Genomic DNA, 144,179 nt, shown 5'->3' with positions numbered 1-144,179 from the left:
CTCAACTCTCACATCCAGGAAGGTGGACTCGAGATAGAGTGTGGGGCTAGAGGTAGAGTACCCCCTTGACTGGTCAATGCTGGGGCTAGGACCAGGAAGGTCAAAAGGGCCAGGGGCCCACCATGTGGGATGCCCAGAGCAGAGGGCCTGAGGTCCCACCTGGCCTTGGAAGTGAGGCCTGGGCCTGTGTGGCCAAAGATCCCAGGGGGACCATGCCCGAGAGGGGAGATAGCTACAGGGAACTCAGCAGCCTGAATGATGGCAGAGTAGGCCACCTGAGCATGTGTCAGCTTCATGTCCTCTGACATGTCCTCATGATCACCAGGATGTCCAGAATACAAGAGCCATGCTGACAGCAATGGGAATCAAACAGAACCATTTGAGGTGAAAGTTGGAGTGAAGCAAGGTTGTGTCATTGCTCCAACTTTGTTTTCCATCTTCATCTCCACCATAATGCACCTCGTCAACACAAAGCTCCCACCTGGAATTGAAATTGTACATAGGATGGATGGAAGACTCTTCAACCTCAGACTCAAGTCCAAAACAAAGACCACAACAACATCCATAATAGAGCTCCAGTATGTAGATGACAATGCTGTCAATGCTCAATCTGAAACGGACCTCCAAACCATTCTTAATGTATTCTCGGAAGTCTACAAGAATATTGGCCTAACTAAACATCAGGAAAACACAAGTCCTTTACCAACCTGCTCCAAATGGAGAAAGAAATTCTCCCTACATTCAAATCAATGAAGAATTACTGGAGAACTTGGATCACTTTGCCTATCTTGGAAGCCATCTTTCATCAAAGGCAGACGTTAATGTGAAAATGCAACACCACTTGAAATGTGCAAGTGCAGCCTTTGGATGTCTGAGTAAGAGAGTCTTCTTAAATCATGACATCCTTGCTGAGATGAAGCTCTTGGTTTATTGAACCATTGTCATTCCAACTCTGCTGTATAGTTCAGAAACTTGGACCACATACAGAAGACATCTCAAGAGCTTGGAAAAATTCAATCAACTGTGTCTTCGCAGATCCTTCAGATTAGCTGGGATGATAGACACAAACATCAGCATCTTGGCGGAAGCAAATTCTGACAGCATTGAGGCCAGTGTCATCCAAAACCAACTTTGCTGGACAGGTCATATTGTTCGCATGCCTGACTCCCGTCTTCCAAAGTGAATCTTTCTTCCCCACAGCTGAAAGTAAGTCAGCGAAGTAGTAGAGGGCAATGAAAGCACTTCAAAGCCACCTTAAAGGCAAACATGACAAGGTGTAACATCAACATCAACACTTGGGAGACCCCTCCTAAGGAACAACCAAACCAAAATGGAAGAAGTCTCTTTGGGAGGGACCTCAACACTTTAAAACAGGTCATTGACAGGCAGAAGAGGAAGAGGAAAAGAGGACAGGCAAAAAGAACATCAGAACATCCAATGCAGCACCACAGTGCCCGTTCCTCCTGGAAACACCTGTCCTCACTGTGACAAGACATGTGGATCTAGAATTGGGCTAAGGAGACATCTGTGGACACACTATTTGGATCCTTGGAAGACCATCTTACTTGTTCATTAGTGATCATCCATCATCACAGGAGGTATCCCCATACCAAGCTCCTGATGTTCCTTGTTAGCTCAAAGGAACCAAAAGGATGGATCTAGCTGGCGCCCCAGGGTTCCACAAATTGCCACTGGCACTAGTTAGCACCTTGCAGTGGGGTGTTACGTAGGAATTAGTTGAATACAAATGTTTTATTGATATATTTACAATTTAAAGCAATTTGGAAGCCTACCAGTGCTTCAATCACCATCATAAAATAAATTCTAATACCTATAAATTTTGGCATTTGATTTGGGGTTTTTATCATGGAAAAAATCAGAGCTCTGCTTACCCCTTTCACTCACCAAGATGCAGGTCCAGCTACAGCTGCTCTCCCCCCTCTGCCAACTGTTTTGTGGTACTGAGCAGCCCTGATATGCCAGTGCCCTGCCTAAGCCATTGCTCCTCCCTCCCAAGCCACAGCCCTCCAACACTGCCAGTGCTCCTCACTCTCCATCCACAGCCCCTCAGTCCTCACTCTCAGCCCCCTGGCCCTGCTGGTGCCTCTCAGTCCACACCCATGAAACTGGGAGGCACATGCCAGGCCAGGCCAAGCTAGCAGCACTTTCCTTAGTATCTTACTAGATTTTTATTTCTTCTTACATTTCATTTTAGGTATTATTCTTTTTTATGCAGTTGCCAACAAAATAATCTTCCAGGTAAAAGAACTTGGATTCGGTCTCAGAACAGTTAGCTGGAGCAGGTTCTAATGAACAGTTTGCCAAGAGAAATGAATGAATGACCTCATGGGAGATGGAGCCAGGGACAGGTAATGGATAAGGTACAAAGTATTGAGCATAAAGGAGATTGCAATTGCTGTTCCCAAGTAGTTTTGTAAAAAGGCTGATGAAGGCTGTAGAAGCTGGGGGAAAGAAAATGATAGGTATATGAGACAAATTTTGTAGAAACACAGATGAAATTAACTGAAATTAGGGTTTTGTCTGGCCCTTCTCTGAACCTACACACAGTCACAGGTTCTAGGATCCAGCTGTACCAGGTCTATCCCACCGCAGCTCCCCCACCCTGCCCACACCCCTTCACCCTCCCCCACTGCAAGGGCCCTTCTGGTAAGCAATCCCTGCTGCTTGGCTTATATAGACCACCTACAAGAACTGTACTTCTAACTTGCACAGTCTTGCCTTAATGGCACAGCTTCCTATTTTTCTCTCTCATGGTAATGGGGTTAGGGGGTCTCCCATTACAAGCTGTCACAAAATATAAGACATTATTTTCAGTCTCACATTTTCCCCTGCTTTAGTTCCTACATGTACTTAACTACAATTACAGTTTGTACAAGGGACTGGAGATATCACAGTGCTGATCATCACCCATGGTTAGGAAAGATGAATTCAAGCTGGAAGAGGTGCAGAAGAGCTACTAGGATTATCAGAGGAATGAAGAACTACCGTATGCAAAAAACTGAAAGAACTTCGCATGTCGAGCCTTGCACTGAGGTCTGAAAGAGATGATTGCTCTCAAAAAATACTTGCAGGAAGAGTGGGGTGGGGAGGGAAAAGAACTTGCAACTAAAAAGAAAATGTTAGCAAAAAACAAATAGTTATAAATTGACCATAAAAAAAAGTAGGCTAGAAAAGTTCTCTTATCATCAGTGCAGCAAGTTTTGCAATAACTTCCCATTAGAAGTTGCGGGGGCAAAAAAGCCCTAACTACTTCTAAGATAGAGCTTGATCCGTTTATAAAAAAAAAAGGCATTGTTGCCTGTGATAACAGGGAGCTGGAGTCAGTAATTTAGGAGGTGCCTGACAATCATATGCTTCTATGTTTTGGTGCCTTCAACGGTTAATTTCTAAATGCTAAGTATAGTAGCAAAATAAATCAAGAGAACATTTAGACAGAAATATGGGAATGAGAATTAGGAGTTATTTAGAAGAGTTTATTAGGCCATAAAGAAAGCCACAATACCACAATCAATTTAGAGTACTATTCTGGCCAAAAGCCAATCCTGATTCAGTGGTGAAGTGAAAGAAACAAATAGAAATAAAAAAGTAAAATAAGTTGTATTAGAAAAATAAGTTATGAACTGTAGAAAACTGAGAAGTTAAATTTATCAGGGTTTAAAGCCCATGGCTAGCAGGATAAAAGAATAATTTCAAAATACATTAAGAATAGGTTTCTAGCACTACTATAAGCCCAATATTGTATGGAACAAGTAAAACTGTTAATAATGATGCCAACATGGCAGAATGTTCAATATATATTTCTCTTCTAATTTTGGAAAGAAGTAGTATGATGTATGCATAGCATACGAGAATGACAAAGTGCTTTCCAAGCCATTAGGAAATGAGGTGGATGCTAAACATCTAGTAAAGCTAAACATTTTAAAATCAGCAGGTCAGGATAATTTTGGTTGAGTCATAAAACAGCTAGCTGAGGAGACATCTTTGGCATGGCCATGTTAAATCTGAGTGGATGGAGAAACTCCAGAGCTAGGAACAGACATTACATGTAAACAGGTTTAAGTGATCAGAAACTGGTTTAAACCTAAGTTCTGTGCACATAAGCTAGTTTCAACCATTTTGAAACTGGTTTAAGATAAATCTGGTTGAATGTAGGATCAGACTTAACTGATTTGGGTCAAACCAATTTATGCAATGTCTGTCCCAGACCTTTTCCTGGTGTAAGTTAAACAAGAATCCTTCAACATCCCACATGCTTTACAGCCCTGGGCTGGGCTGTGCTCTCCACTGTAGAGAACAGGGCTGCCTCCTCCCCTCTGCTCCCTAACCCAAACTCCGGCAGAGACTGCAGGCACAACAGGGTCTGCCTGGCTTCCCCCTGCCCCATCCCTCTCTTGCTACTTGTTGGTCAGGCAGTGATCTGCCCCCCACCCTACATGGACCTCACACATGTGCTATGCTCACTAATGCCAAGAGAGGTGTGTGCATGTGCGTGTCCAGTTTCACTGGGACAGGTAGACAGAGCAGTGTCCACTTAGGGCTTTCTGGAGCTAATCAACAGGTCAGCTGGTAACGTCCCTCCATTCCCCATCACACCAGAACCTCATAGTTGGTTATCTACAATGACCCTAAAGTCCTTCTAAGAATCAACTTGCTTAGCTCTCAGAGCCAGGTGGCCATGGCCACATGTGAAAAAATGATCTACAAGAGATGACCCAGTGATGAAGGATTTTTAGTGTGGGTACTGAGAAAGGAGAGAAAATGTTTGCATAAAATGAAAAAGCTGCTGGCAGATGCCAAGAACTGTTTTTCCAACTGGCACTCTGAAAGGTCAGTTACCTATATACAATTTATTTCTGCCGTCTTATGAACAAAAGAAGACTAGAAAAAATAAGTCACACAATTTCTATTTAGTTTGAATCAAGATGGATCAGAAAGCTACCTTGAGTTTGCACATGCTCCTTCCTCTCCAACTTAGGAATCAACCCACTCTGGAAGTCCCAAATATTTCAACTGTTCCATTACAGCAATATATGTTTTAGGTATTTCAGGTTACGGTTACTTATAGCTCTATTCCAGAATTGTAATGCAAATGAAGTCATATTATATGACATTGGTAGCAAGATTTTTATGGACTTTTCTCTATACCAAATGTGCTGGACTTATTGCACTCTTTTGTTCTCTGTTCTTAGCTAACGCATAGCAAGGTATTAAGAACACACATACAGTCAGTATTCATGTGGTAAAATGTGGAGCCTTATGATAAACTGGATAGGCTGGTGGTTCTCAGACTGTTCCACAAACCACTAGTGGTCTATAAGTTCATGGTAAATGGTCCATTAATTGCACTAGGCCTGCTGTACCTTTGTAGTGGTGTCAGTTAAAAGTGTGATGATATAGGTAACTTCTGGTTAATGAGAAATGTTGAAGGTTTGCTGCAGTCCATTGGTTTAAAAAGTTTTGGCACCACTGATATTGGTATTTGATGAATGTATATCATGTACTTTTTATTGCATCAGTTACTCACCATTCATAGGCACAAGCACGTATTCTAATATTTTAAACATCTGTTAATTGGGGGGGGGGAAAAAAAAAGGACCACCAGGGAATTGTTTTCTTTTTCCTTTCCCAAAGGATACATATTCCTGCTGCTTCTCTCTTACCCATTATCTAAAAAAATAATAAAAATCAATAAAATTCAATACTTGCTCAGGACCTCATGGAAGATAAGAATTGATTGTTAAACCAATGCACTACTGGGTCACCTTTTGAAGTGTGTTACCTTGCAAACCTGTGGATCAAAAATGGAACTTGTGTTTTAATTTTTTTTACCATTAGAAATGGAAGGCTTTTTGCACTGACAAACAGTGTATGCTTCTAGAGCCAGAGGTTTCAAATGATCAAACAATCACATTATGACATTTTTCAGTATTAAAATGCTTTTTATATACACTACACATAAGAGTTATGGTAACTGATTTACCTACATGTACATATGGAGCAGACAAAAATAATCTCAGTACAATATTTATTATGACCCAGATAACTTATTCTAGGTGGACCCAAATCTTCAGACTAACCACAACCTCTTCCATTCAATAATAGGCAAATTTTATATTTTCTGTTATTGTGTGTCAATAAGTAAATGCAGTCAAGGCAAACAAAATTACACCCCCAATTCTATTTATCTGCTATTTCCTAAGGCTGTCACAGGGAGAATGATACGCCTGGCCAGTATGCAAATACTACTCTGTGGTTCTTGCTTGAATGTCAGAGGTCAGCAGTTTTAGATGTTGATGTTCAGGACCTAGAAAAATCAGGACCCTCATGGACAACACTAATAGTGAGCACCCAGAGTGCCACACTGCAATTGGTCGCGCAAGAACTTGGGTGATCATCATCTGACATCAACTTCATTGGGATGGCCATGTCATCTGGATGTCCAACTCCAGCCTCCTGAAGCAAGTTTTAGTCTCTCAGCTTAGCCACGGCACATGCTTAAGAGGAGCTCAGAGAAAGCATTTCAGGGATGCCCTCAAGGCCAGTTAAAAAAGGTAACATTAATGTCAACTCATGGGAAACAATCACCCAGGACTGCTGCAGAGAAGAAAAGTCTGTTGTAGGGATCTCAGTACTTTAAAACCTCATAACAACAACAGGAGATGGAAAAGCAGGAGTGGCAGAAACAGTGTGTTGTGGACCAAACCAAAAATCTAGCACCACCCACCCTGCATGGAAATACATGTCTGAGCTGTAGTAGTCTGTTGATCCCAGCTTGACAGACCATCTTTGGACACACAGAGAAGACAATCATGGAAGATGATAATCTTTGACTGCGAGGGACTGCCAAAGCAGCAGCTATAGTGTCAGATTGTCTAAACACACCTTGTTACATGTATATACATAATCTCATGGAATCTTGAATCAACCTCAACAGCCAAAATTCCAGCAAGGAATCAGAGTTTGATCTTTGATCCACTTATAACAGTAGTGGCCAACCTTTTGGCAATTGTGCTACATATTAAGTCCAAAGTACAAGATAGAGCCATCCTAATAATTAGCTACCACTGCCACTCAGTGCCACCAAATCCTGGCGTAACTAGGACATGGCAACACTGAATTTGGTGGCATCTACCCTTGTAGCTCCCATGAGATCAAAGCCTTGAGTCAGCACCAACCCCAACTCCTGCTACTTCCCAGTCTACCATTCTGATCACCTTCCAGTCCTCAAGTGCTGCCCTGACACCTGTTGATAGTTCCGCTTTGAAATTGGTGCCTGGGATGCACCAACTACCCATGCTGCAGGTTGGTGACCACTGACTCGTAATATAGATTCATAGACGCTAGGGCTGGAAGGGACCTCAGAAGATCAGAGTCCATCACCCTGCCCCAGGGGCAGGAAGTCAGTAGGGGTCATAGGATCCCAGCAAGATAAATATCCAAATGTCCTTGAAGGCGTTCAAGGCAAGCACTTGAACTGCCTCCAGTGGCAGTCTATTCCAAACCTTGGGGGCTCAGACCGTAGAGAAGTTCTTCCTTAATGTCCAGCCTGAAATGCTCATTGAGGAGTTTGTGACTGTTCAACCTTGTCATCACTTGGGGCACTCTGCTGAACAGGCATTCCCCCAGATCCTGGTGAGCACCCCTGATAAAACTTGTAGGTGGCTACCAGATCCCCCCTGAGCCTGTGCTTTTCCAGGCTGACTAGCCCCATTGCTCTCAGCCTCTCATCATAAGGTCTGTTTTCCTGACCTCTGATCATGCATGTGACTCTCCTCTGCACCCTCTCAAGCTTCTTCACATCCTTTTTGAATTGTGGAGCCCAAAACTGGACACACTACTCCAGCTGTGGCCTCACCAAGGCCAAGTATGTTTAATATCAAACTCCTGGAAAAGCTGCTTATTCAACCTATGTTTGAGGAAAGTTCAATGACATCTTTAGATGACATTTTTCAGTACATGGACCATTCATTTTGGGGAGATGGAAACTATTTCTGATTTTGGGCCAAATTCAGTGAATTCAGCTGAAAAAAAATGGGACAATGTTTGACATTGTCTAAATAAAAATGTTTTGATTATTTATGTGAAATTTTGAGAAGAAATGTAGCTAAATTTAACTCAAAATAATTCTGGAAGAGAAGCACTCAAAAAAGAGTTTTGAGTTGGAAAAAAAACCTCCATTTTAATTTTTTTCCATTGCGTAGTGTGAACATATGATCAGCACAAGAACAGGCAGGAAACCAGCTTGTTGTTCTCAAAACCTGCTGTCAATGGTCTTGATGTTGCATATTCTATTGAATACAATTGTACCCAGGACTGATAATAGCATCATTACACACCATTCAGAGTCACTCAAATCCCTTATGTTAGGCAATTTTATGATGGGGCCTTTGTTTCCCTTCTCTTAGGTGGATTGTCTCCTATAATCTGTTGCAGAGGAGTCATACTAGCATATTCAAGTTTCCTTCACTGCCTTTTTTGAACAGATAGTTATTTTATGCCGTCCTGCTCCCTATAGTCTTTAGTTTGTTGACAAAACCCTTACGTGCTTCAAAGGTGATTTCTTCCATCTTAATCATGGTATCAAGTTTGAAATTTTTTCAGTTGGGGTTATGGTGCATGTGTCTAAGTAATGGAAATGCTGTACCAGTTCCTTCTGGCAGTGGCATTTCACATACGTTCTTAGTCAGAGCTGTTCAACTTCGGAGTCAGTTGTCCAAGACCCCCAGCCACACACTGCACAAGCCAGGCTCTCCCAGGCTGTATGTTGCACTGTGCAAGCTCTAGCCCTTGCTGCACTGTATGGGCCCAGTGTGCCATGTGAGTCTTTACATGGGCCCCTGCCACATGGACTTACTGTACCACAGAAGAGTCATGCACATATGCGGTGCATCCATATATGATGCATGCCCCTCACTCCTCACTGTTGCACAGTGGGCGACTCCTAGTGCTCTACATCAGCACAGATGCCATGTGAGGTCCCCAGAACCCTCTGAGTCTTCCAGCCATTAGCTCCATCACCCCACAGACGGTGGTGTTCCACCCTGCCCCAGAGGTGAAGGTAGGCAACAGAAGCTGGAGGAAGAAGGACCATCAGAAATGCATACACCAAAGTGTGCCTCTAAGAATGTATTGGGTTTCTCCAAGGGTAGGAAAGAAAAGCAAGTCTTTGGCAGCAGCAGTGCCTGGACCAGGAATCCAGAAGCTGCAGTTTAACCCCTCAGGGACTGTATGTAACCCATGGGCCACCAGTTGGATAGCCATGATATTAATGATCCTCTCTTCTTTCCTACTCTTGCAGAATCCCAATACATCCTCAGCCACATCTGTGTATGCATTTTTGATGGTCCTCCAAATCTTTTCTACACGATCAAAAGATGGAATCCAAGATCTGTAGAGATAGAAACACATGCTTGAAAGCTGAAGTTCAAGTTCCATTCTTGTTTGCAGGTCCACCAGTCAGGAGGATTCGACTTCTCACTTGCTTTTTTTCCCCCCCCAGCTATTTTCTATAATTTTGTTTGCATGGTGACAGTGCAAAGAGAATGGTTGCAGCCCATATCAGTCCCTCTGTATGTCCAAATATCACAAAGAGGTACATTTCTACAAATGCCAAGTTCTCCATGCGATTGTTTGCTATGCCATCTGGAGATGGATACACAACTTGCTTAGTGATTCTTTTTGTGGGGAAAATATGTTCCTGACACAACAAGATGGTTTTGTTGGCAAACCTGGAGCAATGGACTCTTCAAGATATTAGTTTCATGCCAAAGCAACATTGGTTAGTACACGTCGTATGGTTTTCTTGGGACTGATCCAAAGATCTGAGATTGTGGTAAGTGAGATGTTTCCTCTCCTTCCATGACAAGAATATGTATATATATATATATTTTTTTTTTATGGGCTAAGAATGTTAACCTCATCCCCATCCCACTAACTAGCAGTTCAAGAGACTCTTGTTTGACCTCTAGGATAGAGGTTCACAAACAACTCTACCACAGCAAGGTACCAATCTCAGCAGGGCTGTTGGTACTTCGCTGTAAAAGTACAAATGCAAAATGTTTTCTTTCTGTATATTTAATATCATGCAGAAATATTTGCTGGAAGAGTTGAGAGTCAAACGTTTTAATGATTTTGAGATCAGACTTCACTTAGGTACTGTGCCTACCTAGAGACAGAGTCTTTAGAGGGCTTGGAGTGAATGAGATGTACTAAGGTAGCAAAAGTTGCGGGGAGAGGGTAGTGGTGTTAGGAGTAGAGGCACTGCTCCAGGTTCACATGGCCAGGGTGTGTTTTCCTTATCTTACTGGGGAGGGCATGCAAGGACAGGACAGGGCGGGGTGGTTCTTGGACCTAGCCCCCTTTTAGGGACATCATCAAGGCCTGTGGCCTCCAGAAAGCCCTGGAGCCTTCCCAGTGTTGGGCCCTGGCAGGGGTCAGAGGGAAAGTGGCAGGCAGGAAGGAGCCAGCAGGTCTCAGGCCAGATCCCATGAACAGTAATGATGTAAAGCTGGAAAGTGTCATGTGCTGTGGATAAGGCAGGATCAGGTTGAAGTGGGAAGATGGAAGGGGATAAGACTGGGGTGGGGAATCCAAGGCTTAAAATTGCAAGAGGCACTAGAACTGGTAAAACTAGGTATCCAGAAGTTTAAGGACATGCTTCTCATTCAGTGACAAGCTCTCTTAAACTCTAGGGCTCCTAACTCTGTTGTTGAAGTCAAGAGATGCTATAGCAATGTCAGGTCAATTATAGAGGGTAGTTTCTTTGAAAACTTTTGAATAATTTAACAAATACTTTTTTCCTAACAGATGCTGCAATTAAATTTTGTCCATAATCATTCAGTATCCCACTGAAATACTGAGGGACATTTTCATCCTTATTCTAATGTTTGTCTTCTATTTTATAGTTCTGCTTTTAGCCTCAACAAGAAAAAAAAAGTGGAGAAGCAGCAGCAGCCATCTAAAAGGCAGGGATGAAAGAGGTAGCAGAAACAAATTCTTGAAACTGGTGGAGAAGTAAAAGGTCCAAGCTGAGTGGCCTCCCTATAGGGCCTAGATCAGGTACCTGAAGTAATAGGTGGTACAGAGCCTTTTCATCTTTTGAATAGTGGACCCAGCAGTGAGGGTTTAAAGCTCAGGTATTTTGCCCTCTTGCTTTTCTGCTTGTGCAGTTGATTAGGGCCAGGATGACTCCCCAGTAATTGGGTACAGGCCACCTCCCTTTATTTGTATGGAGTTGTTTTGTATGCTCAGTAAAGTGACTTCCCAATTACTTAGGGATTAGCTCACTCGCCATACTGATTAAGTATTTGGCATCACATTAGTAAAAGGTGGGAGATCATGCAACTAGTGCCCAATCCTCAGGTTGGTGACCACTGGACCCTGATCTACAGGTAGATCCCAGAGCCTCTTTTGGTAGATCCATTCCTGGGCTGGGAGGAAAACTGGACATGCACACACCTACTGCCCCCAGCCCCAGCAGGGGGACCTGGTCACTGAAGGCACTGCTGCACCTCAAGCCAAGCCCCTTGTGGGGCTTGTGGCTGGGTGATGGGCAGCTGCTATGGGGCAAGTGAGGCTAGGATTAGGGGCAGAGAAGTGGACATCAAGAAGATACTGCCAGGGTCAGGATGGTGTGTTGGACGTGGTGGTCTTCCTTCGTGGCCTCCACTGTCCTGGCCACCATGGTGGCCTGCCGCTCTTGGGCCTCCACCATCCTCTTGAGGACAATGTGCCTTTCCCCAAGGGCCAGGAGCCTGTCCTAGAATAGGTCCTTGTTGGACCTGGTGCTAGCCACAGGAGATGACCTGGTGAGGGGGCTGCGGGTGCTCGACCACCTGGGCAACAGTGATCATTGCCTGCTGGAATTCACCATCCAGTGCAAGGTGGCAAAGGCCTGCAGCAAGGCAGCAGCCCTAGATTTCAGGAGGGCAAACTTCAATGAGCTAAGGAGAATAGTCAGGGAAGCACTGAGGTCCCAGAGGGGAGGGGAGCCAGGTGTCCAAGGACAGTGGTCACTCCTTAAGGAGACGATCCTTCAAGCCCAAAGGGAGGTAATTCCAACATGGATCAAAGGGAGCAAGAGAGCACACAAGCCCCCACGGCTCACCAAAAGCATCTGGGAATGTCTCCTAGCTAAAAGGGAGGCGTACACCCAATGGAAAGGAGGGGACATCACCAGGGGTGACTATAGCGCAGTACTCGGGGATGTAGGACGGCAGTCAGGAAGGCCAAGGCAGAGATGGAACTGGGACTAGCTTCCCAGATTAAGGACAATAAGAAGTCCTTCTTTAAATACATAGGGCGTAAAAAGAAGGTTCTGGGTAATGTGGGGCCCCTGCAGGGCACATTAGGAAATTTGGTCGTCACACCAGACAACAAAGCCAACATGTTTAACAATTTCTTTGCCTCCATTTTTCTAAGGAGGGACCAGAACAGTCACCCCCCCGCTGGGCCCCCCTCAGGCCCCAGGGGAGGCGCACCTAGGCCAAGGGTTAGTGAGGAACTAGTTAGGGAACTTCTGCAGGGACTGGATGTATTCAAGTCAGCCGGTCCAGACGATCTCCACCCTAGGGTACTAAAGGAATTGGCTGAGGTCATTGCAGGACCCCTGGCACAGCTTTACGAGCACTCATGGTGCTCTGGTGTAGTGCTAGAGGACTGGAAGAGGGCCAATGTAGTTCCCATCTTCAAAAAGGGGAAGAAGGAGGACCCGGGAAACTATAGGCCAGTTAGTCTTACCTTGATCCTAGGCAAGCTGTTTGAGAAAATTATTCTGGCACACATCCACAAGGGGCCAGCAGGGGAGGTCATGCTTAGGGGCAACCAACATGGGTTCATTAGTAGCAGGTCCTGTCAGACCAACCTGGTGGCCTTCTATGATCAGATCACCAAATCATTAGATGCAGGGGTAGCAGTGGACATAGTCTTCCTGGACTTCCGGAAGGCATTTGACACTGTCTCTCACCCTGTTCTCATTAAGAAACTGAGGGACTGTGGTGTCGACACCCACACAGTCAAATGGGTCACCAACTGGCTGGTGGGCCGCACCCAGAGGGTGGTGGTGGATGCATTATTTTCGACCTGGAAGGACGTGGGCAGTGGGGTTCCGCAGGGCTCAGTCCTTGGGCCCGCACTGTTCAACATCTTCATCAGTGACTTGGACGAGGGGGTAAAAAGCACCCTGTTCAAATTTGCTGATGACACTAAGATGTGGGGGGATGTGGGCACGCTAGAAGGGAGGAATAGGCTGCAATCAGACCTAGACAGGCTAAAGGGGTGGGCAGATGAGAATAGGATGGGATTCAACACCGACAAGTGCAAAATGATGCACCTGGGGAGGAAGAACCGGCACCATACCTACAGGTTAGGGAACTCCCTTCTTGTCAGTACAGAGGCAGAAAAGGATCTTGGAGTCATCACTGACTCCAAGATGAACATGGGCCGGCAGTGTGGGGACGCAGTCAGGAAGGCCAACTGTACCTTGTCATGTACCCACAGATGCATCTTGAGCAGGTCAAAGGAGGTGATCCTCCCTCTCTATGCAGCACTGGTCAGGCCGCAGCTGGAGGACTGTGTCCAGTTTTGGGCACCGCACTTCAAGAGGGATGTGGACAACATGGAGAGGATCCAGAGGAGGGCCACTCGCATAATCAGGGGGCAGCAGGGCAGGCCCTATGAGGAGAGGCTATGGGACCTGAACCTGTTTAGCCTCCAAAAGAGAAGGCTGAGGGGGGGATCTAGTGGCCTGTTACAAACTAGTCAGGGGGGATCAGCAGGCATTGGGGAAGTCCCTGTTCCCCCGAGCACTGCCAGGAGTGACCAGGAATAACGGTCACAAACTGGCAGAGGGTAGATTGAGGCTAGATATCAGGAGGTGCTACTTCATGGTTAGGGCAGCTAGGATCTGAAACCAACTTCCAAGAGAAGTGGTGCTGGTTCCTACCTTGTGGGTCTTTAAGAGGAGGTTAGATGTACACCTTGCTGGGGTCGTTTGACCCCAGTAATCTTTCCTGCCATGGCAGGGGGTCGGACTAGATGATCTACTCAGGTCCCTTCCGACCCTAGAAACTATGAAACACACGTTCCCTCTCCCAGTCTCTCTCCAGTTCATGTATGACCCTCTTCTACTCACACACAAGGTCCTCCAGAAGCCAGACCCACGAGTCTGCCAGCCACTCTGCCAAAGTGACCAGGTGGCCCAGAAGCAGGGCCCAATCCTGGGTTCGCTGTTGCCAGAGCCGGCACATACAGAGACCCCTGGCCAAGACTGGCAGTGAGCCTGATGGAACATCCCCACATGCAGCTGGTGCCTCTCCCCTGTTTGCAGCTGCTGGATCTGCACAACCAGGAGGAAGAGGCTGTTTGTGAGAGTTTTCAACATTTCTCAGAAAACATGTATCCTGGCTCAGGTGTACCAGGATAAATGCTCCCTCTTCAAATGGAAGGGAAATGTTGGCCAGGCAGGAGTGCTGTGAGAAGGATCTGTAAGTACTGGCCAGTTCCCTCTTTTCCCTATAGATTCAGGCCAGGACAAGACATGACTTAACTGTGTACAAATTTATTATATACAAGATTTAAATAAAAGCTATACTATTTCTTGAGCCCGATGCTCTGGGCTGTGTTGGCAAATCTGCCACACTTGCACTATGCCATGGGGCTGTGCGCTGCCTGGCCTCAGATCGGAGGTCATGCATGCACAGGTGCCCAGGGACTGTGGTTAAGTCAGCTGGGCAGGCCTTGGCACACGCAGCTGCTGGCCAAACCCATCCCCACATTCCTGTTCACTCCACAGGACCAGGTGCATAGTTGCAGCAAGCAGCCTGCCTTCCCCACCCCTATCCCAGGCTGGGACAGGCCTGGCTTCTGGCAGCACCTGCCGGGGGTGCTCCAGACCCACTCCCCACTTCTCTTCTTGCAGGCCAGATCATCTTTCCTGTTGCCACCAGATCCAACAGTGCTCAGGCAATGGGGGAGGGGGGTCAAGGGGCTCCTGGCTGACTGGGACATGGAGCTGGTGTCACCCCACACTTCCCCCAGGGGGCTTCTACAGAGAGGCACCTGGAGCCAATCCCCTCATATGTTCTCTGTGCCCCAAGAGTGCCTCTAGTAAGAGTCCTAAGCACACCGTGAGTAACCCGAGCACACCATTTGCATGGACCAAGGGATGCCCAACCCACATGCCCTGTTGCTGCTAATTGCCATGGTGCCTACGCACACCTGAGAACCTGGCTTGGGACCCTGAGGTTCGACGGTGCAGCGGGCAGGCTTGAACTTCCTCACATGCAAGCGTTTGCCACCACCTGGAGGGGTACCTGTACCTACACTATGTGTCCCTGCCCCCCAGAGCTAAGGACAACGTAATTGCCAGCATTGACACATTTCTCGCATGTGGGAGGCCCGTAGCTGCCTTGCTGAGGGGATACAGGCTTTTCAATAAAGTTTTGCGCTGCCTCCTGCTTCCCTGTGTGCTGTGGGGGGAACTGTGGGGCAGTTGTGATGCATAGCGGGTGCATAGGGGTGTGTGTCCACCCCCTGGGAGTGCTGGTGCACCCCTTGACCAGATGTGCTCGACACTTAGGTAATGGGCAGGGGGCAGGTGAGAGCACTGGTGCCTCTCCTGCAAGCACCAGCCAAGGAGTGGAGCACTGTGGCACTCCCAGAAGCGGCCACAGCCACTTCCAGAAGCGGCCGCAGCAATCAGCCGCAGCTATCAGCCATCTTACGATTGGCCACAGGGAACCCTCTGCCCATCAGCAGGATCAGCTGAGGGGAGACCCCCTCCCCCCAGTCACCCATGCTCCAGGCAGCACCAGTTGCCCATGCTTCGGGGACTAGGGGGAACATTTGCAGGTAGCAAATTAACTGTGAAGTAGCCTAATTTACTACACAGTAAGTGCCTACACGTGTAGATGGTGACACTTTTACCACAGTCAGTTAGTCAACTGCACAGTAAAGCATCTCATGTAGCCGGACTCTCTGTGTTGGAAAGTTGCATCTTAGCTTCCTGTACGTATGCTGATTTGTCCATAACAACAATGGCACCCCTTTATCAGCTTGTTGTATGATGATCTCAGTGTTGTTCTTAAAGCTGAGTATGGCTCTGTGCTCCAGAGGACTGAGGTTGTAATGTAAGCATCATGGGTTTTTTTGAAATCTCAGAGTAGATGCAGAGGAGGAAACAGTTTATATACAGGTTCAGAGTGGGGCTGTGGCCCTCAGGTGGAGTCTAGGAACTGTCCTTCTTGTGCTGTGTATGGTTCAGTTCTGTGATAGGTTGATCACATTCAGGCTTCTTATCATGGAAATATTTCCTTAGTCTTAGGTGGTGAAAAAAAAAGCCTAAAGGTCTCCATACAGCTGCACCTTATGGCAGAAAGAAAGACCATGGAATAGGACAGACGTGGCAGCAGAGTTGAGGGTGTGGTTGGACAGATTAATAATATTACCTTGGACTGTAGGGTTGTTGTTAGAATATGTACATTCTAGATATCATTCCTAATTCCAGGATCTGGAATGAAAAGGACTATGAAAGTCAAGATATCCCTAGAGACTCTGAAAGGAGCTTAGTATCACTGTAGAAAACTGAAAGTGTTAGGGATCCCTTACACCTTGCTAAGGTTTTTAAATATACAAACTGTAAACAAGAGTTTGCTGAATACCTTGCTGCCTGAATGAAAAGCTATGACCTGGAGGAAAATATTTGAACTGAGAGCAAATTCTGTTGTTCACTGAGATTTTGCTACAATTTTCAGATAGGGATTTGTGAAATTAGTTAACTGTTTCATTATATATATTTGTTCCATTTTGAGATAATCCATGTTAAATTCATAAGGTTAAGTTGAAGACTATCCCATGACACTCTTGCATTATTTTCCTTTCTGTAAATATGCAGTTATGAATGTGAATTTACTTAATACATTATTTTGAACTGGGCCATGGCATAAGATCTGTTTTTTGTTAAACAAGGTCAGACTCATGACTTCCAAAAGCACTGAATATCCAGTACTCCAACTGATTTCAGTGGCCTTGCTTTTGAGAACAAAGTCATGTTTTTTGTCTCATAAATATGTATTAGATTTGGGTGCTTAAAATTTGGCTGAAAACTATTTTTCTTTCAACATGCATAAGATTTATTTGGTGTGAGGTAAATATATAAATTGCATAGTCCAAGTAAATGTTGAGATTGAAGTACAGTTGGAAGGGAAATAAGAATTGTAACTAGCAGGAGAAATGGAAATAACAATTGTTCGAATCACCTCAAGTGAACCAGGTTTACAGAGGTCTTCATTGTGAGTCTTTATTCATCAAAAAGACAGCTCCACAAATTTTGTCAGATATAAAAATCTGTAAATACCAAAGTTGTAAATTATCTCTTATGAGTCATCAAGATTTAAAAATACCTACATCCTGCATAGACAGATAATCTGTCCTCTGAGAAGCAAAGAATACTTTACAGAAAACCTGAACATATGGCATTCCTATTATTACTATTATTGGTGATGATGATGATACTTATAGCCAATGGTATATGGGGCTTACTCATGCAGAGAGATTAACTGTCCTGCCAAGGGCTGAGTGTGTGACTCACACAGAAGCAAGCAGCCCTTTTCAGGAACAAGCACACAGTACTTTATGAATATGAATTAATTTATTCTGACAGCATCCTTGTGGGTTAGGAATAGGAATAGCCTGACAGAGCTCTACACCAAAAATAGAACAAAACAAACAAACAAACAAAAAAGACTAGCAAAACACACACGTTGTGAGCTACCAGAAGAGGTAAGACTAGAACCTTCTAATATACGGCCCTGGTAGGCTCTAATTGCTGGACTGTGCTGCCCTTCAGTGTTAATTAGCTGCCACCAGAGAAGAATCATGTAGGGTTTAATGTTTCTTTACAGGTTGATGGCTGAAAGCGATGAACAAATAGGATTCTGTTTTTCATTAAAAATACCAAACCATAGTTTACAAAGAAATGATGCAATGATTTATAAGAGATAACTGCCCTTCAGACATCAGTTTTATTGATAAAACAGTGACAGTGTCTAAATACTGATGAAAGACCAGTACAAACAGCTCTTCTACTGGTATAAAATGGATTGACAAAGAAAGGACTCTTTATTAAGTGGCATCAGGAGCAGATCCACAGGGGGTGTAGTGGTGTGGCTGTACCTCCCTTTCAGATTGTCCTCAAAGCAAAAGAGAATCCCTGCTTCCTCTCCATGCTCTAAGGCGCCTGCTTCTAGGGCTTTGAGTATAGGCAGTCCTCTACTTAAAACATTCTGAGTTACAATATTTTGCACTTACAACATTTATAAATGGACACCCTGTTTCAACTTTATGATGTCAGTTTCGACTTTACAATGCTTAATCCAATGTGATGCCACGCCAATGAACAAGTTCGCTGTATCGCTCATCTCCCTGGACAACATCTGTCTAAACTTCCTGGGACACTTTCTTTAAGAAAACAGACAAGGCTCCAGAAAAACCTGCAGCCAAGACTCCTGAGAAGACTCCAGCCAAGAACCCTTAAAAAAGTCCAGCAAAATCACCTCAAAGAAGTCCTTCCAAATCAATATGATTGCTATTTATAATATAAATACATTAATGTAGCTATATTACTCATCTATAATTGATCGACTACAAAATTCTGGGGTTGTAACAGGTTGCTTTCTCTAGTGCCATCTTCCCTGTTATCCATGCCCTACATGGGGTGCCCTTGGAGTCCCCTTTAAGGTTTCTTGTGTCCCTCTCTCTACTCATCTGCCACGTCTTGATGGAAAATTGTTATACTGATGTTCTTGTAAGCAGGACACTGCCCGTTTTATTTCGTATGTTCGGGTCTTCTGCCTCCACAGGCCTTGGCCCCTGCCTTTCTCTAGCTAGGTCTCCCCGTCTAAACCCACCAAACAGGGTTCAACTCTGAGGCTGTAGCCCTTTTTCTCATCTTGAGGCATGTGGCCCTCCTTTCTGCTCTAATCTAGAGCCCAGCCTCCCTGACCCAGCCGCCCGGCCACTGGCCCTACAGCCAGGGGGCTGCAATGCCAGTCCACCCCCGCAAAAAAAACTGTACCTCAGTGGCACTAGACCACCCCAGCCTTTTAGGATTGCGCCCTCTAGTGCTGGGGTCTGTACCCCGCAAAATCCTGTGCCGACACTGGCACCGGGGCCTATGTACCCTGAATACTGTGCCTTCTCTGGTGCTGGGGTCAGTACACCCCAGATCCTGCACTCATATGGGTGCCACGTCCCCATGGTGTAGTGGGGTCCCAATGAGGCCTCCTCCTTCCCCACTAGCCTCTGAGTACTGTAAGTAATATGTGATTCTGTATATGAGAAGTTGTAAGTAGAATTAGGTATCCAAATTACGTGAGTTTTGGCTTTAATCTGGAGCCAGTTGTCCAAAGTGTTGGGCCAAATCATGTTCTCTCCCAAGGCAATTACTCTTTGGACTGAGTAATACTTGTTCTTTTGACTGAATCCATCTCTTCCTTATACACACCTGGTGTTTCAAGGTTTCAGAGCAAAATTCATCCTTACTTCAGGCTCCTCACCTGTATGAGAAGAGCAAGATTTGGTCTTTATACTCTAAGGAATGGAGAGACCTGAAATGTGATAGAATGAGCGGGTCTTTGATTGGCAAACTACCATTCTAGAATGAACAGATGCCTTAAATGTACCAAGAAAAGGAAATTGTGCCAGGTCTGACTATTCAAGATATTAGGTTACTATTAAATTAGTTTCTTTCAGACTGCCTAAATATCTTGGGCTCCATATATCTGACATAACTAGAAGTTATCTTTCCTGATACCAGTTTCACCTAGGAGACTTTTCCTGTTTAAAACCATTGTGTGTTGTTGCTCCCTATACACAGTTAATGACTAGATATTTGGAAAAAAAAACTTTTTAAAATCTGAATTTGCTATTTTGTCCAAATTGAGACGTTCACCAGGACTGTGTAAATTTCAGCAAAACTCTGCAAGACTTTTCTCCAAGGTGGGTTTGAAATGTGTCTGCCACCTGCCAACCTGGTTGCCAACTAACTCATTCCTGTAGTTCCTCCACAACCTGCCAAGGAGCTGATCAGAAACTGAAAGCATGGAGGCTCTGAGAGCCCCAACTCCCTCAGTCACAACTTCTCTAAAGCTCTCTGTTCTGGGCAGCCCGCCATGGGAACTGCCTCAGTGCTGGGATTTATAGAGCTTCAGGGGGCCTTGCTCCAGAGCAGCCTATCAAACTGGTATAGAGCTGGGCAGAAAACAGGAATCAAATTCATCAAGAATTTAGGAATGTTTGTTTTGTTCCATATCAGTATGAAACCAAATGTTGAACTCTCAATAGCCTCCCTGAAATAAAGCTAGCATTGTCTCCACTTCCCTTAGTTACCTGCTCTGTCTTACCCCAGAGATGACTGCATTTCACAAGCTGCTAATTGGAACACTGAAGGGAACCACGGGCAGATCTAGAATTCTGAAAAGGGTGAGAAGGTGAAGTGCATCATATATAAAGGGCAGATCATGAAGTGAATCATCATATATAAAATAACACACTTTTTTCTCCAGTTAAAAATAAACTAGAAGCTTTACTAATATGCTAGGGGCCTAGGGCTATATTATTCAATTTAAGATTGTTTTTAATTCATTCTAAAGTAATTACATTTGTTTTTGCTTCATAGTTTCATAGTTTCTAGGGTTGGAAGGGACCTGAGCAGATCATCTAGTCCGACCCCCTGCCATGGCAGGAAAGAATACTGGGGTGAAACGACCCCAGCAAGAGGTTCATCTAACCTCCTCTTAAACACCCCCAGGGTAGGAGCCTGCACCACTTGGAAGTTGGTTCCAGACCCTAGCCACCCTGGCCGTGAAGTAGCGCCTCCTGATATCTAACCTAAATCTATCCTCTGTCAGCTTGTGACCGTTATTTCTAGTCACTCCTGGTAGTGCTCGGGGGAACAGTGACTCCCCCAATGCCTGCTGATTCCCCCTGACTAGTTTATAACAGGCCACAAGATCCCCCCTCAGCCTTCTCTTTTGGAGGCTGAACAGGTTCAGGTCCCGTAGCCTCTCCTCATAGGGCCTGCCCTGTTGTCCCCTGATCATACGAGTGGCCCTCCTCTGGACCCTCTCCATGTCGACATCCCTCTTGAAGTGTGGCACCCTGAACTGGACGCAGTACTCCAACTGCAACCTGACCAGTGCCGCGTAGAGAGGGAGGATCACCTCTTTGGACCTGCTCGAGATGCATCTGTGGATGCATGACAAGGTGCGGTTGGCCTTCCTGACTGCCTCCCCACACTGCCAGCCCATGTTCATCTTGGAGTCAATGATGACCCCAAAATCCTTTTCCGCCTCTGTGCTGACAAGAAGGGAATTCCCTAACCTGTAGGTATGGTGCCGGTTGTTCCTCCCGAGGTGCATCACCTTGCACTTGTCTGTGTTGAAACCCATTCTATTCTCATCCGCCCACCCTTGTAACCTGTCTAGGTCTGATTGTAGCCTGTTGCATCCTTCCAGTGTGCCCACGCCCCCCCACATCTTAGTGTCATCAGCAAATTTGAACAGGGTGCTTTTTACCTCCTCATCCAAATCACTGATGAAGATGTTGAACAGTGCGGACCCGAGGACCGAGCCCTGCGGAACCCCACTGCCCGCGTCCTTCCAGGTTGAGAAGGACCCATCCACTACCACCCTCTGGGTGCGGCCCTCCAGCCAGTCGGCGACCCAATTGACTGTGTGGGTGTCTACACCACAGCTCCCAGTTTCTTAATGAGAACGGGGTGAGAGACAGTGTCAAAAGCCTTCCGGAAGTCCAGGAAGACTATATCCACTGCTACCCCTGCATCTAATGATTTGGTGATCTGATCGTAAAAGGCCACCAGGTTGGTCTGACAGGACCTGCCACTAATGAACCCGTGTTGGTTGCCCCTAAGCATGCAGTCCCCTGCTGGTCCCTCCTGGATGTGTGCCAGCATAATTTCCTCAAACAGCTTACCTAGGAAAGAGGTAAGACTAACAGGCCTATAGTTTCCTGGGTCCTCCTTCCTGCCTTTTTTGAAGATGGGAACCATGTTGGCCCTCTTCCAGTCCTCCGGTACTTTACCAGAGCACCACGAGTGCTCGTAAGGCCATGCCAGGGGACTTGCAATGACCTCGGCCAGTTCCTTTAGAACTCTAGGGTGGAGATCATCCGGACCGGCTGACTTGAATATGTCCAACCCCTCCAGAAGCTCCCTAACTAAATCCTCGCTAACCCGTGGCCCAAGTGTGCCTCCCCCAGGGCCCGAGGGGGGCCCAGCAGGGAGGTGGCTGTTCTGGTCCCTTCTTAGGAAGATGGAGGCAAAGAAATCGTTAAACATGTTAGCTTTGCCGTCTGGTGTGACGACCAAATTTCCCAACGCGTCCTGCAAGGGCCCCACATTACCCGGGACCTTGTTTTTACCCCCTATATATTTAAAAAAGGACTTCTTATTGTCCTTAATCTGGGAAGCTAGTCCCAGTTCCATCTCTGCTTTGGCCTTCCTAACTACCCCCCTACATCCCCGAGCAACTGCAGAATAGTCCTCCCTGGTGATGACCCCTTCTTTCCATTGGGTGTAAGCCTCCTTTTCAGCAAGAAGACATTCCCAGATGCTTTTGGTGAGCCGTGGGGGCTTGTGTGCTCTCCTGCTCCCTTTGATCCTCGTTGGGATTACCTTCCTTTGGGCTTGGAGGATCGTCTCCTTAAGGAGCGACCACTGTCCTTGGACACCTGGCTCCCCTCCCCTCCAGGACCTCAGCACTTCTCCAACTATCCTCCTTAGCTCGATGAAGTTTGCCCTCCTAAAATCTAGGGCCACTGCCTTACTGCAGGCCTTTGCCACCTTGTGCTAGATGGTGAATTCCAGCAGGCGATGATCACTGTCGCCCAGGTGGTCAAGCACCCACAGCCCCTTCACCAGGTCATCACCCGTGGCCAGGACTAGGTCCAACAAGGCGTCTCCCCTGGTGGGGCTGTGCACCTCCTGGGTTAGATGGAGGTCCCACACTCTGTCCAAGAACCTACGTGAGCGTTCAGACCTGGCTGACTGCTCCTCCCAGCAGATGTCCAGGAAGTTCAGGTCCCCCATGACTACCACATCCTTAGCCTTCACTACCTCTGTGAGCTGACCTAAGAATTCCTGGTCAAGCTCTTCTCCCTGGTTGGGAGGTCTGTAGTAGACTCCCACCCGTTAAGACTCTTTCCCCTCGACTACCTTGTACTCTAACCCAAAGCACTTCAGAGTGCCCCTCCCCTGACTCCTTGCTAATTGACGAGGATGTGTATTCCTCCTTAATATAGAGTGCCACGCTCCCACCTCTCTTTCCTATCCTGTCCCTCCTGTACAGCCTATAGCCCTTGACATTCACCACCCAATCATGCGTTGAGTCCCACCAAGTTTCTGGAATCCCCACTATGTCTGGGCTGGTGTCAGCCAGCAGGAGGGTGAGTTCCTCCTGCTTGTTACCCATACTATGAGCATTTGTGTAGAGGCATTTGAGGCCTCCTGTGGATGTGTGTACTGACACCCTAGTCCCAGCGTTACCCTGGCCCCTATCTCTTACCTGTTTATTCGCTTCGCTCGTTGGTCTGGGCTGGGCTGTAGTTGTGGGTGCTGTTTGGTCTGGCAGTCTGATGTTTCCTCCGCCCTCATCTTCCCCTTCCCCCGACGAGCCTAGTTTAAAGCCCGCCGGAGGAGGTCCGCCAACCTAGAAGAGAACACACGCTTACCTTTAGGGGAAAGGTGGAGCCCATCCCATCCCAGCATGTCTCTTGTCGTGATGTGCCAGTCATGGTTGAGGAAGCCAAAGCCCTCCTCGAAGCACCATTCCTGTAGCCACCAGCTGGTCTCTGCGATGCACGTTTCATGCCGTCTGCCTCATCCACTCACTGGCAGGATAGAAGAGAAAACCACCTGTGTGCCCATCTCCTTCAGCAAGCACCCCAGAGTGTGGTAGTCCTCCATCAGGTGATCAGGGCTCCTCCTGGCCACATAGTTAGTGCCCACATGGACTAGGACCATGGGGTAATAATCGGTGGGTTGGATTATGGTTTGGAGCATCCCTTTCATGTCCTGAATCCTTGCTTCAGGTAGGCAGTATACCTCGTGTGCCGAGGGGTCCCGGCGACAGATGGGGCCCTCCGTACCTCTCAGGATGGAGTCACCAATGACTATCATGCGACGCTTCTTCCTACTGGCCTTCTTGCCTCCTTCAGCTTGCATGGGATGCGGTGAACGTGGAGTTGCCTCCTCCCTGGTTTCATCCTCTCCTTCCTCCTCCTCCTTGGCTGCCAGAGCTTCGTACCTGTTCTCCAGTCGGACTGGAGTAACTGGTGCTGCCGTGTCTCGAGCAGCCCTGGCACAGGAGGTGACCATTTGCCACTTAGCAGTGGAGGGCTCATCTTGAGGTGCATCCTCCTTGGTCGTACAACCCTGCAGGGAAAGAAAATAGCTGTCAATTTCCTCCTCTGCCTCCCTGATTCCCCTCAGCCTGCTAACCTCCTCCTGGAGTTCCCTCACCTGTGCCTCCAGGGCCCTAAGGTGGGCACCTGCAGGACAGGTGTGGGGTTCTCCAGTCCCTGCCCCCCCAGGCCTTGCTGGGCAGCTCCCGCAGGCCAGGGGGTTGGGGGACACCAGCCCCCCCCAGGCTTCGTCTGGGTGGAGGCCTCGGACAAGCCCCGGGAAGGGGCCCTGGCAGCACTCTGTGTCGACACCATCGTAGGAGTTTCTAGCTGAGTTCGGGTCCTCTGCCCCACGCTAACAGGAGTCAGCCTCTGGGCCCCTCCTGCTCCCCCTCTGGCGCGAATGCTGGCGCAAACGCCGGCGCGCTCTTACAGACCGCGCCTGTTTGCGCGGCTCGGGAGCGCAGCTCCCTACCAGCTCAGCTAAGAGGGATCCGAGTGGGGTTTCCCCTCCAGATCCAGCTCAGCTGCATTGGTCCCTCTGTCCCACTTACCTTAGGGGGATCTGCTGCTGCTGCCCCTGCTGCTTCTCCATTCGCTTCTGCTGCTTCATAGATTTCATAGATTTCATAGACATTAGGGCTGGAAGGGACCTCGGGAGATCATCGAGTCCAGCCCCTGCCCAAAGGGCAGGAAGTCAGCTGGGGTCATAGGATCCCAGCAAGATAAGCATCCAATTTACTCTTGAAGGTGTTCAATGTAGGTGCTTGAACCACCTCCAATGGCAGACTGTTCCAGACCTTGGGGGCTCGGACAGTAAAGAAATTCTTCCTTATGTCCAGCCTGAAACGGTTTTGCAGGAGTTTGTGACCGTTCGACCTCATCATCCCTTGGGGCGCTCTGGTGAACAAATGTTCCCCCAGATCCTGGTGGTCACCCCTGATAAACTTATAGGTGGCCATCAGATCACCCCTGAGCCTACGCTTTTCCAGGCTAAAGAGTCCCATGGCTCTCAGCCTGTCATCGTAAGATCTGTTTTCCTGACCTCTGATCATGCGCGTGGCTCTCCTCTGGACTCTCTCAAGCTTCTCCACATCCTTTTTGAACTGTGGAGCCCAAAACTGGACGCAGTACTCCAGCTGTGGCCTCACCAAGGGGAGAATGACGTCCCGGGATTTGCTCGAGAAGCATCTATGGATGCAAGCCAGCGTTTTGGTCGCTTTACTAGCTGCAGCATCACATTGGAGGCTCATGTTCATCTTGTGGTCAATGATGACCCCCAGGTCTCTTTCTTCTGTAGTGCTATCCAACGTAGTACTGCCGAGCCTATAAGGATGCTGCAGGTTTTTCCTCCCAAGGTGGAGAACCTTGCATTTTTCGGTGTTAAACACCATCAGGTTCTCGTCCGCCCATTTGCTGAGCTTGTCCAGGTCAGCCTGGATCACCCGCCTATCTTCTGGCATGGATGCTTTGCCCCAAAGTTTGGTGTCATCGGCGAACTTGGCCAGTCCACTCCTGACTCCAGTGTCCACATCATTAATGAAGATGTTGAACAGGATGGGTCCCAGGACAGAGCCTTGAGGGACCCCACTGGTCACAGGGCACCACGATGAGTGACTGCCATCGATTACAACCCTCTGGGTCTGACCACGGAGCCAGTTTCCCAGCCAGCGGATCGTGGTGGAGCCAAGGCCACAACCAGCCAGTTTGGCCAAGAGGTGATCGTGGGATACCAGATCAAAAGCTTTTCTGAAGTCAAGATATATGACATCAATCTCTTCTCCCCTGTGCAGGTGATAGGTCACCTGGTCATAGAAGGAAATGAGATTGGTCAAACAAGACCTACCCGCAACAAACCCGTGCTGGCTATCCCTTAGGATGTTAGCTTGGGCCAGTCCATCAAGGATGGCTTCCTTAATTAACTTTTCTAAGATCTTCCCCAGGATAGAAGTCAGGCTAATGGGCCTGTAGTTAGCCGGATCCACTCTCGTCCCTTTCTTGAAGATCGGCACCACATTAGCCTTCTTCCAGTCTTCGGGCACTATACCAGAGCGCCAGGAGTTTTCAAAGATCCATGCCAGGGGCTGGGCTATGACGCTCGCCAGCTCCTTGAGTACCCTGGGGTGCACATTGTCAGGGCCGGCTGACTTGAAGGTATCCAGCTTCTCAAGGTGTTCCTTCACGAGGTCAGCATTTATGGAGGGTAGGGGATCCCCATCACCCGGATCTCCCTGTCCCATAGCAGGCATGGGCGCCCCATGGGACTGATGAAAGACTGATGCAAAGTACCTATTTAATAGGTTGGCTTTTTCCTGGGCGTCAGTTGTCGGTTGCCCCATCTGGTTTAGCAGGGGTCCAACATTGCCCTTGCTTTTCCTCCGGCTCCCCACATATCTGAAAAAGGACTTTTTGTTGTCCTTGATGCTTGAAGCTAGTTGGAGTTCAGTTGCAGCCTTGGCTTTCCTGCAAGGCTGTGAAAAAGGAGCTTCATTACCAGGAACGGACTGTAGAACTTCAGAACAAAGGAGAGCTTGATTGGTGGAACATCAAGACCATTAAAAAGAAGAGGGTTCTTAACACCTGTGGAATGAGGAGTTGGATAGATTACAGTGAGCTGTGAAGTCAATTAATGCCCTCAGAACTGCCTGACTAGAAATGCTGCTGCCACAGTCACACAGTTGGTTTTAAACTTTGGGTGAAGCAGGAATCAAAAGGAGGGAGGGAGGGAGGGGTTGCAAGTGCACTAGTGTACAACCCCCTCCATCCACCCCTGCAGGGAACCTCAGCCCTTTTGAATGATTTCCATGATCCAGATGCTTATATACTAGGATCTGGATTGAGACTTTATAGATTATTTGAAAAGGACACTTATTAGTTTGTTTTTTAACATTGCAGAAAGAAAAACCCAAGTAACCTTGCAGGGAGAAACCCAAATAACCCTTTTTAGGTTGCTACTTTAATGAAAAGGTGTAAAAGTAAATCAGGGCTATGGAAGTAATTTCCTTCATTAGACCAGAAGGGGACTGAAGGGAATCCAGAGGATTAGCATTTGGGCAGGAAAAAGAAATCAAGTTCTTCCAGGACTATGATAGTTTAATCTGGATGATTAATTTAATAACCCATTCCATAATTTCAGTACTATCTGTTAAACCAGTGGTTCTCAAGCAGGGTGGCTTGAGATCCTTTCAGGGGTGCCATGCAATATTAATGCTATTAGGTGTTCAAATATGTCTCACAGGATAAACCCAGAGATTTAAAATAGGAATATACTGTTAGAAAGATTCTGACCTATTATGGTCTTTCTGAATTCTTTGAACAGAAAAACTGCTGTACTACTTTTCCCTAGTCAAAAGAACCAAGTGAAAACTAAGAGCCAGTATTTTCTGAGGGGTACTTGGAGTCTGAAGAGGTTGAGAACCATTGAGTTAGACAAATCAACTATACTGCCAGCTTGCTATCTACAGTTGAGCTAGGTTTCTGGTGGGTAGTATCTCTGCAGAGTGGGTAAGATAAACATGATGATTGTTCTGAGATAAATTGAATGAATTCATATCTGCACCTTGTATTAACAAAGCATTCAGCTGCTGCTTTTTCACCCAACTTCACACTGTTATGTAGGCAGGGCTACTACTTGAACTGCTATTGAAGTAGGAAGGTCACTGTTTGCAAATCATTTTGAATGTGAATTAAAAAAATCTCAGAGTCCCTGCATCTCCTCTGTAAACACTTGTTTCCTAATCTTTGTTGGATTCATTATGATATTTGAGTGTGCAGTGAAAACAGAATCAAACACACACGTACAAAATCCATGCATTATATTTCTTGAAGGGTTCAGACAAAATAAGAACCAAGTTTCAATTTCACTCTAGTAGGGTTTAAAATTAAAGGCAGTTTCTTGTGGATATAGTGAAATTGTAAGCTTTTTATGTGTTGATATTCTTAGAACACATGCACCTACATCCATGTATGCATTTTAAATCAAAGCTGAACGTCACTTGCCTAGGAGAGTCTTTCAAAGCTCTCTCAGAAAAGAATAATCCTGAGGATCCCGTCCCCTGCTGTTAAAATAGTATTACTTCACACATTTCAATCAGCAGGTGATTCAAACTGTGTCCACCCAGCCACCAAAGGTGTGACTGCAGCTCATGTAAGACATGGAGCTCAGTGTAGCTTAGTGGACTCAGGGTCCCAGGATTATTTGTAGCTCATGCTGAGCTCCATTCTGCTGCACATTGGTATTGTATATTGGAAGTAACTAATTCAAAACTTACTTTTAGCTGCAGTAGGCTTTGACAGTTGTGTAACACACAGTTTGGATTATATTTTTGCTTCACTGTTGGTGAGTAAACCCCCTCTACATTTATTCTGAATGGTTTATGGATGGAATTTCTGTTCACACTGAGAACTTTTAGTGTGCTTAGGGCTTGTCCACATTGGATTGATAGTGACTGGCTATCTGAGTAGTTGCTGATCAGAAATAGGGCAACTTATTGTTTCCTCTGGTAGAAACTATGATTGCTTGAAAGTGCACATATCAGCTTGGCAGCTGCACCAGGAGAATGAGGCCCATATAAGAAGGATGTCTGCACACTCTCTTAATGGTGAAGGTGATCTGGAATACCTGTCAAATAATCAACAGATGGGGTCAACTTGTTGCCCATAATAAATAGAAATGAGAGAACATTATGTTTATGTACAGACTCCAAAGAATTGGATAAATTTGTAAATAAGAACATGTTAACAGCCTATAAAGCAACACATTTTAGTTTCCAAATTATGGCCGATACAGCTTGTTGATGGTATAACAGGTACAAAGATCCACGCATAGATGACACTTTGATCTGGGAAAGAACAGCATAAAAGCAAAGTCAGAAGCTTGAAGCAGGTTGGAAAGAGCAAGACTTGGACTGAAGTTAAACAGATGCTAATTTTTCTGGGAGAAAAGTTAGTATAGCAAAGGAGTAAGGTGCAGGTTATGACCAACAGGCTTATTCAGCTAAAGCCCTCTCTTAACAGTCAATAGCTTGGACTGCGGATCTGTGCAGGTAAATCTGTATCTATTTTAGCTACCACAGGCATCAACCTGAGAGTTGCTGGAGAAAGCTGTTGAGAGGACATGGGTCGGAAATCTTTAATAGAGAACTGGAGAACCCAAAGGAATGAATTCAAAACTCAGTCCAAACTCAGTCCAGGGGGTATGATGACAGGAAGTGCAAAAATTAAGTTGTACACAGATACCTCCAAAACATGCATTGGTACTTTTTTTACAGCAGTCTTGTCAAAACGCCACATTGGTATTCCCATTGTCCAGGTGGCAAACTGAGCCAAAAGCACCCAGTAGCATTAGAAAGTAGCCAAATCAAGAGATGCTGTGAATTTTGGGTGCCAATTTGAAACACTTAAGGCCTAATTTGTCAGATACTTAATATTAGATAGCACTTTATAGCTTCAAAACATAGTTTTCTTTGAGTTCAGCTGCAGTTGTAAATGCTTGTACAAATCAGCCCCCAGCGTTTCAGGTGGTTTGGCATCCAGATAATGAGGAAAACACAGTTAAGGATCCTGTGTGACTGGTTTGGTTTAAGTGACTTGCCTAGAAAACCCGGGGCAGAGGCAGGGATAGAATCCAATTCTCTAGTGTGGGGTTCCACTGCTGTGTCCCTCAGACAGTCATCTCTCTTCCTGTTATCCCATCTTATTCAGTCCACAGCTTCCAAATTTGGTAATAAATGGGGTTTGTGCAGAAACCTGACTTCTTTCAGTATGAAATTTATCTCTAGAGTAGTATGGATAAAATAATCCACAATTTTATAATTAAAGATGATAGCATAATGTGTGAATCAGGGGACTGAACCCAGGCTGCAGAGGCAACCTTAACTCTAGCATTTCCTAACTTTTAACAGCTTGAGTTTACAACCTGAATAATAATGTTCCTTTTATATGTGTTTTTTAAAAATTACTGTATTACATTCCAGCTGAGAAAATAAGATGTAATTCATAATTGTAAACCTTTAATAGGTATAGCTTCCCAGGCAAAGGGAGTCGGTGTCAAGGGGGCAGATCCTATTCTACCTCTAAGTATTTACATGCTACTTGTGCATCTAAGTGTGGACCTATTCCACTCTGCTTCAGTGCCCAAAAAATCATTAATATAAAAGGTGCAGGGCCCTCCTCCTCACCACTTTTTATGTAGGCTTAAGGCTAATATGTACATATATAGATGTGTTATCAGGGATGTTGTGGGAGAAAGGCAGAAGCATATGTTCAGGGAAGTAGGGCACCTGGAGCTGTGTCTGAATAAAGGGATATCTTCCAAGCACTTGCAGCTCAGAGTGATCTTTGCAGCCTGCAGAGAGAATGGAGGGAAGGCCAGGAGGGCAGCACTGATGTGGGAAGAGAAGCAAGGGGCACTGAGGTGCAGGATGAGAGCTCCTGCAGCAGTGGTCAAGATCACCTCACTCCAACATTTTGGAGAGCTAACAACTTTAATACCCTTGAGTAAGTCTTCTGGGTGACGCCCTGTGGGACAGGTACTATAGCTGTGGTTCCTTGGTTCTCCTGGCAGCCAGGTAGAGCACAGAAGCCAAGGGTGTTTGATTGCTGTGGGGGAAGACTGGATTTCCAACTCCCAAGATGCTCTGCCAGGCAGCTCAAGACCTGTCCATGACCATCACACAAAAGCCACTGTATGTGTTCCAGACGTTCAGTGAAACTGCAATTCCTTCTTCATATGCTATGCACCTAGCAGCAAGGCCCAGGGATGCTTCATGGGGCATCATGTCCCTAGAAAAACAAAGCTTTGGGCTGGGTGCTACTGTGTCCCACGTTCTCTACAACAATCCTGGTCACAGCAATGTGCCATGTGTGGTGACCGGTGACCCATTTGGTCACCGACATTTAGGCATACTCCCTTTTCTTATCCAAGCACTATGCCTATCTTGGAACCAGGCGCAGAGGCACCGCATAGCCTCGGAGGGCTAGAAAGCAGGCCCTGAGCGTCTTCAGGAGAGTCCACTAGTCACAGGGATGTATCCCTTGGGAGACCCCTTTTGTCAGGGACATTCAGTCAAAACCTACTTCTTCCTCAAAGGGGGGCTGTATGTATGTGAAGGGGTGTGTATGTGTGAAGGGGAGTGTGTTTATGAAGGGGTGTCTGTGTGTGAAGGGGGCTGTGTGTGTGTCAAGGGGTGCGTGTGCATGTATGTCAAGGGGTGTGTGTATGTGAAGGGAGTTGGGTGTGTGTGTCAAGCATGAACGTCACGTGCCTCTCGAGGCTGGGGGGGCATGGCGACTGCCTGTAGGCAGTGGTGGCAGGGGTGTGATGGCAGTGAGCTTTCGCAGGTGGCCGTGGTGGTGTTGGCGGCGGGGGGGGCGGCGAGCGGTGACCGCCCACAAGCACCGCCGGTAGTGGCCAATCTCAGAGGGTGCACGTGCACCTGTGTGCACCCCATACACGTCACCAACGGTGTCAAGGGGTGTGTGTATGTGAAGGGCTACGTGCGTGTGCCAAGGCGGGGGGGGGGGGTGTATGTGAAGGGTTGTGTGTGTGTGTGAGAAGGGGGCCGATTGTGTGTGTGTGTGGGGGGCAGTTAAATGGAGCTGGGGAGGGCAAGGGGCTGCTGAAAGACAAAGCCGTGGCCCAGAAAGACTCGCTTGGGCTGACAAGGGAGGGAGGTGGTTTGTCGTCCCCGGAGTTCACGAGAGGTGCGGAGCGCGCCTGGTTCCCCCTGCGGGCGCGGGGCGGGGCGGGCCCGTGCAGACGACGCAGAAAGACAGCGTGTCACTGGGGCCCGAGCCGGCCTCGCAGCGCCCCCTCGCCGCCGCTGGGGGAGGAGGAGGAGCCGCGCGCGGCAGGAGGAGGAGCTGCGCCCCCCGCCCCGAGCGCATCCCTGCCCGGCCGGGCTGCGGCCAGCCGGGGCCTCCGTCCCTCCGTCCTCCATGCGCGACAGGCGGCGGCGGGAGCTGCTGTCCGGCCGCCCCCGGGACGCGGCGCCCGCTGCCCGCTGCCGCGGTTGAGCCCGCGCCCGCCCCCGCCCCCGCTCCGGCTGCCGGTCCCGCTCCCGCGCCTTCATGACCGCGAAGGATGTCCGGGAAGCACTACAAGGGGCCCGAAGTCAGCTGTTGCATCAAGTATTTCATCTTCGGCTTCAATGTCATTTTCTGGGTGAGTGCAGCCCGCCCGCCCCCCGCTCGGGCCGTGTGGGGCCAGGAGCGAGCGAGGCTGCTGGGGCCCGGCGGGAGGAAAGGAGCCCCGGGTCAGCGTGGGGGGCTGCCATCTGCTTCCCCTCTGCACTCGCCGTTCCATCAGAGCCTCTGCTTTGCCTTCTGCCACCCCCTGGCCGTGTCGGGCATGCTGCCTCCCCCAAGCATCACATCCCCCTCGCCTTCCTAATTGCTTTTGTTGTGGGTGGAAGAGAGGTTTTCTTCCCCTCCCCCTTTCCTTTTTAATGGGGTATTGACCCCCCCCCCCCCCCCCCAGCCTGGAGGATGAATCAGGTGCGTGTGTCCACACCTTTGGAGCAGGGCAGGTTTGGAGGGCGATTACACAATGACTGCTAGGGCCCTGGCGTGGGTTTGTTGTGATTAGGGATGAGCTTTTGCAAGGGATTTGTTGGGTGTGTGTTGGGTGCTGAGCTTGCACTGCCTGGCTTGTCTCCGTCGCCTCATCTCTTGTCTGCACTGTCTCGGGCAGGGTAGTCAGAACATGGGTGAAGAGAGCAACCTGCGTGTAATAATAATAATAATAATATTTCTAGCAGATTCGCCTGCTGTGGTTGAGAAACAACTATGTCACAATGCATAATCCAGAGGTGATGGACCAGATGGGTTTGTACGTAGGGGACTGCAACAAAATGAGCCTCTCAGGAATGTATATGCTTCGTTATAGGCAGACTTGTATTTATCAGCTGCCCCTTGCCCCAGCATGGACTAGTACATTACAGATAAGAGAGGTGCCCAAAGAAAAGGTGCCATAAATGCGGTCTGAGTGGTTGCGGGCATGTGTTTGCGTACAGGCTAAGAGTGCTGGTCTCTGGAACTTGTGTGTGGGGAGAGAAGAAATACCAGTCTCCATTTCTACAAACTGGGCAAACTTGCTCTTTTAGCTCCCTTGTTTTTTTTCCTCATCTCCCTGCCAGTACAGAACTTCTGATTATCTAAAACCCCCTGGAGGAAAAAAAAAAGATCAATACCAGGGTTGTAAAACATGTTACATGACAGTGTTGTAGCTCTTCTTGTAAAGTAAAGATGGTGGCATATACAGTGTTTATATGTTTACTTGTCCTTTCCTTATGCCTTGTGATGAAGGGTTACTTAAAATCTTGTGGTGTATTACCTTACATCAGCCATTATAATCTTATTTTTTGTTCCAATTTTAAAGGTTTTTGGTTGCTATGTTTTTTCTTTTTTCTTTTTTTAATTCTTAATTCCTTCATTTGCGTGATGCAGTGAGCACAGATGTTTTCCAGTGAGGAACAGAAGGGTCTGGAGGACACTTGCATAGTATGTCACTAGCTTTCAGTGCCAACTGGGGGGAGTATTTATGAAATATTATAAGTCTCAAGAGTGCATTTTCTTGGCCATGTCACATTCACTGAATAAATTACTGTGCTCACCTAATCCTATAGGTATTAAGCATGTGCATGGTAGTGGTCTTGTGATGGTTGTGGATAGGCGAGTACTGACCAGGGGATCCTTCCCCAGAAGGTCTGAGTGGTCAGTGAATGCTTCACTTCTGTTATGTTTGCTGAGGTTCACCAAACTGAGCAACCCAGATAAATGGCAGAGTTTCATGGGTCTCAGTTGAATGCGTAGATTCCAAATTCCTTGGGTGATACAGTCCAGTGAGAGGCCCCTGGACTGGGAATTGGGAGACCCAAGGTTATTCCCCATCTCTGCTGCTGTCATGTTGAGTGGCCTTAGGGTCTGAATTTCCCGATTTCTGAAATGCAGCTTGTGATGCTTGCCTCCTTTGTAAAGGACTTTGAGAATTACAGATAAAAGTGCTTTATAAAAATGAAGACTTGTTTAGTCACTTCCTCAAAACATGGATAGCTCTTTATGAGGAGGGCCTAGGTTTATTTGTGTCTCATGATCTGGACCAAGTACAGACGGTCAGAAAGCCTGAGGCTGAATCAATTCAATCTTTGCATATATTGAACCAATAAACAAGTGCACAGGCATTCACTTCTGATTCTAGAAATGCAGCCATATGTCTTCAGTGGCTCAGGCCAGAAGCCCCTTGCTAGAGCACACCTTTCATCTTGACTGAAACGGACAGCTTGGGCCAAGCCTAGCCCACCCACCCTCCGAGGGGGGGCTTGCAGGGGAGGTACAAAGCATCTTGGGATGCTGGGGGACTGTGAGTTAACTTGAATCTGGAGGGGATCTGGAACAGAAGTTCAATAATCTGATTTAACCTAAATCAGTTAAGTCTAATATTACATCCATCCAGGTTTATCTTAAACCAGTTTCACCTCTTTTGAGAGCAGTTTATGTGTACAGAATTTCTGTTGTGTTACAAATTTGAACTGGGTTCTGATCAGTTTTACTGGTTTATAGGTAATTTCTGTCCCTAGCCTTGGGGTGAAAATATAGCATTGTTGCATACAGAGGATGTTTTAGGTCATTTTTCTTGACTTGCTAACAAATGAGTTGCTGTTCTATCACTAATCTAGGCCAGAAAATGTGTCAAAGATAACATAAGATAATGGTGATCGAAGATGACTGCACCGTATTGTCATTTAAAGAGGATTTAGAACTTTTGATCAGGAGGTAATTGTATAAAATATCAGTCTTCCTTAGATTTCTAGCACAAACCTTTCAAGCACTTGTAACATCTTTCCTAAAGAAGCTAACAAAGATTTACTGTCTGGTTTCCTTCCTTCTTTCCTTTCCTTTCCATTCCTGTAAGGAAGGTGAAGTGAATTGGGAGTAATAATACCTTGTAGTGAACAGCAATAGACCCTTAAACAGAGAAATAATGCAGCACCATTTAAATTACAGTTGGGGATATTGGCACATAATATTAATGTGCATGCTATTTTAACTTCAAAATATGGAACAGAATGTTCTAGATTTCGCACCCTTCAAATCTGGCATGAAGGCTTTATAAAGTAACTACTTCTTCTGTATTTCAGTATTGGCTTTGTGCTCTGTATGTGTAATAGTTTTTGTTTTTTTTTAATATAAGCACAAACCGGATCAAAGAGAGCAAATTTGGGCCCAGCCCATGGATGTTTCACCTGTATGATTAAAAACCAAATTTTGCCCTTCAGGAGACCTCTCTGTCCAAATGTTGTGGTTGTGTATTTAAAGCCAGCCACCCTTGCTCCAGCAGAGTTACAGGAGAGTCACAGATCAGAATACCGTCCTTTATGCTTGTGCTATAAAATCAGTATTCGAGATGTGTTTTCACATTAGGTTAAAGGTGATTTTTTTTTTTTTTTAAAGCCAGAATTCTGTTTGTAATAGGTGAAAAGTATAGCAGACACCTTTATTTTGTAGTGCATTCTGCAAAGGGAATTTTTGTGAGGTCTCAGCACTTCAATAGAGAAGGGAAGGATGCTTTGATACTCGAACAAATATATTGGAAAAAGGTTGTTAGATATTGAAATTAAACAGGCATTAACAAATAAAGACTTAACAATCAAATGAAATGTTCCTCTCCCTCACTGTTGAACCTCTACTCTCCTGGCTGTGGTTCATTGAAGTACCTCCCAGGTCTAACAACGGGACAGGGGCTGTGTATTAAGGCATAAGCTGCCTTTTCTGTACTGGATTTTGAGAATGTGTGTTAGTTAGTACATTCATTCTGTGCTTTAAATCCTAGTCGAGATCAGGGGTTTTCAACTTTTTTTTGGTTAGTGTACCCCTGGTGGCTGGTCAAGAAGCAAGGAGTCCTCTGGCCAGTCAATGAGCAGGACTGGGGACTAAACCAGAATTGGTCGTGGCGAAGCTGGAAGTACCCCCCACTTCTCTGCACCACTGCTATGTAACTCCTGGGGGCTTCCCAAGTACCCTGGTTGACAGCCCCTCGTCTAGATAAAACCAGAGCATTTTTTTATTTTAGACAGAGCATAAATGCCTAATATGACAACATATTTCCCCCTTTTTTGCTGTAGTAATAAAAATGAAGCCAAATTTTAGGGCCTTTATATGTCAGGACAGTCCTTGCAGCATTCTGAGAGTTGCTTTCAGGTGTTTTGTCAGCTTTATAGAAATACTGAAGGTCACATTCTGCCCTTTGTTGCAATCAGTGGAAACTCTGTGTGTGTATCTTGGGCCTGACTGAGACCTTAGTCTGGACCCTAAAGGAACAGAGAGGGGGAGGTAGAGAGCAAGTGAGCACATCAACCAGAAACCTAGGGTGTATCTTATGATTCACTGTAAATTGCAAGATGTGCTGCGATTATGATACATCAGCATATTACAAGTCATAATTTGTGTTTTAATTTGCTAGGCATCTGTTGGTTTTGATGGTAACCATATGGGAGTCTAAACTGTCTTCTGAATTAGAGAGGGAACGATAGAAGGAAAGCTAAATACAGTTCAGTAAACGTCCTGTGGGAAAAGTGTTCAGAAGGTGCATTGACCTCTGATGGACACGTAATTTGACAGTTCACTGAATTCTGTAGATCATCGATAGCATCTCAAAGCAGCTTAGAATATTTATTCCAGGACAGTATTGTTTCAGGGAAAAAAGGGAACTTTGGAAATATTCTTTGTTTTCTCTCTTTAAAAGGAAAATGTTTGAGAGACTGCTTTGATGTGATCTTTGAACATCCTGTGCCATGTTTTATTCTTAGAAATTACTCTGAGAAGTTAATTGCTAGCAGAATGAAACTATTTTTGCGGGGGGAAACAGGATGCTTCCCCCCATTCTGTATTCAAGGCATTTAGTGTACTGTTTGTCAACATAATCATTTTGCTACTTTGAAATGTATTCCATAAGACCTACTCTAAATCAAGGAGAGATTGTTATCTTGATTGAATGTTGGTGCATGTGAACTGATGTAGTGGGTAAATGGCCATGTGACCCCAAGCTTTTCTGCTATGGGCATGTGGAACTTGAGTAGCTCCATTGGCTTTGGTGAAGTTCTCTCAGATTTTTGGGTGAATGTGGAAGTACAGTCTATCCCCCCTCTCCAGCCCTCCTTACCTTGTATCCTTTGGTAGGGTGATTTGATTGTTCAGAAAGAAAGTCTTTGAAATGATGCTTTAATTTCCTACCCCTGCCTTGGTTTTCTAAAGATACCTGCTGCTTATCTTGCAGAAAACTAGTGCCTTAAACTAATGGGAAAAGACTAATGCTCTTTACTGCTCATCTTGGAATTAAAAGAGCATCAATTGGCATCTCTGGGGTTCCAAAAATGGGTTCTTGCACACTTCCAATGTATATGTAAACCTGGAATTTGTATTTCTTTCCCTTGGTTAAACTGCTACAGATTTGTCACTGGGGAAAACTTGCCCTACCTGTTTAGATCATCCAAGGTGAAATAGGCATATTTACAGCCCTGTTCTATTAAATTGTGGTGCATGTGTATAACAGTCTGGTCATAGGCAGTCCTACCCATTTTGGTTAGACAGCTTTGTTCACAACAGTAATTTGCATGCTTGTGTCTTTGTAAGATCATGGCCTAAGAAAACCCTACTATTTCAGTAACAAAACTTTGTTCTGGAAGAAATGTCTATTCTAGAACAATTTATTTCAGTATAATCATGCTACTTTAATATAGAGAAGGTAGAGCTTTCTCTTGATTGTGCATGCACAAGAGAATATGTACACCGTATAAAGCATGCATGTGTACACATGTCTGCAAGCACTCACAAAGGCAATTATATGGCAGGTTGTAGAGGGTTTTGTTTTTTTTTAAGTGAAAATCCAGAAATTTAATCTTAAACAAACCCATCAAACCATCCATAATAACATAATTAGGAAATTATGCTATTCTGAGTAAAAGTTTTTTATTCAGTATATATGCAAGGACATTTCTGTAACTATTAAAAGGATTTAAATTCTGAAAATAGTTTAAACCAGAATCTATTCTACTCTAATCAAACAAACAAAACCGAAGCTCACGCTCTGTAGACCCAGGACTTAAATTATTAGCAAAGGTTATAATTCTTTTTCTTAACTCCGTCAGACCCTAGTAATACACAACTGATTCGTAGGTGGTAAGAAACGTGAGCTTGCAATCAGTGAAAGAAATTGCACCAAAAAAACCCAAAACTTTAGGACCTTCTTCTGTAAACAGATCACTATTTTGAACTCTAACATCTGTCCATGTAGAGTCCCATTGCCTGGAATATGATTTTGTGTGGCAGGATTTTTATGTGCAAGACTGGCTTTACAGTAATTGGTGGGAGCGGGGTGTGGAGCAGGACAAGCTGCGTGTTCCTGAAAGTGTCTCAAACTGGCAAGAAGACTAGAGCTTATGTAAATCTGGAGGTAGGAGCTGGTGTGTTTAAATACTCAGTGTAGCCATTTTAATACTTTTTTTATTCAGTTAACTAGTGCTGATTAAAATGGTAAGATCTGCTGTAAATGTTTCAGTATCATGTTTTACTTCCAGCTAACATTGAGCAAACATACAATTTTCAGCCCAAATAAACTTTGAAACCTAATTCTGCCAGGTAATGGATTCCAACTTTAGCAGTATAGTGCTGAAAGGTAGAATCTGTTTTTTGTATTCTGAATTGACCAAAATTGCAGGGTAGTTTTTATATAAGTGGGTATTATCCTGTCAATAGGATCGTAATTGTTTTACTGTGGTGTAGGCAGGAGCAAGAAGTGGAACAGCACGTGAGCTAATGAGCTGTATTGGCAACTGTCAGACTTAACTCTTAAAAGTCCTCTCTGGTATAGTAATATATTTTAATAATTTTATAAAATATCTAGTCTCTTTTCTTTCTTTACTTTGTATTTTATGTCAATAACATACCACAAGTAAAAAGCAGGGAAGACAGGGGTTTTGCTTAATGTGGCATAAGCAGGAGAAAAACAAACTATTCTTTATGGCCAGGTACAGACATTACATTTTTCCATTATAAATAATTGGAAACCGGTCTGTACCTGTAAAGGAATAGAAATTCGGCGCACATAGACTGATTTAAAAATAGTGCAACCCAGTCTAAGATTTGCTGTTCCCTCACTAAATGGTGAATGTATGTTCTGTTCACTACTAATCTATGCAATTTTCTGCAAGCAGTATAGTTTAACTTGGATTGATTCTGCCTCGGACTTTTTGACCCTTTGTACCTAGTCTGTGGGCTTGACACCTAATAACTTTTTCTTCCATTGTTACACTGAAGATCACCATGTTTGCAGTCATCTTGCTGACCACTAGCAGAATCTTGCAAAAGGATAAACCTCCTTGGATGTTGATGCATGTGATGCGTGTATGCAGCCCCACTGACTTCTGTGGGCCTTTTTATGGACTGATAAGGCTCTATGTGGGTGAATCCTATTGCTGAATAGACACCATTTTAGTTGGTTCTGTAAAGTGTGCATACACTTTGTGTCCCACTCTTTTTATTTAAAAATGTCAATACGAAGTTGAGGAAGTGCTGCCCCGTGGATAAAATATGGACTGATAGTGTTGTTGGTTCTGTAACAGGTTTGACTCAGAGGGTTGACTTTGGAAAACTTCCTCATAGCCTGGATTTCAGTTGAGATGAGAACTTGCAGGTACTTTGTTGTTAGGTGGATGGAAAAGGTGACTTAGTCATCATTCGCCTAATTTACTTTTCAAGTGCATCAGTTTTCACATCACGGATTCTTCAGCTAATATTTCAACTTTCCAGTCACTTTTCTCTGGACAGCATTTAGAATAAGTATTTCAGCACACATGGAGAGTATCTTATGAATGAACTGTCAATTTCACAGCACAGGGAAAAATCAATATGCCTCCTCCAGGCATTTGAAAATCCCTGGACTAGCAATGAAGGCTCCACAACATCAAATAATATTGAAAATCATTTCAGGCAATGTTCTTGTTGTGGATGGTAGTGGCTTGATTTTTGTTTTCTGTAGCTAGGCAAGGAAATGCAGGAGAGAAACTTTCAGAGGCCTGTTGCATGCTGTTTTTATTTTAGTTTTTCAGCAAAACCAAACCTTATGTGGAATCCTTTGCAGCATACTTAAGCAAAAGCTCCTCAGCATTTTGAGAGTGTATAACAGAAAGAAACATAACAAGCAGTTGGTGGTCGCTCTCAGGCTCTTTGAAAGAATGTCCTCTTGAAGGGAAGGAGCAGAGGAAGGCTGGGTTGGCATTACGAAGGGGTCAGATGCATGAAATAGTCAAGGTAACTCATGACTGTGTTCCTATCTCATTTAATATAGTGATGATCAGCTACACCCTGGATGCTGTTCCCCCTCCACTCCTTGAGTAAGCCCAAGTGTAAAAACTTTCCTTTGCAGAGTACTATGGGGGTTCTGTAGAGAACACATTCCCCTTTGCAGACTTCAGGTAGAGTTTAATTGTTCCCTCTAGGGTATGGGGAAGAGGATTTGATACTCAGTGCCATGGCTCCCTGTCTTGTGGGCTTTTGATGGCATAGGGCTGCTGACTGGCACTGTGGCAGTGGAGTAGATGAACATAGAATAAATGTTGAGATAAGATTATGGTATCCTTCTTATGTAGTCATTCAGTCTCTTGTGTGGTGCAAAGGCACTAGTTTGTCTTTAGCAAAAGTACTATTAAGAATCAAATTAGCTCACTTAATTTGAGAGCAAACCTTCCCTCTTAGCATAGGATCTTTTTGTTTAGAGGCTCTTGGCTAGGACCAGGAGGAAAGGAATTTTTTCATCTGAGCGCTGGAGCACCGCGGACAGTAACAACATGGCAGTGGGGTTCTCTTAGTGGATTAATTTGGCATCTTATTTTTTGTTCACAGCCTGTATCAAAGCGCCCTCCATTCTACTAAGAAAAGACACCTCCACTCTGCACACATGCAGCACACAGAGTATACCCACCTTTGTCATCATCTGAATTCACTATCATATAAAATATACTTCCCCACTAAATTAGGGTGACAGTATTTTCCCTCTCTTTATGCTGTATATAATCTGCTATAAACTGGGGACATCAAGATAAAAAAGGTATTGCAGATCTTCTCTGGCAAGAATTTAGTTACTTCACATGATGAATGTTTCCATGCTGCCTTTGTTAAAGCAAAGAGCTATCTTCCTATGCATGCACACTTGGAAATATAATGTGAAATGATATAATTACATTTTTTGGGGCTTAGAAGATGTTGTCAGAAGAATGGCTGAGTGTTCTGAAGCCAAAGTCCTGCTTTCCAGATAATCTGGTACACAGGGAAGGAAGGTCTGGCAGATCAATTCCAGCTGTTTGTTGCATCTGACCTTCCCTAGCATGGACAAAATAGGCGGGAGATATAACCAAAAACCTGCTAACAATTTCAAGAACAAAACAATTTAAAACAAAACATAATCCTTCTCCCTCATTCAAAATGGAAGGCCCCATACCTCCCAGTATGAAAAATAAAATCATGTTTACATGGTTCTGACTTGCCTTTATGCCAGTGTAAATCAGGAGTGATTATGACCAGTGAAGCTAGTAATTACATGTGTGTGAGTTCAGAATTGGGCTTATAACACTTACAGCAAAGGAAGAAAATTGCTTCTTAACAGAATGTGGAATGAGATTCTCCAGAGAATGGTACCATTTTCTATAGTAAAATTGAGCCAGGTAAAGGCTTTTAGGCAGAAGGATTTTTTTCCTCAACAATTAGCCACTAATGCAAGCTACAGTATAGTAGTTTTACCCCTTATTTCTTGGTGTTGCCAAGATCCTTCAGGGTTTGGCTCTTACTCCTTTTTCCTCCCCTTGAGAGTGTTCCATAGTTTTGCTGCTTCCTCTAGTTAAAATGTCACCTTTTTGTTTCTGTCCTGGTGGCTGAAAGAATCCCTTATGATATCAGAATAATCTGCCTTTTCTGCATGGAGACTTCTGTTAAAATTTACCATTGTTACATTACAACCATCATGTTTAGACATGTTCTAATTCAGGTTGGAGATGATTAAAAAATGCTGGTCGCTTTTTCTTTGACAGCAACCTCCCTTTTTCTGTCATAATGCTAGGAAATGTTAAAAATAGAGATGGAACTTAGGTGCACCTAAGAGGAGTTGGAAGTTTAAACTTTTGTTTAGGCAGACTTTCCACATGCTTATTCATTTTGTGCATTAATGCCTTCATTTCCCTCCTGTTTTTTAGGCATGGATGAAGAAAGATGCTGGTCTGTCCCCTTAACTTTCTCACATACCTTTAAAGATATCTTCTACTTTTGTACTTCTAAATTTATAGGGGGTTCTTGGGCTGAGAGAGGTAAAGCGTCTTGGAGCTTTAGCATTGCCTTTTGTTCTCTTAGGCTAGGGAGCAGGAAAACCTGAAGAAGGGCCCTCAGTGCCTGAAATCTTGTCCAGCAGCTCTCCCAAACAATGCATTTGGTCCAATAAAAGATATCACAAAAAGCCTTGCTTCTCAGGCATTTCCTGAATCGTCATAGCTAGATCTGTAGCTAAAGAGTAGAGCATTAAGCAGTTACAGAGTGGATATCTAACATTCAGGCCTTTGCAGAGGTAATGTAGTTGTGGTTTCTACACTTGGCCTTAATGGGTGAAAGAATCAGAGTATCCAGTGAACTTCAGGAGGCATAACTGTCTGCCCCTTGACTTTTACAAGATCACACTTGTTTCCAGCCTGCCTCTTCTTCCATCTAAGTAAAAAAGCTTTGGGAGAAATAGAGTCCTTTCTTTTCTTTGAATATGCCTTCCACTCCTAATGCATGCATTAGAGTGGGGCAGGAAATTATTTCGGGTGGAGGGCTGCTTACTGAGTTTTGGAAAGCCATTGAGGGCCACATGATGGGCATCCAGGGGCAGATAAATATTAATTTTCTAAACTTTTTAGGGGCCCTGTGGGTTGGATAGAATGGTCTGACGGGCCACACGTGGTCCATGGGCTGCATTTTGCCCACCCCTGCATTAGAGCTTGGAAAACATACCTAAAGTCTGCCAGCTGTTTGAATCCACCTGAATTTTTTTGCCCTTCCAACCCCCAGAACTTGCTGGATGCTTTGAGGAGGGAGTGGGACTCTAGTAATCTCTGTGTCATTCCTAGTGTGATCCTACTGTTGCTGATGGCTTTGCAGTCACCAGCAGAGTGAATTTGTACAGAATCTTGTCAAGTTCAACATAGCTACGTGTTTCTGAAGAAAAGTAATACAAAGTGGTAAAAAACAGTTATTTTCTGCTCAACTTCAGTTTAGGGAAGTAACGGATGGTAAATTTCCCCAAACCAACTGCCATTGCTCGTCCTTTCCAGTATTGCATGTTCTAACACAGGTTACCTTACCTGTAAGGTGTAACTCTGTTTTGAAAAGTGACAGTAAAAATGGCTTTGCAGCATTCACTGTTTTCCTTTCTCTTACTGATTTACAGGCCTCTGACAGACGTTCACTTTAAGATACAATGGGATCTGATCCTTGTTTCCAACAATTGTCTCCTGCCATGCCACACATGCATGGAGGGACTTGCGATCTTGGGACCAGGAATTAGATCCCAATCATGCCTTATTTGCTGGTTCAAGGAGAGTCCGGGGCCAGCAAGATGACTGTCAATTAGAACTGGGAAAAAAATGATTCTCAGTCCTAGCCAACAATCAGCTCGGTGCATAGGGAACATGGCCACTGCCAAGGTCCCCTAGGTTTGGGAGCTGTAAAACTGTGTATGCCACCCAACTAAGTGGCACATGGAGTTTGACAGGTCCTGCAAGTAGCCTGATGCTGTGCTTCCTGCACACTGGAAGCCATAAAACTGCATGTGCTTCCTAGCTGGGCAGCACACAGAGTTTATGCCGGTCCTGGTACATGAGGAATCTGACATTAGGCTGTTGCACACACCCCATGCACTAGGACCTGTTTAAAACCTGTATGCTGCCCAGGTAGGTAGTATATAGGGGGTTTAGTCATCTCTGGCATGGGACTCTGGGATCTGGCTGTTGCAGCCCACTCGCTGGGGCCCCCTGTTCCGGGACCTATAAAACCACGTCACCCAGCTGGGGTTACATGATTTTGACAGGCCCTGGGTTCAGTTTACGGCACAATATAAATGAGCCACAAAGTATTCCTCATTATATTAGAAGTAAACTCTGTGGCTCATTTACTGCATTATTATGCTTTAAATTGACTTGCACATGTAGCCAGGTTACTATTTAACAAATTCAGTCTAGCTAAAAGTCTGGCTGGTTCTCTCCTTTTCCTGCATCATTACCTGGAGTGGGGGGAAGAATTCTGCAGGGTAAGTTGAGCACCTGTGCAGACACCTTGCTGATTTGTCTTTCCACTGATGTGGTACGCTGGTCCTACATCTGAAATATAGTAAACAGTTTAACTGGTGATGCACAAAGGGGGTCTGCATTCCTTTAATTTTGCAGCGGTAATGGCAGTAACAAAGGAAAAATCTTACTTTTGTCACTTTTGGAAAATCCTAAATGACCTCCAGGAACAACTCTGTTCTGTAAAACAGGTGCATTTTTTGCTGCCTGTACTATTTAACATTAAGGTTGGGTATCTCGATATTAAATAGTTTGTATAGTTATTATCTAAGAGATCTATCTGTACTTGTGTAAAGATAAGTCGGGACATTTCAGCTAGGCCAACCCTGTGAATGGCTTGCAAAAGACCATCAGTTCAGTTTATTTATGACTAAGCTACACCCAATTTAATACCAAAATTATATAGTTGGGTGCTTTTCTTTTGCACTATACATTGTAGGTAGGTTCTTGTTTTTTAGCTTCATAGATGATCACTGGAACCTGAGTGCTTGGATGATGCTTACAGTGGATCTTTTTGGAGGAGTGGTTACACACTGGGACACAGTAAAGTAAGAGTGGAGGTGTTGTTATCAACCTTGAGTGGAGGGACTTGCCTTCCTCAGCTGTTGGCTTTTCTTTGAGGAAGTTCCTCCACGAGGAAGAGTTGGTGCTGTGGTTCTCACATGCTTAATGGCATTACTGTAGATGTGTGCATGGTCAAAGAGCAGGAGGTAGGGAGCTTTTCTGATCTGCTCTTTAGAAGCTCAGGATGAAAAAACTTTTAAGTGTTGAACAGGGGAGTTAGTCCTGGTACCTCTTTTAAGATAAGCTTGGGAAATTACTTTTACTGAGCTTTTCTAAGTTTATGTGAAATCCTGAAGCCAAATTTAATTTGCACTAGAGCTGCTATACACCAGTCTGGTTGTGGAAAGGGGCTTTAAAGTGGTGGTAAGCCCTAGCAGTGCAGACAATGGTGTGAACCAGAACAAAAACTTAGGTGTCAGAAACCTTTTAATGTGAGCATTATGGGCTCCTTGGTTGGAGCTGTTTGGAGAGTTTACTAAGTTGGTGGGATATCGTTTGTTTTCTTTGCAGAATGAATGGCTTTGGGCTTATGCTGGGTGGTGAGAAAAGGGGCTTAAGCCTTTCCCTGAGGAAGAAGAGGGGCCCAGAGCACAAAATACCTCTTGTCCAGAGAGGATTTTCTTTTTAGGAAGGCTTCCCTCCCATTTTTTTTAACCTGTCCTCTCCACATTGGTTATTAGTATCAACACAACTCTTCATGTGCTGCAGTATGCCACTGTTTTCTCTTGGAAGCTCTACTAACAGAGGAAAAACAAATTCAACTCCCCAGTTTTCAGACATAAAACCACAAGAACAGTGCCTCTAGACAAATACATATCAAGGCCACTAAAGTATCTTAGAGAAACTAAATGACCAAAAAGGTAAGATTGTAAAGGACAGACTTGCTTCTGATCAGATAAATGTTTGCCCTGTCTTTCCCCCAGCCCTGAAGCAATGTTAATTTTAAATGAGCCTACTACAGAGTTGCCTTCCATCAAATGCCTTGCTGCTGCTGCAACCGCATTCATCCGCTTAGCACACACAGCACAAAGACTTTAAGCATTTGTAACAGTTGGGGCCTCACTATGTAGCCTCTGTGTATGAGCTCCTATTGGCTTTAATAGGAGCTGGTTGGAGCAGCAGCTGCATAATTAGGTGCTTGGTTTTCAACCAAGGAGGAAAAAGAAAAGGATGTGAAAAGACTTCAAAAGAGACAGAGCCATTGCTTCAGTCTGCCTCCATAGTGAGGAGCTGATGCAGAGGATGATGCAGTGTGGATGCAACTGGCAAGCTCTTGCTGAGAACAATGAACTGTGTACAATGCTTTTATTTTTCTTCTTTCCTTTCCATTGTCTTGGAATAGTTAACGTACTGTATATAAAGGTTTGCATTCAAATGAAAGTAAACAGTCACCAAAAGGATAGCGGCCTCATATTCATCTAATACTTCTGGCATTAAGATATATATAATTGAAGCATTCGGAGATAATTTGCTGAAGACTGTGATTACATTCTTTTCCCATTTTTATGTGACTGTGCTGGCATGCCAGAACCTAGTGTTAAATAACAGTTCATCTGTATAAAAGTACATGCCTTTCTCCGGCTCTGGTTTGGTCAGCAATCTGGAAAGTGCCAGGGTTTTATAATCGGCCATTCATAACATTGCATTATTACTGAGTGATGAGTCCTGCCTCTGCCAGGCTCTTGCTTAGGCAAATTCCGAGCTAGTCAGACGTTTTAAGAAATCTTTATCTTATCTGTGAAGTACTACTTATGTGGTCTACCATCAGCCACAGAAGAAATGGCCACACTTCTATTAATAGCTTCTGAATTTTTATCTTCACCTTGAACTAAAGTTAAAGCCTTTTGCTTACAGTACGCAGCATTACAGCTGACGCAGTGTCTTAGTAAGCTAATAGAAGGGATAAGGGTATTTCAGTAAACAAAGCATAATGGAAGCTGTGTACTATAAATCAGATTTGTAAATCAGTTTATCGTTACCATGCAAACTGAAGGGCTTGGAACTTGCGTGCAAGATTTCTGGGACTGAGATCTCTCTCTCTCTTACTTTTACTTTTAAGCACAGGTCTTGACTAACTATTTTAACTAACTAGTGCACTCATGTTCTCCCTCGGTAGTGTTCTTGAAGCAGATCTGTGGTAACAAGATGCGAGTGCATGGTTATAATCTGTGATAACACCAAAGATTCTTAATAAAACATTTTTTTTGCCTTGTAGGCTTTAAAGAAATGTAAAACAAACGCATGTGAAAGACTGTTTAATCTTGAATTGTTCCAACTGAAGATTTCTGGCTTCACCACAGTAAGTCAGATGCAGGTATTATCAGAGGTTGCCCTGCCCCACCTCTGCATTCAGGTGATGAACTTTCAAATGCAAAATTAACAGATCTCGATCCCAGAGCTCTGAAGGTTAAGAGCTTCCCTCAATTAAGGGCTAAATCCACCCCCTTCCATCAAATTAATAAACCTGGGTTCAGTATTCAAGGGAGAGGGACTTCAGGGAAGAATCCTGCTCTTTCATTCCACCATGAAGCCAGTCTTGAGGCTGCTACTAAGGCATCCCAGCTCCTGCAGTCCCACTCCACAAAGGAAGGACCTGCACAGAGACCGTTGTTCCTTGTTGTGCCTTGAAGTGGAATGGTAAGAAACTGGAAAGGTGTGTGGGCTGCTTAGCAGTGTTGCTGGATTTTTTTAAAGCCACAATGGCTTATGGACAGAATAGTGCGAGACACATAACAGATGAACAAGTATTGTCTTTATGCTACCCAGTTGGAGTCCAGTTTAGAGTCACACAAATTAAAGTACTTCCCATGCAGCAACAGTGAAGAGCCTAACTTAGTTTCTGCTTTCAATGCAAGTTTGTATGGATATGCGTCCACCCCTCCAACAGCCTTACCATTGTTTCCTAGCAACCTTGTCCATTTCTGTGCCAGTGATCAAAGAACTTGTGTAGATTGACCTATGCTTTCATCCCTTGATGGGACTTTTTGTCTTGGTGGGAAAACTCAAGTTGCAACAACTGGGTGTTATACAGATATATTTAGCTTTGGAGAATAATGTCTTCTGTTAATACAGCATTTTTCACTAGCGCTAAATATTATTGGCAAATTAATGGATGACAAGATGTGTAAAGACCTGCTGAGTTGTAAATAACTGTAAATATTTCAAATTAATCAGCCCAGAAACCAAAATCACTCCATAGATAGTAAGTGTGTGGTGCTATCCACTACAAACATATCTGCAGCAATAATATTTGTGTCCTGCCAAGAGATGGTAGAGAAAGGTGTGGCCTTTTTCAACATTTAACAAATGGAGAATGCTCTAGGTAAAATGCGTAAGTGCCTTATTTCTGTGAGACTGTGTTGGACTGTGATTGTAGGGTCGTATAAACTAACACAAGGTTTGAATATGACTTTGGAATCTACGTTGATAAGCAGGTGCTGTCTGCAGATCTGCTTACTTTCGGCTCCTCAGAGCGTACTGTAACATAACCTAGTTCTCCTGGTGAACACAAGTCCAACTGAAGTGTTCAAATTGCATTTCCTTTCACTCTAGCACCTAACCCTTCTTTCTGAGTAGGAGGTCAGAATTCCTCGCCTACCTTGACTATGCTCATTTGAAGTGGAAAAGTTCAAGTGGCATATATGACTAGTTCTCACTTGTGGCATATACCTGGCAAGGCAGAATTATTAAAGGCCTGGGGAGAAGTGGTGGGGGAGGGGGGGGTTAGATTGCTTGGAGTTGTCCTTCTGGTCAAAAAATGAGGCCTGTTAGTGTAGATTGACCATCTGTGTTTAGCTGAACTTTAAACAGTTCAGCTTTTATTAATTAGGTTAGAACAGTAGCTTTCAAACTGTGCTCCACAGAACCTGGGGATTGTGCAGTAGGTCATCAGGGGGTTCTGCAAAGAGATTGGGGGTAATGGTGGAATGGGCCAGGATAGGATATGCTGTTGTTGCTGGGCTGGGTTGCTTGGCTCTGCATCAGCTCACAGCATAGGGTAAGGATTCAGCAGCAGAAGTGATATGAAAGGGTTCAGTGACTTCAGGAAGGTTGAAAACCACTGGTTTAGAACTTCTCAAAATGAAAATATTTCATCACTAAATAGAATATACCTCTACCCAGCATCTGGTCATAGGGTATGTACAGTATGACCTTTTCTCCTTTGAATCTGATTTCTGGATAAAAGACATCCTTATCTAAATTCCTGTTTTTGTTGGAAATTGGAGGGGAGGAGATGGAAGGGCAGGGAGCTTGGACAGTACCACTGAACAAAAGACCTGAGAAAATGGGTTGGGTGGTTCTTCATCTTGAAAGTCACTCGCTTTGCTAATCCATTTGAAAAAAACAAAAATAAATTTCAGTAGAATCTGACCTTTCCTGTTTCGTCTCCTTGTGACAAGGTATTTAGCCGAATTCACAGATTTGGAATTGATGCCCCGCCAGCCCCGGAAGCTCAGGCAGTGGAACATATGCTTTGAGGTCTTTAGGACTTTGAAGCATATTTATTTTGTTTAGCTTTTTGGCTCAAATTTTTGGCTTTGTTTATCTTTTTGTTTTAGACAATTTAGTTTATTAATGTCTTCCTGGCAGGAACAACAATTCTTCTCTTTCCCAGTCCCTATGTTATGCAAGCTTCTCCAAACCTCCATGGGAATAGGTGCTATTTAGATTACTGAAAGAGGATAATATTTTACAAACATTACTGTGCACAGTGCAACTTCTTGGGCCTAATCCCATGAGTTACAGCAGAATTACTCCGGAGTAGTAAATGTTGTTGTTCTGACCAGTGTTTGTCTGGTTAGGTTTACCTACAGTAACTGACAGGGAGTTTCTTTTCATTTTTGCTTGATTTTTTTTTTTTTTGGTTATACCTAATTCTTCTCTCTTCCCTACACCAGTTCTTACTCTTAAACCAGTGCCTAGCATCACGCTGGAGAAAAAAGCACACTTGCTGTTTCCTTCCAGAGTCAGTATTTTCTGCTGGGGAAAGCCACTCTCCTGCTTTCGGTCTCCCTTCCAGTGGGAAGCAGGCCTAGGGACTGTCCTGATGTCAGCTGGGCTGATAGCCATGCGTTTTGTGTTCTTGCTGCAGGAACAGCAGCTGCTACCCCTCAGCCTGACTGTAAGAGCATAAATTAAAATGCACTAGTTTCCCACGGCCACACTTGGCTGGCCCTGCAGTGATAGATCTGACTCTTACATCATCTTGACTTGACTTTTGAGGAGTTTCCTCTGCATTTGTATCAGTCACTGTCTGATGTTATGGGGCTGAGCAGAAGCCCCAGTCCAATCACTCCGAATGTTTTATGTGTGGTAGTGACTGAATGGCTTGCATGTGAAGAGAATCAGCAAAGAGGACCAATATTGGCTTCCGTGGCAAGCCTGGATTCTTCTCATTTATCACTGCCTGAAGAGGGAGGATTTACTGTTTTCCTGTTCTTTGTGGTCAAGTAGGTGTTCAGACTAGTTGTGATTTTGTCCCTTGTGCAGGCCTGTGAAAGCCATGAGGCAGCAGAACTGCTATGGTGCCATTGTGCTGCCTGGTGGGGGCCAGAGTCTGCATGTGGTGACAGTAGCGGGTCCCAGTCTTGTATGGTGTAGAGTGATGTTTCTTGTACATGTGCTGTCATGAGATGCTGGGGAAAGGGCTGCAAACTTAAGTCCTGAGTAAGATCCTTCGTGTGTAGGAGGGATCATAGCTAGCATGGATGGTTCTTCAGTAAAATGAGTTTACAAGTGATTTTGTTTCCTGGTGCTTGCTGCATTCTCTCCTGCCCCTGTTTTATTTCATGCTTATTGTGCACTGTGTAGCCCTCAGAACCAGACTGTTTTGGCGGGTTTATATGGGGCACTTGGATTTGTCCATGTTGGGCATTTTATGCTTTCTTATGGTACACTAGGTCATTTTAAGCTAGCCAATAATTCAGTTTTACATTTTTTGTTGTTGTTCTTGGTTTTAACTTTTTAGGTTTGTAAAGATGAGTTCAAACAGCTTTTTTGTGCTTCATTCTGTCTGTCTATATCTATTCCCTTGTCTAGAAAAAACAAATTGTTTTCTTAATGCTTTGTTCAAGATTTTTATTTTTCTTTAAAATTCAGCCTTTTTACCAGCTAGTAGAGGTGTCAGTGGAGTAGAGGTGTCATACTACATTCTCTGGGGTGTTTGTGGCCCCACTTGTGATGGATTTCAGTTTAATGGTATTATGAGAACTAAAAGATGGCTTACACAAAAGCATTTCAGAAATAGATTCATTAGTTCTTGAAAATCCCACAGGATTTAAGAAAATTGTTCCTCTGTATTTCTACTCCATGTTTGTTATGTCGGCTGCTTTTTAACATAGGACTTTGTCTAGCCCAGTGACCTCTCTTCTTGTGATGGTTGCCCTTTGGGAATTGAGCTATGTAGGTTTTAAGTGATCTGTACAATAATACAGTGGCTTTTCTTTGGTGTTGATGCAGTTAGTTAAGAATCTCATTGATGTGTTGATCCTTCACACTGAATTGTACCATCTTTTGAAAAAGATTATAAAAATATGAAACTGAAGCTCTCTACTTTAAAGCATACTGATACCTGTACTTGTTAATTTACTTTCCTGTTTTTATTCCGAAGCAGTAAAGTGGTGGTCTTATCCAGCTTTTTTACTTTTATGAGGGCGCACAAAATATTTTGATTGGAGAACTTTTACTTTTACTGAGGTCTATTAGTGAGCCGTGCTTCAGGATGGATCATTTCCAGTATATCACATGAATAATAGCTCAGTCTTGAGCATTTTGTAAGCAGAGCCTGTAATAAGTCAGGCCATTTCTTAGCCAGCTAAAGAAAAGCTGAACCAAGTTATGTAAAGCTATTGACGTTCCAGCCAAAACCACCAAGAATCCTTTTGGCGTGCAGGTTATTTACTTGTTTATTTAAAAATAAATGGTTGCAATCAGTAGTTAACTCCCAGTAGTACAAGGGCATAAACATATGCCTCACTCTTAAGCCAGCAACCTATGGTCCACATGCCAGTTCCAGCTTGCCAAATAATTTGTCAGGCCTGCGATGCCAGGATATTGGTGGCCATTCAGAGGTGGAAGAAGTGGCTGTGGTTGCTGGACTGCAAGTTGAGGCCTGCCTTCAGAGCCAGGTTCATTAATTGGTCTCACTGTTCCTTAATGGTTAGCAACCTCTGCTCTAAACATCCAAAAAGACCTGTCAGTAGGGATTTCTGAATCTTGGCTTTAGTCTGCAAGGTAGAACTGCAGATTGTCTAGAAAAAAGTTAGATTATTTTTAAAAAAGATGTCAAAAGTGTCTTTGGTTAGAACATATGTTGCTAGAGGCCTATTGATCAATGGAAGTCAAAGGTTCTGTAATCTGTTTGGAAAATAAATGACTTAAAATGTCTTGGATTTGTAGGTGATTTAGAAAATCTCATACTTGGTTTTATTCTCTTTAAAATGTCTTGATATTTTTCCCTATCCTGATTCCTGTCTTTAAATGAAACTTCTTTCTCACTGTCAATCCAGAAATTACTTAATTCATTTTGAGGCCTTAAAATAGTTCTGATATTGTACGTTGGCATATTTCCTACCCAAGGAAAACTACTTGCTACCATGGTGGGAAGAAGTCATTACTAGTGCTGTAGGCTTGGTAGACCTGGAATGATGTTTGTTGTCATATATGAGAGTGTGGAAGTTTTAACAGTGAGAACATATACTACAGGCAACCCCCGCTTAGTGCTCTTAATTGGTTCCTGAAAAAATAAGCATTAAGTGGAACGACCGTTAAGTGAAACTAAAAGTATTTGATGACCCAAGGTGGTGACTGCAGTTGTTTTTAATGACCCAAGATGGTGACCACAAGCGTTATAAAGAAACTTGCTGAGCACTAAGTGAAATCAGGTATCAATTTAAAATGAGCGTAATAAGGCTAAGCGAAACAGCGTTAAGCAGGTGTTGCCTGTACTAGAAAAAATCTTGAAAGGCCTGAATGAATATATTGTGTGGGCAAATTCCATGGAAAAATTGGAAAGCTTATCCATTTTGTGCCTTTTCCAAAATATGCTTGGGTATCTTGATGGCTGATGATGAGAGTGAGCCTTGCTGCTGTATGGTATCTCAGCATTCAAATGCCAGTAAGTTTTCCTCTTATCCCTTACCTAAAGGCAGGAAAAAAGTAGGGGTAGATAAAGAGACAAATAGTTCCTGGCTTCCAAGTTGGTAGACCTCTGCCAGGTCAACATTTCCAGCAAGGAGTTAATTTCTTGTCCTTGATTTGTGGCACAGAAAGGAAAGGAGAGAGAAGCTCAAGATAGAAGGACAATTTTGCCTAATCTAGCAGGAATAGAAGTTGTGTAAAATGGACCTTTCCCAGGGTTGGAAGGGTAAACTTTCTGACTTCTGTTCCCAGTCTCTGATCTTAGAATGGCTCTGATGTTAGAGGTGAGCCAAAGTTCGTTTTGGTGTCTGAAGAAGTGATTATAGAATTGTAGACACTGGAGATGGAGAAAATTCATAGATCAGCTAGCTATATGCATAAAACTAGTACAGGCAACCCCTGCTTAATGCTGTTTTGCTTAGTGCTATTTTGCTATTACGCTCATTTTAAATTGATACCTGATTTCATTTAGCACTCAGCAAGTTTCATTAACACTTGTGGTCGCCATCTTGGGTCATTAAAAACCATTGTGGCTGCCATCTTGGGTTGTCAAATACTTTCAGTTTTGCTTAATGCTTGTTTTTTCAAGAACCAATTAAGAGCACTAAGCCTGTACAGCTCTCCACTTCTACTTCAAAAAAGGACATTTAGTCACTTATTTAAAATGAGATGTTTAAGGTGACTAAACTAGCTACTTACATTACAGTACTAGAGTAACTAATTTAGTATTACCACCAATGTACTCATTAAACTAAACAGAGACTGCTGCATCATGTGAAACAAAGTAGCCGGTTAAGACAGACTGCTGGACAACATTAACTTAACAAGGTCGAAATGCATTTACTACTTTCACAACAGATTTTATTTTAATTTCTTGAGTAAAATACCTCTGGATAAACTGCTGAGTTCTACAAGTATTCTTCAATTTCCTTCTTGATACTTAGTGAAACAAAGGCACTTCCAGAAGGACATGACTGGAAGTCCTTCTTAGCTCCTTTAGGTCTGGCAGTACAGAAGAAAGTTCTTTTAAAGTATTTAAATTGCAAGTGAGTGCATTAGTAAAGTAGGGTTAGCATCAAGTGACCTTCAGTTAGTATTTGTAAGTGGTGCTTATAGTGGACGTGTCAAAGTCCATTTCTTTATATTTAAGGTTGAGGGGACATTTTTCAAATGGAAAAAGTTATTCCATAAATGATGCACCTGTTAGAATGCATTGCAAGCAGATGTCATTTCTGTGCCTTTAACTTCTCACTAATTTTAACAAGAGACTTGAAAATCTCCTATAGGAGTCCTTTTACTTCCCAAAAATAGTTTGCCCTGGTGGAAATGCACAGTTAACTCATTTCATAATAGACATTTTGTTATTTCCCTACACGAAGTTGAGGCAAATTGTAAAAAAGTGGAGACTCCTTGTCTCCTGAAAGATGAGGGAATTAAAGGCACCCTAGGTGTGTGTACACAAGATGCGTTAATGTGCATTAGTTTAATTTAATGCTCATTATGTGAATGCCCTTAATGCACATTAAGAATGGCAAAACTAGGCTAATGCAGGAAAAACTTAGGTGCAGTTAGTTAAAGCTCATTAACGCACACATAGATGTGACCTGGCACTAAATTTAGTGTTGGGTCTGCCCATCCAGAAGGAGTACATAGCAGGGATGCAGAGACTTGGTGCCAGCTTTAGTGCCAAGTCCTTGCACATGCAGACACCTGTCAAAAATTGCTTCATGTGCATTAGGTTAATGCTTATTAAAATTAGTGGCATTTAAATGCATATGTAGACACACCCTCTGAGTTGTTTTCAGCATTTTTTGTGCTTCTTACTGCAGCCTGTTCCTATGTCTTGAGTAACAAAGATATGCTTTAGCTGTGTTGCTGGTAAGCTTGTATGCATTAACCATGCAAGGTTTGCTGTTTGTTTCCCAGTTTAACAATAGTTTTTGCTTTGTGAGAGCCTAGACATAAAACATGTCTCACGTTAGGAGAATGTTTCATCTTTGGATTAATAAAGCAACAGAACCATGCTTAGGTCTCTCCTGTACATTTTAAACTACAGCATTAAAGCTTGAAATAAGACTTTCCTAGAGTGAATGAGAGAGTTCTGACCATTGGTGCGGTGTGTGAGGAGGAGAATAAAGTCTTCTGCTTTGTGTGCTGTGTAATTCTTCTAAAAAGCCTACTGGAAGCTTTTAATAGTGTTTGATCCTTTACATGTATGGACAGAGCTATCTAAAATGTCAGAGCTATCCATGTGTGGTGTTAGGAGGAGAAGGTTATGTAAATCAATTGTTATACAAAAAAGAATGTTATGAAAAATGTATAGTGTTAGGTTTGTTTTTCTGTGTGTGTCCCCTTTAAGCTTAGGCCTGGCAGAAGGTGCAAGTGTTGGGAGTTCTGGAAACTGAAGTCATCTCTTTATCTTCAGAACACACAAATCGTAAGCAACGGGGGATTAAGTTTTTCCATGTGTACTTCCAGTATGCCTGAACCCTGTTCTAGAAAAAGTATTTCTAATCAATGGGAGGGGACACATTTGTTTTCTTTGCCATTCCATCTTTGGCTGCTCTTAGTAGGAGATGGTACTAACTGGGGCAGTTTTGTAATATGGACTCTCAGGCCATGTCCAGACCTGCATGGCCACATGGTATGTGGCACCCCAGACACCGTTTTAATTTGATATTCCAAGTCTTAACCAGACATCATCTTATGAGCCCTGAAAGAACTTGCTGCTTCTATAATTATATAGAAAATGTCGGCAACCAGAGAAGTTTTCATGGCTATTCTATTTGTTTCTAGTGACATGAAGAGTGCATTGCGTTTGGAAACTTATCCAAGTTTCTCCCAATCATGCAGTAGGTCCAGTTAAAAGATATCACCAACAAAATCCTTGCCTCTCACATTTCCTGGACCATCATGGCTACAACATCGCTTCAACAATACTCTTTGCTATTTGACTGTATATAACATTTTAACTTTTTGACAAAGTTTAAAAAAAAGAATAGATAAATCTTACTGTGTTAGTTTTCTGTTGGATCTATAGTGAAACTGTGTACTGCTTGAAAATGATAAACGTGACATTCTGGTTGGAACCCTAAAAAGATAAGTTTCTGCTAAAACTAAATTAACCCAAGTGTAAGCCATCTGACAACTCATCTCACTGGGTCACCTACTAGTCTCAATCTTCAATTTTAGGAAAAACTATCAAAACAACATAAAAACCTTTTATCTGAGTTTACATATGCATATCTATAGAAATAATGTAATAAGCCAGTGAAGTGTCTAGAAAGTTACTAAAGTCCAGTCTCACCTTAGCAGGACTTGAAGGCTTATTGTATGGGGGCTTGGAAATGGTTGAAAACAAGATACAGGATACCTAGAAAATAATGATTTAAGAAAAAGTTGGCAGATACAAGACTAGTGTTGTCAGCTGCTAGTTTCTTTTTCTGACACTGACATGCTTAAATTCAGGTTTCATATACAGTTGTCTTTTGGCTTTCAATGAAGGGTGTTAACACTAGCTTGTATGGATCTGTAGCTTGATGATTTCATTTGATAAAAACCCCGGGGGTATTCAGAAATACATAGATTTCTTTTGGCATACTTTTCTCAGGGAGAACTAGACAGAACTGTGTCTTTGGCCTCTTCTTCTAATCATGCAAAATACACTGAGTTTGTGAAGTCTTCCAAGTTCAGAACAGCTACTTATAGTCTATAGTATCAGTGGGATAACACCTGAAATGCTTGGTAGGCTGCAATTACAAACATCCATGTGGCAACGGACAAAGATTGTTTTCTTTCTGTGGTAGAAGTAAGAATGATCAGCTAAGTTTGCGGTATATGTACTCTTACCCTTAAAGCAGGGCTTGTTTCATTTCTCCCTTGCTAGTTTATACTGAAGTGAATACCTAATAACAGCATGTGTGTGCGCACACGCGTGTGTGTGTGTGAGAGAGCATTGCTGCATTATAATTAATGTGTAAAATGATCCAGTATATTTTGGCTGACTCTTAACATTGTTTATGTCCTTTTAAAATCTTGGATCTTGATTGCATGTGGGTGTTTTTTTTCCCCTTTACTGAGTGCTAAAAGCTTTGCCTTGACTCCAAAACAGATCAATTTTGAGGACTGTCTTTTTTTTTTTTTTTTTTTCCCCCCCTCCCCTTCCCAATTTCAGTGATACTCAATTTAGGGTTTAGTATACTGGCTGTTTAGCCCGTTTGCCTACCATCACACATTTATTGCATTAAATGGGCATTCTTCATTCACATAATTAATTATACTCATCTTTCTGGCCTGGTGTATTTCTCTAACTTCAATCCAAGTACAAAAATCTAGAACAAATGAATAAAAGCTTTCTCTTGTACTTGCACAGCCTGGTTTCTCTTTAGAACAAGTGTAGCAAACCCTTGGAACTACTCCTCTTCACCAGCATGAGAGGAACAATGGGTTTACAATTGTTTTTCATTATTGTGGAATTCCCTTCTCACTTTTATTTGGCTCTTCCCATTTTTCATGCAAGCTGCGGAAAACCTGCTTACAGATTCCCTTTTGGTTTCTGGAGGGTATTGTCCATGGAGGAAACCTGCTTTCTTCTACTCCTACCCACTGATCTGATCGAGACCACTCTGATACTGCTAACTGCCTGACCTTGCTCCAGGTGCTGCCAGTGACTTGTTCCTAGGACCAGGTCTCTCTATGACTGGACTAGATGAGCATAGTGAAATCTAGAGCTGAATGTATGGTAGGGTATTGGACAGAAACAACGGATAGACTTTGTGTTCATGATTTTCTTCTGGCATTGGAAAAAAAAAAAGTGCTCCCACTTCTCATTTTTCACACTTGTAACCTAGTTTTTGTCTTGTTGATCATTTTTCCTTTTAACCTGTTCTTAAAAAGCAGTGCATGTTGCGACAGCTTGCAAAGGAAAATCATAGTTTTTACCCTCACTGCCCCAAGTCAAATTGCATGCTGCAAATGCAGGCTACAAAACATAATGAATTGTAACTTCATCTCAGTGAAATATGACTGTGACCTAGTTTATTTGCATATTAAATGTGCTAGACATTTTTTGTGCTTTTTTGCTTGTTTCCTCGGAAACCAACGGCCTGGTATAGTAGAGAGTGGTAATTGTATGGAGAGTGCTGTAAATCTGAAACATTGTTCTTTTGCAAATAGTTTATAAAAGGGAAAATGCTTGAGATGTTTTAAAACATCTCTATTAACCAAAATATGTGCTAAAAGATGATTCTCCAACCTATTTGTGCATGTGTATAATTTTTTCCATATTTATAGGGTTATAGCTCAGCCTGATGCTGCTTGTACAAAGATTAATTTTCCAGGCATTCTTAAAGAAATTGAATGTGAAGATGACTGTTCAGTTTTTCATTGTCCTCATCAACTGCAATGTAAAAACACAGTGAAAATGTTTTATTTATACCAATTGCACGTATTAACACAGATTTTTAAAAACAAACATAATTACTTTTAAGATAGTATCTATTTCAGCAGAGCACTTTAAGCTCCCGACAAACTTAGTCCTTTGCTTTAGGTGAAATACCCAAATAAAAACAACTTACTTTTACCCATGGATGTGATTGATTGCCTTTTATATTTAGCTTTTTTCTCATTGCTGTCAGATCAGAAGGAGCCCAGTATTTGCTAGTGGGTGAATCTCATGTTGTGAAATGGAGAATGTTAGGCAACAGCAGTAAACAGGGAAATTAGATGGAAACAAGAAAATAGAAATAAATAAATCTGGAGGGAATAAGATGCTGGTTGTTACCGTTGTTGCTGTGTGTGTGGGGAGGAGTGTGCTCATTTTTTTGGAAGTGTTTTGTAAACTCTTAAAAAAAAAAAATCTTTCTCTTTCACGGGGCCTGTGGAGGGTTATCCCTCTCCCACAAATGCTGATAAAGCTCCTGGGAACAAATGCTTAATTTCTGTGGCATAGTGATAAACTGCAAGTGCACCAGCTGATCCCAGTGGATGACCTGGTTCTGACCTGCATGGTGAGCTGTACAGATGCTTCTGTATGCTTTTGATCATGTCAGTGCCTTGCAGAGAAGTTCCAAGTCACTATTTGGCTGATCCTAGGGCTGTGGTTTGCTGTGAGTGCTGTCCTAGGGAGTGGTGGTATTCCCTGAGAAAAGGATCTTGCTATTGTATTTGTATCACTTGATTTTTATTTTTCACTGTTCTTAGCAGTATTTGGACTGACCTAAATGGTTTTCCCTTTTCACAGGCCCATAAACTACTCAGAATGGAGTGAGGCAGGCACAGATGCTAGCCATGTATCTCCATGATTCCTACTGGATCTATTGCGTATATCCATTGAACCACCTTATCTATACTTTCCTCAGTACCATCATGATATAATAAAGCCCGCCAATGCATTATAGGGTAGTAAGCAGAACCAGGGGACATGCTTAGGACTGGGGCCTGTTGAAGTTTATGTTGTTACTATTTTTGCTTTCAGGAAACTGAGAAAGATAATACTGAAAGGTATCTGTATAATGCAGGGGTGCTTTAAACTGTTTGGCTGGATGGGAAGTGCCTGATCTCTCCATGGGCTGGATGTGGCAGGCTCCCATCTGGCTGTGTGGTAGGATGGGGGTCCAATCCATCCATGCAGTGGAGGGGGATTTGGGCATCCATGCAGTGGGAGGGGGCATGGCCTAGCCTCCAACCTTGCCAGGTGGAGGGGAGTGGTTGTGGCCTGGTCCAGCAGGGAGAAGAAGCCACAGGGAGGGAAGGAGGTATGGCCTGGCTTTGATCTGGCTGGCTGTGTGTGTGTGTGTTTGGGGGGGGGGGGTGCGATAGGTCATGACTGAGCTCCATCCCACCCTGCCCTTCCTTGTGGGGTTTAGGATTTGGCAGAAGGGAGGGGTGGCAGTATTGACACTGCTCCTCCACTGCCAAATTTTCTGACCTGTGGGCCAGAGGTTGAGTGCCCCAAGGCTAGATCCATCACTGGGCCTCAGTTGTTGGACACCCCAGACCCTACTGTCATGTGACTTAAGTATTTTATTTTATGAGTAGCCAATACTTTTGGACTAGTGGCAAGGCAAATAGACTAAGTTTATCCATTTCTTTGGATATCCAGACAGCCTTGGGAATTTCTGTTTTCACCCATACTTGCCTAGAAGACTATGCTGTATCCTGTTGCCACTGTACCTAGGAATGAAAATGGCCAGCAGACTTCTGAGCTGCTTATGCCGAGATCTTTTTGTGCTCCGAGTGAGGGTTACCCACTGAAAGCAGAAATCAAATTAAAAAAAACTTAGACCTCATCTTTAAAAGTCTTTTAAGGGTGGCACTAAGGGACTGGTTCAATTTTTTTTCAGAAGGGCTTGGTCCTACTCCTTATGACTGTGACCTCCAGTGACAACTTCTTTCCATTAGAACAATGGAGCTGTCAGCCTCTGCCAAGGCTTGTTGGGGAAAGAGATGGAGGTCAGCAGCTGAACCCCAACCTGAAGAACTTGTTTCTCAGAAGAGATCAGGGTGACCACAGACCTCAGTACAAAATCTAAAAGCTGCTCCTGTGGCTAAAGCTTTCATACTGTACCACCATCCAAAATAGTTGCACAAGCTGGGGGCTATAGAGAAGAATACCTCTGTATTTTCATGTTACTACATACATAAGGTATTTTGGTTACTGCAGTGGTAGACACCTAATAAATGCCTAAGTAGGAAAATATTGTAAGAAGTCTGGGTTATGTAGCCTCAGTCAGGTGGGTACCACTGCACTGTGTAGCTCTGGAATAATATTCATTGTTGAGTGAGCTGTTTACAAAAGGCTTCTGCTTATGTTCTTGTCCTTCTCTTCCTCTCCCCGAGCTTTTCCTGCACCTCTTTCCCTCCCCCCCCATCCAAAAGCGTTCTGTGTCCTGAAATAAGTGCTTAATTTTTAACATTTGCGGATAGTTCTACATTGCAGCTGTAGAGAGGGGTAGGTAAGCTGCAGGGAAGTCTTGCCATTCCCATGACAATTAATTTTAACTAGCAAATTTTGAGGCATTTTTACTTGAATAAAAAATCTGTGCCATGTGCTTTATAGCAAACTTTAAGGTGGGCTTTCAAAACTTATTTCTACTTTTTTCTCCAGCAGTTCATAAACAAAGACACAAGAAGGTTGCTCATATTTGTGCCCTAGTTCAGTGGCAAAATTTAGATGTCCTTGTTTTTTCTCATTTGGAGTTAGAGGCCTTCTTTACTGTACCACCTGCCTTCTGTTTACTGCTACTTGGACCTGAGAGAATGAAAAGAAGTTGGGAGCTTTCACAGTATTAATGCTACCTGGGTGGATCCAGGCTGTTGCAAAGGGGAGTGTGGGAGCAGCAAGTGGCGCTGCTGGAGAAGCTCCATTCCTGCTCCAGTGGTGTGGTCTGAAAGGGGCAGGGTGCAACTGTCCTACTGCATCCACTCTGAATCCACACACGCTAAGCAACTGTTGTTGTGGTGAGATACATGCTTCATTAAAAAGACCAAAAATCTTCTACAACAGTAGATAGTAAAGACAACAGATACTTTATGGTATACTTCTAAAATGCTTTACTGAAGCAGCATTATATACACTGATATAAACTGCAGGAGTACAGTAGATGCCATGGAACACCGAGTGTTATTTTGGGTATAACCTGTATCCCTGTGGAAACACCCATTACATGTGGTAGCGGCATTTATTAAATAAATTGTTTAAGCAAAATATCTTTTTGCATGTGAATCAACTCTTGTGGTTAAGGCCAAACACTCACAGGGAAGCTCCAGCTCTGAATATTAAGTGCTCCTAGCACTTAATAGTTCCATGGTTAAGTGCAAATCTCTAAATGACGTTATGGCAGGATTAAAATTCCTCATATTAGATGCATTGAATGCTTGAATGAAGTTTTCAAATTTGAATATGTTTCAAAAACCAAATATGTGAGAGAAAATCTGCTGCTGCAGTCAGCTTTTAGGGACACCTTCTATTTCCCAAGCCTAGTTGCATATTTTATCTATATATTAAGTGAAATCCTTGGAGGGAGAGACAAGGGGAGAAATAGCTTCTTAAAGGAAAACCACGGTCAGCTCTGTGTGGGAAGTTTGAGGTAGGAGGGGAGCTGGTCTGCATTAAAAAATCACTGACTAGTCAATATGACTTGTAGGCTAAAGTAATGGTAATACCAGTCCAAAACTTGTACAAACTGTGGGGTTCTCTTCATGGTCACTCCACTTGGGCTGGCTATTCTTGGGTTCAAACTGTAACATGTTCCCCAGACTTCTCTCTTGGACCTGACCAGGTATTTCAGTTAGCTGGAGATGAGCTTGGCCAGCAGTTCCAGTGACTTGTTCCCTCCCCAAAATAATGCAAAGTAAATAAAATATAAAGTCTGCCATCTCCATGGAAACAAAATCCCTGCAACAGTCAATTATTCTAGAATTACTCTCCCTACATACAATTAGTAAGGCATAAGACAGAAGAAAGATAGATCCCACAAGAAAAAGTGTTAAAATTTGGAAACAAAGTGTACAATTAAAACAGGATAGTTTCGTTTGTTCCTCAGACTAGAAATAATTCCCTGTGGGGTTTTGTCAGCTGCTAGAACAGAGGTGGGCAATTATTTCAGCTGGAAGACTGCTTAATAGGGCTGTGCGAAACAGCTCCATTTTGTTTTGACTTATGTTTCGCTGTTTCTAAGTGACATTGTTTTGTTTCATTGTTCCGTTTAGTTTCAAAGCACTGTTCCGTTTCCTTTCGTTGAAACTGTTTTGTTATTTCAACACGTTTTGACGTGTTCTGCCCATAGCCTATAATAGGGAATCATGAAAATGCCTAAAATGTTGTCATTTCTTGCCTGATCTGGATGCAGATTTCAGGGATGGTAGCCCCTTCTGAGGGCATGAAGTCTGCCGAGTTTCAAGGAGATACGTGCAGAGGTTTCTGAAAAATTGCACATCAAATAGTTGAAAGGAAAACTCATATAATTTGCCAGCAGCAGCAGCAGCAGCCTCCTGTCATCCTGCATGCAGATCTGGGGGTCCGTACCCCCGGGCTGTGCCGGACTCCTCCCAGATATGTGGGCCACCAGATCTGCATGTGGGATGACAAGAGGCTGCTGCTGCCACCTGGGACTGGCGCTGGGCACAGCCAGCACCCAGCACTGGGGGGAAGATTGCTGCTCATCCCATGCTTAGATCCAGGGGCCTGCAGCTCCAGGAAGAGTCTGGCACAGCCCCACAGCCTGCTTGGGGTGTGGGCCCCCAGATCTGCACGTGGGATGACAAGAGACTGCGGCTGCTGCTTGGAGCCAGCGGCAGCAGCAATCTTCCCTGTGTTGGGTGTGGACTGTGCCCAGATGTGTGGGCCCACACCAAGCAGGCGCTTGGGGCACTTATGGCTTGTGCAGGTGCTGCTGCCCGGTGGTGCATGGCTGCAGCCAGTGCTGCATGTGGTGGCAGCAGCCAGGCTGACCTGCCTCTATCGTGCAGGGCTCTGTGTGGCACGTGCAGCTCCCAGCACTCAGGGGAAGCAAATTGGGGTGACCACCCCAGACCCAGTACTTTAGAGGGTCCTGCGGAGCTGGGTGGAACAGCGGCAATGCAGAGCTGGGCGGAGTGGTGGCTCTGTTCAGTGGCTTGCTACCCTCCTCCCCCCTCCGCTGCCTCTGCTGCCAATGGCAGTGGCAGCTTCTTTAGGTCTGGGATTGGGGGGGGGGGGGTCCTCATGGGCTGACTTGCCCTGGGCCCCACACCCTGCTTGGGTTGCCTCTGCATGGCACCGGGGGAAGCCTTGTGCAATGGAGCTGGCTGCTTTGGGACTGGGGCTCCCCTCCACTTCCTGTGGCATGGCAGGGGACAGGGAAGGCAGCTGGCTGCATTGAGCAGGGTTTCCCCTGCTGGTGCACAAGTGCTGGGAGCTGCACATCTGGGGCTAGCTGGGCTGTAGTTCTTGCCACCCCATGTAACACTGGCTAGAGCCATGTGCCGCCAGTGGCAGCACCTGGGCGGGCCCTGAGCACCCATCACCTACTACTGCTGCTGGCGGTGGGGGGAATGTGAGGGGTTCCCCACACGCTCCTTCCCTCATACCCCACACCTTGCTTAGCTGAACTCTGCACTCCCACCATGCCCCTGGGTGTGGGCTCTGTGTTGCTGCCAGCACCAGCCCTATGCTCTGTGCTCCTATCCAGCTGCAGCCCCCCCTTCCCATCCTCCTACCCGCTCCTTCCCTTCCCAGTGCCTAGAGTATGCGGGACGCCAGGGAAGCTGAGCAGGCCCCTGGTAGTTGCAGCAGTTGCTGTAGCAGCCCTGTTTGGAAGCTGTGTGCTGGCTGGACCAGGCCCTTCTGCCCAGGAGGGTGGGAGCAAGACAGGTGGGCTGGGCATGATGCAGTTACTTGGGTGTCTGCAGAGTAGATAGAATTGCCTGGTGGACCATACCTGGCTTTTGGGCCATGTTTTGCCCACTCCTGTGCTAGAATCAGAAATTGTCCTCAGGGCAGTGGGGTTCAACCTCACAAGACACTTCTTAAATACCTTACCAACATCTCCCTATTTTTATTTCTGTATTCAATTCTTGAGGAGCATATGTGTTATACAGATGATTTAGTCTCTCCAGATATGTACCTGTACTTCCTAATTCAAAATTATATTCAAGGAAGACAGCAAAATTATTATAAACCACTAATTGGATTTTTTAGTCATTCTGTATTCAAAAGGAGGAGATGCACTCCCTTAGCTTAAGATTTCCTTTTGAAATGCTTGTCTGAGATGTCACTCTTTGAACTGTAACTGACTGTCATGTGAAAGTAAGTTTTCTTCAGGTAAACACTCAAGAGTTTTGCCATTTCCCTAGCTTATTGAGACATACCAATTTTGGGTATATAGTCCACAGATTGTCTTCTTTCCAGCCAGATATAAATTCATTGCCCATCTTTTGTCATACTAGAAAATAGAACAGTGTATTTATACCACGTACCATAGTTCATAGGAACACAAAAAGAATTTGTTTGAACATAGCCTGGCATTGTCTGTAAATAGAGACCAAACACTGTAGTAGTATATTCAGCTGAAGAAAATATTTGTGTATGATACAGTGTCTTCAGTATCAGACACCGTAAGTAGGTATATCTGTGACTAGTAATTGGTAAATGTTTGACAAGCTACTTGATGACAGCTGTTTCAGTAAAAGCAGTAAAGCTTTTGTTATGGCCTAACTGCACCTTTTTTTTCTCTCTCATTTGAAAAATTAGGTTTCTTGTTTCTGGACTATACCTCCCTCTATCCCCTTCAGTAAATTTCTTGCACCATCCCAGTAACTATAAAATAGGGCAGTGGGGAGAGGGGCAACCTTCTTAGCAGACATGCCACAAATTAGCCCCACATCCTCCCTGAGTGACACCTTCAGTCCCCTTTCTTTGCCCAATCTCCTCCTCTGCTTTCTACCCTTTCTGCTGCTCTGCTGCCTGTCCCTTCTGGCTAGGTACAGACAGTTAAAAAGCCTGAGGCTGAATCGATTCAGTCTTTGCAGGGTAGTTTAAATTGCAGAGATTAAATTGAAACTGAAGTGCACAGACATTTACCTTTTGATGTGGGAAATGAAGCCACACGTCTGCAGTAGCTCAGGCCAGATGCCAGGGAGGCACTGGAGCACAACTCTGGCTGTGTTCAATTCCTTTTCCTGTTGCCCCTGAGGCCTCTGGGATTTGCAGTCCAGAATTGCAGCAGCAGGACTCTGCAGCATTGCTTATCACTACTTCTTCTTGTTTCCAGGTGCCTCTGGGACTTGTAGTCCACAGTTGCAGTCAGCAGTAAGTTTGGTCAGGGAAGAGGTGTTTATCTCCCCTCTGTGGCCCCAGACCCTAGCTGGGGTTTGCCTTGGGGGCGGGGGCAGTCCCCCCACAGACTGAGCTGCATTACCCCTTGTCAGCCAGTCCTCACTGCTTTGGCTAGGGGCAGAGGGGCAGGGCCAGCCCTACTCTCTGGAACAGACAGCACAGCCCATCCCATCCCATCCCAGGGCTGCAAAATGCTGGGATGCTGGGGTACTATGATTTAACTTGAACCAGGAAGGGGTCTGGGACAGAAGTTTCATAAACTGGTTTCACCCAAATCAGTTAAGTCTGGTAATACATTCAGCCAAGTTTATCATAAACTAGTTTCAGCCATTTTGAAACCAGTTTATGTGCACTGTGCTTCTGTTCTATTACAGGCTTAAGCCAGTTTCTGATCACTTGAACCTGGTTGTGTGTAACTTCTGTCCCTAGGTTCTATGTTCTGCTGTGTGTCACACAGAGGGGCTGCCCATGCCACTTGTGGCACTTGTACAGCAGGTTGTCCACTCCTGGTCTAGAATATATTCTTTCCTAGAGAAGCAAATTTGCCTCCCCACCAAGAGCAGAAATATCCATGGATTGCCTGGCCCAAGAGAAGTTTGGAAGCTGTGTTTGTCCAGTGCTGGCTTCCCATCCACTCTTTTACTAACCCTTGGTTCCATGGCCGATTGCTTTACTGTTCTAAAAAGACCCTTCCCTGCAGAATGGACAGAGAAAACATGTTTATATTAAAGGAGAAATGAAAATCTGGCAGTTTTTCATTTGTATATTTGTTTCTGTAGATCAGCAGCTTTATACATAATGTTAACCTCTGTTCTTCAGCATTGTTCTGTCTGCTTTTTGAGCGTGTCCAATATAATGGCTTTGAACTTGCACTTTTTATTGTTGTGTACTAGGAACAATTAGGGGCGTTGAATAGCTGACCTCCAAAGCATCGTGTTCACTCTTGCCTGTAATTCCCTAGGAATTCTTTTGAAGGCAACTGTCACTTTTTGATCATTTACATTAGTAACTATGCAAGTTTTTAAAATAGACAGATGAACTTCATGCTTCAGGGCATAAACTGAATGAAGGTCAGGAGAGAACATTTTCTCTATTCATTGAAGAGTATAATAGCACTTGTGGGGAGCGGGGGAACCTGTCCCTTTACAGAAACAGAGTTGACCGGCTAGACGGACCGATGATATCATCTACTGTGACAAATCCTCAGCTTCTGTCTTTTTTTTAAAATTAGATTGCTAGAGCCCACCCTGCACTGAGAGTAAAGTAGTCCCCCAGACACAATACCTTCAGTGTTAAATTTGACCAATTAAATATTGATTATTTGTTTTCTTCTTTTTTTGTAAACCTGGCTAGTCATGCATCAGGTTAGTGTTGGTTCCTGAGCACTGACACTGTTACCAAATCATCTCCTGTTTACAAGTATACATAATGGATCCATCCAGCACATGTCTTCTGGAGGAAAGCTCTTAGGACAGTTAGTTGTATGCAGAGTCTCTACCTTTTTCATGTGGTGCATACAAACACAACACATGTTTTGTGTTGTTTTTTAAGTACATCTGCTGTGATACTCATATAAAAGGCCTTCATTCTGACAAAGCATCAAAAATACAAGTAGTGCTTAGTGGATTTTGTATAGTATGTATGTGCTCACTCATAAGACTGGAAGGGACCTCCTGGGCCATAGAGTCAAATCCTCTGTGTTGGCAAGCAACCATTTGCCCTAAAAAATCCTAAAAATCACCACTTCAAACCCTTGTGCATGATGAGTAGGTAGACTTGCTCAGTCACAATGGGGCCTTCTGTTAAAGGTGTCTCAGAAGCAACAAGTCTGGTTTGCTTCATGTTATATAATAGTTGGTATTTTTATGTTGACATCTCTCCAAAAAATTGTTTTCATGAATAGTGAAAGGGGTCAGTACTTTCAATTTACTGGGGCACATCTTAGTGAATGTTTTTTAAAACCTGTTGGGAAGGCTGAGATCCAAACAAATCACTCCGCCCTCACAGCAACATCCGTAGGGAGACAAAGTGGCTTGGAGATCAATAAATATGCTAACATAACTTGCAAACTTTATTTTGGTGTCGTAAAGAGAACCCAAAAATCAAGATAAATCCTGACGTTTAAGTTCAGCATTCCATTCTTTTCCTTTCTGTTAGCGGAGCACCACTGCATCGGTCCAACATCGGATTGGCACTGATATAAAGAAAATTGACTGTTGGAAATCAGCTCTTTTTTGGCTCATGTGGCTGATAATGTGGCCAATAAATACCCCGTGCATGTGTTCAGCCTATGTAGCGCAGCACATAGGTGGTGAGAAGCACAGCCCGGCAGGTTGGAGAACTGCGTCCAGCTGGTAAGTCTGTTGTGGTGGAAGAGGAGGGGACAGGGAAGGTGCATGGGGTGGGGGGGCAGATCAAGGTCCCTGGGGTGAGGAAGGGAGTGGGGCTGGGGCAGTTGCTGCCCAGCCAGGGTGGGGCAGGGCATGGAATGGAGCTGTGGCTCATCAGGGAGGTGGTGGAGGGGGCAGCTTCCACTGCTGTGTGCACCCTGGGAGGGCACGGGGTACATGTGCCCCTGGATCTGCACAAGGGGTGAGGGCGGGCTGCCACTGGGCTGGGCCCATGACAGCACTGGTCTCTTCCTGGTGGGGACCTGGGCTGGGCATGCTGTGCTTGGGGCAGGGCAGGCGGTGGTGCTGGCAGGGGAGCTTCAGGGGTTATGGTGAATTTGGGGGGGTCTTTGCTCCTCCCCCCTCCCCTGAGCCTGCCTCGTAGCGCCACTGCTGCCTGTCACAAGTGCAGCCTGGTCCAGTCCCTGCAGCGAAGAGTTCGGCTCAGCCCTGGCCCCAGCCTCTCCTGCCATGCACAAATCCAGGCGGCACATGCCCCCCATGTCCTTCTGGGGTGTTCAGTGGTGGGAGCCACCCCCCAACTTACTCTCCAAACAAGCAGCCCATGGTTTCGTCCTGTGCCTTGTTTCACCCCACCCCTGCTTTGCAGTGTGTGCCCCTGCCTCTGCCCCAGCCCCACTCCCTCCTTTACCTCAGGGGCCTCGATTTGCAGCCCTCTTTCCCACGCCCCTTTCCTTCCACCAAAACAGACTTATCAGCCAGACGCTGCTCTTCAAGCTGCCGGGTTGCATATTGAAAATCAGAGGCCAATATGCCTCCTTAAAAATTGGATATCGGTATCAGCCCAAAAAATCTCTTTTCAGTGCACCCGTGCTCTCTGTTACTATTTACTTTCTCAGACTCATTAATTACCCTACATAGCCAACAGCATTGTCTATCTTTCCATGAATATATGGTAGAATGAAAGCATATTCTTTTTTAAGAGTGCAATGCTTCACGATTCTTTCAGTAATATTTTATAATAGGCTTGCTTGTTTGCTGTGATCATGTATATGCATGCATTTAAAAATGAGATGTCCACCTAGTCCTGTCTGATTGAATAAAGTGCATTTTATGTACCAGCATTGAGAGTGGAGTTCTCAAAAGCTCTTCACTGACTTACCACATTGGAAGTCAATGGAACTTATGCTTTTTGCTCCTGTACAATGTTCCAGTCCCATGCTGAAATGTCTGTTTCTTAATCTAGATAAGGATGTCTCTGAAATGAAGTTGTATCAAACAGTTATATCCCTCTATTGATTTTTAGTATTAAATGGCAGAATGACTCATCAGGATGTACAGAAGCTGCTTGATATAATAAATAAATCCTTTATCAATATCAGCTCATTTTGGAGTCTTGCAAGAGCCAACTTTGATTTGCTCAGTAATACGAAAGATTAACACAGGAGGTGGGTTTAAAAACAGGGTGCACTTACATAACTAGCTCTCTTTAAATAATTGTATGGCTCTGTTATCCTGTTGCTGTACATCTGTTTACTAAGCATAGGAAAATAAATCATCTAGGTCAATGCATGGGAGCATGAACTTTGAGTTTGAGAGGGTTTCTAGCAGTTGGCTGAAGGGGTTACAGTAGAAAGGTAAGTTTTAAATGGGGTGGAAATCCCACACTTCAAGGGTACATTGACATCCAGATTGTGACAGGCAAGGTCAACATTTGAAGTCAAAGGGTGACCTGAAGAACAAATAACCACAAATAAATGTTAATGTTAGAAACTGGAAGGCTGTATGAGTGACAGTAGATACCCATATACCAACTAAGGAGTTCAGGGAATTAAATAGAGTAATATAACAGATATTTCAGTCTCCAAGGAGGAAGTGATGGAGCAGTTTGGAAAACTCTGGTAGAGTAAATTGCTAGTAGTAGATATCACTTAACTGAAGGAAATAAGAAAAGGGTAAAGATATTGAAAAGAAATGTAACAGGCTCTTGGGAAGAACTGCTGTTCTCAAGGGCTAGGTACAGACATTTCAAAAAGCCTGAGGCAGAATTGATCCAGGTTACGGGGTTTTCTGTAAGCAGTGTAGTTTAGATCGGTAGTGAACAGAACACACGTTTTCCCTTTGGTGTGGGGGTGGGAAGGAGGTGGGGGAGTGGAGCAAATCTTAGAGTGGTTTCTGCCATTTTAAACCAGTCTATGTGCATCAAACTTCTGTTACAGGTATAGGCCATTTTCTGATTATTTTTATTGATAAAAATGTAATGTCTGTGCCTCGCCAGGGGTAATTACAATGGCTCTTATTTTCAAAATGGGAGCCAAGATGCTGAGGTTTTAATTTCAATCCAGGGAATGGGTTGGAGGCCCTACGCACACGTATCATGTTTATACCGGTAATTGGCAGTGTATGTAATTTCAGGCACGGTTAGTCATTTGGTAGTGGTAATGTACCCACTGAGAACTTTTGAAATTTAGTGGCTAAAATTGTACGTGCAAAAAACAAACAAACTGGAGGCCCATTTTAAGACTGATGGAAGTTTAGTCTTGTATTGCCAACTAAAAAATGATGTCTCCAGTTTTCAGGATTTATTTTAAAGGGGCAGCATAGTTGCAAAAGAAGTGTAAACAGGAATAAGATGCAGGGATTGGGACATTCTGAACTTCTGTTTGGTGCTTTTTAAACTGCTGCATAGTATAAGAAAACTGGAATTATTAAAATGGAATAGTAGATGCCTAATAATGAGATAGTTGAAAACATTCTTGCTGGTGTCCCCACAAGCATTTGGATACCGCATGATTTTTTAGAGATACTTCTGTATGCTTTACTTGAAGTATTGAGACATTTGGAACGTCAGGAGAGTTTAAGAGAAGAAATGGGGAGGATTTGAAAGCAAACCTGTCCCTCTTTCCCTGGAGGGAAAAGCAATGAAAAACACTTAAATACTAAGGTTGTGCTGGATCTGAAGTGGGAGAGGGGGGATTTCTGGAAATAGGGAAGTTTCACAGAAAACTGCTTAGTCCATTCCTTTTCATATTGCCCTTTGCTGTGAGAACAAAGGGTTTCTTGTGACCAAATCTGTTCATACATGGCACAGCCTGGGCTGAGGCTACAGAGCATAGAAGAACCACTTTGCAGCCCAGCCCCAACAATCTTCTTAGGTTCCTGTTGTCGTCCTCTGCATATAGTGGATTTACATAGGTTCAGGATTTGATCAACTCCTGTTTTCCCTTAGTTTGGTCATGCACAAACTTGCTCCCGCCCCCTGTGATAGGAGCAGAGTTTCTACAGAATGTGGTGTCCTAGTGTCCATGTGTGCTTTATTAACCTGTGTAACTTCGTAAACTATTCTTTATCAAACCTTGAGTTTCTAAGCAGGGTCAGAAGAGAGGTTTGAGAAGAAAAAACCCTGTTGTGTACACAATTTACAGTAAGCAAGGGGGTTTTCACTTTCCCAAGGAGTTCTAAGTATGGGTCCATGCTTTGAGACAGATGACTAATTGGCAGTGACCAAAGGTTTGAAATAATTTTGGCACAGTCCTGTGTCAAGTAGGGATAATGTTGAGCATCCTTTTAAAAAAAATATTAAAGGTCTATATGTATTTCCATTATGACCTTCTAATCCCTTGGGTTATAATCTGTTTTTGACAGTTTTTGGGAGTGTCCAGGGTTTTGTTTTTTGCTCTTGTTTTTTTAAGGAAACTTCCCCTCCCCTGCCTCCAAATAATTGAAATTAAAGTCCTATAAACTAATGTATTTAATAAACAAGTCAATTCAGGACTATTTTGTGTTCATAATTTGGATTTGAAAAATGGATTTTATTTAAGTGTTTTGTTTTTTAAATGAAACTGAAAAACAAACTGAACGTATTTACCTCCAGATGTGATCACTGGAAGCATAGAACAGTTGTTGGGAGTATTAGTTAGCCTAGTTTCTATGGGTATTGTGGGAAGGAAAAATAATGTTTTAAACCATTACCTTCTTTAGCAGTGCTGATTGTATGGCATCAATTCTCCTCCACTTAATACTGTTTTCCTTTCTAAAACCTTTTTTCAAGCAATAGTTAAAGAAATGTAAGCATGTACTTGGAAAAAAATATCATAAGTTTTTGGCTTAATTTGATAAATTTGGCACTTCAGCCCAAGCTGAGATTTTCTTTCTTAATCGCTGTATGATGCTCAAAATATTGAGGTAACAAGGCTAGTGATATAGTCCATGTATAAAGACTCTTGAATAAATAGTACATGTGGGGGTGAATTAAAAGGCCTTTATTGATGATTGTAGAGCTTTTGGTGGGTGGCCTTAGCCAGCCCTTTAATGCAACTTCTGGGCTTAATGCTACTTGATGTTATTTACTAGTTTTTTTTCAAAGCAGCCTCTCAGTGAGTAATGAGGAGAAAAAACACAGCAAACTGTACCCTCAAATTAGCGGTAGCCTAGAATTTAGGCATACTTGTTCCTTCTTGAGGCTCTCCTGTATACCGATCCTGCCTTTCCTCTTTATTTCACACTAACCCTGTTCATTTTGATAACTCTCACTGCCTAGTCCTGTCCCCTTTCTCCACCAAGATTCTGCATGTGAGTTCTTGCTGTTTACGGGTCACTAGCATTTTCTGGCATAACTACTATGATGGCCTGACATTTCTTTCTGTTAACATTACCTCTGTCAGACGCTTAGAACAAAGACTTCTCACAATGATTCCTGAGGCAAGTATAGTTTGTTCGTGTTACCAAGTACATTTCTGATATGAAAGCATCATGATATGTCAATGTAGTGACTGTTTGTAATGTAACTTCATGCTTCCTTTTTGTCATGCAATGTTATCTTGATACCAGTGAACATATGGGCCTGTCTTTCTGTCAGATTCAATTTTTTTGCCACCCACACCCTAAAAGATGTTCAATAAAAAGTAGAAACTTCAGAGTAGCTGCAAAAAATGCTGCTGGAAAAGTCGTCATCTGGCTGCAGGAGGAAATAGCCCATGTGAAAGAGAACCCAAGCAATTGAGATGTTTGCTAATGTTTCACTTAGTAATTGTGCAAGGTAGAAGAAACCTTCAGCAAAGTGGCAGAGACAAATTCATCTGATCTGGCCAGATTACCAACAAATTTTTGCCTCTGGGCTCTTCTTTGGTGCTTTAGATAAGTGACCAGATTTTCAAAAGAAACTGAACACCCTTTAAAGTCTGGCCATGACTTTTTCCCAGTGATCTGAATAAAAAATTCTTATATTTTGTAGCACGTAAGTGGGACAGGAATGTGAATCCAATACAGCAGTTGGTGAAAACAACATATGTTTAGTTTTATGAAGCTTTAAAGACAGATGGCTGACCTATAGGCTAATTTGTGCAGCATCCAAGAGTCTCTAAGCAAATCTTTGTAATGTTTGCATGATTATTTCTGATAAGTAGCCAGCGAATTAGGTCTCATATATTATCTAGGGCTAAATTTCCTTCATGAAAACCCTGTAGTGACTTTGATTCATAGATTCATTTTTTTTTTTGCCATGAATTTTGGATTATTTGCTCCAGGGAAAAGTACTTCTTGGGTATTTCTGTTCAGTACCACAGAATAAGGCTGACGCCCTTCCCTCTCCAGGAGATTACTTCCTGCTGACTTGTCTGCTTTCTTTACTCCCTCAGATGATTTTTTCCCTTTGGGGGAAAAAAAGTATTTTCTTTTTTTCCAGGAGTTTTCCATTAGGAATGGAGTGTGGTGATGAGACCTACTCCTTTGGCACCCAAGACTTTTTTACTAACTCTTCTGCACTTCAGTCATCAGCATAGCTGTTCAGTGGATTTGATGTATTTAGGAGATGCTACAGGAGAGATTTAGAATCTAACAGTAACCTGTTTTTGAATCACTATTAACACACAGTGCTGACAGGAGTGATGTTTTGTCGCACAGTTGGCCCGGGGCGAGGTGGGGGAGGGGGAGGACAAGAGGAAGAGGCTGCAGACACTCAGCCTCTCATTGGATTGACTTCAAAGTGGAGCTCAATCCTCCCAATGAAACAGGAGGGTTGGTCTAACGTATGGTGCTTTCTGTGAAGTGCCATGAGTTATACCAGGGAGCTGCATGTCTGTCAGAACCCACAGTGCCCCTAAGTCAAAGCCAGCATCAAAATGCAGTGCCTGCCAGCAAATGCAGTTGCTCTTTGTCTCATGGGCTTTAATGAAAAAATTAGTACTAGCAACTATTCCCCTTCCCATATGGTCCCCTTGTAAATATACTTGTACCCTGTCTACTGTCAGTGTTGAATGGGCAAAGTCCCATTCAAATGTAGTTCAGCTAAGATAAAGATCCCATACAGATTGAGTCTGCATGAAAACCATGACTATATGGTTTCCTTAAAACTACAGCTAGCTAGTGAGAAACCTTTTTATTTGTACTTGATGGTTGATTACATTTCTTTGTTGGCAAAACAGTCATGTACACTGATAGGAAAGTTGACTTGCTAGGACACCTTACAGCAGTGGTTCTCAAACAGGGTCCCTGGAGGTCCTTTGAAGAGTGCCTGGAGGTGTGAGGAGATAAACAGATAAGGCACAGGTTCAGGCTGATCCCCCCAACCCCTCTGGAAGGAGGTAAGCACTGTAATATATACATTGTTTTTTGAAGGGTGCCACTCAATTTACAGGAGTTATGGAGGGGTGCCTTAAGTCCAAAAAGGTTGAGAATCACTACCTTACAGGATTCCTGATGAACTGTATCAGCTGCGCATCATTGCAGACAGCTCAATAAAGACCTTTCCTCTGTGCAATTAAAAAAACCCAAAAAACTGAATACAATATTAGGATATGTAAGGAACAGAGTCAAGAACATACACATTATTAGAATGCCCTCTGTCCACAAATATTATGCATTCTGGTGCAGTACTGCAGTGCTGAATGGTTTGCAGGGCAAGAATTTGCTGTTCCCTTACTGCCAAATTTCTGGACCCATCATGGCTCCTGCAAGCTAGCTAAATAATCACCTTGCATGCTGGATTGTGCCTTTGCACAGCCTGGTTGGGGTTGGGCTGCATCTAGGTGCAGGGCTTGGTCACTTATCTAGCCAGTTTGGCCAAAAGTTTGGGCACCAGTTATTAGGGTCATATATGAATAGTCATAGTATACGGATTTACAGAGAGCTTGAAACAGTGAGAGGTATACGTGCAAAGTTTTTGGTAACTAGCAAAACACAGTATGATACCAAGGATTACCAGTTTGCCTGTGTCCAGTGTTTAGTTTCTTGTTCACAGGTCATATAGCATTTTCTTTATATAACACTGTCCTTAAGGTAAGTCTGCTAGACAGACCTACACCACCAACAATAAAAAAGGATACAAAGAACTAAATCAGTTTTCAACCTTTTTAGAATCAAGCCACATGTTGGGAAAATCCCAGTGCTTAGTTTTCAGTCATTTTTTGACTATGAAAGAATGATAGAGCAATTATTTTGTTGCAGAGAATTCAGAAAGATGACAACAGGTCAGAATATCATTGGCACTGTGAATTCCTATTTGAAATCTCTGGGTTTATCTTGTAAATCACATACATGTATTTGTGTACCTAACTGTACTGGTATTGTGCTGCTCCCTGCAGCAGTCTTAAAAGGATTTCGGAGCACCCTCGTTGAGAATCACGGTACACTGTAGTTGCAAGGCACACCTCCCCATACAGAGTTACGTCATTAACCGCTGTTCCTAGTCCAGCCAGATAATTCTTAATATTTGTACCTTTAGAGCACCAGTTTGTATCTATAAGGTAGGTGAGTCAGTGTGGTGAATTGTTATCCACATAATAAAGGAAAAATTACATGTGGCAAGAGAAACTATGCTTAAAAGGAGTAGATGCGGTTTGGTGTGATCAGGCTCTCATCTGCTAGAAGCAAGACTGTTATGAGCTTCTTACGGTAGAGACAGAATCACCTTTCTGTACTTCCTGTGCAACAGCAGCATCAGAGTTAAAAAAAAAAAACCACAAAATTTACGGCAGTCAGCTGGACACTGGTCAAAGACTTCTGCGGGCTAATGTGGTATCCATCCTTGCAAGTTTCCTGAAAACTGTGCAGCTACCTGTAAGAGTGTAGAACGCAGATATGAGTAGCTTGTCAGTACTCCTTAAACTTTATGGAAGAAGGAGGGGAAGTCTGCAAAAATGAAAATATTGATAAGTAGATTATCAAATGAAACTATTTTAGTCATAAGAGACTAATGAATATCTTTTTAGTTGTTTGACCTGTTGGTTGCTTTTAGAGTTGGCTGTGTGTTTTAAGACAAGGATGACTTTTCTAAACCCAAATTTTTCATGCAAGTCATGGAAAAAAAAAATTTGGGAAAGCAGTCCTAGCATTCCATCTTGAAACAATCAGCAAGGTGATGAGAACCACCATATAATAGTGGTGCTGTGGTCAGCCTTCTGAGAAGAGGCCCTGGCATGGTGTCATGGACTGTTCTCCAGGGGGTGCTTGCTCAGGACTGCTGTGGCATTGTCCCACCTCTTAGAATGTCCCTTGAAGCCATCCCACGCTTGGTTTCAAGAGCAAGGAGGGAGCCTGAACTCTTTCCCACTTCAAGACCCCCTACTTTTCAGTTTATCTACCCTGATTCTTCAGGCACTGACTCTAAGAGTGAGCATCCAGTTCTGCTCCTGAGAGACAGATGTCTCTTTTTGGCAGAGGAAAATAAAGATTTATTGGGGCCATAAGCAAACAGAAAATTGGAGGCCCCCCACTGGGCAAGGGCAGGTTCCTTCTGTGCCTGCCAGGGGGCTGCTTCTGGGCCTCCCTGGCCTCCTTGGTGTGTAAAGGCGGCCCCAACCCCTCTGCTTGGCAGGTGTAGCGCAACCAGAGCTGTGGTCTCCCAGTGCTGTGGGATGGGCTGGGGCCAACTTGTGGGGTGGGGGCATGATTTCCACTCCTGGCTGCCTGCCTGCCTCTGCCTACTCTTCTGCCAGCCTGGGCAGGACAGGGCTTCCTGTCCCAGTGGTGTTGGTGTTGGCAACTGCCTGCAGATGGCAGGGAGCAGGAGTGGGAGTGTGGTTGCCTATGGGGCTTCCTGGTAGCAGATGGCCCTTGGAAGCTGCTGCCACCTGCAGGGAGCCCCATGCCTTCCCCTACCCCGGCCCTGCTGGAGGGGAGGAGGTGCGTACTGCCCAGCCAGGAGGCCTGCCTGGGCCGTGTTGCCCCTGATTGGCATGGGCCCCTGGGCCGATGCATTAATCTGCCCCTGCCTTTTGGGGCAACCTAGTACAACCCACAGTTCCAAGCAGCCCAGCAGTCAGTATCTTCAGTAAAGGCATTTACGGGGGGCCAAGGCCACCCACCCTTCTCCTCTGTCCTTTCCAAAGGGGTTTAAGCAGTCCCTTTGTCCCTAGTCCAGCCTGCACAGCCATGAGCACCCCCAGACATCCTCTGCTTATTTCAGTCACTGGACTCTTCTGGCTAGGAGTTGCCAAGCTGCTTGTTTCCAGCTTGCTCTCCCATTGTTATGTACATCTCCTGTGGACTTCTCTTAGGTGTTTGGCATTTCACCTTTGTTGATATGTCAACAAAGCCATTCAAGGTTATGCTGATGCTAAGGGTCCATTTGGTTTGCTCCTGCACTTGCCAGCTAGTCCACTTAACCCTTCATTTTCTGTGTACATGTTAGTGAGGTAAACTGAGTCACAAAATGTTATAACATGAACACGGTTGACACACAAATATGACAATCAAAGCTGTAGTCCACCGGACATAGCAAGGTGTACTAATTCATGGGATGCGGCATACAATTCCTAAAATTCTAATGTCACCACGGGGGGGCGGGGGGTGGTCCAGGGCTGTGTCCAGCCCATTCCTGGTGACTGGGCAGGGTTTGGTTCTTTTCTGTGCCCAAAGGATGTCTTGGGCCAGTGCCAACAATCATCTGATTGTTGATATCTGTTGAGATAGCTCTAGGTCTTACGACACATACCATACCTTTAATTTAAGGCTGTGTATAAACCAGCCAGAAAAATGTTCTTATGTGCAATTTCCACATTTTACCACATGCCTGGTGAATGTCATGTATTCTATAATGGCTCTTCTCTGTTGTGTTCCATGAACAGCTTAGATCTCTGCTTCATTCCACAGTGGTACGAGAATATTTTTTTTATGAAGTTGTATAGATTTTCATGGGACAGGAAAGCTGTTTCCTGCCCAACTCTTACTGGTTTTGCTTTAAAGCTTATCTGTTGATTTTACGTTATCTTTCCTTGTATTAAAAGCCTCTTGTTTCTAACAATCTCCCTTAAATGTATCAAGCATGGGTGCCAACTCTACTATAGCACTGAATCAGCATTGTCAGCAGCCTCTTATAAAATAATAACAGTGGGGTTCCTTCTGCAGTTTTCTGTGCAAGACAACACAGCTGCTTTTGATACAATTGACCATTTGATTACCCTTAAAGCCCTTGAAACATTTGTTGACTTGAATAGAAGTCTTTCTTAGTTCAGAGCTCCTGGCTGTCTAATCACAGTTTCTATCACATGGTAACTTTTAACTCTTCCATTCACTTTTTAAAGTAATTTTACTTTTTAAAATTCTGCTGTACTTTTTAATTCTTGCCTGGGTCCTGCTATAGGCACTCTGATCAACATTGTGTATTATATGTACTGAGAGATGAAGACCTCTGCTCCCTCACCAGGGTACAGATTTAAGTTTAAAAATACAAAACAGAGCCACTGTAAAGCAGTTATGCCACTAGTTCAATGTACTGTCTCCTGGTAGTTATCTCATCTATACTATCATTCTTTTCTGTCTGTTGTAACAATTGGATTGTGTCTTTAATGATACTATAAGGTAGTCAAAGGCAGTGTCTCCACATTAGCAGATACATCTCTTGCATGTTTTCAGATTTGTTCTGCTACTTTGATTTATCCTGTTAATATGGATGTAATACCCTTCGTCTTTACCCCCTTCATGTAGGTCATCATATTGCAGTGGCTGCTGCAGGAATCCTAGCTGGTACTTGATGGATTGAGTGGATAAATCCTGTTTGTATTTATAGAATAGCCTCTTAGTGTTCAGGGTGCACAGTTTTTTTGCATAAAGCCTTTTTTCACATTATGTCCAAACTCTGTTTCTCTAATCTTTTCCGGTCACCCCACACTCTTAATATACTGTGCTGGTTTGTTTATGATGTGTTTTTGAGTATATTAAGCAGACACAGATTAATAATAAAATACATATATTTCATATATAAGTGTGTGTGTATGTATGTATGTATGTATGTATTTTACTACTTTAGTAGTTTTTATAATATGTGTTCCCTTTGCCCAAGAGATCCAAAGCCACATAAGCTATGTCCCCATGAGCGTGGATGTTTCTTTTCCCAGGGACAAGAAGCAGCGGCTACTTGTCCTAGTGCCGCTGCTCTTTGTCCCCAGGGCGGCAGGTTACCCTGAGTGGAGTAGGGGAAGCTGGGGCTAGCACTGGGATACTAGGGGGCTCCTGGAGCTTCAGCAGCTGCGATCCTGCTGCTTGGAGCCTGGTTGGCAGGCAGAGCGTGGCTCCTGCTGTCCAGGCTCTGGTTTTGGGTGGTGTGCACTGCCCCTCCCTATGTGCACCACTCCGCTTTATTTCTGTGCAGTTTTTATTTACCCTGGGGTCTCTCTGCAGAGAACAACTGAATGTGCAAATATGTGGCACCACATACTGCACAGCTGTACTCATCTGGACATGGCCATAATGTCTATACACTGGAGTATAAAATAATCTTGTCATTGTAAATTGATTTATACATTTTGTTTGCAAGCTCATTGTGGCTGGGGTGGTTGTCCTGTATGTATTTTTTTTTTTCTTGTGCAGGACCATGCAAACTACTGAAGGGCAATAAAAACAAATATCTAGACAAATCTCATTACAGTTAATGTAGCCTTGTGTCTGTAAACTGGGGGTCATTAAAACTAGCATTGCCGGGAGAGGGGGCTGCAAGAAGATGAGGAGACACCACCTGAGCAAGACAAGTGACAAATGCAAGGAGTGCCTAGGGGTCCAAACAGTCTCCCAAATCGGGGGGTGGCACACGCAGCTAGGCAGGGCCTTAAATACCTGTATACCAGTGCTTGTAGTATGGGGAATAAACAGGAGGAACTTGCCCTCAGAATAGCCAGTTCAGACCCAGACATAATAGGGCTTACAGAAACTTGGTGGGATTCATCCCACGACTGGGCAGTTAGCATTAGGGGCTATAGGTTTTATAGGCGGGTTAGAGAAGGAAGGAAAGGTGGGGGTATGGCACACTATGTCAAGGAGCAATACACATCCTCTGCCAGCAAAATGGGGTCAGAGGGGCAAGCTGAAGTACTCTGGGTCAAGATGCAAGGGGGCCATAGGGAGAGGGATCTAACGGTGGGGGTCTACTAGAGACCCCCCAGCCAAGGGGAGGAGCTGGACCGGGAATTTTCAGGCCAGCTTGCAGAGGCACTTAAGGCGAAGGATGTAGTTGTCATGGGTGATTTAAATTACCTGGACATCTGCTGGGAGGAACCAGTCAGCCAGGTCAGACTGTTCCAGGAGGTTCCTGGCCAAGATACAGGACTTCCGCTTAATTCGGGAGGTGCACAGTTGGACCTGTTGGACCTGGTCCTGGTCACAGGCTACGACTTCCAGGTAAGGGGCTTCCAGGTTCTTGACCACCTGAGTGATGGCGATCATCGCTTGCTGGAATTCACCATCCAGCGCAGGGTGTCAAGGGCCTGCAGTAAGGCAGTAGGCCTAGACTTCAAGAGGGCCAACTTCAACAAGTTGAGGATATTAGTGGGAGAGATGCTGGGGTTCTCGAGAGCAGGGGAGTTCAGTGCCCAAGATGAGTGGTCGTTCCTTAAGGGGACGATACTCAGGGCCCAAGGGGTGACCGTCCCAACAAAAAGCAAGGGGGGCAGGAGTGCCTGAAAGCCCCCTGGCTCACCAAGGGTGTCCAGGAATGCCTGATTGCCAAAAAGGCGGTGTATGCCCGGTGGAAGGGGGGTGCTATCTCCGAAGAGGAGTATACCTCCTCTGCTCGTGCTTGTATGGGGGCTGCCAGGAAAGCTAAGGCAGACATAGAGCTAGGACTTGCATCCAAGATCAAAGATGATAAAAAGTCCTTTTTCAAATATATAGGGAGGATGAAGAAAGCACCGGGAAATGTGGGGCCCCTGCAAGATCCTCTGGGCAATCTTGTGGTTGTGCCAGAGGAGAAAGCAGACCTCTTTAACCAATTCTTCACCTCTGTTTTCTTGTGCAGGGACCAGGACTTCCCCACTGTGATGCAAGACAGACTCGAGGGGGACGCCTCCAGACCTCAGGTTGGGGAGGGCTGGGTTAGAGAGCTTCTGGAGGGGCCGGACATGTTAAAATCAGCGGGTCCAGATGCTCTCCACCCCAGGGTGTTGAGGGAGTTAGCTGGGGTTATTGCAGGACCCTTGGTATGGCTTTATGAGCACTCAGGCCAGGTGCCAGATGATTGGAAGATAGCCACCATGGTCCCCATCTTTAAAAAAGGGAGGAGGGAGGACCCGGGCAGCTATAGGCCCGTCAGTCTTACCTCAATCCTAGGGAAACTCTTTGAGAAGATCAATATGGAGCACATCTGCGATGGGCCGGCCTCAGGGATGATGCTCAAGGGCAACCAGCAGGGTTTCATTAGGGGCAGGTCATGTCAGACCAACCTGATTGCCTTTTATGTTCCGGTCACAAAAGCATTGGATGCAGGTGTTGCCGTGGATGTAGTCTTTTTGGACTTCAGCAAGGCCTTTGACACCATCTCCCATCCCATCCTCATTAAAAAATTGGGCGACTGTGGCATTGATGCCTACACAGTCAGATGGATTGCAAATTGGCTGAAGGGTTGTACTCAGAGGGTGATGGTGGTAGACAGGTCATATTTGACTTGGGGAGAAGTGGGCAGCGGAGCCCCCCCAGGGCTTGGTCCTTGGGCCCACACTGTTCAATTTCTTTATCAGCGATTTGGATGACAGGGTGAAAAGCAACCTGTTTAAATTCGCTGATGATACCAAAATTTGGGGTGAGGTGAGCATGTTAGTAGGGAGGAAAAGACTACAGCAAGACCTGGATAAGTTACAGGGGTGGGCATTTCAATACTGACAAGTGCAGGGTGCTGCACTTAGGCAGTAGTAACCAGCAGCTCACTTATAAGATGGTAAACTCCCTTCTTGAGAGCACGGAGGCAGAAAGGGATCTTGGGATCATTACCGACTCCAAGGTGAACATGGGCCAACAATGCAAGGTCATGGTTGGCAGGGCTAACCGGACCTTGTCGTGCATCCACAGGTGCTTCTCAAGCAGGGCCAAGGGGGTGATCCTCCCCCTCTATGCCACACTGGTCAGGCCACAGCTGGAGTACTGTGTCCAGTTCTGTGTACCCCACTTCAGGAGGGATGTGGACAACATTGAGAGGGTCCAGAGGAGGGCCACCCGCATGATCCGGGGACAACAGGGCAGACCTTGTTCAGCCTTCACAAGAGAAAGCTGAGGGGGGACCTGATGACAGTCTATAAACTCACTAGCGGGGACCAGAAGGGTTTGGGAGAGACCTTGTTTCCCCTAGCGCCCCCTGGCATAACAAGGAATAACGGCCATAAGTTGTTGGAGAGTAGGTTTAGATTAGACATCCATAAGAACTACTTCACAGACAGGGCGACTAGGATCTGGAACTAACTTCCAAGGGAAGTGGTGCTGGTTCCTACCCGGGTCTTTAAGAGGAGGCTTGATGCCTTCCTGGTTGGGATCATTTGAGCCCAGTTTTTTTCTCCTACCCAGGCAGGGGGTTGGACTTGAAGATCTACAAGGTCTCTTCTGACCCTACTTCTATGATTCTATGATTAATGCAGTGTACTGTAGGATCTCAATGCAGGTCAGCAAGCTAGCAATTTGTTCCTAGAACTTGTAGCCCTGAAAGTGTTCATCTTTTTTTTAGTAGTAGTTGTTTTGTTTTGTTTTTTAAAGGAGAATTAAAGACTTGCGTTCCCACTTTGTCAGTTTTTTCAAGGTGTTATATGCCTATTAATATTCAATTATAGTCTATATTCTGTAAAGAAATTTATGAAGTTAGGATAAGCATGATCTGTGGTGTAGTTGTTTCCCCTTAAAGTGCAGTCATCTCATGACACAGAGAAGGCTTAATATTCTTGCAACTGAACTGTCCTGGATGGAGGGTGGAGGAGGGCTTATGTAAATGATTTCCTGTGTTATCATGCAACCATTGAAAAATCACAAGGTCTCAAAGTATGAGATTTGACTAAAATATAAGATAAAAAATGTTGGGTTCTTTTGTTTTTCCTTGTTGGTGTTTGGAGAATTTAAGGTTAACTATTTCTCAGTGGCTGTAATGGCCAGAAACTTTAGAATAAAGCAAGATCATCATCATTCTTAGGTAATAATATGTTCCAGCAGCAGGAACATATGTACAAACATCCAATAACGTGAGATTTATGCCAACTCTTGCAGTTTTATCAGTCTTGGATTTTGGGAGCTGCTTGTTGTGCAGGATTTTCTTTCCTCCTTTAATATAAACTTGTTTTCTCCTCCCATGCTTTGGGGAAGAATCTTTGTAGGACAGTGACATTGGATAGCCATGGAACCAAGGTCTAGTCAAAGAGTGTATGGGAAGCCAGCACTGGAGGCACACAGCTTCCAGGACTTTTCTGTTTTAGGGTGGCAATCAAATATTTGAAAGGACGCCATAAAGAAGAGGGAAAACACCTTTTCTCTCTTGGTGCAGAGGAGGACAAGGACCAGTGAGTGGCTTGAAGTTGCAGCAGAGTAAGTTCAGACTGGATATTTGGAAAAACTTTTTCACTGTCAGAACAGTGAGACAGTGGAATAGACTGCCTAGGAAAGTTGTGGACTCTTTATCACTGGAGGTATTCAAAAAGATGTTGGATAATGGTCAGGTATGCTCTAGAAGTAGGTATGCCTATGCTCTACTCTGAGTATTTCCCATGCTTCTGGGCTTCGGTGGTTGCCCCCAACCCTTCTCTTTCAATTTTCTGCTACATGTCATGGTGTTTTTAAATCTTCCAAGAGGCATTGAGCCTTGGCTACAGCCAAGGCTGGGAACTTTGTTTGGGGTCTGCCAGTGCTCCTGTGAGGAGCAACACTGGAGGTTCCTGGTGAGAGGGTCTTGCCCCTCCACTCTGGGTCAGACTGATAACCATATTTAGGGACAGGAAGGGATTTTACCTCATGGTCAGATTGGTATGGATTGTGGGAGTTTTTGCCTTCCTCTGTAGTGGGGGCAGGGCTGTCTACCTGGGACCTCTTGAGCATGTGTAGACAACATTTAATCGAAACAGGGCATTGGTTGCTGTGGTTCCCCTGCTTTACCTGCGGCAGATTAGGGTGTTAGGTTTATGTTGTGGCAGGATTGCTGGTAGTCTTATGTAGAGTTTAGATTGTGGTTTGTATGGGAGGGTTTAGATAGGGATGTTCCTGCTTCAGGCAAGGGGTTGGACTAGATGACCTCTGAAGGTCCCTTCCCACCCAACTTTTCTATGAATCTGTGGATATTGCTGCTCTGGGTAGGAAGGCAAAGTTGCTCCTCTAGGAAATATGTCCTAGACCAGGGGTGGCCAGCCTACAGCACATGTGCCATGGGCAGCCTCTGTGTGGCACACAGCAGATTGTAGAGCGGAAAGGGAGCAGAGCAGCAGATAGGGCAGGAAGCAGAAAGCTGAGGAGATTGGGCAGGGAACACAAAATAAGGAGCAAAAAGCAGAGCATCAGATCCAGCAGAGGAAGAGGATTGGAGTGGCACTCAAGGAGGGTATGGGGCTAATTTGCGGCAGTCCTGCCAAAAAGTGTGATCCTTCCTCTCTCTTAGACTACATGCAAACAGATGAAACTTGCTTTTGTTGGAGCAGTCCTGGTAGAAAATTAACATGGGTCACTTCTTTTCGTGTGTGAAGATGCTATGGGGATTAGTGCTCTGAATATTTTGAATGACGTGATTTTTTCACAATGAATATTAAAGATACTTATAACCAAGCACTGAAATCAACCAACCTATAAAATATTCACTTTTCCATTTTGTGGTGTTTGTGATGCATTGGTAATCAAATTGCATTACATTTTCTTCTCTAAAAGTGTGGAAAATTATGTATGCATATTCACTACTGTAGAGCACAGAATGTCTCAAGAGATTTTCCTTAAACTTTCCTGACTTGGCCCAAGCATAGAGAATTTCTTCCTAAAAGAATAAACTTCCCAAAAAGTTGGTTTGAACTTGTAAAATGAAATTAAACTGAAAGTCTTGATGTAACTGTATTTGTTGGGGATGCCTGTTATAATATTTATAGTATTATAATCTTTATAATATTCACAAGGGAGCTCTTGCCTCTGCTGTGATAACTACTGTAGATGTGATCTATTGTGCTTGTTATGGTATCAGGCAGTGTGACTCGCAGTGTAAATGGAGAGCACTTTAGAAAGACAGGAGCTATAGATAAAAGCATCTAAATACAGACAAAGGTGTAAATCTTTTTTGAATATCTGTGCTAGACTGTGAAAAGCTCGATTCTGCTACATTTAGCCGGCATTTTTTCTGAGGAAAAAGAAGGAGAATGCAGATTAACTTTTGGTGTAATTTGTGATGAGCAGGGTGATTTTTATCATAGTGAATATGTATCTGATTTCCCTCCAAGTGCAAATATTTTTCTTTTTTCTTTTTCTTTTTCTTTGTCGGACATTTTTAAAAGTTGAAAATGTCCCTAAAAGACAAGCTGTGCTAACATTTCTTCCTTTCTTGGCTGTTGTATTGTGCAAAGGGTGCAGGGTTCATGAGAAAAAAGCTTGTAAGTGGCAGGTAGTCAGGATGTGATTTACGCACCATGAAAATCCATTCAACAATTGTTGAGCCTTTAGTGCATGTGATTCTGTAATGGATCCGTTGTCTGTCACCATGTGAAGACAAAGGGCTATGCATTGTTGAGAAGATGCTGGCTCAGGATAGTGGCACACTGGCCCCTTTTCCAGGCTGTAGACAAAAGTAGGCTTGTCAGTGTTCTTAATGTGGTCATTTACAACATACCAAACTTGTCTGTCTTATGGTCGCAGTGAGGAAAACTTAAAACTCAAAAAACCACCATCCAAACAAAATATAAAACCTACCAAATTTTGTAAGTGTGAGGCCTAAGCGGCATGTGCATATAACCACTCTAGAGATCACATTAAAAAGGAAAATTAAACAGACCATTGCATTCAGAAAACCTTTTGGTACATGCAGCTTGCTCCTGCTATAAGAAAAATTTGCTTTCAGCTCGAAAGGAAAGAATGTCTGTTCATTGAAGGAGTGGGATATGGGGTGAGAGATGACAAAATAATTACAATGATGGCTTGTAAGTAAGACTTGCTGTGGTCCATATCCAGCTTGTGCTCTCTTGAATAAGATTTTATTTTGCATTATTTACCATTCCTAGATCTCCCTTCTCCCCCTTCCTCCCTGGGTACTGAATGCATCACTTGAAACCTGACAAAAATGTGAAGAGACCTTTGAAACAATGTTTTTCTCTTTCTCCCTCTCTTTGCTGCCATTAGCTCTCTCTCTGGAGCACTGGACTTGGACTTCTTTGAGACCTGTGTATACCTTCTCTATTCCATACTGAATGGCTGGCCAGTTTCCTGCTGGGCCAAGCCACAATGGTGACCTTGAAAAGCCACAGAAACCAGCTTGCTGGGTCTGATGACACCCTACAAGTCTTCTGTTTCTTGGTCCAGGCATGTATTGCAGGGGAGGAGGTTTCAACATCTGGTGATATGAGTGCTTTTTTACTGACAAGTGTCTCATGCTTGGCCCCTGGTGGAAGTGCACACTTTTTGTGCACTTTCACTTTTTGTTTTAACATTTTAATAATAAAGATTTAACTAGTGTCTCCCTCTTCCTCTCCATCCCATACCAACTCTTTGGCTGATGTTGCAGATTACTAGTACTCTTGGATGTGTTAATTTTTAAAATTTTGTTTATGCCCATGCAAAAGAAAGTGCATTTTGATTGTACCAGGAGGGATGTGACAAAATATACACAGAAAAGAGACTGGTGCTCCTCTTCTGTACTATGTTCACTTATTTCTGTTGGGAATGCAGCAAATATAGGCTGGATTTATGCGTGCAAAGAAAAGATCCTCAGTGTGGAAGTAGGACTCTTCCTTTATGGATTAGTGCTTGCTGTGCTGCTTAGGGTAGGCTTGTTTTGCAGAGAAAGAGTATATTCTACATGACAAGGTGCTTTACTGTAAGCCTCAAGTCTACAAAGGGTTTTCCATTGGGGAAGTCACCTTTAAGATAATAGGATGTTGTGTTCATGTACGGGTCCTCACAGTTGGATACACTAAGATCTTAACAAGTATGTTGGTATTAACAAGAGTGTCTTCAACTTGATTTTTATGAATTCTCTGAGAAATTTCATTTTCTTTTAATGCCACCAGTATTTTGTGTGAGAAACCACAGTACGTAACAGAACTTCTGGTTTGACAGATATGAATGCATAGGGAAAGTAAAGACTTTGGGTGAATCTGATATCTGGTAGGGAAAGTAAAGTAGCCTTTCTAATGAACGTATGCTTAAAATATTAAGAATGAAATGGCTCACGTCAATTTACTTATTCTTTATTTTGTCTACAATGCCTAATAGATTTTTTCGTGAGAGCTTATTCATTTTCTATTCTTGCAGAACCATTAACATTGCTAATTGAAGCATGTCTGAAGAAAATATTTAAAGAGATTATCACATTTCATTATAATGTTGAATAAAACAAAATGCAGTCAGACTACAGAATTTGTATTTTGAACCAGGATCACTCTGTATGCTAAGGCATACAACCAGCTTAATCAGGTTTCTCTTTAAATGTTTTTCTTTTTTCTTATTAATGTCCAGAAACTCTGAAGAAAAAGTTTGAGATTTACCAAGACTAAGAACTGAAAATCTTATAACCCTAAAATAATTTTAACTGAACATCTGATGTGTTCTTATGTTCACTGTTACTTTTTGTGGCTTTGTAATTTGCTTTGTCACTACAATTGTACAGTCTGCTAATTGTGTAAGAGGAAAGACTGCAAGTGATTGTATTACCAAAGAACAAAATTAAATGCATCTGGGGGAAAAATGGACTGTTTTGTTTTTTATGTTTTTGTATTTTATTTTATTGGTAAAAATAGTAAATAAAAATGTGCATTTTTAAGTTGCTATTCCTTTCGCTGAATATCAGCTATGAATGTACGTGAGTATACTGATAGATTATTGCGTAACAATAAATTTCTGGTTGCAGGGCATGAAGACAGTCATTAAGTGCCTTCCTGATGTGTGAGAAGCAACTGATTTTAAATGAGTTGCTGCCTAAAGGCACCTCAAGATTAACTGCAAAAGGAATTTTTAAAATTAGCTAATATGTCCTGGACTGGAGAAACTTTAAAATGAGGGATGAAAACTATTGCCCTTGTTAGAGATTGTCAACTGCAGGAAATTCCTTCTAAAAATATTTCCTATTAGGTACATCTTCCACCCTATTCACCCTAGGTACATCTTCCACCATAGAAAAGGAGAGCTGCTGAAGCTGTTCATACAAATAAGCAATATCAATTAAGGACTAAGGAGCATAGGTTTAAGCCAATATTACTACTGTAAAGAAGTGCGAACGGAACTTTTGGCGTATTCTTTTTTTGGCTGTGTCTACTGACTTGCCATGGACCTGATTTTGGTCTCACTCGCACCAGACTAGAAGATGCTGGTGATCTATGGTGATTTAAGTGAGGTTGGAGTTGGTCTTTAGGCTGGTAGGCATGTCCTACAAATGCTTACTTAATATTCAGATAAAAACTATTTAGAAATATTACAGTTTGTTTCTAAGTATCATATTAAGATATTCTTCAAGTAGTGATAGCTGGTTGGAAGAAAAGGGAAATAGCTTTGTTAAAATTTTTGAGCAGTGTTACCCCCAGCTGTTTTTGATTTGTTTTTGTCCAGGGTTTGCATTCCCTGATTGAACCTGGTGCCTCACTGTTCCTTTTATCAAACCTTTAATTGTTGTTAATGCAACTGTAGTTGTTAGAAATGTCTTACCACTTTTTGAAGTCTACTGCATTCTGGACTGTAGTAAGTATCAGTGACAGTGCACCTTGCATTTCACTGTGGCATTTTTAAATATACAGTTTTTTATTTCGCTTGATATCCCTTCTTCTTTCTTGTGGGTTAATAGCAGTGTCTGTGTTAACCCTTTTAATTATAATGTCACATTCCCTTTATTTCTGTTGTCTCTAGTAGCCTTTCTGTGCTTTGAATTTTGTTTCCCTCTTGAGATGTAGTGACCAGAACTGAACACCAAGCTGCACATGAAGCTGTACCATTAACTTAAAAATGGCACTGTAGTATTTTCTGTGTGTTTTTTTATGCCTTCTAATTTTGGGGTGCTTTTTTAACTGCTGCAGAACATCAAGTAGATGTTTTCATGGGCCACAGTGACATGCAGGTCTCTTTCCCTGCGTATTTATATGTAATCTAGGCCTAGCATGGTGTTGGACAGTATAACAGAACACAAGTTGTCATACTGATATGACAGAACATCCAGTTTATTACAAAACCTTTAGGGGTCTTGGAGTTTAGCTTTTTGCCACCTTGAAATGACTGCTTTGTCCTGTCTCCTAATAGCTTCTATTAGGAGAAGCTAAAGCCACAACCTTTACAGCTCACCCTAAAATTATTTAGTTTCTATAGGAACCTCTTATGGAGAATTTACCAAGGGTTTATTGTCCAAAATAATTTGTTGTGTAAACTGTTGTAGTACAAGAGTGATGATGTAGCCATGATGGTACAGAAATTTTGCAAGAGGCAAGGGTGGTATTTTTTTTTGTTGGACCAACTATGTAGTATGGATAAAGTCAGACAAGCATTTGGATACAAGGCATTCTTCCTCCGGTCTCTGATTTATAGGAAGTTAGGCATAGCAAGTGATGCACACCGTTCTCTCCATTGCATCTGCATTTGCTCCTTCCCTTATTGGTAACCCAGTAGATTTACTGGATCTGTCTCATGCAATGGCAAACATACATTTTGGCAGCTTCAGAAGGAGAGGGGCGGCTGGTGCTCTGTGAATGGCAACTGTTACATCTGCCTGTAGTGATAGAAACCAGCCAAGTTGCCCCAACTTTGATCCTGGAAGAAGCAAAATTAAAGGAGTGGTGTAACAGGTGTGGTGCCTTGGGGTTACCATGACACTCTCTAGTGGCTGCCTTAATCCTGCCTGGCTCTTGCCTTTGCCTCTCAGGATTTTGCTCTGCTTCCTCACTTGCCATGTCTTGTTGGAAAATGACAAGGGGAGGCCGTCCTTGGAGGCAGATGAGCCTAGATCAGGGATGGGCAATTATTTTGGGTGGAGGGCTGCTTACTGAGTTTTGGGAAGCCGTGGAGGGCCACATGCCAGGCAGATGGGCAGATAAATATTAATTTTCTAAATTTTTTAGGGGCCCCGCTGGCTGGATAGAATGGCCTGGCGGGCCGCATTTTGCCCACCCCTGGCCTAGATGCCCACTCTTGTCTCACTGTCTTGTTCCCTCTGGCCCTACAAGGCTTAAGGGCTAAATTTGTTGCCTCCTTCCACCCCTACAGCTATGTCTAAGCCTCGCAGACGTTACTCTGTACACTGTCCTGTCCATTGTAGAGGCCTAAGCCCTCTTGGCTTTAGCCTCCCTTTCCTCTAGCTGCAGGCCTCCAGCCCTGGCCCACTGTTTTGGGCCCAGCTCTCTTGGCCTCAGCCCTGTCCGTTCTCTGTGCCTCCAGGCCCCTGGGTCCTGTCTTGTGGCTTGTCTCGGCCCTCCTGGTGTCTCTGGTCCAGGGCAAGGCTGCTTTTGGCTTGGCCCTGCCTCCCTGGCATCCCTGACCCAGGACATGGTTGCTTTCAGCTCTGCTCAGCCCCTTGGTGTCCCTGGCCCAGGGCAAGGCTGCTCTCCCTGTATAGCTGCCTCTGGCCCTTTTTAACTGGGCCGAGCTTCCTGCCTCTCAAGTATTTGAGTCTACAAGGGCTCTAGGTTGGGTGCATCTGCAGCACCCCTTTAGTTCATGCCCCTGTCCTGGCAGGGCTTGATATCATGCCTCTTAAGCATCCCTGTGGCTTTGCTTCATCCCTTATAGCTGCACCTGGTTTAATGGTACAAAGCTTAAACCACAATACAAATATGAGCCACTGTTTCCCAACTAAAAGCTTATCAAGCACTGGGTTGTTGCCTCACTCTGGCTATCAGCTCTCCTTAGTTCCCCCTGGGCAGCTCAGATGCCTGCTAGTCTGTATGCTGCAGGCATCTCCCTCAGGAGATTTTCTGCCTTCAGACTGCGGGACCAGACTGCTTGCTGTGCTCAGGCACTGGGTTTAAATGCCTGAAAACCATGCAAACTCTCCCTTTGCCTGAAGAAGGGTGTTTTGTGCCAGAAAGCTTGCAAAAAACAATTTTTCCAACTATTTAGTTGGGCTAATAAAAGATATCACATATACCGAAAGAACCCTGTCTGCCTGTGTCCTTAGACCAACATGGCTACGGCCAATGACCCTAAATGCCCCCTTTTGATCACTTGCCTTCCCCAGCTTCATCCAGGGTTTTCCCTGTCAATCAAGAGCCAGCCTGCCCTTCTGCAGCTGCGGCCTCACACAGCTGGCTGAACCCGCTGCAGCCTCTTAAAAGGGCAGAAGCCCCTTGGCTCACTGTTATAGTCTCCTCTCCTCCCTTAGCCAAATAACAGGGACTGGGTCCCCTGTTACAAGAGGTTTTCCTCTCCCTTTGTTTTAATTATCTGAAAACTTCTTGTAAATTATTGCTTTTGTATTGCAATAGAGCCTTGAGGTTAAACTGGAACTGTTAATAATTTGGGTACTGTTGACAAGATGAAGTTGCTACCCTTTCTTAAACTTTCTTTCTGAGGATTTCACTAAAGATGTGAGCCTTGGGACCTGGAAGATCATGCTTCACTGTTATTGCTGTTACCCCATAGATTCCTGCGATATTCTTGGGCCTTTATTTTCTTGATACAGGAAGATATTTTGATCAAGTTGGAGGGAAAGGTCAACTGCTGCTCAGGAAATGTCAGCTGCTGTTCACCCTCCCATTTCCCCTGCTTTGTACACCTATTGTCTTTCCCATCTTACTTCTCTTTGCTATCTTTATCCTACCTCTTACTTTGTAAGAGCCTGGTTAAGCCAGCTAAGGCAGTTACATCTTTGCAATGCAGCTGTTGGCTTGCAACCAAAAGATATCTAAAAGAAACACCTTTAAACAGCCTGACATTCATTTAAAGTTTGCCAGGAATTGAGTGACTGATGAGACTGTGCCAGACCTGTTTTTTCTCTAGCTGCTATCCTGCAGGCCAGTCAAAGCAAAAAGTTTTGGGTTTTTTTGTTTTGTTTTTCAACTCAACTAGCTGTCATCTTTGAGGCAAAAGAGGAAGTTTATATCCTGTAAAAGGGAAGAATAAGGGGTTTTTTTCATTACAAAAGCTGCAACTGAGGGAAAATTGGGTAAGGAATATTCATAGAATCATAGAAAATTAGGGTTGGAAGGGACCTCAGGAGGTCATCTAGTCCAACCCCTGTTCAAGGCAGGACCACCCCAACTGGATCATCCCAGCCAAGGCTTTGTCTAGCCAGGTCTTTTAAAAACCTCCAAAGATGGAGATTCTACAACCTCTCTAGGTAACCTGTTCCAGTGCTTTACTCCCCTCCTCCTTAGAGAGTTTTTCCTAATATCTAACTTAAACTTTCATTGCTGTAACTTGAAACCATTGCTCCTTATTTTGTCATCTGCCACCACTGGAAATAGTCTAGCTCCATCCTCTTTGGAACCACCCTTCAGGTAGTTGAAAGCTGCTGTTAAATTTCCTCTCAATCTTCTTTTCTCCAGACTAAATAAGCCCAGTTTCCTCAGCCTGTCCTCATAAATTATGTGCCCTACCCCCCTAACCTTTTCTGTTGCCCTCTGCTGGACTCTCTCCAATTTGTCTATATCCTTTCTGGGGTGGGGGGCCCCAAAACTGGACACAGTACTCTAGATGTGGCTTCACCTGTGCCAAATAGAGGGGAATAATTACTTCCTTTTGATCTGCTGGCAACACTCCTACCAGTGCAGCCCAGTATGCCATTAGCCTTCTTTGCAACAAGGGCACACTGCTGGCTTATCTTCAGCTTATTGTCCACTGTAACCCCCAGATCCTTTTCTGCAGATCTGCTGTTAAGCCATTCGGTCCCCAACCTGTACTGGTGCATGGGATTGTTTCATCCTAAGTGCAGGATTTTGCACTTGTCCTTACTGAATCTTATGAGATTTCCTTTGGGCCAATCCTCCAATTTATCTAGGTCTCTTTGAATCCTAGTCCTACCCTCCTAAACAGCATATTTACTGTTTGGTGTCATCTGTAAACTTGTTGAGGGTGCACTCCATCTCATCTTCCAGGTCATTTGATGAAAATATTGAACAAAACCAGCCCCAGAACTGACCCCTGGGGCATTCCACTTAATACAGGCTGCCAGTTAGACATTAAGTCATTGACTTCTACCCTCTGAGCTTGATGATCCAGCTAGTTTTCTTTCCACCTTACAGACCATTCATTCAACCTGTACTTTCTTGACTTGCTTGTGAGAATGCTGTGGGAGACCACATCAAAAGCCTTTCTAAAGCCAAGGTATACCACATCCACTGCTCTCCCCTCATCCACAGAGCCAGGCATCTCATCAAAGAAGGCAGTCAGGTTGGTTAGGCATGACTAACCTTGGTGAATCCATGCTGACTGTTCCTAATCACCTTCTCCTCCTCCAAGTACTTAGAAATGGATTCCTTAAGGACCTGTTCTATGATTTTTTTTTCCAGGGACTGAGGTGAGGCTGACTAGTCTGTAGTTCCCTGGATCCTCCTTCCCTTAAATATTACCAAAATGAAAGCCTTAGACTGTTTTTCCTTTTTCTGCATATTAAAGATTTTTCTGATGGTTGTCACAATAGGAGTAAGCCATCTTGACACACAACCCCAGACTATAATAATCTTGTAAATGTTATAATAGCAGACAAGGGTTTCCTTAACCTCCTACCCCTTTCAGGCCTCAGAACTCCCACTTTACATCTGTAATAGGAATAGGATTGTGTCGAAGATTGCACCTGTGTGAGATGAGCCCTGTTCTGAATGGATTAGATAAAGGATGGGAGCAAAAACAGTCATAGAGGGGATACAGCCTGCCCAAACTCACAGTAGGTGAATGGCAAAATAGTCCAATACTCTCTTCCCCAGACCACTGTCACTTTTAGCTATTTCCTTTTCAAACCTTCTTGGCATTCAATTTAAATGGTGAAGGTCATTCTTCTCAATATTGAATTTGCTGTTGCTGTATTATTGTTTAATCAATATTTAATCAATATTTTCATAATAATGCTGTTAGTCTGGTCTGCAAACATCAGACATAACTTTTTTGTGAGTGGTCTGTTTAGTTCATATCTTTATGAAGATGTCTAATTTCATGTGGAAAGTGTTGATTTGTCTTTGCACCAAATTACAATAAGAGGATCACTGAGATGTCATGTTCTGTCATGTCTATGGGAATTAGTAGAGCTCTTTAATCAGATTATTGACACTAAACTACCAACAGTAGTCAATAAAGGTTTGTGACTTTTTGCAAATCCTAATAAAAAGCATCTGATAAATGATAATAAAAAATGTTCAAAATGACTGGATGACATATTTGTGTTTTATAATTGTTTTGTTTTAAGGTCAGTGAAAGGTGAAGATAGGAGTTCCCTCCTTTTCTGCCCCACAGCTTTTATCAGGTATTGCAGAAACAGTATCCCTGCCAATATTTACTCTTGCTAGCATGCTGCCATTTCCAGATGTTACAATCCCTTTCTGTTTCTTTGGTGTTTATTCCCCTCCCCCCCCAGCACGCACCACTGATTTTACGCTTTTTCGCAGGGACTGACTTTTTTGCAGAGGCCAACCCAACTTGTGGTTTCCACAAAAATTGTGAATTCAGTACCTCCCTACTCATGGGAATGTGTGGAAAATCTTGTGACAGGGAGTTGCAAAGAATAAGTTGCATGGGACCATATGCCTTGTGATGTATGGGAACTGTGCAGTGGTTTTCTACAAACTTTGCTCTTTTATTTTAATTCATAAGTAATATGGATTAAAACTTCTAGAAAATAAATACTTTCTATAAAATATTTCTGTTTGGGTTCAGAAAGGTAAGCAGACTGAGGCTATTTTGCTTTTTGGAAGGAATTTAAAGTTCTGATAATGCCTTTCATGGTAAAGGTAGCATATATTTTGGCTCTTTGTTCCATTCCTTTAAGCACCCTAGAAGTCTTCAGACATAGGCAAGTCAAACCAAGTTGTAGTGGTATTTTTGATTAAACTTTGTAGGTTATTAGTCCACAGTGACTTCATAATTTTTCCTATGCATATTGCATGTATGAATGTATAAAAAATAAGCATCACCTTGTGTTCCAGTTATGAAGCAAATGCTCTGTAGTAGGAACTCACCTAGATGCTGCATGCTGTGAATAAGTTCTAGTAATACAAACAACTCATTTAGGTTAATTCCAAGGGGAACTTTGAAATGCACCATTTTTGAGCTTGTTATAGCATGAAGATGACAATTTGTGAGTCTAACTGCAGTTTATTTGAAAGGTCTGAAATCTAGAAGAATATATGTGATTATCTATTTGTCTGATTTGTGCATCTTTCTTTAAGCACAGACTATCAAGCATATATTTGTTTTTCATGGCTGCAGGGCTGTTTTTGTTAATCTAATATGATTAGATCTCTGTCAAAATATGTGGCCAAATACTGGTTTTGGTTTTGCAGATTGCTAGCATTGTTGCAGCTGTAAGGCTAACGGTAGGTCTGCCAGTGCGCTTGCTGTCTGGGATTTTTATGTTGTCAAATGTCAGTAGCTTTCTGACTTACTGAAGTTTGCTTGAGATGTAATTTTTTGCACGTGGGTGACTCCAAACCCTCATTAGTGGGAATTGGCAGAGTAAGTTAAAGGAAAGGGCATCCAATTTTCAGTAACTACATTTAACTGTGTTGCTTTTGTCATGTTGAGATTGATTGATAGATAAAGCAAGCATTCTGTTTTTTCAGCATGGTTTGTTTGCACTCTGTACAGGTCCCATGGCAAGACAAGCAAAATAACCAAGGAATACCAATACCATTTTTCTTTCTTCTCGTAGTTCCATTGGGTAGAACAAGTGCCTAGAAAGAAGGGGTCCTGGATTCTGTTCCTGAAGCTACCATGAGTGTGGCTGATGCAGATTGCACAGAAATACAGAAAGCAGTCAGCACCTTCCTCCAAGAAATGCATATGCTCCTCAATGAAGTCTGATTTAAAAATAAGTGGATTATTGCTTAGATTAGTATATGCAAGTACAGTCTTGTTAACCTAACCGGGATAGGTAGAGTTTCTCAACACTCTCAAGAGGCATCTGTCTTCTTCCAAAACTAAAGGCAGTGTCACTTCATTAGAAAGTTTAGGAAGTAACATTATTATTAATAATACAGAACATAAATGCTGATGAACCTGAGGTGTATGTACCAAAGTGCATTTCTCGTAGAATTGTATTCTATTCAAAGTGCACCAGAAATGATTCCAGCAGATGTTGGCACTATGTTGCTTGTTTAAACGAGCAAGAAAGCAGAACCTTGTACAGTATATGCATGTGTTTTGTGGTTTATTGCACTGGCCTGAGATTTGGAAGAGCTTGGCTTACTTTCTGGCATTGCCCCACAACATGTAACCTTGGACAAGTCACTTAATCTCTCTGTGTTCAATCCCTTATCTGAGAAATGGGGTAAGAATACAAGTTCATTTGCATGAGCAGCTCAGATGCTGTGTTAAGGGAAACCTTGTAATTGCCTGGAGGGACTTGACTGCATTCTCACAGAAAAGGAGGGAAGTATTCGCAATTATTTTGAAATCCTGGTGTGAAATTATTTCAGAACCTTAACTATAACTGAGAATGACAAAATGGAAGAATTGACAACTGGTTTCATGTGGCTTTTTAACATAAATTTAAAGGATACCTTATCCAGAAGCAAAGAGGTATTTTAAGGTGCAGTAAACATTGCTTCAGATGTATTTCTAATGTTCTTGTGTAAGTGACTTTTTTGTGAAGTAAACTGATGATTTGTGAATAAGGAAAATTCTGTTCATTATCAGAAATCTTCAACTTTCAGTTGCATTTGGGCCAACAAATTTAAACATCTAACATGGCACAAAACCATATGTATTTTTTTGGCAGCATTCAGCATTGTTTTTTAATCTTTTGCTCCCACTGAAATCAAAGTTGAGTGCATTTTGGAAATCTGCACTCCCTGTAATCTAAAATTTTTTAAAAATATTTTCAATTGGGTAATATTTGGTTTCTTCCAGACATTTACTTTATTCCTATATTTATTATGTGCCTTCTAACTAGAGAAACAACATAGCATCTTACAGCAGCTGGTCAGCTCCATCTGTAGCCAACACATGTCTGTACTTTTATCTACTGCAAACACGTTTAAATTGGTGGGTTTTGTTTTGTTTGGTTTAGGGGTTGGTTTTGTTTTGGTGGGGTTTTTTTTTTGCTTTTTCTCTTTATTCTTACCCCAAGGAAGGGAGGTACATTCTGTCCATATAAGTTATGGTGGCTGAGGCCCAAGGGGATTATTCTAGAAACTGCCTCTTGCAAGTTCCTGTATCCTGTTTTCTCAAATCACTCCTGACAAATTTGCACAAGAGAGCCAAGAGTTGGAGGGCCTAATACCAAGCCAGTGCCAAGACTGAGTTTGTGGTTTGGAAGCTACGTGATGGATGTGCTGTCCCATGTTCCCATGCAACCACACAGTAAAGGCTGAGCCAAGCCAGGGAAAACAACTTCCCAAATTTTAACACCTTTTACCTCTTTCTTCTTGCTTGGCTAGTTGCAGCCAAACAATGTATCAGCATAGGCAAGAAGCTAAAAGATACCGGTAAAACTACTTCTCTCTGGTGTTTCCTCTCCTCCCTCCCTTAAAAATAAAAAAGATCCTGAGGGCAGCTGCCATGGAGTAGAATTGCCTGATTTGGTACATCAAGATATGGAAAATGATGCCCCCCCCCCCACTGTTTTCTGTCCTTTGGCAGTGAGAGAAGTCAAGCTGAGATTGTGTGAGTGCAGCCAGTGCAAAGCATCAATGCCAAGATGCCAAGTTCTGTTACACTGGGTTTTTTTATGCTTCGTCTGAATAGGGATCAGTACTCTATCAGATTTCTGGAATAAATTTGTGGCGTTACAGAAACCAGGCTGAAGTATGCATGCTGAAAACGTAACACCCAGAGTTGAAAAAGATTGGTCTTTGTGCTTCCGGTGAAGGCAGCAGATGGTATAGTGAAGACCCTCAAGCTCAACTGTGCAAAGAGGTTAACAGTCTGTCAGGCTTTGAGGCAATGGATTATAAGGGCACAGTTCTATAAAACTCTGCATCTGTTGCCCATATGAAACATAGTGTGCATTTCCAATACTGGAGGATAGCACATGAAAACATTAATTATAAGTCAAACTGCTGCATGTGAATGTCTAGTTCCAAGAGCATTTTTTCACTGTACTGCATACACAGTACTTTCACTTAGCCAACCACTTAATGTGCTAGCACAAACATGTCCCAAGAAAAGGGTGCTCAACCGCTGCTGCAGGCCACACCTGGTCTACAGAGCTGTGTCATCTGGCCTGCCAGGCTCTCCATGGGTCTGAAAATTTGGTGGTAAGCAAGCAATGGCAGTGTTATTTGCCACACCCCTGCTGCCAAATTCCTGGACTTGTGGGGAGCCCAGTGGACCAAATAGCATGGCTCTGTACGTCAGATCGGGCATGTAGGGCTGGAGTGGTGCGGAGCTGGGCTCAAGGGCCTGATCCAAGGTGGGGCTGGACTAGGCTAGCATGGTGTGGGGCCTGATCTGGGCACACACAGACCAGCTCCATTTGCTGACCCCATGAGGGTTCTGGCCCACAGACTAGTCTTGTACCACTCGTGTGGCCAGCAGGGCTGAAAGGTTGAAAGCTGCTGGTCTAAGGCATCTGGCTTAATAAAGGTGATACGGAACTGTGAATGGCTGGTGTGGGTTACACACAGATGCACTCTAGACCTCTGCATTCTAGTGGTGTCCAGGTTGCCCTGGTTATGGCTAGGTGGTACAAGGCAACAGAGATGGTGCTACAGAGATGCCAGGATATGGCCCTGGAAGAACTGTAGCTACATTAGTGCTGTGCTTCACCTGAGCTAATAAGCTCTGTCTTCTTCTGCTAGTGAACAGATTGTTAGGCTAAGTACAGACAGTCCAGAAGCTTGAGGTTGAATTGATTCAATCTTCTCAGGTTAGTTTAAGCTGTATAGGTTGAACTGATAAGCAAGTGAACAGACGTTGACTTTTGATTCTGGAAACGCAGAGTGCATTTACTTTTGATTCTGCAATGGCTCAGCCCAAAAGTCAGGGGGTGCTAGAGCATGCCTTTTTGCTTGGGCCAAGGCTAGCCTGCTCACCCTGTGAGGGGCGTTTGTGGGGGAGGTGCAGAGCATCCTGGGATGCTGGGGGCTGTGAGCTAACTTGAATATGAAGGGGATCTGTGACAGAAGTTCAGTAAACCAATTTAACCTAAATCACTAAAGTCTGATACTACACCCATCCGGGTTTATCTTTAACTGGCTGTGGCCATTTTGAAATGGGTTTATGTGCACTGAACTTTTGTTGTGTTACAGATTTGAACCAGTTTCTGATCATTTATACTGGTTTATATGTAATTTCTGTCCCTAGCCTTAATATTTAATGGCCATACTGCTCTCCTCTTCCCCATGCTGGAATTGAAGTCCCCTGCTGCTCAAAGTCCTATTGTTTTCTAAGGGACTATACAAGGAGTAGGATGTGATTCAGTGTACACAAGTGAATCGCAGTCTTGCCCTAACTTAGGAAAACTGAAGCGACCCTACAAAAAACAACAAACAAAGAAATCTCCCCCATCCCACCCCATGCACACTTCTCCCTTCTTTTTATAAGACGTAAATTTGGAATCTAGACAGTGACAGAAATAGTTTAGAACAGCCATAAGAATAATGCCCAAACTCCACAGCTTACAAAGACTTTCTAAAGGGATGGTCTCAGTGCTGATGCCCCTGCCTCTCTGTATATAAACAAAGTAGGGACTTCAGAAAGAGCAAAGCTGTTGCTTGTAACGGAGAGCATAAAATTGTTGCCTGCCTGGCTGGCTGGCATGTGGACCCTTTTCTGTGAGCAGTCTGCGTAATGTCAGAACGCCATCTCCTTTGTGAAGCAAGTGGTGGGCAAGACTGGCTGACTGAAAGAGCACAGCCACATAGCAGAAGGTTCTTAGCAAGGCAGCATCAGTCCCTTTTGCAGGTTTTCTCTTTTCAGTAAGCCATCTGTCTATTATACAGCTCCACCTCCTTGTTCCTTGAAGGGATTTTTTTAATACTTTTCTTACCGATATGCCTGAACAAGAGTGATTTAGCTACCAGCACACACATAGGCTAGAAAAAGTGTATCATTAGGTATAGGTAATGCAGATAGAGTAACCCTCAGGAATTATTGTTTGCAGAAATGATGTATTTAGAAATAGGACTAAAACAACACAAATTTATGACCAGCATCTAAATTTAGTGTGAATTCTCACTTGAAGTAGCTTTAAGTTTGCACACTTACTATCAAGCTACACAGTTTTATAATAGAAAAATTGGTTATTTGGAGATCGTTGGCTACACAGGAGTGGATTGGAAGCCTTTAATATTATATAGTTCTGTTCCTTCAATGCCTCTTTGCTTTGGGGAAAAAGGCTTAATGCTCATACATGTGAAGTGGAATGACAGTGCTGAAACTGATCTTCCATCCATTGAACAGATCCAGTACAAGTGTCAGCCATGCAAGCTTCTAGGAATGCTTTACCCAACTGAGCAACTTTGGTTTGGAAGGGCACCTTTTATAAAGAGAGGAAACTTTAGAAACTAGGACTAGGACCTTGTGTTCAGTCTGACAAATCCAGGGTGCTGCTGATGGACCTTGGAACCTATTCTAACTTTCAGCAATCAATTTTTCCTATATAAACAGAAAGCATTGAATAGTTGATTTTATTCGGGGTCAGTATGGGTCATTTTTGTCTAGGAGTAATACTTGCATGTAGAGGGGCTGCACAGTCAAATGGTTCCTCCTCCACTCCAGAATCCCCTTATACTCATGGTGGGAGAGAGAGATGGAAATCCATACTTTTGATTTGACTTCTACCCAGGTAAAATAATTGCAGGAATGACAAACTTATGGTTTGGTTCTGTAGCTTATGAATTACGTGGAACCCTAGAAAGATATTTTAGGTAATATAAACTTTTTTGGAAAGTAAATTTTTTTTTTATGTCAGTGTGCAGAATAATGTTCAGTGACTTATAAAAAGTAGGAACCTACTGAATTCACAATTGCGTGATTTTTGCAGAAACCTACAATTCAGGCAGGCTCTGCAATATTAGTAAACTCACTGCAAAAAAGCCACCAAAAAAAAACTTTACTGAAAATAAAATGCTGGCTCAGCCTACTGCGGGGTAAGGAAGGATAGGAGGAAAGGGAGCTGCCAGCAAGATGACAGCTGCCTCCACCCTTCACTGCTGATTGGCTGAGAGGGCTACCTGTTGGGCAGCCCTGGCCCTCTCCACCAATCAGTAGCAAAGGGTGGGGCTGTATGACAGCCCTCACAACCAATCAGCAGTGAAGTGTGGGGCCACCAGGGCCCCTCACCCAATCAATGACTCTGTGTTCAGCCTGTGAAAATGGTGGCCCGCCCTGGGATATGGCTGTGATATGGGCAATCTGCCTCCTTGAATTGGGTATAAATGGTGCCACTTATAAAGTAGCTGTGGATTTAGTGATTCACAATGACATGTGAAAAGAGTGGTAAATATTTTAAAGAGGGTAGAAAAATATCCTTATTCCATAGAGAAGTGTTAGTGCCCAGAAACTTTTCTATTTCATTTCCAGAGTTCCCTTTTTAATTGTGTGGCCTTTTTAGGTACCCATTTTAGCTAGGTTTCCTAATTTGCACCTTTGAAAACAAAGTGCTTTAATTCTCCTCTGTCTTATTATTTGTATAATTGCTTAAGAGAGTAAAGTAGTAATTAAATCACTGCCATTTTTTTCCCCTCTTGTTCTGCTCTAAATTTGTGCAGGACTCTTCAAAGTTCAAAGCAGTGAAAAACTGGGGCCAATATCAGCATCATCACTACTGGTATAAAAAATGGGATAAAGAGGCACAGGATTGTGGCATATTTGGATTGTCTGTCATGATTACATGGGGATGATGGTGGGGGGCAGTACATACCTGCCAAATTACAGTTTACATTAACTTTTATGCAGCTGATGTTTCCTGAATAGGACCTTGAGCTTCTGTCCTTGGTTTGGTTTTCTCTGAGTTGAGGTGGCATCAGCTTGTGCCTGGCACATAAGAGTATGAAGATATCAAACAAGGCATCATGAGGCCATGTGAGAGCCCATATAGTTGACCTCTGATTGGATACTATTTCATATATTTGAAAGCACAGGTATGTCTGCTGCTGCTGAGCTTTAAGACTATTATTTAGGTTTTTGTTTGTGGCTGGGTCTGAGAGAGGAGTGTAGCTAAGGTGGTGTGGTGCAGTGGTGTGACTGTGGCTACCTGGATTCTGCTCTTGGCCCTGGGCTAATCACTTCACCTCTTTATGCCACATTTTTTCCCTTCTGTAAAATGTCAGCCAATCTGAGTTTATGGAAAGTACTTTGAATACCTACTGAGAGAGAGCGCTTTTTAAGAACTAAGTAGTAGTCTGTGTCAGCTGTTCTTGGAAATGTAGTTGCACCAGTATAGTTTTGCTGTATAAGGTTGCTGATCATATCTTTGGCTCATTCGACTTACAGATCTTTTGAGCCATTTGTTCTTTCAAATGACAGGAGAAAAAGATAAAGCTGACTCAGCTCAGGGTTATTTATATAACTAGAATTGTTCACTTAGGTAGGTGTCTTTGGGAGTGACTCAGGCTCTGCTTTCTTCCTCCCACACACTCATTCTCCAGTTCTTGTTAAAGCAGTATATGTTGAAATGACCCAGTATATGGCAGCAGGGGTGCTTGGGATTTGGTATTTGGGAAACCCTCCCAGCTAATAGTAAGAAGATTTCAGTTGTGTTAAAGCAAGTTTTCTGAAGTGAAGTTGCTAAGTGTTGTGAGCCCACTGCAGTGTTGATACAGTACAGCTATTTCAGGTAGTGGTTTCATAATGCTACATTCTTTCTGTTCAAAATCACTTAAAATCTATTGTATGGCCAGTACAATAGTGTAATTGCACATGTCATTGCTAGGAAATAGGACCACATCAGTTTCCTGCCTGCTAACTGTTTGCCATTCCAAATGCCTTAATTAAATATTAGAGTTTAGTTCATCTCCTTTACAGACTGGAAATATTGGCCCTTGTAATTTGTAGTGCAGTTTTCACGTAGGATCTGACTTCTTCATTTTACAGCTTTATATGAAGGAGCAGTCTTCCCATAGAAAGCTGGACAGGGCTATACATGAACAATTCTCATTAAGAAAGGAAGGAAGTGAAGGGAATTAACTAGAGACTCCTTGAATAAAAGCAATGATGGAAAGAGAAGCCAAGAGAAGTCTTTTTCTTCCAGGCCAGGAAGTTCCCAGTCCCAAGCAGCAAGGAGGGTCTGAGAAAGTGACCTTGCAGACATTTGTTTTCTCTCAGATGGAGGAAAGCCATCTCTTTCATGTTTCTTTTTGGGGGCTGGAACAAAGAGAGAGACCTCTCCTGAATAGCTCCTCGCCTTAATTGTTACAGAGATAAATCATGTACATGGCGGTGCAGGTTGCTGCATTCCCTCCTTTACTTTCCCAATTTCTTGTTAATGGGTTGTAGCTTGGGCTATGCAGAACTTTTATTATGCGTACATCAAGCAACACTTACAATAATGTTTGTATACTTCTAAAAATCTAAACTGACTTCAGACCTTGCTGCTGATGAGGTTGGGTGGCTGGGGTGAAAGAAGTTGAGGGAGCTTGGAAGGTCATGAAGAGAGACAAAAGGCCAGAGATGGCTTAGACTTGAGGGAAGTTTAACGTGGATGAGTGGTGTCATTTCAGTAGAATTACTTCAGGCAGGGAGCTGGCTGGATACCTTAACTGTTAGCTTTCAGGCTTTTTTAATGTTTGGGTATTTTGAAAGGTGTGTGAGTTTCTTTGTTGTACAGTAAGAAAAATATTAGTTTCCGGGGTGTGTGGTTTTTTTTTTTTTTTGCTGCAGTCCACCAAAATGCACTTCGATGGTTTTGTTTTACAAAGAGGTGTGAACACTGTGTGCTTCGATAAAAGTATGTAATACCCTGGGTTCAAATAAAATATACCTTTAAATACTTAGCCTTGAACTTGGAAAGTGATTCTGATACAGTGAACTTGGAAAGAGACCCATTTTATTTAGTTTAAACTCTGGTGTTATTCAGATGACTGAAGTGAGGAAAAATGGGGCTTGCTCAGAAATGCATCCTTGTTCTGGTTTATAGCCCATCCACTTCTATGGCCAAGAAGAAAAAACTTTGAACCTTTAGGGACTCACTTCTGTATGGCTGGTGATGCTTGCCGGTGGTGCCGATTTAAATACCTATAGCAGCTGTAACAGACCAGATATGCTGCTTTCTGCATTAGAAAGATAGCTTCAAGAGACGAGATAAGAAGAGAAGAGACAACAGACAGTATACTGCTCAGTTATCTATACTCCATCATAAAATTAAAAAAGAAAGAATATACTAGCAGCTACAGTATTTTATGTTAAATCTGCTTTCATCCTTGTTCAATTGATTTTTCCATATGGATGTATTAAACATACATATGGTCCTGAGAGATCAGTCTGATAGCTTTCTCACAGCATTCTCAGGTATGTTTTTCTACTTTGGGTGATGGTGCAAAGTCAGCTGTTTTTTTGATTTAGCTGGGCTAAAATGTGTGAAAACTGAGGAGGATTGTTTTATCTGCTGCTTGCTAGAATTGGGGGCAACAACAGTATGGTGGTGCTAATTATTGTAAAAAAATATTTTAATCTTTCAAGAGACACATTTGTATATAACATGAAAGTAGGTTTAACATCTGGAAACCTAACTGTTTACATCAAAAGCATTCAGCGGTAGACCTGAATCAAACCAGGTAGCAATTTATCACCCATGGTATCTTCATTCACTGATCAGACTATGTGGAGCTTCCCTGCTGGCAGCTGCTCAAGGGCAAACAATTAATGGGCTGTAGGCCAGCATATTCTTTATAAGCATTGCAGAACATCTATAAATTTGTATGAACATAATGTAGGCTCTCAGCAGTTTGCTTTCCCATGGTGACCCTCTGTGCTTAACCAGCTTTAAACGAAATCCTTGCCCAGCTTGAGCTGAGAATGGTAAAGTTATGGGAAGGGGTGGAGACAGTTTCTTGTCATTTTCCTTTTCTGTGGCGTCTTAGCTCAAATGAAAGCTGCTAGACTGATTGGAGAGATGGGGGGGTGCCCTTTGGGTCCTTTTGAGTTGTGCCATTTATTTTGTTGAAAGAACGTTAATCTTTTGATGTGATTTAAAGAAAAAAGTATATTGTAGTGATATGAAAAAATGATATGTGATGAAGTGATTCATTTTTTATTCCATTTTTATTTAGATTCTAATTTTGTTAAAATGTTCTGTGTCTGATTTAAAGGCTCTTGAAATGAATGCATATGCTTCATATCCATCTTGATCATTCTGGAGTGAACAGCAAGTCTGTATTAACATGGAGTACTTTTAGAAAAAGTTATAGAAAGAATTTAACCAGTGTCACACCTTTTTAAAGGGCACCCTTTTAGAGTTGGGAGGGGGAGCAGCTTTGGAAAGCATGATCTGTCTAAGATTTTAGTTCCGTGACTTGGAACAATTTAAAAGGGACACTGTCAGGGTTCAGAAGGCCCAAATTTTACTAATATTACTTCAGAAAGTGAAACATTCTCCTTCATATGGTTCTGATCCAGAAACGGTTTATGGGTACAATCCTGTATGTTACTCTTACTCCTTCTGTGCCAATTTTATTCTGTGGCTCAGGTTCCCTGGGGAAATCCTGCTATAAAAAGGGCTTGTGGAATGTTAGGAGGAGACAGGAATGGAGAATTGCCATGTGTACGAATGCAGTCCAGAATGCATGACTACTGAGTATCTTAGGCTTGCCTGATAGTTTGCTGTCAGAGTCTGTAGAAAGAACTCTGGTATGGCAGCTGAAAGATTCACACATTGTTTGCTATAACAGAGATAGGCTGATGGCCAGGAAGGAACGTTGAATAATTTTGTGGAAGTTTTCATTTGGGCCAAAGTTCACAATTCTAGCTCCCTTCTATTATACAGCACCCTCTTCTTCTAGTGAAATGTAAATATAGTAACTGCACAGAAATGATATCAGGCATGTTTATTTATATAAAAATGTATGCATAGAGAACATATTGACATTTGGTGGTTTATGCAAATGGCACATTAACCAGCCTCTTTACGACTTGGCATACAGTTGGCATAATTTTGGTTGGAAAGCTTTGCCAGAATCTGAAAACAGTTAGCTGAAATTGGTGGGGGGTGGGGGAGGAGGAGGAGTATGAAATGTGTGATCAGCCTGTGATTATGCTTATATTTACAATTATTTATTGGGCACTGATGTGTACCCCAGTGTTCTTTAAAATTTGTGCAAATTTGCAGTGTACTGTTCCCACCCACTCACCAACAAAGAACTGCTGATTCCTTGAATGCTTTGTTTCTCATCTTACCCATGAAGCTTAGGTGGAGGATGTATGTAGCTTGAAATCTTTATTTTTGTATCCACCTTTGAAAACAGTGAAGTGCTTATGAATATATTTCAACAAAGCGAAATCTAAACGCACCAGGGATTCAAGTGTGTAGCAATATTTCTTATTGCATTTACTTTTGTGCACTACATATACATTGTTAGGGACAGAGAAATGTTACAAAATACTACCACATGTCATCCAGCTATTGTCAGATAGAAATGATATTCTAATAGAAAAAAACTGAATTTAGGTTAACAAAGCATTACCTAGTTCTGTTTTATATGGACATTAATGACAGAAAACAGGAGGTTGAGAAGAAAAATTATCATCTTTCACCTTGTGTAGCCATTTAGCGATGTGCAGATCACCTTACAAGATGCAAATAAGTGGAGACCTTGGCCCATTTTCTTTTGTATCTAGAATGTATATAGACCAGGGCTATCTCCAGCTGGGAGAACGGCCTGCTATAGATTCTGGGCTCTTGGGCCGTGGTAGATAGGATGAGTAGTGGCAGGAGAGCAAGTAAGGGCTGATATAGCCCCAGTCATCCTTTGGTCGCTTCATCCATCACCACTGCTGCTAGCCCAGCTCCTCCCCTGCTGGCCCCACTGCTGCATGCCTCATATTTCATTTTGGAGCTAGAACCAGAGCTGGAGCTGTTGCTGCCACATGCTCTATGTGGAAGCTGGAGCTGCCATCCCAGCATGAAATGTGTCAGTAGTAGCAGCTTTAGTTCCAGTGTGGGGCATGCAGCACACAGCAGGAGCTGCAGCTGCTGCTGCCACCTCTGGAGTCACCCTGTGTCTTGGGCTGGGTTTGGCCAGCAAGGAATCCCAGAGTCCGGATGTGGCCTGGGGCAGAAGGTGAGTTTGATACCCCTGCAGTAGACTGGTAGTTTTCACTTTTGTCAGGCCCTCAGAAAATGCCAGGTCTTAGCTCTTATTAGTTTCTTGACTATAGAAAAAAAAAGCAGTTTTCTTGGAGATAGCTCAGAAAGATCACAATAGGTCAGAATTTTTTTGATACTATGGGCATGTCCACACGTGCGAGCATGTGTGCTTGCAGCAGCTCAAATAGAAGCAGTGCAAATTTGAGCCGGGACTTTTTGCCGTAGCGCACGTGCTCAGACATGCACTTTGTTGTGGAGCAAATTGTGCCACTTGGGGCAAAATAACCTTGCCTGTCTCCTCCTGGATCTGCAGCCACGGGGAACTAGAGCCCAGGTCCAGTACCTGTGCTGTCCCCAGGAGTATAAAAAGCTGCCCTGTCCTGGCCCCACCTGTACAAAAAGCTGCCCTGGCAAGTAGCTCAGGGCCACTTGCTCTCCAGAGCTTCTGGGGCCCGGCCATGTGGTACCTGGGGACTCTACCCCTTGTGCCAGCTGGACTGCTGCAGCAGCATCCCAAATACAGTTTTAAAAATACCCCAAAATCCATGTTCTTCCACAATTAAAACAAGAGACTACACACCACACACCTCCCCTAGAGAGAGCGATCAGTTGGGCAGTGCTTTATTGGTATATTTACAAAGTTAAAGCGATGTGGAAGCCTACCAGAGTCTCTATCACCATGATAAAATAAATTCTAGATACCTATATGTGTTGATGTGTACTTTTGGTTTTCTTCATGTGTGTTGGGGGGATGTGGTATTTGCAGAAAGTGGTGTGGGGTAAGGCAGGTGGGTGTGGGTAGGTGTGGGGTGATTTTGCTGAGGGAATTGTGGGTGGGGCGGGCTGCTCAGGAGGGGTGGGTCCCCTGGCCCCCACAGGGTGCAGCTCCCCTCCCCCCAGCACATGGAATGCCCCCCCACCACAGGGCCCCAGCCCCCCTGCTCAGGGTCCCAGACACCCTGGAGGGCCTCAGCCCCCACACCCAGGTCCCATAACTTACCTTTATCAGCAGCAGCAGGAACGGGGCACTCTGAGCCATGGTGGCAGGACTTAGCATGGCATGCGGGAACTGTGTGCTGGGCCCCTCCGGGTCTTGCCACCCTCAGGGTCCCTCTGCTGCCTGGCTGGGCCAGGCCCAGGGTGGCAGGACCCAGCCCCCACAAACTTGCAGCACATGGAACATTTTTTCATTCCTGCACGTGCCTCTTGCCCTGCCTCAAAGGGGTTTGAAGTGGTGCAATCGGCACATGTGCGCTTGTCTGGATGCGCCCTGTGGATTCTGATTTGGCATCTCTGATTTTTATCTTGTGAATCATGTGTAGGTGTTCGCACATCTAACAGTGCTAATGTTGTATGGCACCTTTAAAAGAATCTCTCAGCACCCCACAGTGCCACAGCACCCTGGTTTAGAATCACACACACACCCACCCACCCACCCCTTAAGTATATCTACATGTATGATTCAAAACCGCAGCTGGTATAAATTGTCATAGATATGACACTGCTCATAAAACTTTTATTCAGGCTAGCTTTTTACTGTTACCCTGTAGAAGCAAACATTGATCTGCTCACAGAAAACCAAGCATTTTCCAAAAGTTCTCAAAGAGATTTGCTGTTTCCAAAGGTGGTAATACAGATTGTTATACTTTTTTTTGTCATTTATTTGTATTATTTCTTGTGCAAGAAAAGCTGTGAAGGGAGGACCTGTTACTGCAAAGAAAACAAAACGTTGTATGTTTGGGCTTCATATGCTTATGTACTGTGCAGCTGTAACCCTTCAGGTATCAACTGCAGCCAGTTTAACCACAAGGGCTTAGTACAACTTGCTTAAGCAAACCGTGAAAACTTGGAAAAACAGCAATGTTAGCTATTCCTAAAATGTGCTTTTTGGCACTCTGTAATAGGCACATCACAAATGGGAGTACATTTTTAAGCAGTTGATAGCTTATATTCTAGCCTAATTTAGAATATTACAGATGATCATGGTTTGTTAGGGACTGGCCCAAACCAAAATCCCAGGTTCAGGTTCAAATCATAGTTCCCATCTTCAGCCAGTCTCTGTAGCATGATAAATCCAAACATCCCAAACCCAGGAAAATTCAGATTTGGGTGTGGAATTTGAAGATCCAGGTTTATATTTGCTTGTAACCAGTATTTTGGTTCTTCCTTTCAGAGGCAATATTTGGGATAAGGATTTAGATTCAGGCTCTGTCAACAGTTGTATCCAAATGGATGTTTCTTGAGTGCTTATACAATTAATTTCACAGTTCTTTCCACTTGGACTTTATCTAGCAAATGACACATCCCAGAAGATGCAGATATTCTCTTTGAAGAATACAAGATGATTATATCATAGTTTGAAGTTGCAGTGTCGGCCCTTCAATTCAAGGAGGACAGCTTAATTTCCTTTAGCTCAGTATGTGATTGGCTGTGCTTAGCCCAGGCCTGGAGAGTTTGTGACATCCTTCAAAATGTGAAACGTCACTTTCAAAATAAACATTTATTTAAAAAAAAAATCCTTGCCAAGTTTCTTATTGCTGAACTTAACAGTCAAATGATTTAAACAATCTAATGTAATTGGTGCTGCTAATGTTTACTTTTTGGATTTCACTCAAGTCCAGGCTGTTTTTGTTCTGGTAGGAGTCAGGGCAGCAGGCAGGCTGACTAGTCCCCAGCTGGCCCTGTCTGTCTAAATGGGCCTTGCTGCCAGTGGCCTACTTACCTCCAGCTGGCCACAGTTACCCAGCTGCCTGCATATGATCAGCAGCCCTTTCAGTGTTCAAGAGGCCACTGAACAGCACAGATATCTTCCTGGCTATCTCCTCTTTATGTAGCCATACTTCAGTTCAGATCCCTGTCTCCAGGCTTGTGGCTCCTAGTTCCAGGCTTGTGGCTCCTAGTTCCAGGCTTGTGGCTCCTGTCTAGGTTCCAGTTTCTAGCTCCGACTCTATTTCAGATCCTGACTTCCTGACCTTGCCTACTCGGGACACCTTGGCTTAGAAGTCCCTAGCATAAAGCCCTGACCCCTCACATTTCCTGGTGCGCTCCTGATACTCCCTTGCTGACTTCTCTTTCTGCTCCTGTTTACATTTCTTGTTCTCCTGCATTCGTTCTGTGTTGTTGTGGCATTTTTCGTTTTTAACACTTGAAAGAAAATTGGATAAAATGCTTTCTTGCTTTCTCTTTTTATGCAGTATATTTTATTTATCTATTTATTTGAGTTATTGTGTATTTCTGATTTAAGATCTCTCTCTTTCTCTTCTCTCTCTCTCTCGGACACTGACTTTTCTGGCCACAGAACTGAATGCACAAGAATTCTGTATTTGAATTGCAAACGCATCCATGTCTGAAGCTTAGGGTCTCAGTATTCTCAATGCTGCTCCTCTTTTTATATTTATCGGAAGCTGTAATAGACTTGTGACACTGAATCAGAGCTGAAGTGGAATTTCTCCCTATTGGAAAAGATAAATGAAAAAAAAAAAGAAATTCAGGCTTTGCAAGATGAAGTAGAAAAACTTGACAATGATAGTCATCACAGTCAGGTGTCCTCTGGGAATTACAATGAGGGATAGTGAACTTAAAGTTCCGTATGAGTTAAACTTATTTAATTTATTAAAACACATTTTAACCCTGCATGATTAAGTGAGGGACTTTTGTGTAGGAGTGAGGAGTGTTAGTGCTTGGGTCCGGCAAGGGAAGAGACTCAGAAGGGCTTTTCTGTAGCTCACTAGCTGAAGTTCTAGCCAGTGGTGCAGAGAAGGCCTATTCCCCATCTGGAAAGAGGTTGAAAAATCTGTTGAAGGAAGGATTAGTTTTGGACTTGAAAGTGACCATGTTGCTTGCATTTGTCAGAAGTGCTCTGTTGGCCAGAGGAGCATGGCTGATATGCAGGTGCTAGGAAAGGGCTGATTACGGGTGCATGGAAGACAGAGGGCTCCTATACACATGCAGAGAGGCTACTCTGATGCACTGTAATTCCAGTGCGTTGGAGAGAACTTGATTGATCAAGTCTGCTGGAATGTGGTAATTATTGCACTCCAGGAGACTCCAGCATCATGCATGTCAGTGTCCCCACAATGAAAAACGGCAGCAGAGCACTTTAAAGTAAACTAAAGCTCATTCAACAACTTTTAGTTCAAAGTGCCCTGCCCCCATTTTTCATCATGGGGACACTAGTACATGTTGCTGTGGGTGCTTCTAATTAGCAAGGATCTCGGAACTGCACTGATTGGTGCCCTCTCCTTTTCCTCCCCTCCCCACTGCCTCCTAGAACATGTCTGTAAATGCCCAGATTACCATGGCTGCTTCCTGTCCAGGCTGCCTGGCTTTTGTCCTTTGAGAGGCTGAGGCTGTTTTGGTTTTGAGGGATTTCAGCATCCATGTGGATGACAGCTCGGCTAGGTTGGTCACAGGTGCTGTAAAACATGCGATCATTTCTAGTGGTTCCTAACTCAGCTCTCAGTAGAGGAGTCTGTACTTCTATGCCCCATCTCAGATTTGGAGCATCTGTTAGGAGGTGAGATTAGATGCAGACAGTTTCCTATGGTCTAATCATCATCTGTTTTGCACAGAGTAAGGCTTTTCCTTTTGTCTGACAGGGTGATGTACCTCTTTTTATGATGAATTGACTCTATTAAAGAGCACTTGTGGATAATGCTTTCCAGTCATCAGGCCAGTCTTGTTTGAAAAATTTGACATACTGTGTCCTTTCAGTGCAGGAAACTGTCACGGTGTATCTAACTGTGTAAGTCTATCTAAGATGTCATAAGTTCAGTTTAGCTAATGTTCCCCTAATTAACTACCTGGATTTAAGACTTGATCTTTCCGTCCCACAGTTATGTGGATGTATATTTTTATTTGCTGTAGATCACCATGGAAGGCAAGCTGTGTGTGTGCATGTATGCACATGCACATGTGCCTGTGTATGTGACTCTTTTGTAAATATAGGGTATAGTCCAACATTTCCTGTTTGTGTAGATAAACATTGATAAAACAACATTAGTCTTTGGGTCTTGTTACAGTCATTATGTACAGTAGGATCTGTTCCTGCAGTTCCACATACAATTCCCATTGACTTCAAGAGGAATCACGTACTTGTAGAGGCCAGAGTATTGGGCCACGAGCTCAATATATATTTTTAAAATAGTTTGGAGGACATTTCCTAATAATACAACTTCAAAGCTATTGGGCAATGTGACCTCCTAAATACAGGGCAAAGGACTGAGTATTCCATTTTAATATTAAAGTTGCACATTAAAGAAATCCTGTGGCATAGAACTAAAATTTCTACTTTAAAAAGTGTAGAAATGTAAGAAGCAAAGCAGTCCTCACTTTGAAGCTGTTGAATTCAGCATGGGGGAAATGTATAGGTTTTCTTTTCCTTTCTTTTCCTTTCCTTTGCTTTCCTTTGTGTTCCCTTCAGACTTTTATTTATTGGGCATAGTTTTGGAAAGAAAATCCATTAGTATACTAAACTGTTCAAACAGATCTGAAGAAGAAATATACCGTGGGCCAAAAAATTTATGAAGAGTATCAGTTTACTGTAGAAGAACCACAAAGAAAACCAGAATTTGCAGTTCCATCTGCATTCCTCTCCATGTCTGCAAACCTTGTGCATGTCGTCTGCAGCCTAGTCTTAGTTTTAAAAACCATGGGATGGACACATGTACTCACGTGCACATGCTTTTTTGCTTTCTCTGTCTGACTAGCTTGGCTGTGTTCTAATGATATGGAAACCCTTTCTGTAATAAATAGAAATTTAAGAGGTGATCTCAGTGTTGTGCAATGAGGGGTGGATACCAGTGGTTAGTACATTCAGTAATTAGGCAAGCACTTTTTGTCCCCATTGCAACCTTTTTAAAATGGTGTGGGGACATGAGGCACGTCTATGTTTGTCGTGTAATCTAGTAGGTCCATTGGAGTGGCTTAACTCTAGTATTTTCTTGGGTAACAGTATCCTTATGTTATTTCATAAAATCAGTTCCTGCTTTTCCAGTTATTCACTGAAATCTCTTATGCACTGAATGTTGCATGCAAACCCAGCTACTTGGTGTTTCCTTAGTCATTTTGCAGCTATATGTATAGAAAGTGTTTGGGGACTGCACTTAAAATTCTTTGTATCAGAGCATGTAGCCAATAATCCTGTTTGCCTAGATCCTAGGACCCAGTAACATTTTAGTAGCAAAGGGGAAGGCAGTAAGGACTAGGTGGATCAGGGAATTGGCAGATAATGACGTTTCTCTTATGTCGTTGATTCACATCAAGCCCAGTTCAATATTGACCTAGAAGTTAATGCTATCAAAGCCACTTTGACATACATGAATTTGATTCTAATCCTGTTCCTCCTAGCAGACTGGTCTCCAGGGCTAAAGACACACATTCAAAAAGCCTGAGCCTTAGTCTAACCTGGCTAGGCTAAATCAGTTTATAGCTGGACAGACATCCCAGACATGCAGGCACATACCTGCAGTGGCTCAGGCTAGAAGCTGGGGGGTGCTAGAGCAGCCCTCCTTTCCCTTTCACAGGACTGAGCTGAGGGGGGCATGGCCAGGGCCCAGCAGGATTAGGGAGCCGCTGCCTTGATAACAGAGCATTTATCAGCTCTGTTATCAGTTTTTATCACCCCACCAGAAAACAAAGCCTCTCTCATTAGTTCATACTCTTCTTAAACAAAGAAGGAACGGAGGGACATCAACAGCTCGGTTGGTAATTAGCTCCAAAAAGTCCTAAACTGACGCTGCTGTCTGCCACATCATGTAGCGAGCATGTGGTCTGCTAGCTAATGCTGAGGTGTTTGTGTAAGTCAGAGGGGATGGGGGATCCCTGCCTAGCAGAGAGTGGTGAGGGAAAGGGGAGAGCGGGAGGAAGCCAGGCAGATGCTGCTGTGTCTGCAAGTCTCTGCCACAGCTGCAGCCAGGGAGCAGAGGGGAGGGGCTAGCCCTGCTGTGAAGCAGAGAGCCCCACCTAGCCCAGAGAGCATGCCAGGAGCGTGCTAGGGGAGTCTGATTTAACTTGAACCAGCAAGAGGTCTGGGACAAACATTGCATAAACTGGTTTGACCCAGATCAGTTAAGTCTGATACTGCATTCAACCAGGTTTATCTCAAACTGGTTTCAGCCATTTTCAGACTGGTTTATGTGCATTGAACATCTGTTCTGTTACAGGTTTAAACCAGTTTCTGATCACTTAAACTGTTTTATGTGTAATGTCTGTCCCTAGCTCCGTACAGTGAATACCTCTACCGTCCAAGTTATTCACTGTTACCCTAACTGGTAATCTCAGCAGCTATAACATATTTCTAGGCTTCTGGATAAATGTTTGCCTGCTTACTCAGAGGACTGGATGCAAAAGCCTGAGATGCCTCTTCCCATTTTATATTCCTAATCTGAAATAATATTAGGGCTGGTCCTTCTGAAGAAGATGATAGGGAAATATATATATACACAAAATATTTGTACCAGCATATTTATATTTCTTATGCCAGCTTCCTCTGTTGTCTTTTTTTCCAGTTTCTGGGCATAGCGTTTCTTGGAATTGGATTATGGGCATGGAATGAAAAGGTAAGTTGAACTACAGCACACTTTTTTTAAAATTATTTTTTATTTTGCAAGCGATTTAAATTGCTATGCTTTGCATGGTCCACCCATTCATATGCAGTCTGTAGTCCAGAGAAAATTAGCCTTGCTTTTGAATGTGATCGTAGTTTGTCTCACCTTGGAGATGCTTGGCATCTTTCCTGGGTGTGCTTTGGCAAAAGAGGTGGACTGATAACTGCATGCAGAGCAGCCATTTCAGCACAGGCGTATTCCCTAGGATTCAAAAGGAAGCTGCAGCCACCCATTTATGAAATCTAATGTTCTGAGTTTTACTGTGTGAATTTACAACAGTGTGTGTAGCTGTGGTTTAAACTAGTATGTCCCAATTCAAAAAAGAAGCCTGAGACTGACAAAAAGATAATACTGTTTTTTCTACTGTGTAAATAAAACTGTACACTATAGAATGTCTTTTGCTCTCATTCTGATCACTTACTTTTGTGAAACAGGCTCATTACTCTGAGGGGAATGATTTGCAGGACTGAGCCACATTTTGAATATTTGCTTAGGCATGGGAGGTGTGAAGACCAGTACTTTTAGCTCTAAAGTAGTGGTGCTCAAACTGTCCAAGTCCCATAAGCTGGATGAATGGCATGGGGCTGGTCTGTGGGTCAGATCCCATGTGTGGGGTTGATTCACGGAGGTGATCCGTTATGTTGGCCCAGCCACATACACCGGTGTGATTTGGCTGCAGACTAGCTTTGTGTGCTGTAATCCAGTCTGCAGGGCCATGTTGTCCAGCCCATGGAACTCCGAGTGGGTCTGGAAATTTGGTGGGAGGGGAATGGTGGCAACCTGGATTCTGCAGGCCGTAGGTTGAGCACCACTGCTCTAAAGTATAAAATTAAAGTATGCATCAGGAGTCTGGGTAAGGAGCTCAGTTTGTCAACATAACAGCAAATAACATGAAAGCTGTTCTTTCATTTTTGCTCTTAGTATTTTTAATAATAAATACCTCTGATGATAAGGGTTTCTGAGACTGAAACAATATACAGAACAGTGCTAAAAATGAAAAGCACATTGTAAGTGCTGTGCATTTATACTGGGTTCACTACTGCCACTATAGGTTGTATTGACCACAGATAAATAATGCATTGGGAACCTGCTTCTTGGGTAAGGTTTTGTGTTTTAAAGTTCAGAGTCTTTTCCTGTCTGGGCAGTCGAATAGTTTGGAATTTTTCAACTGGTCTGTGTGTTCCTTCTGAATAAAGGTTATGTAAAGTTGTAAGATAAGACTTAATCTTAAATGAATTTGAATAGGCAGAGAAATACACCATTAAAGCCCCCATTGCACTGTAGCCTGATCCTGCTGTAAACAGGCGCTTAATTTTATACAGTCTGAATATTCTCAGTGAGTTCAGTAGAGCTACTTAGTGTGTGTATGTAGTGAGTGAAGTGTATGCTTATGTCTTTTAAAGGTTTAATGCATATAAGTACATGCTTTATTTTAAATTGGCTTCTTGAGAAATTCATCTAGTATTTCAGCAAACAGTGCAAGTTCATTTTTCTATGGTTATGATAGAGTTCCTAGACTACATGCCACTGAACTAAATCAGTCCATGAGCAAAAGGGCATTCTGGCAAAATAACGATTCTTTAGTTCTTATTATAGATCTCTTGTGGATCTGTCTCTTCTTAGAGGAGTGTATCCTATTTAAAATTATCAATAGCCAGAAACTGAAACCATTTTCTCTCCTTGAAATAGAGCAGTATCATATCAAATTTATATAGTATATCATAAATTAGAGACTCAAGTAAACGTTACTTAATTTAAGAAAAAATCCCAAAGCAGCAAAGTACTAGTTAGGACTATCAGGCTCCTAATCTGACAGCCTGTCATTAATCTATTCAGTTAATTATTCATTAATGAATAAAAATGTCCCTTTTTTTAAGGTCAGATTATTTCCTCAAACAGAGCATCCACTTACTTCAGTAGCTGCTATGAGTATGTGTACAGGCAAAATTTTGGCATGCCTTTTAAAATTGTTTTCTTACTCAGGACAACACTGCCTGATGTGGTACAGACGAGGCTTAAAATATTCCACCCTCAGGAGTTTTTGAGGCTGCACTTAAGTGGCATCCAGTAGCAGTGCCTTTGTGTAACATTTGTTTAAGAGTGTGTGTGTGTGTGTGTGTGTGTGTGTGTGTGTTTTTAAGAGGATCTTATGACATCGTTCTGTTCATCTAAGTTGTGACTTATGGGCATCTTTATTAGGGCTGTGCAAAGCTTCAGTAGCTGATTTGATTCGGCCCATTTCAGTAGCTGAATCTCTGAATCCAAATGGAATTGGGAGACCCAATAAAAGGTCCCAGTCGAATCGGAAAAGATTCGGCGCTGCTTTGGAGATTTGGCCATAGACTAAACGGGCAGCAGTCCTTGACGCTGGACACAGCTGCCTCCAGCTGGTAAGTCTGTTGTGGTGGGTGGAAAGAGGAGGGACAGGGTGTGAGGGAGAGGCAGATCATGCCCCCACAGCAAGGGGGGGGCTGGGACTGAGGCTGGGGCAAGCACTGCCTGGGGAGGGAAGGGGGTGGGGCTTGTGCCACTGGTCTAGGACCTTCTCATGTGGCGGATTGTCCAGCAGCTCTCACCATTGCTCCGGCCACTGTTCTGGAGAGCATGTGGCAGGGGTGTGTGTGTGCCCCAGGATCTGCACAGGGCGGGTAGGGCTGGGCGAAAGGCAGAAGGCGCTGGGAGTGGGGGCTGTGCCACCCCCCCGCCCCCCTCTACCCTGCCTCCCCACACCATTCACCCAGCTGTTGCGGGACTGGTGCAAGACTGAGCCACCTTCACGGCCTCCAGACTTCACCCTGGCTGGGTGGCAAGGCATGTGGGGCGGGGGGGCATGTGCCTCCAGATTGGGGTGGGATGGGGGCTATGGGGAGGCTGCAGCGAGTTTTCAGGTGGCACATAACCCCCCCCCCCCCCTTCCCCCATGCCCTGCTGCTGCTTGGCCAGCCGGGACGAAGCTGCTGCTCATCCATGAGGCGTGGAGAGGCCAGGCTGGCTCCCGCCACTGCATGCCACTTGTCCAGAGGCAGGGCAATGGCTCAGTCTCGCGCTGTTCCTGCACCACTGGGCGAGCATGGCCCCACACCGGCTGGGCAAGTGGTGGGGGCATTACAGCCCCCACTCCCAGCATCATCTTCCTTTTGCCTGGCACAGCCTCGGCTGTGCCTGCCCCATGCAGATCCTGAGGCACACGCCCCTGCTCTGTGCTCTTCTGGACTGGTGGCAGGAGCAGCAATGAGGGCTGCTGGACAACCTGCCACATGAGCAGCTCCCAGATAAGCAGTGCGAGCCGTCTCACACCCCCTTCCTGGGCAGCACTTGCCCCAGCCTGGGTCCCAGCCCCAATTCCTCCTTTGCTGTGGGGGTGTTTATCTGCTCCCTTCACCTCCCTTCCTCCTCCCTTCTGCCCACCACAGCAGACTTAACAGCTGGAGGCAGCTGTGTCCAGTGTCAAGGACTGCTGCCTGTTTAGTTTATGGCTGAATCTTGGAAGTGGCACCGAATCTTTGCATCTGATTCGGCTGAATCGAATCAGGACAGTGAATTGGCTGAATCCAAAGTGAATACTTGCTGTTTCGCACAGGCCAAATCCTTATCTGTCTTCTTCCACTGTCCTTACAGTTTCTTCCTAGCTATTTTATCTTTTCATACATCAGTTTCATTCCCGTACTCATACTTGCCACATCCCAAGGCATTTAATAGACTACAGAAAATCAATATGCCAAACAATATAGAAAAATCGGGAGATCAGAACCAACCAGAGCTGGGTCTACGATAATAATTCCGTTTTTAATAACAGTCCAATTCACCCTAAGTGTGAGAAGCATACTGAAATCTTGTTTGCCTGGGATTTTTTTCCCTTCTAGTTTGCTAAAGGGGACTTTGGTGAAAACTTCTCTTTAAGGGAAGTAACTTGCTGCAAGAGGCTTGTGACGTTCCTTACAGCCTTTAGGGGAGCTGTAGAACTTGCTTGTCAGGCAGTCAGTGGAACTGGCTTGGCAACCAGTCAACCGGACTAAACCGATTCTGAAGACTTTGCCCCCTAAATCATGAACCTGAGAGAATAATGTGAGAGATGCTGAAGCAGAGAACCTGGTGTGTGGAGAGATTGTGTCTGTCAGACTAAATTAATCACCTTTTGCCTGTCTCTCTGTGTCCCAGGGAATGAAAAAGATCAGGAGGGAGGGAAGCAGTACTTGCTGCATAGTTGTATACACATGTATTCCAGCCCACAGATGTTTTAATGCTTGGTTGGAAATTGGAATTGTGTGCATCTTCCTAGTGCTGCAGGCAAATTGGGCAGTGCCTGGCACATACCCTTTGCTTGTTAGTGTTGCATTTGTGGATTTTACACCATAGGCTGGTCATGTGAATGAGTTCTAACTGGGTTTATAATACATTTGCTAATGAATAAAAATAATTTTAAAAATCAAATTTTACTTTTCTTGATACTTGAGCTGGCTGTTTACTTTTTTTTAATTCTGCTTCTCCATGCCAAGAAAATTAGACAAGTCTTCCTTTCTGTTCTCAGCCTGTCCGTGTGCTGCTGCTGCAACTGTTTTCTGTTGGTGATTCTCAACTTCATTAGATCCAAGGCACTTCTTAGACTTGAGGCATCCCTCAGAAAATGCCAGTTCTGAGCTTTTATTCATTTTTTGACTTGGGAAAATAGAGCAATTCTTCTGTTGCAAAGAACTCTAAAATACCACACAACAGGTCAGAATGTTTTTGATGCTCTGGGTTTCTATTTGAAATCTCTGTGTTTAGCTTGTGTAGATGTTCACACACATAACAGTGCTAATATTGTGTTGTACCTTGTGGCAGGATCTCAATGGAACTGCAGGGTTTCATGGCACCCGGATTGAAAATCACTGCTTTATGCATTTCCAGAACAAAATAAGAATAACAACATTTCATGAAAATTAATGAAAACTGAAGTTTTGCAAAAAAACAGTCCCTCTCATGGCTTCTGCTTTTATAAAGACCAGATTCTGGCATGAAAATAATTTTGCGCATCTAAATGCCAATGGCTCGCTTCCCCCACTCTTTTTCAGATGCACAACAGTGTGAAATTGCATACATTTTGTGACATTCAAAATAAGGAGAAGCATGTTGCCATTATGAAAGTAATAATACAGTTGAAAATGGTTGCATTTTCTGTTATTTTGTAAAAATGTGGGTTTAGTTGGTGATCCCTGCCTGGTTATGCAGAGGAGCAGGCAGGGAGATCAGTCCTTACTCTGGGAAGGAGAATGGACTTAAGAGGATTCTTTATTTTGAATATTTTCCTGCTCATCTGTCACCTGCTGCCCCAGTTCTTCTTTTCACTGAAATGGGGTCTCTCAGCCTAGTTTGTCTTTGAAGTTTTCCTGTAGATCCTGTTGCAGAGTGGTTGTACCATCTTCAAATCTTTTCTTTGGAAACCTCCCTGGGAAGATAAGTAGTTCTCAGTTTCCTGTGTTGGTTCTTTTTTTCTTCTTGGCACTGTCCCATCTTCCTCATTGCTACCTGTCCTCTTTGGGCACAGACACAAATGACATTTGTCCTGCGATCAGCCCCTTAAAACTGCTCTTCTGTTTGGGCACAGCTTTAGAGCATGACTGCAGAGCCCTCCGATCACGAGACAAATTCAACTTCATTGTATGAGGGCTCATATGAAGCTATTCCTAAAAGGGACAACTTAATTTCTGCCTGTTCCAGCTGCAGCATGGTGAACTGCTGCTGCTGCCTCTGGCTGGGAGGCGGAGGCAGGGGAGGGAGGTCCCTTCTGGGGTTTTGTCTGGGGCGGGACAGTGGATTGAATTCTCTGCCCCTGCACCGTAATGAAGACAGTGACCCTGAGAAGGATGCTCTACTGCTGCAGAGACTCATAGTTGAGATTGGCTACCTAGTGCTTTCTGGCAGTATGCAATGCACCACCAATCCCTTTCCTGCAGGAGAAAAAAAATCTTACTGTTTGTGAAAGGAATGAGTTTCTCTCTTGTCTGCTGCCTGCTTGTGACATTAGCTCTTAGAATGTATTTGGGGTGGGGTAGGGATATGAGCTCAATCTTTCCCATCTCATGATACATGCATCATTTTACTTTGGTGATCTGAAATCAAATACACAATTATAAATGAAGAACTTCATTATGTTGACTTCACTCCAGTTTCTGATTACTTTTTTGTTTTTTCACAAGCAGTAGCAGCAAGTTCTGACTGGAACTGAGTTAGGGTCACACCTAAAGGTTAAATACTTCCCCGGGAGCTCTAATATATTGCAGAGCAGTGAGAGGGTGGAGGAATACTGCACGCAGATGAGCTGGACATTGGCCAGGGAACATACCCTACTCACTCTCCTTTTGGGACTACAACATGTCTCTGGCCCAAAGCCCTTGTGAGAGGAGATTTATTACAATATAAGTCTGCAGAACTGAAATGCATAATGCCAAATCTGTTATGCAAATACTTAAACAATTAGAACAGTGCTGCATGCGACACAAATATGACAGCATTGTGGAAACAACTTAAGGGGGAAAAAGCTGTTTCTCCTGTTTTTTTGAGATGCAAAGATGTCAGTAGCAGGGACCTGACCAGTCAGAAATAGAGAGCACAGATGACTCCTGCTATTCCTGCAGCCAGGAAGTAGACTTCATATTTATATAATCTAAGGATTTTTTAGCACTTCTCAAATGTTTCTAAATTTTGCTTCCTCTGTGAGGTAGCACAGAATGTGAAATAACTCCATGCCACTGGAAGAATCAGGGTCAGAATGCAGTACTTCCAGTTCAGTCTTCTGCTCTAACTTCCTATTAAAACCCTCCCTTACGCATTCAGCTAATGATCTGGGTGTTGTTTGGCTTTTCACCTCTCCTAAGCTGTGCCATAAACAATCATTCAATCTATAGATTGAATACTCTAGTTATAAGCATTTTAGTAAACCATTAGACATGTGTAGGTAGAAAAAACACCTCCCCTATTCCCTTTGAGGTGGTACTTCTAGTTATTTTTAGTGATTTGAAATAGAATAACTCTTCAATTATTGCTGTTCTAAAGCAGAGCATATCTGTGAATGTTGCAGCACTTCCTTTCTTTAAGGGAGCTTACTTTAAAATTTCCAAAAATGGAGCGAATGTAAGCAATAGACATATCAACAGTAAGCAGGAATCTGCTATAAACATACCTCTTCACATCTTTAGACTTAACAGCCAACTGTTGTCCATGTTAATCATTTGGACTGATTAGCTGCTGTTTTATTGCCAGTTTCCCTGTATATCTTGAGACATATCTCCAGTGTATTGATAACTGGAACTTCTGTGTGCAGTAGAAGAAAATGATCTAAAGATAAAGAAGAATGTGGAGTTATGGGAAAAATGGCATGGAGGGGACCTTAGGAGGTCACTTAGTGCAACCTTTACTGGATCATGCTTGTCTAAACCATCCCGGAAAACATTTGTCTAACCTTCACTTAAACCTTCTGTGACAGAGATCACAACCTCCCTAGGTAACCCTTTCCAATGTTTAGCACCTGCAAAACGATCTAGCTATCTAACTTAAATCTTCCTTGTTGAAATTCCTTGTACTGTCTACTGGGAATGCAAAGAACAAAGGATCGCCACCCTTTTTAATACAACCTTTGTGTTATATTAGTGCCCCCACCCTCTAAACTAAATAGTCTCAATTTCTCCAAGCTTTTCTTGTGTCATGCTTTCTAGACTTCTAATAATTTGTTTTGTTCTCCTCTGGATAGTTTCTGGTAAAGTCCACCATCCAGTAAATGAAGATATTGAATGGTATTGAATATTGGGATTTGGTGGAGCCCTGTTTTCTGAAAACCGAGTGCAGAGAGGTAGATTTTTTGTTAATGATAACACTTTTGAGCATGATGATCCAACTTATTATGTGCCCACCTTATGATTCTTTAATATGAGAGTAAGCTGTCAAGCATGTGCCATGTGCTATGTCTATTTTAGGAAGCATGGCTCAGTATTACTCTGTCTACATTGGTGATGGTGGCCAAATACGGGCTAGTAAAACTGTGCCTAAAGATGCATTCTGTGAGGACAATATACAGCTCCTGCTGCTTCTGATTCCAGACAGGTTAGACGGCAGCTACGGTTACCTGATGTAGACTCTGCTTTTTCTAATACAGATAAGAAGAGAAGGTCAAATGAGAACTATTAGATTCTAGCTGATCCCCTCTGTCTTCTGCTGGAGTCTCTTGTAAACTGTACTAAACCTGAAAATAAGGAGGGGAGAGAGTGGGGGGTGCAGGTTGGGAATCAGGGTGGAAGGCATTGAGCTTCATATTCCAGAGTTAGTAGATAATGGGAAAAAATGCAAATACCAGGTTGTATTTTTTTCTGAACTAGACTCTGTTCTCATTGATATTGGACTTTGGTGGAGTCATATATGCTGAAAACTCAGTGCAGAGGGGTAGAATTTACTGGGTGCATCTACCCCTGCAAATGCTCCGGGGTGGGTTTACTTTAGAGTAATTTACTCTAGAGCAAACCCACCCCAGGCAGGCATTGTTACACCTGTGAGTAAGTAGGAGCACATTTGCTGAGAGATAAGAATCTGTTGGCCCCTACTCCCTGATCTGCATGTGTGATCATGGAGCAGGGGCTGGGAGCTCCCTTCTGCTGGGACAGGGAGACATTGTTTCCATGCGGGCTCTGGTGGCAGAGCTGGCCCTGGCAGCAGGCCGCTCCCAGGGCAGGAAGCGGTCTCCTACCCCCATCTACCCAGCTGACCGGGAGCACATTTGCTCCCAGTTGGCTGTGCCTTACTGTGCAGTAATTACTCCTGAGTAAATTTGCTACTTTTATTACAGTGACAAATTTACTCAAGATTAGAGCAAATTACTGCTCAGTAAGTGTCTGCACATGTAGATGATAACTCTTACTGTACAGTAATTTGCTCCAATCATGAGTAAAGTGGCTCTAGTAGATGCACCCACTGTCTCTAATCTTTCTATAAATCCAGAGCAACACCACTGAAGTCATAACTGCTTCTGAGTTATATAGTGATGAAGTCAAATAAAAAGAATCATGCAGTTAAATGACGGGTCATCCTCTTGCTGCTCTTTTTTTTTTTTTTTTTTAAATAAAGGTGACTATCCCTGTCCAATCCCATATTAGCACTTCCCAGCACTAATGTATGTTAGGTCCCACGTTGTGTCATGTGGTTAGAAGGCGCTTCTGTTAACATATGGCTGTATTGCAGTTTTGCTTTTTAAGGCAGAATTTCTTTAATATGATAGTTAATACAGGTTCTGAAGGAAAAAGTAGAAATGCTGAGGAAGTGGGATAAAGTAGTATTTTAACATACAGAACATCCCTTTTATTCTTAGGGAAAGTTTTCACTTCTTAACACGTTTGCATCTAAGGGCATGGCTTTTCTATGGGTTTGGCTGGGGGTGGGGGAGCGTGTTATTTTCAGGTCATGCATGTCCATGGAGCCATTTCAGTGCCTCATGTGCTAAGGCATACATAATGAAAGACAAGGAAGCAAATTTGTGAGTAACACTTCACATAATTTTCAGTAAACACCAAGAGGTAACACAAGTTTCCTCCTTCTTGGTATAAACCAGCCCATTCGTAGTTAGTCGGAACTGGGCAGATGCCAACTAATCTGTTAGAAGCCAAGTCTGACTGTCAGCAGTATTATGTTATATCATGTCTTAAGTCTATTTTTGTCTTTCTACTGAATGACAGTCAGATTAGTAGGATATGCAGTGTAATGTAGGAGGATAGGAATAACTGGGATTTTCATCTGTCTTTGTCAGGCAGGAATGCTTTTTGGTAGAGAGAGAGAAATCTGTCATGAGGATGACATTCATACTATTGGCTTCCAGTTTGCACTTCAGGATTGAGTTGCATGATGTCTTTGTTCTTGTTGTTTAACAACCAGACCTTTCCCAAGGCTCCTGGTTGTGTGCATTGGAGAATTCTTTTTTGCTGGGCATCTCATAAACCATAACTGTCTTTTAGAGGTGGACCAATACATCAGTCTAATATTGGATCAGTACCAATGTAAAGAGAATTGATCATATCAGGAATCGGCCTGATGTGGCTGATAATTTGGTCGATAAATGCCTGTGCATGTGCATGGCTGCAATGCAGCACGTAAGCAATGAGGAGCACAGCCTGGCAGCATGGAGAACTGCATGTAGCTAGTAAGTGGGGTGTGGTGGAAGGGGTGGGGGGAGGGAAGGGGCATAAGGGGAAGATCAAGGCCCCTGTGGTGAGGGAGGAGTGGGGCTGGGGTAGGGGCTGGGGCAAGCGCTGCCCAGCCATGGCTCATCTGGGGGGCAGAGGGAGGGCAGCTCCCACTGCTGTGCACTGCTTGTCTGAGAGCTGCTAGTCTGGCGCTCACCAGCTCATCTGGCGGTTCCCACATGGGCGGGGGGGTGTCCCCAGATCTGTGCAGGGTGCGGTGGGCTGGGAAGAGCCTGCACAGCCCCTTCCTGCCCCATGCAGATCTGGGGGCACATGGCTGCCCCCATGCCTTCCTGGACGAGCAGTGGGAGCAGCAGCAGGAGCCGCTGGATGAGCAGGCACGTGTCAGACCAGCAGCTCCCAGATAAGCAGCATGCAGCGGTGGGAGCCGCCTCCCACCTGCCTGCACACCCCAGATGAGCAGTGGCTGGGCAGCGCTTTCCCCACCCCCACTCCTCCCTCACTACAGGGGCTTTGATCTGTCCCCCACACCCCTTTCACGCTCCTCCCCTTCCACCACACTAGACTTACTGGCTGCATGCAGCTCTTCAAGCTGTAAGGCTGGAATCAGAAATTGGATTGGTATCGGCCAATATGCCTCCTTAAAAATCGACTATCAGTATCAGCCCCAAAAATCTCTATCAGTGCACCCCTAGTGTCCTTACTAATTTTGCTATTGTCCAGCTATCAGTCTTTCTTGCGAAGTTGAGGATAGTGTTATTCCAGGAACAATGGCCACAAGCTGAGGGAGGATAGGTTTAGGTTAGATATTAAGAAGGACTCCTTCATGGTAAGGGTGGCCAGAGCCTGGAACAGGCTTCCCGGAGAGGTGGTGCTCTCACCTTCCCTGGAAATCTTCAAGAGGAGACTGGGTAGGCACCTGGCTGGGGTCTTACGACTCCTGCCACCCCCAGTGCTCCTTCCTGCCCCTGGCAGTGGGGTGGACTTGATGGTCTGTCTAGGTCCCTCCCGACTCACTGATTCTATGATTCCCTATGTCAGAGACACCATGGGCCATAGGCCCATTCGAGTTACGTACCTACATATGATCCAATTTCATTGTGCTCAGATCTCCGAAAAAATGTTAACACGTCATCGTTTTAGCCATAGGTCTAAGTTGTGAAAAGCAGCAAGCAGAAGGGAGATGCATTAACTGCTTTCCTGGAACTCGGGTAGAGTGAAATAAGGTCACACTTAGACACCTAGTAAGTGGCATAGATTTGGCCCCATGTACACAAATAATCACTTGCCCTAGTGTCATATAAGTTGTCCATAAAAACTCACAGGTATGAGGGTTCCATACTTCAAACAGATTCCTTTGTTTTACCGTTTATTCCATGACATTTCATAAGAAATAAGGTCATGATGGAGGCTTTTGAAATTGTTGCTATTTTGTGGGCATTTCCAAGTGGTCAAGGGCAAAGCATATATGATTTAGTACAGGGGTCTCAAACATATGGCCCATGGGTGGGATCCAGCTCATGGAGCCATATTGTCTTGCTCACAGAAGGCTGGGAATTTGGGAGTGGAGCAAGAAGGGACAGGGCCCACCTCCCAAATCTGGGGACTGGAGCCCCCCTGGTGACATTTGATGGTGGGGGAGATGAGTGATGGCTGGGTTAATCACTGTGCCATTACTGCTCGCTCCACTGTCACTTCTGCATCTGGCCCACGAGTGGGGCAAGTTTGGCACCTCTGCTTTAGTACATGCCATGCTCAGGTTCTTCCAGGCCGGGGTGCTTATGGCTGCTCTCAGATTTAGTTGTGCACTGAGTAGGCACAAGCAGGCAAGGACCATGATTCTTGGCAGCGATCCGAGGCTCAACAGGGGTATAATGAAGACCTCCCCAAGGAGGCAGTAGCCAAGAAAGAGAAATGAGGTGAGAGAAGGGAAGGGATGAGACCAGGAAGAATAAACAGCTTTTAAAGTAGTTTAATTCATATGTCAAGAGCAAATGTACTATATTAAAGGAAAAAGCTATAGAAAATTGAGGTCTAGAATGGTTGCCTCATCAACTACAATAATGCATGGGGGAGGGACAGAATTCAGAACGGCCAGAAGTATTTTATCAGGGGACAGAGTAAGATATAAATTCTGCAGTGGAGCACAGGCAAGAGTGGAACCTGGTACAGTGTCATGTAAGTTTACACTTTGCAGCATTTGCCTGGGCTTCCCGTTGGTGTGAAATGAAAAATGTGTTGAGACCATAATGCTCTTGTTTAGAACTGGGTCAGAGAACAGAATCCTAGTTGCTTGTCTGCAGCCTCACAGATGTAAGGCAAGGCTCTTTCCCTTTCCCATGAACCTCTTCTTGAGATCAGCCAAAGTATAGTCCAGAGCATTAGAAGAATGAAATTGTTGCTCCTCAAGATGCTGGCATTATTGCAGCCCCCCTGACTTCTGCTCCCAGTTGGAGACTGTGTGATAGCCTGGTATATGCTGGCTGTTATAATGAGAATTCAAAAGGTTTCAATTATCCATATTACAAATCTAGTCGCAAGCTAGTGTTATTACCCATGTTACCCATGATTTTAACTCTTTAAACTTGGCCTTTAGGAGATTTCAGGTTAAATGCAAAGTCACTAACTTTGCTCTGTTTACTTGACAGAGGTTTTATCATTACAGATAACTGAGGTAAATAAGCAAGATCTCTTAGATAGCACTTTAGAAGTGAATGGTCTTTCCTTGAGCAGGGATTTGAACTGATTGCCTTCTGAGGTCTCTTCTAGCCCATTTTTTATGTTGGCTCTATAAGATGCATCCTAACATCTTCAATAGGAAGGCCTCATAATAACTGTTTTCTTCAACTGAGGAAGTTGCTTATGATGTTCCTATGCTTCCCCAAAAGCATTCAGGTTCAGCATTAAAAAGTAAACTTGAAAAATAAATCAGCTTGCACTTGCCCTTTTTTTCTACTTTCTCAGATCATGCAAGAAGCAAAATATTTGGTAATATCTTTTACTGAATCAGCTGTAGAGACATTACTGCCCTTTCTCAGCTCTGGGCAAGAAGCTGATACAGTCAAAGCTTAGATACCAAGCAAAACAATAGCTCTTGACTCCATTATATAGATGAAAGTAACAATTTCAAGAAGGGGGCAAATGCCAGTAAACCTGTTGAGCAAAGAGAAATAATCAGAAGTAGCTACAAATCAAGTAAAAAGCAGCTGAAATAGATGAGCTGAATTATGTAAGGCAGGGGTGCTCAACCTCCATCAGGAGTCTGTAGAGATTGGATGTGCAGCGTGACCTGGGGCCTGATCAGTGTGTGGGACTGGGCAGAGGTGGTACAGGGCCGCAGAGCTTGATCCCAGCGTGAGTAGGGGCAGTGGAGGGCACTGGGGCCTGATCCTGGCACATGGGGCCAGGTGGAGGTGGTACAATACCAGAGGGCCAGGTGGAAGTGGCATGAAGCTGTGATCCTGGGACACAGGGCTGGGTGGAAAGGATGTGGGGTCCCTGGGCCCTGATTCTGGTATTCAGGGCTATGTAGAGCTGACACGGCCCTGGGGCTCAATTCTGACAGGCAGGGGCCAGCTGAGGCTGTGCAGGACTCAGTCCTGGTGCCCAGGGCCCAATCTGGCCCGCAGACCAGCCACAAGCCACTCATCTGGCTTGTGGAGGCAAAAGGATGAGCACCCCTGGTGGAAGGAAGTAGGACAGTAGAAAATGGAAGAGGGTCATTCTTAACTGTGAAATACAGAAGTTAGTTAGTTTATTGTAATGAGCCATAAAATCATTGTTTGTGTTTTCAGTTCATGGTTTTTAGTGTCCAGTAGTTATGCATTTTTATTTCCAGGCCCATCATCTCAAAACTATTGTATAGATTTCCTTTGAGTACAAGGACTGTGTGGTCAGAGGTGGAATGATTGTTCTGTGAAAAGTGTTCCTTGTTAGATCATAATACTTGTAACTATGTTTACTTGTATAAAAATTTACATTTACAAAAATTTACCCTAAAATGTTAATGCTATCCAGCACAAGGAACAAAAATAGATTGATCATCATCCCACCCCACTGGCTGTTCTGTCTTCCAGGCAAGCTAATTCTGCATAGCTGCATGAGGTGTGAAATCTCCTGTGACTTGCTTGGAAAGGATACTTCTCCAAATGCACTCTGTTCATGCTCTATGCTGTTTGTTTGAATACGTACTATGCACTGAAAAGAAACATCCATTTTCTCATCTGTTTTTGAATCCAAGATCCTAATAGTTGTGCTCTGGGGTAGTGCTGTAGACCACTCATTTGCTGTTATTTTTCTGTAATTTAAAGGCAAAACAAAACGAGAACTTTTACACAATAGAAAGCCAGACACATCTGTTATTCCTTGGCATTGCTTCTTTCCCAGGGAGTGCTGTCCAATATCTCCTCTATTACTGACCTGGGAGGCTTTGATCCAGTTTGGCTCTTCCTTGTGGTAGGAGGAGTCATGTTCATTTTGGGATTTGCAGGATGCATTGGAGCTCTGCGAGAGAACACCTTCCTCCTCAAGTTCGTAAGTAGTCTCTGCAACTGCTTGATTCATCAGTTACAGAAGTGAAACCATGTTCTGTGTTACTGTTTAACAGCATCAGTCTCTCAATATATATGCCTTTAGGGTATTTGACAGAGGCGTATTGTATTTCGGATTTTCCCTGACTTTTTAACTCTTAAACAATGAAGCTATCAAGCAATTACAGGTCTTTGGGTTTTAACGTGTACAATACAAATCATGTTGAAGAGTCAATGTAGAGCACATGGCTCCTTATAAGGATCCCATCTAATGTTTTTGCCTTTCTTTCCCAGGGACAGAACCAATTTTAATAATTTGCATAGTGAGCTTTCTAAGTCTGTAATGAGCTGCCTTTGCCAAGGATGAGGGACATGAATGTGCTATTAAATGCAACCCACATGATTCTTAGCATGGAAGTTCAGTCCCCTATTGTCCCTTCTGGTTTGAGATCACAAGTCCCTGCAGATATCCCTGACTGTGGTCCAGATTGTTTCAACACCACCTGCATTCAGTTGGTCTGTATATGGTGCACCTCGTCCTTGCATTCTGCTCCACTGCAAGCTAACCTGGCTAACCACCTCTGGCTATCTACATTGTTTAATGTCATCATTACTCAGTCTGAGGCTGTATGGGAAGTATCTCCCCGAATACTGGCTTGAACTCTCAATTATAAAAGGGACTCCTGTTACACACGAGTCACTGCATTTAGTGCTCCTTCTTGAATTGAGCAGCTAGGTTGATTTGATTAGAAATTATACTTCTTGTAGGGCTCATTTTCCACTTAAAGCTGAGGGAGACCACAGTTTACTCACTTCTGTAAAGCCACCCTCCTCTCCCCTCTCAGATTGTAGCCCATGGATGGACATGGCCTGTGTAGTGATAAAATTGTGCCTTCATCACTATAATCTGTTTATGTGTCCATGAAAATGCTGCTTAGGCAACTGCTGCTTTCCTGCAATATCTTTGGGTCCTTGGGGCAGAAGTGGTGTGTGGAGAGAGGAGGTGGTTCCTAGTTACTTTTCTCAAGGTTGGTTTTGTTCCAACTTGCTTTTGTCTTGCTACAAAAGTATTGCAACTTTTTTTTGCTTCTTCCTTTCCTTGCTTCTCTCAGCTTGCCTAAAATGAACTCATCTGTTACACCAGAAATAGCTTCCTGTAGGGCAGGAAAAATTAAAAATGTATCTGAACAAGCAGAAAGAACATACTGAAATGAGACTCAAGAGCACAGTTGCAAGAGAGATTTCTAATATACCAGAACCCATTTGTGTATTAAAATACCAGATAGCTGCACTGGAGATGGTTAGAGTGAGTGGTGGGTCATTTGTAATGCCTTTGGCATTCATTGCATTTTCACTAATCATCATAACTCTGTTGGTTTTAATGTGGATAAGAAATCATTTCATAGACATTCCATTGTAACTTAGTCATTAATTAATTTCTGCTGTTACCAGTGCCTGCTTCATGTGCTTAGACTGAGCTTCATGGATTTGGGTGCTGAAATGAAAAGGCACTTAAAAAGGCACTGTAGCTCTTGTTATGAATTGCATTTTTATAAGAAGTCAGGTTTTTTATGTGTAGGAATAAGTTTACTTTGTGTTGATAAACATGCTGACATTGACCTAACTTTCCAGTTTTGAGATCATTTAACGTTTAGAAATAATTGAAAGACTTGTGAAGGGGGAGGAAACCTTTTTAGTTACAGAGACAAAATGAGTTGTAAAACTTTTTCCTTCCCTTTTCTTCATAGTTTTCTGTGTTCCTGGGGATTATCTTCTTCCTGGAGCTCACTGCTGGTGTTCTGGCATTTGTTTTCAAAGACTGGATCAAAGACCAGCTGTATTTCTTTATAAACAACAACATCAGAGCATACAGAGATGACATTGATTTGCAAAACCTCATAGACTTTACACAGGAATATGTAAGTTGGACTTCTGCTTGGTTTAAAACAAAGTTCCCACTTTAAAAGAAGACCTTTCCTACTTTTACTTCCCATCTGTTGGTTTCTGCAAGGAGGAACAAAAATATCTGTAATATAATATTTAAGCAATTGTTATGTATGTCCTACCTTCATAGTGTTTCTACAGATGCATCGGAATCCTCATAGCACCTTTATGAGGTATGGTAGTTCTTAACATAATTTTACAGATGGGAGAGGTAAGATGGAGGGATGAAGTGACTTGCCTAAAATCACAAAGGGATGCTGGGTTAAATCCAGAATTAAAAAAGAAAAGAAAAGCTTAGGTTTCTGCTAAGGCCACTAGACCATCTCTATTTCCTGATATTTTTAAAGACCTTTTCAGTATCTGTGGGGCTTAAAATATTTCATTATTATTAGTATTGCAACATCTGTAGAACACTCTTCTCCAAGAGTATTAGAAATACAGTCTTTTCTGTGGTGGGGCTTGGATTCCATTCAGTAGTGATAGAAATGATAGAACGTGGCCCATGGAAGGAAAGGAAGAATAGTTTATCTAAATGAAGCCTGGGGGAGGGGAGATTTCAGCTAGACTAAAAGTAATTAGTGTATTGGATTTGGGCCACTGTTAAAGTTTTCCTTACAAGAAATACAAAAATGACAACTTTCTTCATGCCTGAGGGAGAGTGAATACATTTTAGGGAAGAATCACATGGTATAAGTTAAGACTTCTCCTAGGGTCTATCTACACAGACTTACCAATGTATAAAGGAATCTAAGTGACACCTTCCTGCATTGAGCTTCACACTTCAACACACTTTTGGTCAGTTCTCTATTGCTATACTCCTCAGGGCATTTGAGTTTGTGAGCTCCACCTTTTGTATACCATCCCAGATTCAACCCAGTGTTTCTGAAGTCTTGAGTGTGCTGACTTAGAACCAAAAGTATAGCAAGCTTCTTCAGCACCCAGGGTGGTGAGGAGAGGAAAAAATGGGGTTATGCACACTAGAGAGCAGGGGCCTGGGGGTGAGGAATAAAGTCTTACCTGCCCTGGATTTCTGCCCTTGGGCAGCTGCTGCTACTTCTGCAGCTGTTGCTGTAGCAGTGCGGGTTCAGGCTGCTGCTGCTATGGGGGGACATACTCGCTGTATGCTGGCTGCAGCAACCCCATGATGCAGCCTTCTTGAGACCAGCCCCTGGTGCTGCATTTGCTCCCTACCCACTAGATATGCTACTGAGTACAGAGCTGCATTTACCATGGCAAAGGGAGGGGTGCCATTCTGCTCATCATCTGTGCCCCAGATACACTACTGGGTAAAGATTTATGCCTGCCTGGCTATAGGAGCCAGGCAGTGTGGGGCTGCTGCTGTTGCTGCAGCAAAGCCTCGGTGCGGAGATGCACACTATTTTGGCATCCCCACTAATTCAGCACCCAGGGCTGATGCACTGCTTGTCCTGTCCCCCTAGTTACATTACTGCTTAAAACACTTAAGTTCACTTTATACTGATGCTTAGATTTTTTTTCTTGGACAAGTGGGTAAGTAATATGCTACAGATTTGTACACCTGGCCCCAGCTTGGTGGTGGTAAGAAGGTGTTTCTATCTAAAACCAGTGGCTTATGTAAGACAGAAGTCTTGCCCACTGGAAATTAGATCACATCCAAATAAACACCCTCTCCATTACAACTCAATCAGCTGTCTCAGCAGAGAAGCCAAAGACAGGGTGAGCATAGAGAGCAAGCTAGCTTCCCAAGTTTTGAAAAGGAAATGGTTGCAGGTGTTGGGTCAGGAGCCTGCGGATGAAGCCAGAACTAATTCTGTTTGTTGTGCAATTTAGGACTTTGATGTATGGCATCGCCAGTCCAGCAAGTCTTTATACCTACTAAATTCACTTCAAAATTTAGTGAAGTGGTTAGCCATGTTAGCCTGATGTCAGGCAGGAGATAGGCACCCTACTTAATCAGGTGGTATTGTCATAGGCAAAGCTTATGCCTCTCAGAACCACTTAGTTTCTAAGGTGCCACCCTGACTTACCTTCAGTTTAGAATTGGTGAAGATGTGTGCATTGTGTCTGATTTGCAGCTGGTGGAAAGGCAACTTTGCTAATTACAGTGGTGCTGTGCCTGCTTATACCACCCCATCCCCTGCCCTCCCCTGGTTGACCATACGGCTCATTGGATTTTACTGACTAGTCTATTACTGAGGATGTTTTTCCTTTTTTATTGGGTGGGTTTTACCTACATCCAATACATCCTTAAAGAGAAGGGTTGCTTGTCTCTAGATTTATTCAGTAATTTAAGAGCCACTTTGAAGGATTGAGCTGGTCCCTTTTTAAAAACAATTCAGTGAAAAGGGGACCAGAAGAGAATTTCAAGTTCTCTTTGGAAGGTTGGGGCAAGTTGACAGCAGTGATATAAAGATGTTCTCATTCTCCTGTTTATTGTAGTGGCAATGCTGCGGGGCCTTTGGAGCTGACGACTGGAACCTCAATATCTACTTCAATTGCACAGATTCCAATGCGAGTCGAGAGCGCTGTGGCGTGCCGTTTTCGTGCTGTACTAAAGACCCTGCAGTAAGTGAACAATCAATAGGCCATTTTGCCTTTCTGCACCCATGTTAAAACACTGCTGCAGGACACACTGTATTGTAGAGAGGCATGTAGTTGTCTGTTTTACCACTTGTTCTTACCAGCCATGTCAAAGTTCAACCAGCACACTCAGCATCAGTTTGTTGTTTAACCCTGGGATAATGCTGGAAGACTTCACTGTGTAGTGCAGGCGTGCTGCTTTTCAGCAGAAGGAATTGTTGGCTAGGCCAGGTGCACATGTTAACAGGGATACAACTAAGGGCCAAAATTGGTCACGTGCTGGTTGCTTTCAATTTTACCATTGGGTTGTTTCACTTTTTGCCTTCCCCTCTCCAGCTGAACAGCAGCTGCAAAGCTGAACATTTAGAATAAACTTGATTTCTGAACAAATGTGTATAGTAGCTATGCTGACAAAACTCTTCTGTTAGCATAACTCTTTTGTTAAAAGAGTTGTAAACACTTTTGTTAGCATATCTTTTATTAGACCAACTAAATAGTTGCAAAATATCTTTTTTCTTTGCAAGCTTTCAGGCTCAGATGCCCTTCATCTGGCAAAGGAGAATTGAAAAATATTAAGAGCTCTCCCAGGTAGAAAAGAACTTCATCTTGCAGAGGAGCAAACAGAGATATTGGGGTTTCTCCTGGGTGGAAAGGCCAGTTTGTAAAAAGCTGCTTAGTGAGAATGCAAAATGGGAACAGACAATGGCTGAAACAGTCCAGTTTCCTGAAGGTGTCAGATGGCAGGCAGGGTGTTGAATTTGGCTGCTTTCTTGTTCATGTTGTGAAGTTCCATTTTAAAATGGTAAAATATGATATCCTCTGTGTTTTAGGGATATTGGTTGTAGCTGTGTTGGTCTAAGGGTGTAGGAAGACAAAACTCTTGGGGCAGAGGTGATATCTTTTATTAGACCAACTAAATATTTGCAAAATTTTTTTTCTCTGCAAGCTTTCAGTTGAGTAGTTATACTCACATTACTTCTGTGGTAGTACCTGAAGACTGCAGCTGGGTTAGGCTGGTCCTGGTTGTGCTAGGTGCTACACAAAGGGCGCCTCTATACGTTGCCCTACGTAGCGCTTTGGCAGTGCAGTGATCTCATGCGTCTACATGTGACTGGCAGCTACTTTGCTGTAGTGGTGCGCTTCCCCATTTTAGTGCACCACCATGGTGAAGTAGTGGCTAAAACTAACTGCACTGTGTGCATGGCACAGTATGGGTAGTTACTGTGCTCTGCTTTAGTACTAGGAAGTACTAAAGTATGGCGCAGTAATAACATTGTCATAGGGCAATGTGTAAACATGCATCCTTGGAATGTATTAAATCCCAGTCTCTGTTCCAAAGAAATTATTTGCTTTGAATTTGAGATACGAATAGAAATCTCTCTCTCCCTGTGTCTCTTCCCCTCTTCCTTCCCCACCTTTCCTTCCTCCTGCATTTTGCTTCTTTACAATGACAGACTGTTGTGATGATAATGAAGTCCAACTGTTTGGCTTGGCATCGGGCCTCTTTATGCTACAGTCAGCTGACATGAAAGCGATCATTTCAGAGTTGTTTGTTTACTGAAGTTTCACTTCATATTAAACTGATACAGGTCCATGTTGTGAAACAAAACATGCTAGAGTTGTGTTTTTACCAGTTGGGAAGAATCTACAAAGAAGGGTGAAGTTTTCGGAAGACAGCTCACTGACCATGAGAGTTTGGTATAGGGAGAGGTACACATGTTGATTTATTGTCATGCCTGATGTTATACATTTAGGTTTTTTACATAAAGTGACCATACATCCTGGTTTAGCTGGGACAGTCGTGGGTTTTGTAGGTTGTCCTGGTGTCCCAGCAAGTTACTGAGAATTGAAAAAAGTCCCAGATCGGTGCTACCCTGGCTGCACTGCCTGGCCTGGCTCCTCCTGAGCAGTGGCTGGATGTAGGGGGGCAGGCGGAGCTGGGCGCTGCTCCTCTTGCCTGGGGCAGGTATCGGCTGGGGCGGGGCAGGTATCGGCTGGGGCGGGGCAGGTATCGGCTGGGGCGGGGCAGGGGGAGCACTGTTGCGAGTGCTGGCTGCTCACATATGTGGCAGACAAGTTCACCTGCTCGCAGCCCAGTGGAGTCAAGACCAGGGAGCAGCTGCTGCCATGCAGCGCCCAGGTGAGGGTGGAGCTTTCCTGGGGGAAAGGGAGGGCAGCTCTGACCCCTGTGCTGAGGGCACTGGGGGTCCCTCCCTCTTGCTACTGACCCAGCTGCTGGGGACTCATGTTTGGGGGAGCAGCTCCAGGCTCTGCCCTTGGACTGTGGCCCCAGCTGGCTCTATCCTGCCTAGGCCCAGCTGCCTCCTTTCCCACCCTGTGCCTGTTTGGCTGGAACGGGTGTGGAACCCGGGCACCATTGCCTGGGTCCCCTTGGGCGCTGGGATTGACCTGGGGGCCCGTTCCAATTTGCCTGCTGATTTGCGGGGAGGGGACATATCCCAGATTTCCTTAAAAATAGTATGGTCACCCTATTTATATGGATTAAATAAGCCAATTTACCAGTAGTGGTATTATCTAGTTTCTGTCATGGCTTTTTTTCCACTTGCAGTGAATTTTAGTTCTTCTGTTTTATGTGCTGTCCAACTGAGTAGAGCTAGGCTGGTGCCCCCAGGTACCACAGACACTTCCCACTCCTGCTAATGTACCTCGCTTTGCACTTTCAGTGTCACTTGCTATACTTGTCCTCTCCTCAGAGGTGTCTGCCTTTTATGCTGAAGCCATCTATGTTCTGGTAGATCTGTGATGGGAACCAATAGTCACAATAGTCTGGAACTGCCACACAACCAGCTGCCTGCTTTTATGAAGATGTTGAAACAAATCTTGCTGCGGATGAGGCCAATGGCTTATAGTTGGGCCACATGGCTCACCCCCGTTCTCACCCTTAAAGGGTCATCACTGCCTGTTTTTTAAAATGTTTGGTTTTTCACAAAACCAAATGAGTTTAGGTAATTCTATAAGCACAGCCCATGTGAAAATGACTTCTGCATTTGTGAGCATACTGTGCCTGTATCTCAAAATAAGACCACATGCTGAGGGGAATAAATAATCTAGGTCTTGGAACTTTAATTTTAGTCGTTTCTTTCTTAAGCTTGCACAGTGAGGCTTTTTGCACACACGCATGTAAAACTGGGGGCTGTGTGGCTTCTCACCTGGCTCCCCTCACATCCAGGATTTCGTTTCTCTGCCATGTGGTTAGGTAGGACCTGCAAAGGATCCTAAGACAGGTAAGCACTTGTCAGGATGCAGTTACATGAGTGTAATCCTTTGGTGTCAAAGTGGTGCAGCAGCTGTGGGAACTTTTTTTGTTTCAAACCAGAATTTCTGTGGCTTAGCTTACATTTAATCATGAACAGGGTTAAGCTGAATCGGAACAAGTAATTACTACATCAAAATATGGTCCAATATAGGGGCTAGCACCCCGGAGATGTCTGGGCAGACAATCAGCTGTTTGTCAACCCCTCATGTTCAGCAGCTGTTGGCCATGGGAGATTGGTGGGGAGAGTCAGACGGCTTCCCACAGTAGAAACTTTAAATCCTATGTCTGGCAGCTCTGACTCAGCTTCTGTGCTCAAGGTTTACAGCCATCAGTTGGGGGAAAGTCCTTTGCTGGGATACTCCCTTGAGCCAGCAGTCTGGCCAGAGCTGCTTGGCCAGGATGTAAAGTCCCTGGCAGGGAAGCCTGTCAGTTTCCACGTCCCCAGCCTCCAGCTGGGGCTGATAATCAGCTGATTGTTGGTCCTGGGCCCTCCAGACACTGGGCCTGACAAAGTAAAGTGCCATACAGGTCAACCATAAAATGTTATTTGTAGCATAAATGTAATGTATAGAGGGGACTGCACATAACAGCTAAACCATTCCAAAATGTCACTGATTGGGAACCATTCACAGGTGTTGCAGGTCAGAAGTGTCCACATGGACAGGCTCTAGCACTCCAGATACAAGTCATCTTAGGTTGTTGAAGTGCTGGGACTCTGACCTCAGGGGCTGAGAGTGAACACTTAGCCAGCATGCCTTGCAATGTGTGAATTGGTAGCAGGGGAGTGCCTGCACCCATGCTCTGGGTGTCTTGTGAGTGGGTGACCTATGGCTGGGGGTGTTTTCACTTTTTCCCTTTCCAAACTCTCAAACAACGAGTTCAGTTAAATTTCAGTCCTCTTGTATGTGACCAAACTCTGCAGTGTGCTTGTGTGACTGTGATGGATTGGGGGGTGGTGAGTGTTTGCACTCACATTTTGGGGTTCCCAGAGACTGGGAGGGGTCTGAGGAGGGGCTGCAGTCATGTGGGAAATGAGGATACAGCCCCCTGCCCCCCACTGCTGCCATGTGGGTATTACAAGCTCCCCCTCACTGCCATCGCATCAACAGTGTGAGCTGCTGCCCTGCTGCTACTATGCAGGTCCCCTCCTGCAGTGTTACCCTGCCCCAGAGACCCTGGCTGCCACAGCAGCAGGAGCTCGTGTGTGTGTGTGTGTGGTGTGGGGGGGGGGTGTGACTGGGAGGGAGCTGTACCTGGGACTTGGGCAGGCCTGGTCTAAGGGACTGGGGGGCATGCATCATATGGGACAGCATTGCTCACAGAGACTTTTCACTGTATTGCATCAGAACAAAGGTAGCCTCCACGAAAGAACAAAGTGTTGCCGCTCTGTGGTGCTCCCTTGCTGAGAAATGCTCCCTGCTACAGTTTGTTTTTCCTGCTCTGCAGTTCAGAGCCTTCCGGTCGGGGAGGTGCAACAGGAAAAGAGCCAGTGACTCTCTCCCTACAGGGTGTCAAACCTGTTTGGAGAGGGTGTAGGCAACAGAAAAATACAGCCTGCCTGACTCTTCCGTTGACCTTTGAGGCAGAGCAGCAATCCATTTTTAAGGCATATAAGATGAGTGGGGGAAAAGTGAATTTTGGAGTTGTTCAAATGGCACCACATGGCACTGGTACTTCCAAGCATTCAGCAGCTACAGGAGGGAATCCATCACTCCTCCATGCCCGCCCTCCCTCCCATCCCATAACTTTTCCATGTAGCACAAACTGTATTTTGAACTAAACTAGAAATATTCTCAGTGCATTTTCAGGGATAAAATACAGGTTTTTCTTGCCAGCCACTGGGGTTGGGTTCCTGAAAGTTACTGTGGTTGGCAAGACAAAAGGCCTATGGGAAAAATGGCAGGTGGTAGGGTGATGCATGGCCATGGAAAACTGTGATTACTCAAAGCTATACTGTGGTAGCCAAAATGCTATATAGAATATTAAGTGGGGATACTCAAAACCATGGTTGGCAACGGGAACCTGTAGAACACTTTTAACTGGAAGAGAGTTTCCCCACCGGGATCTTCCCCCTTCAGACATGGAGCTTGTGAAAGACTGTAGGAAGAGAACGCAGCAGTCCCTTGTTGGTGAAAGTTCTTCTCTTCACTGGTTTGTCTCTTTTGTTTTGTTTTTTTCTCCCATAGGAAGATGTGATTAATACCCAGTGTGGCTATGATGCCAGGCAGAAACCAGTAAGTGGTTTTTTTCCTTACCTGATTTCTTAAGGTTCTGAATAACTTTGGGTGAGCAGATTAGGGTTGGAGGTGAAAGGGGAATGTTAATTAACTGTTTTTATTTCTCTCTTCCCCTTGGCAGGAAGTTGATCAGCAGATTGTTATATACACTAAAGGTTGTGTCCCCCAGTTTGAGAAATGGCTTCAGGACAATCTTACTATAGTCGCTGGCATATTCATTGGGATTGCATTGTTGCAGGTACAGCACGTGTTCCCTATTTTAAAAACAAATTACAGAGAAAACAAAAAATACAATGGGGAAATAATCAGAGAACTGGAAATGGGGATGTTTCACTTTAATAATCTGTAGTTTGTAGTTTTTTAACCTGGGCTGAAGGAAAACTTAATGACTGAGGATTTGTCCGTAGAAAAAATAAAATATTCTTTTCTGTGTGGACAGTTATTCGTCCAAGCACCCCCAACTCAGCAAACCTGCAAATTGGGGCTGGTTTTCAAAGAATACAGGACGCTGTTAGTTCTGATGTTTTGAAGATTAGCTGCCAAAAGAATTGCCTTTTAAATTCCTCTTGGGAGAAATCTTCATTCTATCTCTGCTCTCATGTTAAAGACCCGCTATATTCTTTTTTTGGACTCTAATTAAAAAAAGGTTGAATGGAGTTTTCTTCTTCCCTTGCCCCTAAGCTCCCTCTGTTGATTCTGATGGTACTTTCACAATTACAATTACAATTCTCAGTTTTCTTGTCCTTGTTGCTGTGTCAGTCTTATGTAATCCCAGAAACCTGGCTATATGCAAAGGACTGTCAAATGCTCAAATTAACCAACCTTGTCTTTTCCAGATATTCGGGATCTGCTTAGCCCAGAACTTGGTTAGTGACATTGAGGCTGTCAGAGCCAGCTGGTAAAACTGCTGAAATAACCATCACAAGACACTGGACAACTGAAACCCTCTGAAACCTCCACAGTGTCGCTCCGACACCGCGCTGCATGGTGATGGGGAAGCCTTCTTTCCCAGGAAGTTTCACATCTTAAATTGCCGATATTGCAGTGAACTCTTGTTTCTGCGGGGGTAGGGATAGGGGTGGGCTATTCAAAATCTGCTGCTCACTGACAGATTTATTTTTAAATTACCAGTTTAAAAGCTGTTGAACCGTGAATCTCTACTGTATTCTTGACTTTGAGTAATAAGCGGACACACTTTTTTTTTAAATTGGTGTGCATCAACAGGACAGAGGTTGCATTGTAATTTGTGGATATGCTGTTCATGCTCCATGTCATAAGTGTTTTGATAGCTTCCAAAAGTTCCTGAGATGGTATCTCTCTCCGACACTCTCTAAAGGACCAGTCTTCTTGTTTTCCACAGCTAAACATTGCTGCAGGCCTTTCTGAAACTAAACCCACGAAACAGGAACCAACTTTCCACTCCTCTATTGTACAGTGAAAGAAATTTGTTTTTAAGACCAAGAAATTGTTTATACAGGAACTTCTACACTTTCCCTCTATATCTTTTTTGTGGGTGGAATCGGCAAGATTGTGGTGATAACTGTTTAACTGTGTCACTATCCTTCTCCCTTTCTCTGCCCTTTCTGTGAAGGGAAAGGAGTTTTAAATCTCTGACAAACCAGGTAGTTGTATGTTTGGTACTGTCATCCATACCTTACCAGGGCAACACCCTTTCTAAGCAAGAATGTGTTATAAATATTTATAGGGTGGTAAGGATGGTTTTGGGGAAGGGGGAGGGGGCAGTCAGGTGAGTGATGTTAAGTAGAGAATGAAATAATACGTTAACTTAAAGAAAATGAAGAATTATGTACCCAAATACGATCTGTTGGTTTCTTTGGAATTCAGTGTAACCTGTTGTATTTGGCTCTCACTAATAGTTGTGTGTTGTTATAGTTGTACAAAACTTTTTTTAAAGAGATTTTCTTGACCTTTTCCTAGATGAGGCTTTGCTTCCTCCCCCCTCCCCTTTTTTTTTTTTTTAAAAAACGAAAAACAAAAAGCTTCTTTTTACCTGCATGAGCTCTGGTGCTAGAATCTGTGATACCCTGTTTTTAAATCCTTGCATATGATTCAGTAGGTTTCTAATAAAGAAATGTGCTTATTTATTGGTAGATACACATGACTGTGTAAAGTTCATATCCCCTTGTCTTGGAATATAGAGAGAACAGCTTTGCCCAAGTAAATGCTTCCCTCAGTTTAGTAAATCTTTGCTAAGTTTATCTGTGTGTCTCCCTTTTACATATCTCTCTAGCCGAATGCAATGAAATGCTTTCTTGAAACAATAGGGTAAAGGATATTTTTGAACAAGAAGAGTGTGTTAGGATCAGAGGAGCTGCCTATGGGCTCCTTTTAATAGATTAAACATTAGCATTTGCAATGAAGCACAAATATGAGGAAAAGTCATGGATCAGACTCCAGCTGGGAGCCTGTGATTGGCTTTTATTTAAAATATAATGTAAACACAATTGATGGTAACTTGCAGAGCCAGTTTATTTTGTAAAGTTCACCTTGTCTGAATGACTTTCTTGTGTCAGTGGACCCCAGCCCTATGCCGTGATGACTCCCTTGAAGTCCTATTTCCTTGAAATAAGACTTGATGGTGCTTTTACACAATATTTTCTCATCTTGCTGGTCCTCAGTGTTCACTAAGATGAATTCCATGGATTAGAAAAAACTAATGCATTGTATTCAAAATACTGTACTTCCGCCACTGCTAAGATGCAGCATATGTCAGTAAGCATGCCTGCGTGTGCACGCACATAAACACACACAATTAACCTTGCTGTGTGTAGACAACCCACATTTTTGTCGTGGAGGCTGGTGGTATGCACCATCATTCAGGCTTGAAGAGCCAAACAATCCAGTTGCACTCTTGTCTGTCTTTGTGTTTCCTCATCTTCAAATTAATTCCACCTGACCAGTTGACTCGGTATTGGGCAATACCCACATCCTTTGATGTTTGCTGTTAAAGACCAATGGCAACTTTAAAAAAAACAAACAAACCCAACAAACAAACTCTGAAAGTGTCTATACTCACTGTCCTTAATAAAGTTGGTTCAACCTCACTGCAGCGTTATGTTTTCATTAGCTACTCCTCGTATCGTGGGGAGCTGCTCATTTGCCTTTAAGGAGCACGTGGCTTTGCATAATGACAGCTGAACAGAGGGTTCACTGAGGCTTCTGATGCTACTGTCTTTTGTAGGATGGCATGGTGCAGCAAGATCAAGGGAAACAGGAGGGTTCAGAAACCCTCCCCCACTAATTATCAGCCAGTGCTTTTACATTTAAAAAGTCTCTCTTGCAGAAACGTACCTTGTTGCCACTGATCTTTAATGCTTCGGCTATTGCTGTAGGCTTCTGAAGACAACTTCCATTCTTCTACTTGAATTTTCACAATTGTAGTATAACTGACTTTTGTTCTGTTGCTTCTCATAGTTTCATTCTTTTGCTAAGTCACGCTTCTGAGAAATGACCAG

General features: G+C 43.7%; 1 protein-coding gene across 2 annotated transcripts; it reads left to right on the top strand.

The window, feature by feature from the left end:
* Window positions 1-32,262: 32,262 nt before the first annotated feature.
* TSPAN5 (tetraspanin 5) lies at window positions 32,263-143,768 on the top strand. Of its 2 annotated transcripts, XM_090037119.1 has the most exons (8): window positions 32,270-32,602; window positions 115,899-115,949; window positions 130,544-130,690; window positions 132,435-132,605; window positions 135,049-135,174; window positions 140,653-140,700; window positions 140,825-140,941; window positions 141,540-143,768. In XM_090037119.1, exons 1-8 carry the CDS (start codon window positions 32,522-32,524, stop codon window positions 141,603-141,605), a joined length of 807 nt encoding a protein of 268 aa, XP_089893245.1. In that variant the 5' UTR covers window positions 32,270-32,521; the 3' UTR covers window positions 141,606-143,768. The 2 variants fall into 2 exon arrangements, with proteins under 2 accessions (XP_089893246.1, XP_089893245.1); XM_090037120.1 differs by lacking the exon at window positions 130,544-130,690 and having other exon boundaries at window positions 32,263-32,602.
* Window positions 143,769-144,179: the final 411 nt, after the last annotated feature.

The sequence above is a fragment of the Crocodylus siamensis genome, chromosome 2 (genome assembly GCF_052110815.1).
Source record: "Crocodylus siamensis isolate JL-2025a chromosome 2, ASM5211081v1, whole genome shotgun sequence".
Classification (NCBI taxonomy): Eukaryota; Metazoa; Chordata; order Crocodylia; family Crocodylidae; genus Crocodylus; species Crocodylus siamensis.
Note: the sequence above shows the minus strand (reverse complement) of the source record. Positions and strands in the feature narration are given on the sequence as shown.

Excerpts from the sequence above, each read along its gene's own strand:
- TSPAN5 (XM_090037119.1), top strand. The coding sequence starts at position 32,522 with ATGTCCGGGAAGCACTACAAGGGGCCCGAAGTCAGCTGTTGCATCAAG. Across the intron at positions 32,603-115,898 it reads GCTTCAATGTCATTTTCTGG|TTTCTGGGCATAGCGTTTCT; the intron begins GTGAGTGCAGCC and ends CTTTTTTTCCAG. Across the intron at positions 140,942-141,539 it reads TTGGGATTGCATTGTTGCAG|ATATTCGGGATCTGCTTAGC; the intron begins GTACAGCACGTG and ends TGTCTTTTCCAG.